The sequence below is a fragment of the Eutrigla gurnardus genome, assembly GCF_963514095.1.
Source record: "Eutrigla gurnardus genome assembly, chromosome: 8".
NCBI lineage: Eukaryota > Metazoa > Chordata > Actinopteri > Perciformes > Triglidae > Eutrigla > Eutrigla gurnardus.
Window position 1 is genome coordinate 17058960 of NC_139922.1, and position 140714 is coordinate 17199673.

At 42.4% G+C, this 140714-nt stretch overlaps 13 protein-coding genes across 15 annotated transcripts in view; 6 read left to right on the forward strand and 7 right to left on the reverse strand.

Annotated features, from left to right (window-relative positions):
* Window positions 1–6923: 6923 nt before the first annotated feature.
* Window positions 6924–21230, reverse strand: kif5aa (kinesin family member 5A, a). The gene is made up of 29 exons (XM_084015859.1): window positions 20713–21230; window positions 17714–17801; window positions 17545–17618; window positions 17118–17222; window positions 16935–16983; window positions 16754–16809; window positions 16516–16603; window positions 14612–14736; window positions 14371–14475; window positions 13826–13974; window positions 13267–13415; window positions 12929–13107; window positions 12637–12705; window positions 12292–12498; window positions 11944–12090; window positions 11588–11776; window positions 11364–11481; window positions 11144–11205; window positions 10806–10915; window positions 10497–10598; window positions 10224–10284; window positions 10030–10101; window positions 9656–9760; window positions 9159–9375; window positions 8837–9011; window positions 8463–8542; window positions 8299–8338; window positions 8041–8126; window positions 6924–7835 (listed from the first exon to the last, which is right to left on the reverse strand). Exons 1-28 carry the CDS (start codon window positions 20839–20841, stop codon window positions 8048–8050), a joined length of 3129 nt encoding a protein of 1042 aa, XP_083871985.1. The 5' UTR covers window positions 20842–21230; the 3' UTR covers window positions 6924–7835; window positions 8041–8047.
* A 915-nt stretch (window positions 21231–22145) lies between these two features.
* mbd6 (methyl-CpG binding domain protein 6) lies at window positions 22146–36242 on the reverse strand. 2 transcript variants are annotated; one of them, XM_084015470.1, is made up of 13 exons: window positions 36068–36242; window positions 34857–35083; window positions 34073–34212; window positions 33479–33581; window positions 32960–33128; window positions 29207–31636; window positions 27750–28753; window positions 27267–27375; window positions 26997–27142; window positions 25589–26314; window positions 25318–25370; window positions 25097–25163; window positions 22146–23952 (listed from the first exon to the last, which is right to left on the reverse strand). In XM_084015470.1, exons 3-13 carry the CDS (start codon window positions 34186–34188, stop codon window positions 23881–23883), a joined length of 4995 nt encoding a protein of 1664 aa, XP_083871596.1. In that variant the 5' UTR covers window positions 34189–34212; window positions 34857–35083; window positions 36068–36242; the 3' UTR covers window positions 22146–23880. The 2 variants fall into 2 exon arrangements, with proteins under 2 accessions (XP_083871596.1, XP_083871597.1); XM_084015471.1 differs by having other exon boundaries at window positions 35703–36242.
* Window positions 36243–37482: 1240 nt separating this feature from the next.
* On the forward strand, window positions 37483–42270 carry stac3 (SH3 and cysteine rich domain 3). Its single transcript, XM_084015737.1, has 13 exons — window positions 37483–37823; window positions 38960–39000; window positions 39584–39662; window positions 40167–40320; window positions 40410–40507; window positions 40649–40709; window positions 40794–40891; window positions 41078–41147; window positions 41221–41270; window positions 41463–41545; window positions 41710–41761; window positions 41882–42019; window positions 42161–42270. Exons 2-13 carry the CDS (start codon window positions 38993–38995, stop codon window positions 42266–42268), a joined length of 999 nt encoding a protein of 332 aa, XP_083871863.1. The 5' UTR covers window positions 37483–37823; window positions 38960–38992; the 3' UTR covers window positions 42269–42270.
* A 370-nt stretch (window positions 42271–42640) lies between these two features.
* LOC311017417 (zinc finger BED domain-containing protein 4-like) lies at window positions 42641–45894 on the reverse strand. Its single transcript, XM_084015736.1, has 2 exons — window positions 45658–45894; window positions 42641–45555 (listed from the first exon to the last, which is right to left on the reverse strand). The coding sequence occupies exons 1-2, from the start codon at window positions 45728–45730 to the stop codon at window positions 43625–43627; spliced, it is 2004 nt and encodes a 667-aa protein (XP_083871862.1). The 5' UTR covers window positions 45731–45894; the 3' UTR covers window positions 42641–43624.
* A 3946-nt stretch (window positions 45895–49840) lies between these two features.
* On the forward strand, window positions 49841–54232 carry LOC311017067 (neurexophilin-2-like). 2 transcript variants are annotated; one of them, XR_014597583.1, is made up of 3 exons: window positions 49841–50031; window positions 52975–53869; window positions 54189–54232. XR_014597583.1 is itself a non-coding variant. In XM_084015202.1 (2 exons), the coding sequence occupies exons 1-2, from the start codon at window positions 49951–49953 to the stop codon at window positions 53812–53814; spliced, it is 921 nt and encodes a 306-aa protein (XP_083871328.1). In that variant the 5' UTR covers window positions 49841–49950; the 3' UTR covers window positions 53815–53934. The 2 variants fall into 2 exon arrangements, 1 of the variants encoding a protein (XP_083871328.1); XM_084015202.1 differs by lacking the exon at window positions 54189–54232 and having other exon boundaries at window positions 52975–53934.
* A 1-nt stretch (window position 54233) lies between these two features.
* On the forward strand, window positions 54234–62828 carry LOC311017066 (serine hydroxymethyltransferase, mitochondrial-like). Its single transcript, XM_084015201.1, has 12 exons — window positions 54234–54386; window positions 55382–55576; window positions 57713–57792; window positions 58125–58325; window positions 59370–59451; window positions 59591–59713; window positions 59920–60059; window positions 60820–60982; window positions 61144–61243; window positions 61599–61754; window positions 62007–62114; window positions 62470–62828. The coding sequence occupies exons 1-12, from the start codon at window positions 54261–54263 to the stop codon at window positions 62595–62597; spliced, it is 1602 nt and encodes a 533-aa protein (XP_083871327.1). The 5' UTR covers window positions 54234–54260; the 3' UTR covers window positions 62598–62828.
* A 2971-nt stretch (window positions 62829–65799) lies between these two features.
* On the reverse strand, window positions 65800–69202 carry ndufa4l2a (NDUFA4 mitochondrial complex associated like 2a). The gene is made up of 4 exons (XM_084015875.1): window positions 69038–69202; window positions 66921–67006; window positions 66011–66071; window positions 65800–65891 (listed from the first exon to the last, which is right to left on the reverse strand). The coding sequence occupies exons 1-4, from the start codon at window positions 69080–69082 to the stop codon at window positions 65835–65837; spliced, it is 249 nt and encodes an 82-aa protein (XP_083872001.1). The 5' UTR covers window positions 69083–69202; the 3' UTR covers window positions 65800–65834.
* Window positions 69203–72004: 2802 nt separating this feature from the next.
* Window positions 72005–76970, reverse strand: actr5 (actin related protein 5). Its single transcript, XM_084015167.1, has 9 exons — window positions 76581–76970; window positions 75887–76125; window positions 75571–75740; window positions 75172–75389; window positions 74673–74837; window positions 74100–74204; window positions 73714–73853; window positions 73176–73308; window positions 72005–72919 (listed from the first exon to the last, which is right to left on the reverse strand). The coding sequence occupies exons 1-9, from the start codon at window positions 76962–76964 to the stop codon at window positions 72590–72592; spliced, it is 1884 nt and encodes a 627-aa protein (XP_083871293.1). The 5' UTR covers window positions 76965–76970; the 3' UTR covers window positions 72005–72589.
* Window positions 76971–84673: 7703 nt separating this feature from the next.
* On the forward strand, window positions 84674–88191 carry LOC311016740 (vesicular inhibitory amino acid transporter-like). Its single transcript, XM_084014660.1, has 2 exons — window positions 84674–85418; window positions 86184–88191. Exons 1-2 carry the CDS (start codon window positions 85044–85046, stop codon window positions 87369–87371), a joined length of 1563 nt encoding a protein of 520 aa, XP_083870786.1. The 5' UTR covers window positions 84674–85043; the 3' UTR covers window positions 87372–88191.
* An 889-nt stretch (window positions 88192–89080) lies between these two features.
* Window positions 89081–94290, forward strand: bpifcl (BPI fold containing family C, like). Its single transcript, XM_084015587.1, has 15 exons — window positions 89081–89187; window positions 89268–89367; window positions 89493–89624; window positions 90961–91116; window positions 91214–91277; window positions 91411–91471; window positions 91633–91724; window positions 91949–92125; window positions 92213–92272; window positions 92580–92747; window positions 93102–93169; window positions 93253–93295; window positions 93408–93468; window positions 93755–93831; window positions 93950–94290. Exons 1-15 carry the CDS (start codon window positions 89088–89090, stop codon window positions 94007–94009), a joined length of 1419 nt encoding a protein of 472 aa, XP_083871713.1. The 5' UTR covers window positions 89081–89087; the 3' UTR covers window positions 94010–94290.
* Window positions 94291–94775: 485 nt separating this feature from the next.
* LOC311017339 (PRELI domain containing protein 3B-like) lies at window positions 94776–99516 on the reverse strand. Its single transcript, XM_084015588.1, has 6 exons — window positions 99372–99516; window positions 98108–98276; window positions 97644–97733; window positions 97183–97253; window positions 96926–97028; window positions 94776–96819 (listed from the first exon to the last, which is right to left on the reverse strand). The coding sequence occupies exons 1-6, from the start codon at window positions 99401–99403 to the stop codon at window positions 96703–96705; spliced, it is 582 nt and encodes a 193-aa protein (XP_083871714.1). The 5' UTR covers window positions 99404–99516; the 3' UTR covers window positions 94776–96702.
* Window positions 99517–102406: 2890 nt separating this feature from the next.
* LOC311017777 (piezo-type mechanosensitive ion channel component 2) lies at window positions 102407–132055 on the reverse strand. The gene is made up of 56 exons (XM_084016357.1): window positions 131958–132055; window positions 130419–130514; window positions 127468–127569; window positions 127188–127233; window positions 126933–127092; window positions 126644–126857; window positions 126312–126525; window positions 125386–125566; window positions 125080–125157; window positions 124791–124832; window positions 124586–124712; window positions 124258–124403; window positions 123640–123903; window positions 122913–123021; window positions 122538–122659; window positions 122188–122247; window positions 121422–121570; window positions 120831–120995; window positions 120424–120465; window positions 120102–120134; window positions 119648–119760; window positions 119275–119450; window positions 118925–119101; window positions 118688–118852; window positions 117931–118131; window positions 117646–117850; window positions 116198–116299; window positions 115834–115999; window positions 114181–114424; window positions 113995–114091; window positions 113593–113752; window positions 112844–112933; window positions 112594–112670; window positions 112276–112341; window positions 111996–112108; window positions 111722–111842; window positions 111364–111438; window positions 111076–111242; window positions 110652–110848; window positions 110297–110458; window positions 109264–109971; window positions 108909–109167; window positions 108341–108529; window positions 108037–108238; window positions 107773–107905; window positions 106930–107077; window positions 106610–106824; window positions 105992–106150; window positions 105748–105895; window positions 104994–105182; window positions 104809–104901; window positions 104279–104448; window positions 103837–103953; window positions 103525–103604; window positions 103137–103347; window positions 102407–103028 (listed from the first exon to the last, which is right to left on the reverse strand). The coding sequence occupies exons 1-56, from the start codon at window positions 132019–132021 to the stop codon at window positions 102773–102775; spliced, it is 8565 nt and encodes a 2854-aa protein (XP_083872483.1). The 5' UTR covers window positions 132022–132055; the 3' UTR covers window positions 102407–102772.
* Window positions 132056–136683: 4628 nt separating this feature from the next.
* The window catches only part of gnas (GNAS complex locus), a 24452-nt gene continuing 20421 nt past the window's right edge, over window positions 136684–140714 (forward strand). Inside the window, exons 1-2 of the mRNA XM_084015870.1 lie at window positions 136684–137513; window positions 137599–137808. Coding sequence (XP_083871996.1) covers window positions 137670–137808 — 139 coding nt within the window. The 5' untranslated portion in view covers window positions 136684–137513; window positions 137599–137669. The remainder of the gene's footprint in view (window positions 137514–137598; window positions 137809–140714) is intronic.

Consider the following 140714-nt stretch of genomic DNA (forward strand, 5'->3'; position numbering starts at 1 on the left):
AGTATGGGCTCAACGGTGAGCTCCAAAGCTCCAAACAGTGGAGGTCTTTTAAACAGTCTGACCCAGAAGAGCCCGCTACGTGATTCAACACTTGCTTTACAGAGGCAGCTCTGGGTTGAGAGGGACACATCAACCCGGTGGGGAAGCGAAGGGGAGGCGTCTATTTTGGCCATGCAACTCACTGTGTGACCCCTCCGGAGCTGACCCCGCCGCTCATAAATCACCACGAGCTGTTTGGGTCACTGAAGGAACTGTGAGGCTGGCTGGATGTTTTTCTTTTTTTTTTTTAACACATTGTTCTCACATAGGAGCATGTGTGCCTGAAATATGATGCCTACAGTAACCGGATGGGCAAACAAAATAGACAGACAGGCATGGCAGGAAACTGGGATCTTCATTCAGTGAGAATGACGGTAAAGTGATTAAAGGAAAAAGAGGACAGGCAGCCTGCAAGTCAATATATTCATTTTCTTATTGATATTGCTGTAACACCCTGCAGTTATTACTAACTACTGTAAGAAAAGTAGTGAGGTCATAGCCTTGACCCAGTTGTGGCCTGGTGGCAAGGTCTTGTGGGCCCTTATGTTTGACTCATTCATGGCCTGTTCCTTGGGCTTTCTCTAATGCCATGACTCCCATATGATTCACTGCAAATCCCTGCCTTGAATGTCAAGTTACAGCAGGAAGCAGAAGTCAGTGATCGTATCACCAACAAACAGCATTGGACCAAATTTTTAGCAAATTACAATTTGGACTATTTGACCAACAGCTGTTGAGATATTTCACTCCAAATCAGCTATATGAAACATGTTGACACTAGAGGAAAAATCAGCATATATTAGGACTGCAGCGACGCGTCGACTTCAAAATATCGTCTACGTCATATTTTGTAATTTTTTTTAATCTTTTGTCATTTTGTACAGGAGAGATTTTTGTTGGACTGTAAGAGTAAACAGGCTGGCCTTTTTATTTTGTATAATGTTATTCTATATTTTTTATTTTGCTGTGCTGTTTAATAAACTATATAATTAAGAATATTTTGGTATTTATTTGAGATACATTATGGTTTTTATCAATCAAACAACAAAAAAATAATCGTTAGACTAATCGTCCAATTAGTCGTTAGATTAGTCGACTAATCGATAAAATAATGGCCCGATTAATCGTTTACCCCCAGCCCTAGCATATATATATATATACGTGTGTGTGTGTGTGTCACTGCAGGTGGTCTGTCCTTCGAAGACGGGGCCACTTTCCCATGCTCCTCTCTGTCTAGACGAGAGAACACACACACACACACACACACACACACACACACACACACACACACACACACACACACACACACTATAATGGATCTTATGGGAGCTGATCAAAAATAGCCTAAAACCCTCAAAATAAAGGTTGTTAAATGTTTTCTTTGCTGTAAGTCTAAACTTTCCAGCGATCACAGTGGAGGAAATCCTCCCAAATTCTAAAATCACTAGAGATTTATGAAGGTCAACGTAAGGATTTTTAAGCCCCGAAGTCTCAGGATAAAGCACATATTACAACCCTATGACATCACTTATGTGGATACTATATATCACCAATCAAATCAATCGTATCTATGTATCATACTTATATAAATAAATAAATCCCACATTTTAAAACATGTTGCTAAAATAGGAGGGGAAAACAAATATCTTGTCACATAAGTGGAAAACATTTCCGGACAGATTTTGAGCATGACATTTGAAAAAGTCCCATAGAGCTCAAACACAGGAGACAGGTGATGCTGACCCAACACAAATACACTCAAATCCTTGAGATAAAAGCAGGGTGGTACTCAAAATCCTGGCTGGGGGGGGGGGGGGGGAGATCCTTAAAACAGGCCCGAGAACAGCATCTAGAGGCCAGTGGGTACACCTGCACTCAGAGGAGGCAAACAAACCTCCCCAGCAGCTGGTTAAACAACACACACGCACAAAACCTGGAGCCTCTTATTTATAACCTCGCCCACACAGCAGAGAAGACGCAGCTACACAGACGGACAGTAACAGCTGGTTCCAGGGGGGAAGCCAAAGACTTCAGGTCACACATGGAACATTAGAATGGAAAAATAAACAGAGAAAACGGTTTAGATGAATCCATCAGTTACTTTTACAACGTATTGTTTAGCTTAAATCTAAAGCTATAATGACGAATGTCCACCACAAGTTTCCAAAGTGCTGTATTTAAATTGCATAAGGACATGAACCAACATATGCAATTTATAGGATTTCTTTAAAAGAAAATACTTGTGAACCTCAAACAAACAATTCTTCAGTTCACTTCAGCTGATACAGAAAAGAAAACACATTTCACTGCTAATCAGCTTAATATTCAAAAAGGGCATTACCTTATATTCTGTCAGTTATTTCATCTATTTATTGAGTAATTGTTAAACTACTAGTTAAGTCTTTCATTTCTAAGTGATAATATTTATGAACAACAATAACAAAAAATGAATAAATAAGCAGAAAATACAAACAAAGTTGAAAATGTCGCCGCTGGTATGGTTTAACAGCAATTTAAAGAATTGAGTAGTTTGTAAGATTAAAATCGTCTTATCCTTTTTAATCTCAAACCATAAAAACGGCTTTTTCACAAACATCTCATTTAGCAACCAGACTCTCCCAGCGGAGATGCAATGATGGAACATCACATACCAAACCTTTGAAGAGGAGTCAGATGTTGAATCTGGCTAATTCTGATTCAGACGAGTAACACTCGATCACACCGTCCTGCATGTGTCACCACATCATCAATCTCACGTTTATGTAACTGACCGCCTGCAGAGCAAATACTTTGGAAGATTAGCACCATCTTGTTGGCTTCTGATTAAAAGAAGATCTGCGTGAATTAATTCCTCCTCTACCGAGGTCAAACACAATCCTCCAAGTGTTGATGGCTGTTTGAAAATAAGACATACATTTGCCATTATTAAGATGCCCTCTTGCACATGGACTTGTTGGTGGTCAAGCGGTCTGATACTCAACATTTGACTGTGCGATCATGTTATTAGATTGGATCTTATTTTGATTTAAATTATTTTCTTAAATCAAATAGTGGCAGATTTAATTATAGATGGACATTCTGCTTGATATTCAGAGAAGAAGAAGAAGAAGAAGAAGAAGAAGAAGAAGAAGAAGAAGAAGGAGAACCTAGCTCATAATCAGGTTATAGATGCTGATCTCCAGCAGTAACATGCTGCTGTATACATGCATTTATAATCGAGGCTTGCAAAGCTTCAGTGTCAGCAGTTTGTCAAAATAAACACCGCATGCCTCTTTTGTTATTGAGAGCCACCAAACTGTGACTTCTGCTATGAAATCTTAATGTGTGAACCTCGCTGAAGGGGCAAACAGTGCAGGGTCAGCATGACACCACCACGCGACGAGTCAATTAGTCACCACGGTGCCATCTTTAAACAAAAAGACTCTGTCGGTGGTTTAGCATTTCGAGGTGAAATCAATTACACGCTCCGCTGATCCCGGTTTACACATCCGCGATTAGCAGCTGCGCCACTTTGCGAACTTCATGGACGTGAACGTCTTCTACCTTTAGTCCTCGTGTTCCGGACCGTGACAGAGATCCAGGAGGCTTCGAGCCGCGTCCCTCTGCGTCCCCGTCCCCGTCCCGGCGGTCCGGCGTCGTGGAGTCTCCACCTGGCAGCGCGAGCCTGCAGCGCGAGCGGAAAGCAACGTGCGGCTCCTCCAGAGGATGGGAGCCAAGTGGAGGAAAGCAAACTTCTGGGCTGGTGAGCGTCACGTGTCCGCTCGATCACTCCCAGTCAATCAATATATTAGTCAATAAATGTATCAATCAAATGCTAATTGCACCTTTGATACAGCATTGCAGTAAAGACTTCATTTAAATTAAACTCCCCCTCTTTTTTCTTTACGATAGATCAATTTGTGCTTGGCATTACTTGATTATTGATCCTGCATTGATGACCTGATGCGTTATATAAACAACATATAAACAAGGGGAGAAGATTGGTACTGATAATTAAAACATTATAGAAAAGGCAGCACTAAATAAATTTGATCTACTCACAAAGCAGAACGTTTTAATGCTCTTCATCCATTAAGTCTGTCGTTAGTCATTGAAATGTGGATTAATTTGATTGTGGGAACAGGAGAGAAGTAAAATCATGTTCTATTTCCACAAAATAAAGATATGCAGTAAGTCTGAGAGAAACCCCATCAATGTATTTTACTTACACACACACACACACACACACACACACACACACACACACACACACACACACACACACACACACACACACACATCACATACCACTGATGTTTATATCATTGCTTCCTTTCTCGTGGGAACGATGAAAAGCAGCTTAAGAGGCACAAAGGAAGTTCCTTTACACAAGATTTTTATCATTTCAACAGCCTTTTAGAAATGTGGGTGATGACAATATTCACACAGAGAATATTTACCATTAATATAAATATTTAATCATAACATAACAGTAGGTTACAGTGATTCAGTGGGTTTATTATAGCAGTCTCTGTTTTTCAGCGCTTCTAATTCTTCTTCTTACGTGATTCAATATTTATGTATATTTATGTTTCACCTGACTGACGTTTGGCGTGTTTAGCGAAGTCTTCTCTTATCAAACTGTCTAGCAACATTGCCATCATCAAGTAATCCAGTAGAGGAAGCTACTCCAGTGATTACATGACTGAAGGGGTCAAGTCCCCAGTATACCATGACATCATCACCGTGACATCATGTCTTTATTGATGCTGAATTTGTACTGTACTGACTCTTTGACGTCATGTCATATTTTTTTTGTCAAGGGTCCCTTTCATATATAGCCTGGAAATGAATTGCCTGTTTAGGTCAGAGATGGCAATAACAGAGAGGGCCCAACACACGCGCAACTCACCAACAGTGACCAAAAGCAATGAGATCGTAGTTTTGGGGGAGTTTCAATAAAAACCAGCAACTAGAATATGTATAGAGCATTCCCTTTCTTTAACTCTAAATGGAGCTGATGGACTACATAGAGGGGATACATTAATGGAGTTGATGATGTGCTGAAAAAGAGGGACATAAAGTGTCTCTTCATTCAATGAAATCTCTATCAATAGAATTTTCTCTTCCGTCCACTAGATGGAGCGATGGACAGTGTGGGGGCAGCTCCTTTCTCTTTTTCTAAAACATCATCCATACATTATATATATACATACTGAAATGATGCCCTGCAACCAAATCCTTTCTAGAAGTTTATTGAACTTTTTACTACAACACAATGGTTCACATACAATACAGCATAGTGATGAGCCTATATATATACAGGACTGTGATTCTTCACATAATCATGTTGACGCTACAGTATAGGCATACGGAAATAAATAAAAACAAACATTTCTCTGAACAAAGTTAGCCTGTACCATTCTTTTGCATTTTACTATGTCATGGTATGCTATTTTACTTACAAGATTAACAATATATAGCACATGTACTTTAGATATGTTGAAATCAGACAGTGGAACAGCGGGTGACGATATAGTACACATTCCCCCCTCCTTCAGATTGATTTAATATACTTACAACATGATGTCAAATAGAGGGTCTGCTTGGACACGTACAGTAGGGTTTGACCAGAGGGATTTTTTTTCCCCATATGGGATATCACATGATGTTACACACAAAACGAAGGTATTTCTGTAGATTAATCTGCTCAGCGTCGAAAAGCACACACTGATCTGATTACTCATCAGCACTCGCATGGTTTTTGAGTCGATGGGGAAGACAGCGATGGCGGCCCATGGTGGCTATGATTGTGAATGTGAAGCCCTGAGATGTTGTTAATGCCGGTGAAGAGCATGAGACAGAGTGGTGCTGTCTTGAATTAGGCTGTTAAGTATCAGATGACCTGCACTTTACATACTGGGGTCCTATTCGGGCCAATTTGTATGCAGAACGAGTCCAGTCGTTCGAGAAACACTAAACTTTATAGAGAGAAATATTTTTCAATATGTTTGGTGTACAAATGCTGTTTGGTTTTTTAATGCATGTTTCATTTAAGAGCGACACACTTCTGGTCTAATCTCCCCATGACTCATCTCAGCCCGAACACATCCTTACCTTTGTCTCGCTGCTTTCTTCTATCCTGATTGGCTGGTCAGGATTTGTAACAGAAGGATAACAGCTACCGACAACAAGCTTCTATCTGTCCATCCCAGACTGGTGGCTGCTCAGCTGGGGACTCGTTCTCAGACACCTATACATCTGTATGTTAATAGTTAAGCTTTATATGAGGAGACAAATGATGCAGGCATCACATTTTACGTCCAACTAGGTGCCGAATGCATCAAGCACCAGAAAGTTAAGGAAAGTGTTTGAACATCAAAGTACTTGTCTGACCTGCCCTGATGTGGTGAACCCAAACTTTCTGGTCCTCTAAAGCACAAGAACATTTTTTGCAAGCATTTTATTCCCAGCGAAGTCCTGATCCTGTTATATGATGGAGGAGGAATAGGTGTTTGAACGAACTTAAGGAGAATGTAACTACTGCTCCGATGAGAGCATTTAAATCTACTTACAGCTATCGGTGTTCTAAAGTTGCGACTTGCTCTAGAAACTCTAAGATCAGCTCTTATTCAGCATATAAAAGGGTGTAGGTATACTGTAATAAGTGTATAACGAGTAGTTCTAGAGGTAGTAATTACAAATACATGGCGCCGTTCTTGTGATTGATCATGAGACGTCAGCTCTTGTTAAGGCTCGGTATGAAGACTCACAAAGGTGTGGGTGCAAATGCAGGGAGGAAGCCACAAGAAAAATGGACGGGGGCAGCATTACCTGAAATGTACAATGGCATCATACGGCCGCAACATAGCAAAAGGTTTCCTCAACGCAACATAGCAAAAGGTTTCCTCAACGGAGACCGACAGTCACGTCTGTTTCCCTGACACGTCTTAAGACCTCTTCTATTCAATTAAAACTAGACCCAAATGTGTCTTTAAGCCACATTCACAGCCCAGTTTTATATTAAAAGCTAAAATCTAAAGCACTGTGACCAGGATTAAAGGAAACCAGCTCACCCCCGCTCTCTCTCTCTATCTCTCTCTCTCTCTCTCTCTCTGACATCTGTCCAAGTCGATCAGACTGTTCTCTCTCTCGCGGCATACCGGCTCCTGACTGGAATCAGGACACATGCAAAGATTTGAAAGCTAAACCCGCTAAGCGACACGCATGCAGAGTGTGGGTCTTCTGTTACAAGCTGCCGTTACACACTATACTCTTATTTAGGACAGAAAAAGGTCACGCCTGCCTACAGCATGTCATCCACATGATGCCCTTAAGAAGATGTGCGCAGGGGACGGCGGAGGCTGTGCATTCACACAAACAGTTGCTGGTCAAAAACCTCTACTGGGGGTATACAGCACTATTATTTACAACATGTGTGTACTACGTCATCAGGGGAGGAGCCAGCCCGTTTCAGTTCAACTACCTCGGGAGGTAATTAGCAATCCCATGACGAATCGATTGGCCCGAGAGATTGATGAGTTGATTGAGCGAAAAGTTCGGTATTGGAACAAAAAAACGACAACTAATTGTGACTGAATTTACTTCCTGCGGTGACTGAATTGAAAGGGACTGGACCCCAAACCTGAGGGTGAGAGTGGTCACCGTAGGAGCAGGAGGGGCTTCATCTAGTTTGAAGTCTACAGGGCTACAGAGCTTCATCATCTTCATCTGTGATGCAGTGGAGGGAGGGGGAGACAGGCCGCATGCAGATGGGAGGGGAGGGTCCTTGGTCGGGTACAGTGTTTGGTCTTCTTCTGGAGAGAAACGATGAAAGGAAGTTATCGTACGATTAAAAGTTTCTAATGTTTCTTATTAAAGGACCATTGACAGAAATTGGTCTAAAGTGTAAATTTCAGATGATTTATAACATGTGTAAAAGTATTTTTATTGCCTATTGTAAGTAATGCACTGAGATTTTAAAGTGTGCCTGTGTGTGACATCATGCACTTTGTTTATTACCATGGTATTAACTTGCAGCGGTCTCCTGCTGAATGATGTAATGCCTGTTTGAATCATCCACCTCGCTGCCACAGTGAACTTCACTTCTGTTAATGCAGAGACACAAACACAATACTCAGTACCCAACCAGCTCTAAGTGAAGCGTTATCCTACTGGACACTGATAACAACCTGACAAGAATTCATTTATTCCAAGAAACAATAAACCGATTAGTGTTTTACTCTAAACCTACTGTAACTGACAATCTGACATCCTCACCTGTTGTCATTGATGTCTCTCGTTTCAGTGATGTTGTTACCTGTTGGAAAAAAAAAAAAAAAAAAACATTTAATAGATTGATGAACACAATTTATATGGCCTCATCATTAATTGATGCATTGATCCCATATGTGCCAAAGTCTGAGTTATGCTCTTGGACCCACCGTTTTCGATGTTGAGTGGGAAGGACTCCAGTATGTCCCCAGTATATCTCCCTGCTCTGTAGCCCAGTGCTGTGGAAACTCTGGGAACAGAAAAGAAAAATGTGAGGGAGACTTCTCTGATCCACTCATTTGAAAAAATGAAAAATCCAGTTCAACTGAACACACCCGATAATTCTCTGTGCCTATCTTTTCTTCTTCCTTTACTGTTTTTGAGACATTTTGTCCACTCTTTTGACTCTATAGCGCCACCACTGTTAAAGTGAGGTGTGGCCAACTTTGTGTGTTTACAAAGAGCAAGCGACAAATGATCACATTACACCTTTAAACCATCGACCCTGTGGCTGGGACCGGTGGGAGGACGGGGTTAAACTCACGTGTTGCTCTGGACAGAGTTGGGGTTGCAGTTGACGCTGGCGGCGCTCGGCTGTGTCACGTTGCCCTGGAAGAGGGCGTTGCTGTAGGTGTTGGCGTGTTCAGTGGCACGGATGTAAGTGTAGAACGGGTTGGTGGGAGAGCAGACAGGCAGCTGCTTTGGTCTCACTGGCTTAGCTGTCAGAATGATAAATTAATGCAATTCAGGGTAAAGCTATAATAATCCGGGGTGACTGCAGGCCAAAGAGGTTATATAAAAGAAATTTGAATACCCGAGCAATGGCGCAAACAAAAGCATAAATGAAATGATGAAGACTGCAGTACCGATCTGTGCTGCATGGGGGCGCCTCAGGGCATTCTTTGCCCTCATGGCATCCTTGATGCGGTCGACTTCCTGCTGGTAGCGACGGCGGTCCATCATCGCGCCCTCTTTGGCGTCCCTCAGTGCAGTCTCCAGGGCCTTAACTCTCTCAGCAGTAGACCGAAGACGTTTCTCCAGCTTTGGAAGCTCACAACGCAGATCTGCATTGTCACGTACCAGCTGGGGGAGACAGAGAGGGAGGCAGGGGGAGGAAGAAATAATCAGAGGAAAAAAAGGGAAGAACAAATGGTGAAAATATGGAGCGTTTAAGAAGCTAATTCAATTCTTGCTTAGAAATAATGCAGGAAGTACAAATACACAAAAAGCCATACAATTTCAGTAATTTGATGTTTTTTATACAGTTAATATTCTGATTATTGTGAATTGTGCCTCTTGTGTCCTGTGTTTATATAGTAATATGTTTGTATAGTAAAAGGTTACAGTTTTGCCTGGTCCTCACCTGTTTGTGAACCTTTGTAAGTTGGTCCAGGTTATTCTCAAGAAAGGAAATCTTCTGCTTCTGGGTGCAAGACCCCCCGCTATCATCAGGCTCCATTTCGGAACTCTGCAGAGAGGAACACGAAGCATGAAGATGAGAAAATGACTTTATATTTTCCAGTTGCAGAAATGACCCGATGGGGGTTGACAAGAGTTAATCAATCTGATATCAAAATACACAGTGAAGCCCAACAAACAAGACACTTGTAGGCCGAAAACAAGAAATGTTATTCATCCAGATATTCAACTATATCAATATCAAAAAGTCAAGGGGAATGGCGATATTGTATTGAGATTTATGTAATTAAAAGATCTCCTCATCTTTGAGCTGCTTACTTTTTTAACCCGCGACGTGAGGTCTTGAACGAACAGCTTGCGCAGGTTGTGGAGGGTCTGGAGCTCGCGGGCCTGGAGGTCAGACAGATAGAGGGGAGGTTAGGAAGACGACTCTCAATGTAAGAGGTTAGACAAAAGAACAGACTGAGGTAAGACAAGCAAGAGACAGAGATGATGAGGTAGTTTTTACTCACGACGGTCTCCTCCAGACCTTTCAAGTCCTGTTTAGTCTGCTCATGGCGCTCATGCAGGAATCTGTCAAAAACAGCAAAACCATCATGACAAATGAGACGATCTTTCCATGTGCTTCAGGATAATATAATATCTTGTTTTGAGATTCCTCTGCTGGAATTTAAGAGAAGGCAGAGTGGACTGCATCGATATTCCAATGATTTAATATCCTTGTCTATGTCTTCCACCGTAACGCTTACTCCTCCCACACATATGTGGGACTTTACGACACTTACGAGAGCTCCTCCAGGCGCTCACTCTTGGAGTTGTCCTGACACTTCAGGCGCTCAAAGTCGGCGCGAACCTGAGCGAGCTCCAACTCCAGCTTGGAGTTACGACTGTGGGTGTGAAACAAGAGGAAAAAGGGAAAGGGAAGAGTTGAATGCACAGCAAACCGTTATCATTCCACAAAGTTTTTAGATTGTAGATTTAGATGTATGTCATATGCATATAATAGAATATAATGATTAGCAATGAGCGATCGTCACATCGACGGTATCTTAGCGTGAATAGAAAGTACAAAGTGAATAAATATGGGCACGGACTCGGTGAGTTCGTCAATGATCCTCTGCTTCTCATTGATCTCATCCCGCAGGCGGGCCAGCTGCTTGTGATGGAGGCCACGGTGAGACTCTCCCTGCTGACGAGAAACCTTCTGGAAATGAAAAGAGCATAACGTCTCTTCAGAGATGCTGGCTACGATAAAGAAAACTACAAAGTAAAATATATATGAGTCAGATCTCAACACATGTACTCTGCTTGTAATCTGAGGTGACAGGATGCATTTGTCAGAATTTATAGCAATTGTAATCAATTTTCTCAGATTTCAGGCTGGGCACACACGAAGAGTTGCATTAAAAAGTTGCATTAAAAAGCTTCTTACCTTCACATTTCCATCCTCAATCTCGCCCTTCTCTCCATCCTTCTCCTCAAGCAGGGAGTTATCTGGCAGAAGAAAAAGATTGAAAAAGCATTCAAAACAGAGCTACAACCTAATAGCATCTTCAGGTAAATTCCTGAGAAATCATTTTAAAAAAGGATAGCTAGCTATTCTGTACGTTCTTTAGCTTCAATATCCATTTTGTGTGTGGTGTGCATGTTACCCTGGTCTTGCAGCTTGGCCAGCTCTTCGCTCAGGGAGTCATGGCTCTCCTCCAGCAGCCTCTTCTTCTGCTCCACGCTCTGCATGTACTCCGTCAGAGAGCGGATCTTAGCTTCATGCTGTACGAACACAAACGCACACGCAGAAAGGGTTAAACATTTTAAAAAGTCATAAAAAGGCGATCCCAGCCACAACACAAGCAATGATTCATTTGTGCTCCCTCACCTGAGAGATGAGGAGCTGGCAGGAGGAGAGCTCCCTCCCGGTCTCCTCCATCTTGCGGTGGCACTCCAGCTGCATGTTCTCCAGCTGTCGGCAGCGCTTCACCATGCTCTTCACCTCTGACTTGATCTTGCTGATGTAGAGGCGAGCCACCGTGAACTCCTCCTCGATCGCACCGCTAATCTCCACTGGCTGAGAATTGGAGAGAAAAAAAATAATAAAAGTTTCAAAATGTTCGATTCCAGGTTTGTTCCAGGAAACTGAATTAAAAACACACACACTCGGTTGATGATGTACTTTCGCTCTCATTCTCACAACCTCGCATTTAAACCTCTTTTCATAGTTAGGAGCCGGCTCACCAGCTTGATCTCCCCGTTGCCCACGATGGTGCTGAACTCGCTGAGGTCCCTCATCAGACCATTGAGGACGTCAGCGATGCGTTTCCTCTGCTGCCCGCTCACTTCCTGCATCCGAGACAGCTCGGCCTCCAGCTCCAGCAGACTGTTCTGTAACAGAGAAAAGACCAGGTGATCCCCGATGGTTAAAACACATACAGGTTACTCCAAAAAAAGGCATTGTTGCAGCTTCAAGCTTTCGGTTTTAGTGATGAACATTATACTGATTGGTTGTTGGAGACCATATTTTTTGGAGAATATCTAAAAAACGTTTTCAGGAATATTGAAAACCTTCTTAATATGAAAACCTACCATTTTCTGGGACAGTTGGTCAGCCAGCAGCTGGTTCTGCAGGCCTTTCTCCTCCACCTCCTGGCTCTTCTGGTCGTAGTTGATGGCCAGCTCCTCCAGAGCCTGCAGCACTTCCTTCACCTCGGCCTTGGCGCAGTCACTCTCCACCTGAAGCCTGCCGAGTTCAGCCTGGACCTTGTCCCCATCGCCCTTGGATGAGACCAGGAGCTGAAGGGAGGGAGGGAAAAGAAAAGAGAAGGAGACAGATGAGGATCTTCAGTGAAATCATTTACAAACAACATTTTCTCCAGTCATGAATTATGCTGTTTGAAAGTTGAAAGTTTGTGTGAATTTATGTGTACAGACTTCATCCTGGTCCAACATCTGCTGCTTCAGTTTCTCCACCACCTGGCACTGCAGGTTGATCTCATCATCCTGCATAAACATGATATGATCATAAATACCAGCCTCACCACCATTCTGACTCTATGTGACATGAAAAAAACTGTATTCATCGTCTTTGTATATGTATTACATTTATAAATCCATATTTACATTTTAGTCTGCTTACATTGTGCTATAGAGGTGTGATTTCACTCAAGCTAAAGCAAACTAAGTGTCTGGTGTAATTGGTATGTTCATGTTTTTCTGTCTGGACCTTGTCGTCCAGCTGCTTGTACAGCTTGCGGATCTCCTCCTCATACTTCTGCCGCTCCTCCTCAGAAATGCGGACCACAATGGAGGAGGTGTCATTGTCCAGAACGGGACGCTCCTCCACTGCCTCAATACGGGTCACCGTTTCTGGCGTGGTCTGCTCCGTCTCAGGTACGTCTTCTCCTGAGGGGGAGGGAGGAAGGAGCGAAGAGGACAGAGATGTGCATCAGAAAAAGACTGATTTTTTTGTTATGATGTGAGCACAGAAGAGCTAATGTTATGCAGCTGAAATGAGGCTTCTTCTGGAATTCCGTTGGTCAGAAACCTCTTAACGTGTCTCACCATTCCTCCAACGGTTGAGCTCAATCTCCAACTTCTGGATGGTGTCCTTCAGAGTCTTGTTCTTCTCCTTCTCCTTCTCGAACTTCCTCTTCCACTGCTCGGCCGTCAGCTCCAGGTTGATGGAGGCGGTGTTCCTGATGGTTTTGGCACTGTGACAGAGGAGAGGGGGCGGGATCTGAATCAGTATTTTATGTGATTAAGGGAAGGACTGATGATCAGTGTTTCTGTTCAATTCTACTTGATAATAAACCCCAAATTCTACTTTATGTTGGTCATATAGTTTTCAGTGAATTTGTATTTTATAAAACATTATGTGAGACTCAGAAAGTGTTTAATACGTCCCTGGTGATAGAACAGTATTCCTACAAATGTAATACAAGTGCAATATAGTCAGGTAGTATCTGCATCTGCCTTATTTAAGGTCTTACAGTTTGGGTTCTTGCTGAAAACATGGCAGCATGTGAAAAAAACTGTTTGTGATCCTCACACTACAATGTCTTTACATCGCTGCACTGACTTTAACTTTTCATATATTTATGTGCATATTTTATGTATTTACCGTTGCCCAAACATCAGAGTCGACTTGGTCTCGGCGTCGTTGTAGCTGGAGGGAGAGCAGCAGATGAACATGGTGGTGCGACAGTTACCACCCAGGGAGTCCTGCAGGATGCGGGTCATTTTGCTGTCGCGGTACGGCACATGAGTTTTCTGCAGGGGAGAGAGGGGGAGAGAGAGAGGAGAGGATGGAAGAGCAGGGTGATGGAGAGAAGAAGCAGGGAGGAAGAAGGGAGAGGAAAGGAAAGGAGGAAAAAAGATCAACAGACTATTTGGAGCTTAAAGAATGAACGATAATGTTTTGTTTGCTTTCCTTTAATGTTGAGAAAATACTTTACATCAGCCTCCTAAATGTCATACATATTGGCTATGCATGCAGTATTCTCCAAAATACCAGAGCAAGACAAATCAAACAGTAAGTAATACCACTTTTCACCACTATTTAGCTGATGTATTTTGCTTTAATCTGTATCTCTCCTGGTCTATTTTAATCCTAAGTGTGAATTGTTCCTCTACCGCTGACATAGAGGGAAGTCGTGTAAAGCTCACCGTGCCCTCAGCTAAAGCAGAGATGACATTTCCCAGAGCAGAAAGCGACTTGTTGATGTTTTTAGCTTCATCCAGGACGGCTCCTGCAGCTCCGGTCTTACTGACCTGGAATAAAGAACCAGAGTCAGTGAAGTCAAACACGAGAGGCTGAACAGCTGAAGAAAAATACAGAAATCATTCATTTGAAGTCGCTGAATTGCAGTTTGGGGGTTGATGATGTATAAACAAGAGCGTCTCCTGCCTTCTCACTGCCAGCCAGATCCACCAGGTACAGTTTTCCACACAGTTTCTGCTCCGTCTCCACATGCTCCTGCTTGATGTTGATCAGGAAGATGCTGTGACTGCGGGAACTGTGCTCATTCATGTCTGCGCAAAGACAGGAGCAACACAACAGATGGATGCAAAGAAAGGGTAAAGAGGCTTCTCTGCAGTGAACATTTGCTACTAAAATTAGGGTTTAAAACACATAATTTTCACAATAGAAAATGTTGCTGAAGAATGGAAACCACATGTGAAATCATGGAGATTTCAAATATAATATAATAAACTCACCATTTGAACATGACGCACCGACATACATGTAAACCTTGTTTTACCAAACATGCTTCTCTCCTATCTACCAGCAGTACTTGTCACAGTTGAGTGGAACTATTAACAGATTATTTAAAGTCATTTACCGGTGCATTTGAGAACAAGTCATTACTGCAGTAGAATGATATCATCATTTCACGGCGTTCAGATAACAAGCTGCGCTGATCTAAATGCCTCTCTCCGTTAGGACGGTCCGGAAGTTCAGGTTTCTCTGCAGGTGATATCTGAGGGCATCAGCTCGGTGTCTGCAGAATGTCTCCCCATAAGTCTGCTATCAGCATATTGCTCTGCAGCACCGTGAGTCAGCAGGCTTCGACCAGAAGCTGAGCTGCTCTTGAACGCAGCCTCAAGCAACTCGGATCCACGGCTGCTTAAGTTCAGTTGATTTTCAAAGGTAGATTGTTCTAAAATGTCATTGCTATCACATAATAAAGCATTAACACGTTGGTATTATTCTGCTCTATGGAGACAACTTTCTTTTACTCTGAGTAAATATTACATACATAATAGGTATAAGATATATTTCTTTTCATCATCTCCCACACAACTATGTAAAATCTGTAAAAGTCCAAACCTGAACAATCCTCTAGCTCAGACTATCTATGCATGCCTGTTATACAAACATGACTGTTCATTTAATGCTGTAAAGGAAGCAGGAAATAAATCATAATAGTGATTTTTCATGCACCGAGGCACTCGAAGCAGCACAGCTCAGTGTTAAGAGTATTCGTTGGGTCAGACTCTATTTTATTGGCCTGTCTGGTTAGATCTGCTCAGTGGATGATAACGCCTCTGTTTTTTTATAGCGGGCTATTCTAGATGAGGAATCAGAGCTCTTCATCTTTAAGTTGTGACAGGATGCAGAATTCTCACAGTCAACAATACGTAACTGTAGCCGAGTATGCGGCTATATATCTGTATAGAAAGACATTTGATTGAACCCTGCTGAACACACACATCTGTCTGTTTTGTTAAAAGAGAGGACTTCACCCTCTCTTTGATTGGATATACGGCCCCAAAGTGCATACTGTCTTGTATACGTCTATTATGATGAAGAATTTGATTTCTAAATCAACATTAAGCACATCTGTGCTTCTCATTGCACACATAGACCTGTTATATCCCTGTGTTTACAAGTATTTCTGATGTAGCATTAAAATGTTGTTGGTCTTTCATATAAAAGACCTGTGGACTTATTCATTTTTTTTCCAAACATAAATCATTCCCCTGCATTGATTAAATCACCATGAGTCACTGCACTATTATTTGTACCCATATAAAGTGTTGCCCAATTCACTTTGTTTAAATGCGTGTGTCACTCTGATCCATGATTCATCTCTTATTGCCGACATGCTGAGAATATCAGAGTTTCATTGTCAGGAAGCTGCAGTGACTCATCTTAAGGTGACTAAGGACTCGTACTGAGAAGCAGGAATGTTGATGCAAGCATTGTTTTTATCTTGTGTGTTTTTTGTCCTGTCCTGAATTACAATATTCATGTCTGTATAGTGTGTGTCTTTGTTGTAACAGCAATATTCTGAGATAAAGACTCACTGGTCACAGCAACATGGCGGGCGGCTTTGCCCTCATCGATCACATCCATCACCTCATCAGGGCTGGAAACAAAACGCTCAGTGCATCCCTGAGGAGAGGAGAGAGAGGGAGAGAGGGAGAGAGAGGGAGGGAAAGAGAGAGAGGGAGAGAGGGGGAGGGAGGGAGAGAGACCGCCTTAATGTTGTAGATCTGATGCTTGACACAGGTAGACTTTCAGCTGAAAAGATTAAATACAAACCTTGACATATGGCACCCTATTCTTGTCCTCATGAACAGACAGGTTGGTCTTAGTCACTAACAAAAAAACAAAACATAACAGAGAACATTTAAGATGATGGACATTTTAAAGTATTTTTAAAACAAAGTATGACAAAGCCACAGAGGAGCTACAGAAGCACATTTCACACATTAGCACTAACCGTCCAGAAGGTCACGGATTTTGTCCATGTAGATTTCAAAGTATGAAACCTGTTGGAGAAGGGAAAAAAAATAGGGAAACCAATATTAGGTCAGGGTGAAATGTGTCATTATGAAAAACTCTCTTTAAAATAAAGGATTAATACAAGAAACATAACACAACACAGGAGGTCATAATACTCTACCTTGATGTGGAATTCCAGATTTTCATCCATGGCAAAGATGTGGTTGAAAATGTCCTCAGCGATGCGAGGAATGATACCCATCTGGTGACGGTCGTGCAGCTTGCCCTGTAACAGGAAGTCACAGATAAAGGTATTACTTTATGCAATAAATGCCTTTGAATTCTCATAAAATGTCTGTTATATCAAAGTTGAGGACAGTAAAAGGCTTGGGGGGGGGGGGGGGGGGGGGCCGTCCTAGTGGATCCATTAAAAGTGAACATTAAAATGACATTAAAATCTCAGAAATCATGTCATTTGTGAAACAAATGGAAAAAACACCCTGAAATAAATAAAGTTCAGTGGTTGAAGGCTTTACTCTGCGGTTCCATCTCTCCAGATCTAAGTGGTTGAAAGATATTAAAGCTCATTTAATTGGTCTGAACACTACCTCCATGGTGTGAGTCTTCCCGGAGGAGGTTTGTCCATATGCGAAGATAGTGCCATTGTATCCACCCAGAACATCTACAAGGAAAAACAAAGCCACAAATGAGACCACAACACATACACACGTTTTCAATTATCTGACATATTTGTACGCGGCTCATCATCATCCATACCCTTGACGATCTGCTTGGCGCAGGTGTTGTACACCTGCTCCTGGGTGGTGTTGGTTGGAAACACTCGATCAAACGCATAGGACTTCCCCTGTGGAGATAAACAACAACCATGTCACCATGTGATGTCATTCCTGTGAGGTACACGGTGACTGAGTCATCATTTGTTGAATGAAACATATCGACCCCGTAGTGAAAACTTCAAAACAATTATTCTGATGATCTCACATCACACGAAAAAAAGAAATATTTGCTTTAAGGTTGAAGCAATGTCTCTTTAAAGCATTCCTTAAAAATGTTCTCAGAAAAAAATCTCTTTCTAAGAAAGCAATATCATGATCTCTGAGAATGCCTTAGCGCTGCTACCATAGTTGTGGTTTGCACAACGCTGCTTTCATCTTTCCAACTGTGAGCCCACAGAAAAAGAAGATGGCATCAGCAGACAGTGAGAAAACCAGCTCTGCAGTGCTTCTTTCTCCCAGCTAGTCAGAGCCATATTTCATCCAGGACCTGGCAACGTCACAAAACAAACCCAAAAACCTCCCTTTTTCATTGTTAGCTTTTGAGCTAACATAGGAACAGAGTGGTATGAAAGACTAATTTACAGCTGTGTATCCAGTGAGGGGCTATTAGCCTACTAGCCTTTCTGCAGTAGCCTCAGGTGTAGCTTGTGTACCAAGAGACTCGTGCTACGTTTTGGCTGAATGCTAATAACATAAAACAATCATCTTTTTTTCATTCATTCAACATTCATCTTTGTTGAAGGAGTAGTATGGGAAATGCTGTATGCTCATTCATTTTCATTCAGAGAGTTGTTGTGAATGAACGGGAGGCTGTTAGCTTAGCTTAGCATAAAGTCTGGAAACAGGGGGACCAGCTAGCCTAGGAACAAACTGCAAAAACCAAAAGTGTTGGTTTGAAGGAGTTTAGGCCAGCTTCCCCTGCTTTCAGTCGCTCAGCTACATAGCTACTTTGTTGTTTATTTGTCTCGCGGCTGAAGCGTCATATTTAACAGACAGATATAAAAGTGGTATCACTCTTCTCATCTCCCTCTCACAAAGGCAATAGACTTATCATATGTCCTAAAATATTGATTTGTACCCATAAATGAGGAATGTTCAAATTGTAGTGTTTCCTGTGGATTTAACTCAAGTCAAATCAACAGGAATGCATTATGTTCATTTAAAAAAATGAAAATGTGCCCTAAAAATAAATCAGTTGACAAGCATCGCTACAGAAAACAAGCAATTAAACCCCTGAAAGTCAACATCCTATCTGATACAGAGGCCACGCCAGAAGTGGCGCGATAATGTGGGCTGCCAGACCGTGAGCTGTATTAAATGTCATTAGCAAATTGAGTCATCGGCAGACCACCCCCATGACGGAGTGCTTTACCAGAGGGGGAGGAGGCACAGAAAGACATTACAAAGGATGACGGATGAGCAAAGGAGAAACAATTGTGAGAGAGGCAGGCACAAAATAACAGAGAGAGAGAGAAGGAGATGGAAAATTCAAAGAGAGACGGACAGACGGATGGAGATAGAGACAAGACAAAGCAGGTCAGCCTGTGATGCATAACCTCGCTGGATGATTATCGATCCTCTCGGTGGGCAATTAGAGAGATCAGTTTCTGACTCTATCCATCGTCATGCTGAGAGGAGACAGGAAGGTCGAGACGTTTCCATTATCACCGGAGAACGTTTCCATGTGGATTCCTCCCTCTGCACATTACATTCATCAGCCTTAGGAGAACCAAAGCAAACTGCTCGTCTCCATTTAACTCACTCAATCCCAAAGACTGCGTTGGGACCCGGCAGTGGATCACAGGAGATTTTATTGGGGTTCCCAAATGAATTTGCTGAATTTCTTTCAGTCTTGTATTGAACATTTTTATTTGCAGTACACCTTTGAGGCACATGAGGGAGCCTTGATGTTCATATAAATCTGATCATTGGAGTGTGTGCATGTGGAATGTAGTGTTACATAATATGAAAGGCTAGCATACATTCTGTTTGCTTTAATGGGAGTAGGAAATTACATGAAATCCTGCTAACTCTCCCCAAATTCATTCAAGTGACGTTCAATTTTGAAGAAATTATGTTTTTGATGCACAAAAATACATGAAGGTGACAATGTTTTGCAGTGTTGGATAAACTGTAGAATATTTTCTCAGTTTGGACAAAAATCGAACTCAAGTTCCCTGAAAGTGTTCACCACACATCACACAGTTGCAGACTCTCCAGCTGTTACACATTCAGAACATAAGAGACTCACTGTTGTATTCTCTATCCTTGTGTACAAACAGAAATTAATAATCAGAGTAAACAAGACATCAGATTTTGTCCACGCAGCTCCCTTTTCTTCAACATCTACATCCTGCACCACATATCTGTCTGCACTCGCTGACTAATGAACCCACAATATAACGGAATTGAATAGAATAGAAAGCTTGCTGTGGTGAAGCCCTTCATGGCAGAATTAATGAGGCCATATGGGCTAATTAACTTGGTCATGAATGGACCAATCAATATCAGCATGGCAAATACTTTACATTAATTAATGTCTATCTGAGAGTTGTATTGGACGTGTTATGAAACGGGATTATTAATTCAGCCATGATCAGATTGACTGACCCTCAGAGAAATATATATATATATATAATTTACTGCTCATCATGTGTTGGCTGCTCCATCTCAAACGTGTCATGTGACGTGCTGTGTGTTTATGATAACAAGGTGTTGGCTGCGTTCCATTCAAGGCTACAGCGCAGACCTCAGTCAGCTGATGCACGAGGCCAGTTTGCGCACTTGTATAAAAATGACACGTATTTGTGCTTTGTCATGTTAAGAAAAAGGGGGAGAATGTGGAGGAAACCTATTCCCCCTGTGCTGTACCGATTATCGTGTTTTTCTCACTTCTGCCGATCCGCGACCCAAACAGACGAGCTGGTGATTTATTGATGAAGGGCCTGCATGCACAACAAAGCGCCTCTCTTTACTCACCCCGACGGCGACGGTGTCGTCTCCTGTGAATTTGGGGATGAACTGGTCCCCGCGTACGATCTCCGACTGGTTGAGAGGACGGAAGCGACACAGCACTTTTATGTTACACTCGTTTGGGATGTCGGCCATTGCGCAGATTGAAGGAGGAGGAGGAGGAGGAGGAGGAGGGGGGATGCTTCTGTGCGCTGAGCGGAGATGCTGCTGAGGCTGGAGGGCGACCCGTCGCTGATCGGGCCCGATCTGACCGTCAAAATAAACGACGAGAGACGCGCAGGGACTTTGTCCTTCCTCGTCGAGGCTCCTCTGGGCTGGTTGGACGGTTTCACCCCGACAGGCCACAGAGAGGATGCGACGTATTTACGCGCAGCTGGACGGCGTTTGCTTGTCGCAGAGGCGGGCAGGCAAAATTAGGTGTCAAACCGCAAAACGATCCCCTACATAATTAAAGCAACACTCAGATGTTACTCGATTCCCCTTATAGGTTTGTTTTCAAGCCGTCCGTCTCTCCTCTGTGTTCCTTTCCTCTCTTCCTTTTCGGATGCGCCGCTGAATGTGCGTCAGGCCGGCTGAAGGTGAGATGATGCTGGAAGGGCAGTGAGGTAAAGCTGCTGTTACTGCTGGTCGGCCTGCTCTGGTCGCCACAGCGCCCTCTATCGGGAAGTAACGGAAGGGCGTGGTCTGCTTCCGTCTCTTTAAAGTGGTACCCACAGCATCGTCAGCTCAGCATCCCGACAGGCAGGCGGAAACCGGATCCCCGTGCTGCAGCGTCACATCCTCACAGAGACGTGAAGGATAACTTCATCGCTCTCAGGCCAGATGATGCAGCGACTTATCTTCAAACTCACGCTCAGGTCCATCTCCGATGCCTGAACAAGGTTCCTGGAAGGCAGGAGAAACCATTTTGGGAAGGCGAGGAGATTATTGATTAAAACTGAGCTTAGGCCTCGTCTTGAAGGAGCACCACAGTGTCTGGTGAGAGACTGTGATGATGATGCAGCATAATGTCAAACCTGAAAACACATTATCATGCCCTTATAAAAAACAAAACAAGACAATAAATTAGTGATACAGATATAATTCAGAATGCAATTATTTTAAGGCTGCACAAACCTGTCGATCTCATTTAATTAATTCTGGATATTTTCAATTCAATCTATAAATTATTGTGATAAAGACAAATAAATAGTAAAAAAAGAAGGAAAATAAAGACCTGAAAACACACTTCTTTCACTGAGATAATAAACTTGGATTTGTTGTTTACTGAAGGTCAATAACGATGCAAAAATAACCTATACACTGACCAATATATGGGTATGAGACTTCTTTTTAAGCTATCAAACAAATGTCAAATACATTTCTTTTTTTAGCAACAGCCTATGATTATATGCCCATGTTTCTCACATCCTTTTCAGAAGAGAAGTCAACACAAGGTACATTTTCTGTAAATAGTTTAATATTAAATAAAAAAAAGACTCCCATATAAAAAAGAAAGCTACAGTCCACAATTTAATCGTCTTTTTAAACATAAGTATTGAAAGCAAGGGGTAGAATGAGAAAAATACTTAATTACAATTCCCAGAAAAATTCACAATTCATTGTTTTCTCTCTTGTCTCTTTCTCTAACAATATAAAATCAAAATAAAACACATTAACTGTACATATGTACAAATCTCCAAGTGTAGAAATTGCATAATCTGCTTTCTTTTTCACTTTTCTTTATTTTTTTTATTTTTTAAATACAGCAAGAGATGCCAGTACTCTTGGGGCAGGGCAGTGTGTGGAGGAAAGTTCAAACAGTGACATGAGGAGACAGAGGGAAGATATTACTCCAAATCCACAGTCACGCACGGACTCAACAGATCCACGTAAGACGTCATTGTTCCCAGTGTTTCAGTTTGCCAGCCATTCATCCAACCAATCAAAAAGGACATACTGTACTGTACTGCGTTTGAACTTGGGATACCTGCAAATATTCCATTTCAAAAATCCAATACCTTAATCAGACATTTATCTCATGTTCACAGATTCAAAATAGTCTCCATCACACCACAGCTACGTGTAACTCTTCAGTGACAAAATTTGTCAATGATTATGTCTTTCCAAATTGGTCCACATTTGTTGTGGAAACATTAAAAACCGGGATGTTGTCAGATAAAATGTTCCTGACTTGTCAGGGTATCCTGATGAGTTATGACATGACTCAAAGAGTTGAACAAAAGAACTTTAAATTAATGTTTATCTCAGTTCGTAAAATTATTAGTGATGTACAAAACAGCCAAGGAGAATCTCACGGGACACGTGGAATCATAATAAAACGGTATTTTCTGCGTAACCAGTGCTTGATGTTAACCGATTCATGAAACCTGAAGGGGTGAACATCATTTCCTTGGCTTGTCCCATATAAATATATATATAAAAAAAAGGTATTTTATATTGAGAAAGAAAAGAAAACTCAAGTCTGTTCCTTCTTATATTCTCTTCGAGCAACTTCTGAAAACCTGTTGAAACATTTCTGTAAAATACCACTGTGTCTCTGCAAAGAAGCCTTTCGCTTACAAACAGACAGGGCCTCGTTTACTAGGATGAAAACTAACGGTCGGACAGTGAGGGGCTCAGCAATAGCACTGTTGTCCAACACACACTCAAGACACATAAAAAGACACGCACATCCACACACGTACAGACACACTTTCAACAGAGAGCATCGTTCAAGTAGTTGGGTTTTTATCCTGACTCACAGTTCTACACTGATGAGAAGAAAACAGTACTCTTGTTTTTTGTGTTTTCTCATTGATATAATTCTAACACCAACCATTATTAACATATCTCTGATCACAATGTCAAGCAACCAATAGTTTGTGAACTAGACCTAAGAGAAGACTTAAGTGAGAAAGCATCAACAAAATTTCTCCAATTTTTTTTCCCCCCACAATTTTTCTTTTATAAATTAACTTCTCAGACTAGATCTCGCTCCTATTTGTTTTTTCATAGTGGTTGCCATAACAATGGTTGACATGACAACGGCATACTAATAGTGCAGTTGAATTAAAAAGAAAAAAAGGAAGGTCTAAACAGTGAAGAAGATGGTGGAGAGATGGGAGGCGGAATGACAGGCGTCTGGCCGCCTCTGATTGGTGAACAGCTCGGACTTACAGCTCCCTCCACCAATCACTGCCTCTGAGACCTGGCGCCCCGTCGCCTCCTGCCGCGGACTGACCTCTCAGGCTTCATCAGTGCTGTCTGGAGCAGGACAGAAAGAAATTACAGCCACGTCAGCCTCATCTCCTTCCAGCCCCCCAGTGGTGGAATTACTTTATGCACCATCATTCCCAGCATCGAACAAAAAGCTTTCTCTTCAGCAAAACATTCACATCTAGAATTTGTTTTCTTCCGGGGGTCATAAGAAAGCAGTGGAAGCCCCAGAATACTCCCCCTCAAACTCACAGTGTCTTGCTTTCCCCCTTTTTTAGCATTTCTGGGATTGGAAACAGCAGTTGAGAAAACGATCTCACCATGAGCCCCATTTAAGTTGTTTTGGATTTGTTTTCTCTACTGCTCTTTCAAAAGATCTAAGAATGAACTTTGACCCTCGACTTTTAAGCCAACATGGTCCTAAAAGAAATGGTAAATACTCCTAAAACAATGTTGAACTAAAAGAACCTTGTGTTTAGTTCCTTTTCTCAAATGCTCCTTTTTGCTGCAAAAATAAGAATTAAAAAAATGTATCTTGTGAAAATCTTACCCAAGACATAATTTTTGTTGTGCTGCTACACTGGAATTGCTGTGGCATTTCTACACCCTTGTGACAAGCAATATATAACACTATCAATCATATAAAGGAAGTGGTAAATCAGCCATTTAACAATGTAAAAATAACATTTCTCTTGGTACTCAGAATGTCAGCATACTAAGATTCTTAAGTTTAGCAGATACTTTTACCAGGTTCACCACTTTTTGTTTTTAGGACTAATTTCTAGGACTAATTAGGACTAATAATACATTTTGATGGGATGATGGCTGCATGAAAAGTTATAGGATCACAAACATTTTTACATTTCATTCTGAAGGAGAAAATGAGTCTGTACCAAATGGCATGATCATCCATTCAATAATATAATAGTTTAGAAACGGCATTCAAAACCACAAATGTGAACCTCACGGTGGTGCTAGAGGAAAAGTCTGGGATCAGGTTGATTGGCCAAAAGATTCCAAGCTGTTAGAATGTACCAGTAACATATTTGTGAACAACAAACAGACCTTGCCTGAAAGTCAGACAGGTGGCTTGGATATAATGATCCAAAACAGTTACATAATACAAGTGAGAGTTCATAAACAACAGTATATATAATATATCTGTGAGTCACGGAGGGGAGCCGGGTCTTACCGTAGCCTTTGTTTCCTCTAGTGCTGTAGCATCCATGTCTCTGAAGTCTTCCAACACATTCTGTAGCCTGATACGCAAAGTAAAACACACATTAATACTCGATACAGAGTTTGAAAATGGTGCCACTTTGATTTTCCCTGAAAATGGATTCTCCAGGCTGTGAAAATGGATTCCCTGTCTAGAGCATGTGTGAGAAATGAACTGTTAGCAAGACAACTTACGTTTGTTTCCTTTTCCTTCCTCTTCTGGCTCCACCCGCTGCTCCTGCTTGATCCTTGGGAGGAAATCACAATCATCAGGAAATTATCTACAGGTTATCAGTGGCATAAAAATGCAGTGATTCAAGTCAATCACAATGCTACATTCTCCTTTAATGTGGTCTTGGGTCCATACCAGAGAATACTGGTGTCTCAGCGGGATATTATGCAGTCCCACCTTGGGATATACAATCTTGTTGATGAGTTTAATGAAACAGGAGAGTCAGGAACTCACCCTTCCCTGTTCGTTGTTCAGCAATGTCCCAGCCGCATCCTCATTGGGCCTCCCACTGCAACCATCCCTGGGACTGAGGTACCCCGCATGGGAAAGATGCCCCTGCCTATCTACCCCTGTACAGTCCGTCTTAGCCTCCTCGAAGTATATGGATGGCAAAGGAGGCTCTGGGTGGGTACGTCCCTCTTCCATTAGCGGTTTCCTTTGTAAGGGTGACGTAGACCCATCCTCAGTGGGTTTGGGTGTCCCCTGGGCTGGGGAATGGGCTGCTGCTTCCAGGCTGAGTCGGGATAAGTCTGGGTTGTGGAGGGAACAGGCCCGACGTGGGCTGAGGGAGACTGGGGCACTTGCCTGAAGCAGAGTTGGGACAGGGGTTGATGGGGTATGGTGTTCCATTGGGAAAGAAACCGGCGGTAAGGCACAGAAGGGTGAAGTGGGGTCGGATGGCCCCATGTGGGCCCTGCCTTCCTGCTCTTTAGCACTGACTTGAAGAAAGGAGGTATAAATCGTGTCCATGAAAGACGTGTATGGATCGATAACAGGCCTGCCCTCTGATACCCGCTGCGGGGGTGGGCTGTGTTCGTGGGCTGGGGCTGGAGCTGGAACAGGACTGGGAACCACCTCGGGAGCCATCTGACTGGTTGGTATGTCTTCCTGTGAGGCAGGGCATTGCGTTTCCTGCAATGACATTGGCTTCTCTCCTTCTGAGGGTGGTGCAAGGTTTAGCTGGAGGAAGAAAGTAAAAAAGGTTTAGGCAAATCAATAACAGTCAAAGATCCTAAAAGAAATATATGGCAACAAACAATGTATTTACTCATCAAAAAAATCCAAAGGGAAATTCTCTATATTTTCTGTCATAATGTATATGCACATCCTGTAATGAGCCAGACAGAAAAAAGGACAAAGTAGGGATACGTTCAGCATTGGGGATCTGCTGGTACAAATTCCGATACTTATTTTCACCTTTATATAATTGAATAATGTATCTGAAGTATTCAAATGTCTAATTAAACTGTACACTGTGTTTTTTCATAAGCTACTTGAATCCAAACAATGATAGATACAGTATAAATTAAACTAAGTGGAAGAATGGGACTCCTAAAACTAATATGATGCAATCAGCTGGAGAGTCTGACTCTTAGCCCACTCACATTAGTACCCTGATGTTACAGAGTGGAGGAGTACAGACACCAGCTTACAGAGAGCACTTTAACATGACAAGTACTATAAATGTCTGTCATCAAGTTCGTCAGAGAATGAACCCTAATTAGAGATAGCTGATACGACTTTTATCATTTTAACCGGAGAAAGCAACGGTCGGCTAAATATTAGATGATCTAGATCAGCTAAAACTTAAGATGCTGTTAAGTGAATGTTTTATCCACAAAGCTACATGCCAGTTACCCACCTGTATGTTGTTGAGCAAGTTTATAGCTCCATCAGGACCCTGCAGTAGAGGCATGCCCAAAGCAGAAGTCTGGACTGGGGGTAGGAGGATGGAACCTGGACCAATCCCCAACATGTTGTGTAGGGCTGTGATGGCAGACAGATCTCCTTAAAAAATAAATAAATACAAAATAATTTATAGAAGCATTGATATAATGGCGTTCTGCAACTACAGAATGCAAGCAATAGTAGTATTTAATTTCTTTGAGAAAGAAGTGTTATAAAAACTCACCTAATACAGCAGAGTTGAGCAAGGTGGGTAGTAACTGTTGGAGGATGGGGTTGTCCTTGCCTTGGAGAGATAGGGGGATGAGGGTGTCAACACCAGCATCAGTAGCTACCTGGGGAGTTAAGAAGAGGGCCAAAGATGAGTTTAGTTAGAGTTTCAGGCTAAGAGTGACTAAAATAAAAATAAAAGGTAGAAATAAGGTCGAAGAAATACAGAGACAATTCTTGACATTATTTAAACATTTTTAAAAAAAAGGTGCTTTCACAAGGAACTATATTTTTGCCAAAAGAAACATTATTTGGCCTATATTTTAAATTAATTCAGGGAAAAACATATGTAAGGAAAATGGTTGCTGGGTCTTTCAGAAAAATAAGCAGCTGACGCCGAGGAAAACAATGGTGCAGTTAAGGAAATGAGCTCACAGGTTTTTCTAGGGAAGCTATGTGGAGGTCAGAGGAAATAGCTATAGGAGTTAGGGGAGCCTACCTGAGGTGGGGTATGTTGGGTTTGCTGTGCAGGAGCTAATTGGGTGTGGGGAGGCGGGTGGAGCTCAGCAGAGCTCAGGGCAGCAGAGAGCAAGGCAGGGCTGAGGGGCAGGAAGGCTGCATGGGGAGGAGGAAGAGCGGCAGGAAGGAGCAGAGACTGCAGGGCTTGGATATGGCCCTCAGCTCCTGGAGGAATGGGCAGAAGGCCTTGGGCCACCTCCAAGAGCCCCGCGCCTGATAGGGTTGATGGATCCAGGAGGCCAGAGGTCTTATCCAAGGTGAGGCCTTCCAATGTGGTGGGCATGTGTTGTTCCAAACTGACCTGGCTCAACTGACCCAGCCCAGATAGAGGTAACAAGGATGCCTGCTGTTGTCCAAGCAACAAGGAGGCCATAAGCAGAGCGTGAAGGCTAGGCTTTTCTGTTAGCCCTAAATCAGCTTCCTGTCCTGTGGTATGGGTTGAGGCTGGATGTGGGAGCGGGTTTAGCAGGCCCAAAATGTTCAGAGGAAGCTCCCCTTGTGCACCATTCAACAACGGCAACAAGGGGAACAGATGATTGTGGTTTATCTGTTGTTGCTTCTGTTGTTGATCCTGGTTTTGCTGCTGCGTCTCTTGTTGTTGTTGTATCAGTAACTGCTGCTGCTCTGATTGCTGCTGCTCTGCAAGAGTCTGCGGTGGTTGAGGTGTGGCAGTGGCAGGGGGGATCTGTGCATGTTGCCCTCCCAACCACAGCCCTCCTAGAGGCAACGAAGCCAGGACTGTAGGGTCCAGGAGGGATGGTAGACCTCCTGTGGATGACAGCAGCTGAAGCAGCTGCTCTTGGTTCATGAAGGGGAACGCCTCAGCCAGAGGTAAGGAAGAAGTTGAGTCACCCACAGCTGAAGGGGTGTGAGGACTGTTATTGTCCCCGAGACGGGAGAAGATAGTGGGCCCGGGGCTTGTGGCTGCTGGTGGTTTGGTCACTATGGAGACCTTCGGGTCCACACATCTCAGCTCTTCTGGCCCTGTAGGTGAAACATGAATCATTTACATACGATTCAGGCTTATCAATCAGTAAAAACATTTTATGCAAGGGATCTTGAGCTGATCAATACGGAGTGTTTTACACAGAATTTAACTCTGGTGGTTGACTCTCTTACAGCATTGAGCACTGACAGTTAGCTACAAAACCCCATTACATTTACAAGATAGCGACGCATAGACATGTGCATTCACATCGACTCAGAGCAGCACCTAAAATGGGTGCAAACATGAGTAAAGATGTTTGCCTCGTGCTTTGAACCACTTAGAGATACAACAATACATAAAGCCCAAGGGAGAGCTCATTAAACAGTTTATAATAATCAGAATAAAACTACCAAAAGTATCTTGATGTCTAAATGGGTACATTTGTAGTCTATTGCAAATCACATTAAATACTTTTAAAGGTTCACACTACAGCCTGAAAATATATTCACCTGCAGTGTGATTTCCTTGAGAAGACATCACAACATCAGTGGTACGGTCGGAGGAGCTGCCCTCCCCCTGGGGGACAGTGGAAGATGCTGCGAGGAGGGCCAGGACATGGTTGCTAAGATCAAGAGGCTTTGGGGAGCTGGATATCACCATAGAAACACTGCCTTGAGCATGACTCAGGTCCTCTGATGTAGATATGCAGTTACTACCAATCTCTGTTGCCACAGCGCCCTGTGGTGAGGCTTCCCGAAATGGTACCTGGGAGACTGAGTCTATTGTAGGAATGTGATTCTCGGTTGGATGATGCCTGTGTGAGGGAGTCGAATGCCGAGATGGGCTTCTGCGGTTGTGTAAAGCTAAATTTGAGTTGGACAGCACTGTAGAAGGAGAATGTCTCTGCAGAGGACTTGATTTGGTAGACTGAGGATGCGATGGAGAATGAACTGATCTGAACTGAAAGGAAGGAGGAGGAGAAGGCGGCTGTGGCACCGAGGATAGTGGATTAGTGTTACTGGTTTGGCATGGTGACCTGTGGGTCTGTGGGTGCCTGACGTTCGAATGAGTGGCAGGAGACGAGGGTGACCATCTGGGGCTCTGTTTATTAGTGTGCCCACCTCCTTCAATAGACACGGATCCTGGTTGAGCTGAGCCAGAGTTAGATGCCGAGGCGGTGGCCTGTGCGTTCTGCACACTGAGCAGGTGCAACAGAGCAGACAGAGGCTGGGTTGGAGGATCCAAACCAAGGGGTGTGGGCGTCAGGCCTGTAGTGAAATCCAGCGCTTCAGTTTGTCTAGGAGGCCTGGAAAGGTGTGCCATCTGTCGGTGAGCTGGGAGCCTTGGCGTCTGCCCGGGAAGGAGATGATGATGATGGTTTTCTAACATGACAGCATTCTGGTTCTGCACAGGTGAGGTAGAGGAGGAGCGGGAGGAGGAGGGGAAGGAGGAGGAAGAGGAGGATAGGTTGATAACTGTAGCAGAATTGGCATCTCCTGGAGGGGTCTTCTGGGGCCCATTGGTCAGCTGCTGGGTATCTCTTAGCATGCTGAGTACTGTGGGAGATCGCCGTTGCCTCTTCCTGTGCGACGCGTTGCGCTCTGTTGTGGGAGGTAGGTGGGGCAGGGAGGAAGTCACGGACTGGGCCAGAGAGTGGGAAGGAGAAAAAAGGATGGACGAGGCTGCTGCAAGGGAGGGATGGGAAGGCCTCGTAGAAGCATTGGAGGAGGAAGGGTGGCTGTTATGTAAAGTGCTGTTTGTTACCTTTGATGACTGTTGCTGCTGTGCCTCTTTCAGGACCTCCAGAGAAGAGGGCAAGCTCACCAGATTGCCGGCCACCTTTGAGCTCTGGCCTTGGGTTATCTGGTTAGCCAGCTGAGCCTTGGCAGCTGCAGAGAGCAGGCTACTCGCAGGGAAAGAAGTTGGGTGTGGCAGCTTGCCCTGATGGCTGTGGTTCAAAAATGGCCCCAGAGGTAAAGTAGAAGTCCCTGTGGAGTTCAACCCAAAACCTGGTGGTCCTGCGCTAGGAATCGGACTCACGGTACTCTTTGAGGGCTTCAAGGAGGGAGCATTGGGGTTGCTACTGCTTTGGTTGGTCAGTAAGGAGGGGTTAGCAGGGATTAGGAGGTGGTGGTTATTAGTGCTGCTGTTGCCTGAGTTTTTAAACTGTCCCAAGATGTCTTCCAGCTTGTACTTGGGGAAGTGGGGGCTGGGGTTTGGGGAGCCACTGGGGAGAGGGGAGCGTGGAGAGGAAGAGGTGGACTTCCTCCTCTGAGGCATGTTACTTCCCATCAGTCCTCCTCCGGCTGCTGTTGAGCCTCCTCCCTGATCGGAGAGAGGGGAAGGAGAGGCTGAAGGGTGGCGGGACCGCTGGTGAGGAGACACACAGTTCATGCTATGGATAGAGGGAGAGAGGGAGGGAGACGGAGAGAGGGGGGAGCCCCCTACAATAACACCATGAGGATGATGTGCGTGAGTCTGTGCTCCTCTTCCTCCTCCACCAATGGTCATAGGGGAAGAGGGAGGGGGTGTAGAGAGGGGCCCCATCCGAGGAGAACCCGGAGTCTCTGGGGTTTTGGGTGTTCTTTGACCTTGAGGTGTTGGGGTGCGGGGTGATCTCTGGGCAGTGCTATATGCTGGGAATGAGGAAGTGGAGGAAGAACTGGAGGAGGCAGGAAGAGGAGGAGGATGGTGAAGCCTTCTTAAAGCATCTAGGGGATGGTGAGAGTTTGTGCCTGTGTAAAGGACAGGGGAGGAGCCGTTGTAAGGGTAAATAAAGTGGTGGGAGGATTTGGGGCTGGCACAGGGGGTAATGTGGATGTTGTTGTGGGGTCGAGCTGGGCCTGGATGGAGTTTGGGATGGTAAATGCCATGGTCCTCTTCTTCCCGTTCCACGAGTACTCGTTTCGGATTGCGGCTTTCCACTCCACTGCTCATCTCTGGAAGTAGACACATGCACAAAAAAAGCATTTTCTTGATTGTTGTTGCTGCAACATGACAGCAATAAAATATGAAAATCCTTGAAAATGGTCATGATGTCTTAGATTAGATTTCTTTTAAATAATAACCAGGCTAATTGTTATTTCTAGAGCACAGCAAAGTCTCTAGATAAACTAATTATTATCTCAATGGAAACAACTCTAAAATGTCAATAAAATAAATCATTCGGGATGCACCGATACCAACATGCCGACAACAGCGCATCACTCCTTCCGTTCGACCCTTCACAATAAAATCCCTGGACACAAACAACTTAATAGAGTGATTCAGAGCCTTCACTTAAAGGCATCTCAACAAATACCTTGCACTTCTTTCCAACTGTAAAGCAGCAGCAGTGGATGAGAGACTGCACCATGTTTATGTTTGTGGAACAGGTGTATTGATAAAGTATTGGTTTTATACTTGTGAAAGACTTTAGACTGCAAGACAACACATCTAAGCAAACACATGTGTCCACCAAACACATGATATTTGCTGAATACGTTTTTCTTCTTTCCGTTCCACGTGGCTGACAGCTGCCGCACATACTAGCATTTGTTTTTTCAATCCCACACCCACTTACTCCCACAGGATTTCCTAACATCACTGACTGCTCTGTCAGACACTCATCCCGCCTACTCCTGCATCGATTCACACACACTATCAAAATTGTTTTCTACTGAAAATATGTCTGGCCCTTCCCACAGGGAAATAAGACCCATTTTGCTTGTTCTGTTCCAACTGCTTCAAGCAAAAGACATAAAAGTGTGTAGAAACATGGATATGGAGCATGTCACCATTTCTCTGATAAGTAAAGTTGATTCCCATATAAGAGAGACAAACCACATGGAAAAAAAAACCTGGCAAAAGAGTGAGAGAGAAACTAAACAGAAACATCTGAACCTGTATTTTGGAGTCATGTGCTTATGAATTTACATGCATGGTTAAGCCCAATAATAACAGCCGCTCATTAATCAGATGTCATCGCTAATTCATCCCACCATGATGAGGATACTAAAAAAGCGCAGAGTAAATTTGCGTTAGGTCCTGCAGGACCAATGAGATCATAGTCCCATTAGAGCCCTCTACATGAAGTGAGCACTGCATAAACAGCACACTCAGCCCAATCCCAACAGATTTGGTGGGAAAGTGTTAGAATTCAATACACATGAACAAGAGAAAATTGTAAATTGATGATGATGCTGCTGATCATCTGATTTTTTACACAGTAGTGTATAGTTCACAGGTATGGCAGTAGTGTTTCTCAATGCTTCAAAACGTACCTGGTTGAAGGTTGGCAAAGGGCAGCTGGGAGGCCTGCATACTGCGACACAGAGCAGCCATCGCTACAACTTTCCTGCGGTGGTTACACAGTTTGGTCATGTCCTGCTCTGCTTTGCCTAATGGCTGGCTGTGCTGCTCCACCTTCACTCCCACAGTGAAGTTGAAAACCTGCAGGATACCAGATAAAAAAATGAAACTTCATCAATATATGACCATTAAGGGCACCGATGGGTTTGACGATCCTAACATGCACATACTCACATTATTATGAAGAAAAGTTGAGCCATGATGCTACACAGTTGGACAAACTTATTTCAAGCTAGTGATAGATAATCAATGTAACATGCATGGGGATGTCACAGACCTGCATCTCTTTTATAACAAAAACATTCACGCGCTGCCAATAAATAATATGCTCCTTGAAGATCACCATGAATTTGAAAGCCTCAGAGCGCGAACAAATTACACTCATATACCCCACCCACATCCCACCCACACACAAATATATATTCCATTACCTTATGGATGATGAGTGGACACTCAAGACCACATTTGCAGGTGCCATCAGTCAGCAGATAGGCCTTGACCTCATCCAGAGAGGATAGTGCTGTGCCAGTGGGACTGTGAACAGAAGAAAGGGACAATCTGTAACAGAAAATTCAATACAAAGTGAAAAGATACATTCAAAGAAAAAGCAGTCCTACAAAGTCCTCCTTTTGAAGAAAAATGCAGTTACTTAGCTTGCTAGTTACTATAAGTGACTTAACTGAACGCAAATCTTGCTTGTAACCCATGTATCAATAAGGTGTTGTTATTGATCTGAGCTTGTCAGAACAAACAATGCAAACAAAAATGTCTATTGGAAAAGATACTGCATGTTCATGCAAAATTCAAAAACAGACCCACAGAAATCACAGCTTTCTTTGTGGTCCATATCACTCCAAATATGTTGTCAACACCAGCGTTCCCATTCCTCCAGAATAAATGACACGCACGGAAACGCTCATATATTTACACGTTCATATGCCTCCATATTAAAATCCTTTCTCCAATTATTACATAACGTAATCAATATGTATGCATATGCTTTCTCTTCAACTGAACCAACCCACCTGACATAGATCACCTGCCCGGCCTCCACTCTCCTCTGCCACCCGATGGGGACGTGTATTGCAGTGGTGTGGACCCCATCCTTGTCCCCACTGACAGTCTCAGTGCCTCCCATCATTTTGTAGCTGCTACCTGCCAGCACCTTGAAAAAGCAGCAAAGTGTTGATACACCGTTTTTACAACAATTTCATGAAATAAAGTCAAATTAGATTAAAGCCGCAGGAGTTTGCTTTATATTATTACATATTAATTTTGCCAGAAAATAATTGAAAAGTACTTTCTGAAAATGTTGACATGTTAATTTTTTAAGTTACGGACAACAGACGTCCATCTGCGTCAGGAGTATTCAAAACTATATGTGTGGTCGGTGTCACATTTCATCATTTTGGAATGAGACTGTAGTTAGTGTGGATTGTTGTGCGTCACTGTGAGTCACTAAATAAGTAAACACATGCATCCATGCATAAAACGGATGTACAAATGGCCTCTGCAGCGAAGTCTCAGCAGCGCTTTAGCCTGCATGCTAAATTTGTTGGCCACATGCATCTAATTACGTAACACCAAATGTCTACGTCAAACATCACTGTTACAACTGTACGCACACCAGCCTTGGTTGAACAGTTTACTTGTGTGTGTGTGTGTGATCCTGACAAGTCAAGTTTTGCACCTAACATTTAAAACACACAATATTGTCAAAACATATCACTGGGTGTGGCCAAAAAAAAAGGTTTGGGTTTGCTGTCAGGGTTAAGTAACAAAAAAGAAAATTAAATAACCGATGCATACCTTGTCATCTTTGAGAAGCCAGGATCTGTTTTGGCTAGGGTATCCACTGTCCAATGTACATGCTGGTGGGTTAGAAGCACACAGACTGCCAGTAAAACCTGACTTTATGCCCCAAACTGTTGGACTTTCCTCAGCTATGAGTCAGATCCCGAATTAAGAGGATGACTCCTGCAGATGTATTTGTTCAGTTCACATCAGAGTAGGGTCTTGGACAAAGATGGGAGAGCCTGCAAAAAAAGAAAAAAGAAAAGAGGTGGAGGTGGATTATGTAATCTGACAGGGACAACCATTGTAAATAACTCACGTAATAAACAATTCCCTGTAGTTGATGTGATCCAAGCGTACTTCAAAAAATGATTACATGAGATGCGATGCTCTCTCAAAAAGAACAGAACTTCAGAGCAAGCTGCGGCTACTTTGAAGTGGGAGGGTGTGTTTGGGTAGGCCCGTGGTTTCTGGATGTTTAGCTAATGTTACGATATAAGCAGCAGCATTTCCGACATGCGAGCTAACAAGCTAGCGGAATGAAAATAACTTGAAATGCAGTTTTAGCGGAAATCGTCGTTGAGTTTAACGTGGTCGACAGATCTGCAGTGTGCAGCCATGGAACAATATCTCACCAACTACACGACTGATCCACGGCAGGCTAGCGGCTAGGCTAACAGCTACGCTAGCAAGCTACTTTGTACTATGTTGTCGTGACAGCTGTCAAGCGCACAAAACACTCCGATGCAAAACTATTGCGCGTTAGCTATGGTTACAAGAAAAGAGCCAGACACAATCCCGCTTCTAAAAAAAAAAACCAAACAAAAAAACTATGAATTTGATCATACTGCGCGTACTTACTGACAGCCGTTCGCTAACGTTAATGTTAGCAGGACCTATCAACCTTTCGAGCGTCAAGCTCTCTGTGTTGGCGAAGTTTTGGTCTTCGCTTTTCTGGCTCGCGGGAGAATGGGGAGTTAGCTGACTAGCTAACGGACTAGCCGGAGAATGTTTTGAAAACGGCCGATACTTATGTAATAACCGTAAAATAAACAATACCGTGATGCAACCCGCGTACTAGCGCGATCAATCAGCGCCCAGTGTTTATGCGGCGTCTGCTACTCCGATTTAAAAACAAAGGGCAATAACGCTTCATTTTACTGCGCCTGGGATTCCGTGGCTAACGCTAGCAGCTAGGCTAGCAATGCTAACTGACTGAAATTTACTTGATTCTGGAGTGTCCCAACAAGACTGAAGGATGTCCCGCTCCCAGCGCGCAGTTATCCAGCCGCCGTTCGGCTCTCTGCTCTGCTAAAACCTCTCGCGTTCAAACGTACTCCGACAACCATAACGATCCATGTACTCCCAAATTCACAGTTTCCCACTGTTTTTTTTTTTTTTTTTTTTTTTTTTTTACAGATTCCGAGCAAAAAAAATAATGGAGTTTTCTGTCGAGCATGCGCATTGAGCGCTAAGGGAGTATTGTACCCGACATGCAACGGGACCTTTGTAGTGTTCCAGACAGATCAGTGCGGAGCTCCTTGAGGACATGATAATGACAGAATAATAACAGGCCCGTCAGACGTGTTCGCGCTTCACAATAATGGACGATGAACACCCGTCTACACTGAATTTAAGCCGAGATAACACGTCGTTTATCAAGACACAGACATTCAATGCAATTACACGAGCATTATAAGTGTACTGATGATCATTTAATGCATGGGCTACCTTAATGTTAGCATCAACAAAGCATTGATTAACAAATCCGTCAACAAACAAATCATTGCCTTGATTGTATGTGTTTGGTTATGTCTATCATTAACATATTTCAGGACATAAACAGTGATTTCAGTAAATACTGAAATATTCAACCTAGTAAGAAGGCAATAGCCGCAGACCCTCAAGGGCCCCAAGGCTCCAGGTTCACCACACGGTGTGTTGTTATAAGATTAATTACACATTACACCATTAAAGCACAGTATAAAACTGAAATGATAAGGGCCTTAAAGTGACCCCCTAATCATTACTCTTGTTGGGGTCCTTGAGATTATGTGTTGAAAACTAGCTTTAGAACAATTAATTGTATTCTGGCCTGATGCATGGTCCTAAATATGTTTGGGCCTTATTAGGTTATCAAAATGTAATTATTAATTTCCAACTGACATACACACTGCACAAAAAGTGGGGTAAGGAGGTGTTCAGGAGAGGCCAAGCAGTTTTGATTTTGGTGACCTGATGATGTTACCTCTAGCACCGTCACCAGGACAAACTTTCCAATTCCACGTGAACCATTAGTTGTAAACACACAGCATTTGTGGCGCACATTCATGCTCCTAACAATTTTTTGTTTAAGTTTTTATATTTTAGACCCCATGACCCACTCCCTAAAACCTCCAAAGTCCACAAGCACAATCACTGTCCCATGGCAATACTTGATGTAAATTATCATATCAAATGTTGAGTGAACAGGTGACATTGTGCAGTGTTATTGGTTTTCCAAGGGTTAAAAGGATAAGGATAGTGAGCAGTATGAAGACACGGGGCGAGAAAGTCAATTTCCCCTCGTCATGGGCGCTCACTCTGAGACCCCCAGCTGTTGCAAACAGTCAGCCTGACACATGAGTGTTAAGCCTACACACGCTCACACACACACACACACACACACACACGCACACACACAAAATCATAAATAAGAACACAAATACAGACATCGTACCAGAGGCCAGAATCACCTTGGAAATCACCTAAAGAGGCTATAAAGGGAATAAAGAAAGGGCCAAGACTGCCAGCGTTGACACATAATTCCGAGGGCCTGAAGTGAGGAGGCAGGTTGGTCGGCTGGTTTGTTAAGACTCGGATCCACTGGTCGTAACAGCACTCCAGTCTACGCAGCAGGTGAAGGACTCATTCAAAGAGAGATTTCCCCCACACACTGGATGTTGCCATTTCTTCTCTGAGGTCCGTGGATTTTGACAAGAGGTATGTTCCTGTTTGAAGTCTGAAGGTTGATTCATTCCATTGCAAAATGTGTTTGCATGACAGAAGCATGTCAGCTGGTTTATTCGATTTAATTTCTGTAAGGCAGTAACACGAAGCTTAAATACTAGCTGCATAACAGCCATTTATAGAATGGCTTTTGCCAATTCACAAAAAAAGCAGATTTTTATTGCTGTTGTACTTTCGAGAATTTCACTGTTGTTTTCCTGACTGGCAGAGCACCCAAATTTAGCTTTGATGAGATTGAATTTCACAACCCAAGAATAGTTTGGGACAAGCGGACGAGTGCACTCACTTACAGCATGTGTGCTTGCGAATGCAGAGCCACACTTCACTTTACTTGTTAATAGAGGCACAAGGATACTGATTGTATATATCAGTTTGTGTGTTTGTGCTAATCAGGTTTTCACATCACAAACACGACAAACTACAACAAATCATTATCCTTTTATGGGAGATGATAAATACGGAGTGAAAATGTATCTGACTGAGTGCCATGAGAAGGCCAACATTCATCCATGACAAATAGAAACACTAAATATAATATCATTTTATTCTGCTGTGTCTCTATGACCATTTAGAAATATAGCCGACACGTACAGATTTTGGTTCTGGTTGATTTTCTACGTTTACGTATCTACGTTTGTAAATACCTACAATCTTAGGTCCAATAATTAGCTATGCTTTAAGGTTCCACCTGTGCGGACTGAGACTGGAAGATGGGATTTATTTTATTATGGCTTTTGGTCTTGGACTGATCTGCAGGCTAGACCCAATCTAGAGTCCCTCATTTCTAACCAGTTTTAACATTAACAGAAGTTTTAACCACAAACTATTCTTGCATGAATGTGTAACTATTTTTCATGTCATGTGTGTTTTTATTTGTATGTATTATATCTGTTATATCTGTCTATTCACTAGTGTTGATGCTTAGACTTTTTACTCTGTAATGCATGAAATCAACCTGCAACTTTCCTTTTCTTGGACAGATTGTGTTCATAAAAGAGATTTTATTTCAATTGGTTTTATCTGGTTAAATAAAGGTGAATCAATTGAATCTGCTTTACTTGGTGAATCTTCTTCATAATTTGCTTCAGACCTAATATGTATTTTTGTAGGTGGGGCAGTATTGACATTGTCTACCAACCATCATGGACCAGTGAGTATATTTCCTGTCATCGGTTCAATTACTTCTACAATGCATATTTAATGCTTGCCGTACTTTGCCTGCCTACACATCTTCACCGCCTCCACAAGTCTCCATTTAAATTTTAGTGAGCTAAATGTTACAACAATCCAGACTGAAAAGCACAAAAGCCTCCGAACCAAGAACACAGTTCACCCTTCTCTTTCTCCAGTACATTTAAAAACAATAATCATTAAGCCACTCCAAGTTCATTTGAGAAAATGTGTCTCAGAAGTCTCCCAGAGTAAATAACCAAGACTCAACTATTTTGAGGTGGAATGGCAATTTGATATGGTCACAAAGCATGCCGGTCATATCAGGTCACTCCATGAGGTCGTCCTGTGTGAACGTTTTATCCCCAACGTTGGAACTTTTTATGTTCACGTTTAAGTCCTGCTTAAATACGAGCTTTAAATGTTTAAAAGCAACGTTAACAGAGAGACGCACCTTTCACAGGAAACTAATGATGTGTAGCTGCATGCTTTGATCTTACTCATGGCTTTGTGTTGTTTTTTCTTTGTGTGTGTGTGTTTGTGTGTTTGTGTGTGTGTGTCAGGGAGGATGACAAAAACTCTGTGGATATCCATGACAACCCTCCAGCTCCTGACAACGTAGTGAGAGAGGACGGAGACACTGTGAGTGACAGGACCGTGTCAACCTCCAACTGTTAGCGGTGCCATTCCCGGGCTGTTTAAAATAGCCACCAGTGGGGACAGGAACACTGTGCAGTGTCATTTGGAAAAAATATGAATTAAATCAGATAGAAGGGCATTTTTAAAAATATGTCTTTTAAAAGGTTCATAATTTAATTGTAGTCCTCACTCAGGATGACTTTGGCTGTGTAGTTTATCTGCCAAATTAAAATGTGCACAAAAATAATACTGACTCTGGGCTGGTTATTTGTTTTGGTATGTACATCATTTTTAATCAACAATTTTATTTAGAACAACATTCTCCATAATGCAAAGTATTCTTCAAGATGTTAGTCTTTACAAAGTAGGTGACACTAGAGCAAAATACCTTGTCCAAAGATATGTCATACAAATATGATAATTAATCAGTGTCCCTCTACAGTCCAAATCTTTCCCCCTGCAGGCAGTGTGTGAAAAAACACTGAGATTTGCCCTTTATGCCTCCAGGTCTATTTCATATATGATGAGGAAGTGGAGGTGGAGGAGAAGGAACCGGAACCTCCTCCCCCCGTCGTCCGAATCAACGACAAACCCCACAAGTTCAAGGACCACTACTGCAAAAAACCCAAGTTCTGTGACGTCTGCGCTCGCATGATTGTCTGTAAGTGTTGGGAATTATGTCAAGGGCACATTCACACAAACATCAACAGCGTCACATTATACTTGGCCTGGTTGCTGTTTATTTTTCAGTGAACAACAAGTTTGCTCTGAGGTGTAAAGACTGCAAGACCAACATCCACCATTCATGTCAGTCCTATGTCGAGTTCCAGAAGTGCTTTGGCAAAATTGTGAGTCCTTTTCCTACTCTTCAAATAAACAATTAAATGTTCACAGATTTCCACACATTTAACCCTGGTGGGACTGATATTCATGGCTAAAATGGTTGGAAATGGAGGAGAAACATGATGTGCTCTATTTGTTTGGTGCAGCCGCCTGGCTTCAGAAGGGCTTACAGCTCTCCGCTGTACAGCAGCGACATACCAGATCCAAGTGAGTCCACTGACAGACATATTGTCCCACGTATATCTAGTTTAACCTTAGATTAGCAGTACTATCATTTAATTATCTGCCCAGACAACCCGAACCGGAACGACCCCGTCTTCGACACCCTGCGGGTCGGTGTCATCATGGCAAATAAGGAGCGCAAAAAGAATGAAAATGACAAGAAAAATGTGAGTGTGCAATAAACATTTAATCAAATTGCAAAAATCCTCAGATAGACTTTCACCCTTTCATTAAATATTAAATGTGCCCAACACCAGTGAATGATATTGATCAAATATTAATCCAGACATGTCAGTATTAAAGCAAATACAATGTTATGAAAGGAAGACTGAAGAACAATGTTTTTCCTTAAGATGATGATGATGATGGAGGAAGAAGAAGAGGAGAACCAACAGCCCAAAGAGAATGAGGAGGGAGGAGAAGGTACAAATATGATTATTTAAGTTACTGGGTTTCAACAAAAGCTAAAGACTAAAGATGTTTGATGTTCATACAGGGAAGCCTGATGATAAGAAGGAGAAAGGAGGAGAAAAAGCAGATGACAAGGTAAGGAAAGGGGTTAAAGAAAGCAGCTTTGGTGCAATGTAACAACATTTACTCAAGTATGTGTCTATATAAACACAAACATTTGGTATTTATTTGGATTCTAATAATAATTAGTGAAGTGATATTTTTTTAAATGCAGGACTTTTCCTTATAAACGAGTATTGTTACATCGTAGTACTATTTTGTCCACAGCATAAGGGCACGTTCTCCCAGACCCACTTTTTCCTGGCTCTCTACCGCTTCAAGGCCATAGAGAAAGACGACCTCGACTTCCAGTACGTTTGAAAGACGCAAAGAATTACCAACATGCTGTCATTACATACATAAAGCATTATTTATTTATGAAATCTACGTTCATTTTCACCACATTATTTTGATATTAAAGTTTGTGTGTGTGTGTGTGTGTGTGTGTGTGTGTGTGTGTGTGTGTGTGTGACAGCCCTGGTGATCGGATCACAGTACTCGATGACTCCAATGAAGAGTGGTGGCGGGTGAGTTGAACCTCATCATCTAGTGCTGTTTCTCCGTAAAGCAGTTTTAGTTGTGTCCTCTCTTCTGTTCTTGTTTTCTGTGGACCATCAACCCCAAGTCTGTTCACTCTCTGATTTCAGGGGAAGATGGGAGAGAAGTCAGGCTACTTCCCCACCAACTACCTCATAAAAGTGCGCGCATCAGAAAGAGTTTTCAAGGTGACACGCTCCTTTGTGGGGAACAGAGAGATGGGACAGATCACACTGAAGAAAGATCAGGTAACTGCACTGATATATGTATGTTTCTATTTCATTATTGCACAAGGTATCAAACAACCTGTAGAGCCCCTGAGTGAGAATCTTTCAAGTGGACACAGATGCTGAGATGTTTAGTTATGCTGCTATCACTGTGTGTTTCAGATTGTGGTGAAGAAAGGAGATGAGAAAGGAGGTTACTTGAAGGTCAGCACTGGACGCAAGCTGGGCTACTTCCCTGCTGATCTGCTGGAGGAGATCACTGTGACATAACAAGAACAGAAAAAAAGCCAACATGCTACCAAAGAGCCTGCAACCACTTTAAACTTAGAGACATAATTATTCTATATTTGTGACTGAAACAAATATCAAAATGTCCACACAAGACCACATTAATAAGTTGGTTTATCGGCCTAATTGTGAATATTGTAGTAATACGAATGGTCAGATGCTTTGAGTGACCAGCTGATCACAGCCAGCATCAATGAGACCTGAGACCTGGAGGACCCTGCAAAAGGCTGATATGAAGGTCGACAATTTACATATAAGATTTAACAAATGCATCAATTTATTTCTTAAATAGTTTGACAATAGCTTTTTAAAGTAAGTGGACAATGACAGTCCCTGTTAAATTCACAGCATATTAGTTCATTTTGGTCATCTGAGTGTCAAATATATGATCAAAAACACAAATGTAGCTATTTATGCACATTTAACATTACTGCTAATTAGCCGATTCCACTGTTTATTTAGGTAAGATCCATTCATCAAATAGTGTGCATAATATTAAATGTGTCTGTTTAAAAGTTACATGTAGTTGAATTATAAGTTTCATTACCTCATAAAACATCTAAAGACTTGTTTGTTACAGTTGCAAAGCTCATTTAGGTCATTTAGAAATCCATCTGACAACCTGACAAACAAATTGCGTATGAAGACAGCAACACGGCTCAGAGTGTTCTTCTTCTCATGTTTGCACTAATTGCTGCTGCTGAAAATTTGAATTATAATCGTAGTTTAGTAAAAAATGTTTGAAATAAACCTGAAGTGCACTTAAAACTTTCTGAGAAAACTTTCTTTCTGATGTTATCAAAAAGGCAACACAACATTTAAAACAAAAGGAGACACAGCGAGGCTTCTCTCAGTGAGTTTAATGCATGAACTTTGTACTGTTGTTGCTTAATGTATCCATAACGTATGGAGATTTCACATCATATCCTGCGTTTATCTTAACACTGGAAGCTGAACTCCATTTTCAAATAGAGGTTGAAATTGCTGTTATCAACTCTGGACACAAATAAAATCCTGTAAATGAGCAGCAAATATCCTTATGAATAAAAGGCATCAACATACATTTTCCCCTCCATGTTTCTCAATTTCAATGACAGGATTCAAAGAAAATACCAGGACAATGCTAAATAAACTACTTTATTTATTGCAACATGTAATTAAAATAATAAAAGATGCTTCCTAGTGTGGTAGGTGTTAAATACTACTGTGATAAACAAATACAACCATCTTTTTCCAAACTTAATTCAAGGTTTGAACAATGACGTGTCAAACAGAACAGCATATTTAAGACAGAGAGGACCGTGTGATTATGATACGAGAGCACGCAACAGAAGACGGTTAATGGAATTTCATCAAATTGTACTTGGTGAAAACCAGCTGGGGCACATAAACGGAGCGAAGTCTGTAATCTGGAACCAGAGTATCTTCTCCTGTGCTCAAAAGCCTCTCAGACGAGACGCTTGTCGGTGGGCAGGCTAAATATTTGATTGCCACTCGAGCCAGCGCCGGATGTTGCGCCATCTTTGCTGACCAGTAGGAAGTCACTGGGTCGGAGGCCAGCGACTGTGTGCTGCTCTCCGCTAGGTAGGTCTCTAAACCCAACGAGGTCACCGTCTTTGACAAAGACGCTGCATTGTTCGCCACAAGACTCTGCATTGCACCCCAGAAAAGGCTGGCCGGCTTGCTGCCGGTGTCCTCCGCTTTCAGCTGCGCATGTGATGAAGAGCCAGCTTCATCTGCAGACAGCATTCGGTCCTGCTCCAACAGCTCCTCGACCTCCACCACCACGGCGGCTTTTAACTTTTCGAAATCCAGCTTGCTGAGCAGTGCCATGGGCATGATCTTAAATCTGGGATCCAGGAGCGTGGCTTTAAAATAAATGTTGGTGGGCGTTTCAAAGACGTGTTGAAAGGTTTCCTCGAGGTGGCTCTGCAGCAAACCAACGAGTCTGCAGCAACCGCGAGTCTCTACTGGACCGCTCACATCCTTATTGGCTAGGAGTTCGTTCAGAGCGGCTCTGAGGGCCTGGATGCAGGGAATCACAGAGGAAATGGACGCGTCATCTTGGCACGAGGTGCGCGTCGCTTCCTCGAACGGCTCCAGCACTTTGACGATGTTCTCCATTAAAGTCCACTGACGCTCTGCCACGGACGCACCGAGGTCCATCTCGGCTGACATGTCGATCAGGGCCTTTTTCTGCTCCAGCAGGCGCTGCAGCATGAACAACACCGTGTTCCACCTGGTCGGCACGTCGTGAGTCAAAGCGGCCTCGGCAAGGCCGAGCCGCTCCTGTATCTCGTGCAACTTGGCTATGGCTTTGTTGGACATGTGCACCGTGTTGGTAATTTGCCTCGCCGTGTTGATGACGCTAACCACGTCGTGGCACCCTTCGATAGCTCCTGTGACGATCAGGTGCAGGCAGTGAGCCATGCATCTGATGTGCTCGAAGCCACCGTCTGCCATGGCCTTCACCGTGTTGCTAGTGTTGTTGGTGACGAAGAAACCGACAGTAAATCTGCGTGGAACCATCGCTTGCCACTCTTGGATAATGTCCTGCAGGTATTGCAAGACCTGCGCTGAAGTGTACTCCGTATCGATGACCTTCATTTTGAGCAACGCACCGACACGTTGATGTGCCACTGCCCCCCCCTGCGACGTATTCTTCACAAACCAATGTCCTGTGAGAGACAGGTAGGAGCTGGTGGAAAACTTCCTGCTCCAGACGTCAGCTGTGCAGTGCACGATATTGCCCTCGATGTTCTCAAAGCTCCCGATCACTTTGGATTTGACTCTCTGGTGAAGCTGCGGTACCACTTTGTTACTGAAGTGGATGCCCGCTGGAAGCGTGTAATGAGGGGCCACCACCTTCATGAGCTTACAGAACCCTCTGTTCTCCACAAACGAATACGGCAAAAGATCCATGCTGATCATTTCGCCGACACTCTCCGTGATGGTCTGGGCCACTGGCTGATTTGAGCGATCGAGGTCTTCAGATTGGATGCTCGGCGCAAAGGCGGGATGGGTCGACTGCGGCCTCCTTCTAGTGCCACGGTTGCCCGCCATGTTACGATGCTTGTGAAACATATGGTTGTGCATGTTGCTGGTGGTGAGATGCGCGAGGTTCTTGCCTCTGCTCACAACCCCCTTGCAGATGTTGCACAGCACCTTGGTGACGTCGTCGTCCGAAATCGTGAAATATTTCCAGATGGTGCTCTTCTTTCTCGTTGGCTTCTTTGGTGTTGCAGCAGCAGCAGCAGCACTGTCAGAGTCTGACATGTATTCAATCTTTACAATGTCAGCAGCATCCATGACAAACTTCTGAATATTAGTATACAGGAGGATAATTATATTATCTCAGCTGGTCCACTTACATTTGCTGCTCTGGTCCACTTGTCTCATTCCCTTAAGCAAAAACGTCCATGATGCGTTTTTTGTTTTGTTCATTCAGCACAATCCCTCCTCCTCTGTCAGCAGCGGGTTCACTGGACGAACAGCTGCGACGCCGCTTTGCATGTCAGTCAGTAATGCAAACAACTCATCCACGGAGAACCAAACTCTCTGGAAAGTGTGAAATAACGCACAGCCTTGTGTTTACTATCTGCCTCTTCTTCAGCTCCGAATTCTTCTTCTTTACTTCCCCTGCAGATTTCTTTCGGCGCTGGTTTGTTGCTGCCCCTACAGGCGATTTGGCGAGTTGCAGCTGCGCCCCTCCGCTCACGTATGACACAGTTCGTTTTGGTGTTTTACTATTTGAATTATTCAAAAAAAAAAAGCATCTTCACTGGGATACACGTGTACGTTTCTGCTGTCACATAAATATCTTTTGGTCGCTTTGTCATGATATACAACTTTATTATTTGTTTGTAGAACTGTTAACACATTGTACGGAAGTACGGAAGCGTATTGCATTCACTTGAGTAATTTTTTTTTGGTTTGTTTTTTGGAGTAATTATTTCTGTTTTTCTGAGTAATTTATTTCTTTGGTCTGTTTTTCGGAGTAATTTTTTTTTGGTCTGTTTTTCTGAGTAATTTTTTTTTGTTTGGTTGTTTTTCTGACTAATTATTTTTCCTGATTTTCTGAGTAATTCTTTTTCTGTTTTTCGTGGTAATTTTTTTTCTGTTTTTCGGAGTAATTTTTTTTCTGAATTATCGCGATACTTCGAACTCCCGCGAGAACCTCCAACCTGCAAGTGACTCCCATGGACCTGTAGTGACTCCTGCATACACATGCGACGCAAAGTCCTCAGGTGCCTGCGTAAAGTGGATACACTTATGGTAATACCATCTATATGACTCAAAGACAGGACTATCTCCCAGTGTCTTAATCCCAGATCAAAGTAGAACTTGATCAAACTAAACAAGTCGGTCATGTTGGCCTCCATTATCGAGCTTTCACAAAGGAATGAATGCGTCTATTGTTTCAAATGCTGTCTAAACTCAGAAAAAAAATTATTCAGACAATCAGAAATAAATTACTCTGAAAAACAGAAAAACAGACAAAAAAAATTTACTCCGAAAAACAGACCAAAAAAATTACTCCGAAAAACAGACCAAAAAATTAATTACTCAGAAAAACAGACCAAAGAAATAAATTACTCCGAAAAACAGACCAAAGAAATAAATTACTCAGAAAAACAGAAATAATTACTCCAAAAAACAAACCAAAAAAAAATTACTCAAGTGAATGCAATACGCTTCCGTAACATTGGTCTGTTTGCACGATATTTCGAGATGATAAAACAAGAATCTATTTTTATTCAATTATTTTGGGTTGGCTTTCTTTTGACGTAATAATAATACAAAACAATATGGCTTTCACCATATGGCGCTGTTGCAGTGGCGCCCTCTCGTGGCCAAAGGCAAGTAAAGCAACTGTTGGGGGGGGGGTCTAGAAAATGGTGCAAGTAGATTCAGTGAAACATAAATAAAATGTTTGGTGATTTTCGGTGAGGTGCAAAAAAAACCTCACCCCAAAAAATCCAAAACGGAACAGAATAGAGGTTCTGTTTTCAAAATTAAAGACAGTACATGACGTCTTTGAGGGACTGCGTATTATTGCAGGTTTCTCGTACAATCATACTATGCCCCAAATTAACAGACCAATATTATCCGCTGTTGGTATTAAGAATAGGTTAATTTCACTTGTGAAGAAGCCCTGTTGGAATCGCTCTATATTATCTTTCTCACCAGAAAAACACAACTGAAAGGCAAAATATTTGCATGTCTTCGCCGTGTGAACCTCACTTATGGTTCACGGTAGGATTATTGAAATGATTTGGACCAGTTCATCTATAAGTATTACGAAATATAAACAGTTCGTAACTAAACCTCTAAGAAAATACAAAAAAAAATCAGTGGGTGAAATACAAACAGTTTCGCCTGTAACTGCCTGTAAAATAACTGCCAGACGTGCGCTGTGCATTGTGGGTATAAGGCGGCTCTGACCACGCCCCCTTTGAAAAGAAACTGGAGTCGGGCTGCTCTCCTGCTGACAGACTGTGGACCTGTGCTGAGGGGGTTCTGGCTGCTCGGTGGAAAACGTGGTTTAACTGGTAACTTCAACGTGAAATGAATCCTCCTCCGGACTTTGAGGAGAGACGGATATGTAACACAAAGACAGGAAGGTATGAGGGTAACTACCACCATGAAATAGTGCCATGACCGTTAATAAAGCCAACTCAAAAACATGGATCCCTACACAAGATATGGTAGCGAAAATTATGACTGAGTTCGTGAATTACAATTTAACTACAGCAGTTAAATAGTCCCTGGAGAACAGTGAGGGAAGTCATCTTTTAAATTATTTTTTCACAAGTTTAGGAAGCCCCGCGTTAGCAGGGCATCAAAAAATTAGGTAAAACTCTTAGTGTTCCTCTCCACGGAAATCTTTAGTAAAAGGCGAAAGATTTATACGATCTGAAGAGAAACAAGAGTGATCTGCCTTAGTGCTGGTCGAGTGACCCACCTCATTCCCCTCCCTACGATCCTCGCTCATGGTTTGATGTTCAACGGGCCGATGTTAAAAATGTTGTTACATCGGATTCCACAAATATAACGTGTTAACGACGATAACATCTAATTGTCACTCAGCATAATACGTCGGTGAACGAACGATAAATATAAACGGTTTAATCTTTGAATGAAACACGCGCGCAATGCATTGTGGGAATATGACGACATTGGCCACGCCTCTTTTTTTAAAGAAAATCGCTTCTAGAATAAAACTCCTCTCATTCCTTTCGCTAAAAGACGATTTGACTTTGTAACAAGCACAGATGTTTTCCCTCCACACACTGAGGGTGTCTGTTCTCCTGCTCATCATCATGTATTTGTTCTATTAGTGTTCTATGGCACTAGGTTCAACTTTATGCAAACATCTTTTCACAATATTTTCACAACTATTTCTATACATACTTCAGCATTAATAAATGAAGCAATTTTGAAATGACTATTTATTAGAGTAGCTATTATTTAGATCAGTGATGGGGCCAGGGACCCTCAGGAGTCTCTGACACGCTGCCAGAGGGTCTGTGATTTTTAAATCTTATTTTAAATAGGGCCAGGGGCGTACCATGGTAGTGTAAAGAGCAGAGGGGGTATTGGCCACCTTGCTCGGCCCACGGCTAACTTCAAACTTGATCTCCACGTTGACCTCAAACACACACGGCTGAGGTTTCATGACTGCATCTTGCACGGTTGCAACGTTATAACAGTCACACATTTAATTACATCACGAATGTAGCAGGATGTAAACTTTCAGAATCACACTTGCAGTCAAAGGGCATGTTTTACATGTTTGAATCATGTGTGTGTCACAGACAAGTGACAAATCAATAGATTACAAACAACCAAAACATCAGCAGGAGTTTGGAACAACAGAAAATATTATGACATTAACATGTTTTAATGAGAATCCCCAAAGAATCTTCTCTTCCACTGGCATAAGATCCCTAAACATGAGCAATGGTGAAGACACTCACAATGAAAATGTATTACATGGAGCAGGCTAATAAGCTACTAAAACTATGAGGCACTTGAACACAAGGAGCATGACTTTTAACGGGTGTCTGTATTTACACAGGTCTCATTTCTTTTCTTTTACTAAAAACAACTTGTCTGTTGGTAAGTAGCCCACTTGCAGTGATTTGTTGGCTTATAATTCTACTAGGCTGTGGCAGAATCTCAGCAGACTTGTCAGTGATTTTTATATTTCCCGGAGAGAGTCCTTGTCAGTTTGTCAGCCTCCCCGCGGCTGCAGTATGCGGGGACAGCGGGGAGGGCTGTCAAACTGTGCCCGCCTGAGAGCGCCTTTCCCCGGGTTGATGAGTCATAATAAGGGCCGGCCAGGTGGTGAAAACGAGCAATGTGTGTGTGCGTGTGTGTGTGTGTGTGTGTGTGTGTGTGTGTGTGTGTGTGTGTGTGTGTGTGTGTGGGCGTGTGTTGAAGGGTAGAGAGAGGAAGAAAGAATGGAGAGAGAGATGGCTGGGGGGAGGAGGAGGAGGAGGAGGAGGGAGAAGGCGCACTGAGCTGAGTATTCCAGATCTTGGGGGATTTTTGAGTCTCTCGCCGCGGAATGTCTTCTCTACTTTGGAAGTGAGCTTGAACTCAGTAAATCAGCACTTATTCCGCCGGACAGATTGGCTCCAAGACAACTAACTCTCTGAATGGAGACACGTCGCGGCAGCAGAATGAGCGCGCTGTGTTTGAACTTTGCCATCAGCTGTCTGTGTCTTCTCCCCTCCGCGGTGAGTACGATCAGCTGCTTCAGGCTGGACGTGTTGTCGATGCATATATATATATATATGTTTCATTTTCCAAATTGAAAATTCAAATTCCCTCATGGTCTACTGTTCATCATATTGCATCATTGTAGACCAGTCAATCATTAATCAAGTCTTTTTTTGTTGTTGTTGTTGTTGTTTTAATCATGAATCCGTCAATCATCAATCAGAATGAATCATTCCTGAGAGATATGAAACTGTTCTGTTGAGGAAATTAAAGAAAAATCTGTTTTATGGTAGTTTTAATGAAAATATGTATCACTGGGTGCAGAGCAAAGAGTTGAAAACTGGATAATTGACATGTGCTGTGACTCCAGTGAGAATATTTTGACACCAGACAGGACTTTGTGATTTTAGATCTAGCTTGGACTTTAAAATAATGTTTTTCACTGAAAAGTTTTTGGCGTGCTGTTTAATGCGAGGGATGACATTTGTTATGATGTTTCCAGAGTCTGAATTGGAGACTTGTGTATCACACCGTCTTGGGCTTAATCAAAGCTGACTGTTTTATCAGATGCTGAAGTTCAGTCAAAATGCATACGTTCCATCCTCCAAATATTCAATTTGTTCCAGTCTTGTGGTCTGTGATTGTCTTTCAGGCATTAATTGTAATTTAATCGTCTCTCCTTTCTTTAATTTAACTTACGACTGCAGCATCTATAACTTCAAGAATGAGGTCATCAGGCGAAGACGTCAGAGCGACCTCTTTTTCTGCTTTATTAGCTGAACTCAATGATTTTGCAGCCATTGTGCCAAAGTTTTTATACCCTATCGCTTTGTTGTTGGGTTTTTTTGTAGTCGTAAAAAAACTGCCAATGGCAAAAAAAAAAAAAATGTTCTCTCAATCACTGCAGTCAGGTTTCTCAGTTTTTGTGCCTCTGCAGGTGCTTTTTTTGCACAGGTGCCGTGCGATGCATCCACTCCGCCGCTGTTGCTCAGTTGCAGTCACTACGCTGGCATCTTGACACGGAGCCATGACACGCCTGTCACACAGTGGGCTCCAATTAGGGGAGGTGAGAACAGCTCATAGCTGGAGATTTAGGCTCATGACAATAGGCACAGCTGGAGCTGCACTTGGTTACAGGAAAAGACAGAGATTGCCACACAGGGCTGGGCTGGTTAGAGGTGACGTGAATCCCACTTGTTGGGGAGAAATAATGACACACTGGGAGCTGTTTATTCCCATATCTGAGGGAGAATAACACATTATGACTAAGATGGAAATCATGTCCAGAGCGGCGAGTGTACAGAAGTCTTTGCCCAACTTTTGCCTCAACTCTCCAGAGGCATAAACAACTTTGACTCATCTCCCACACTGCATGTCAACACTTCCACTTAAAAATGGAAGTGTTTAATGAGGAAATAAAGTCTTGACACTTGGGTTCACCTGAATATTCATTCCTTTTTGTGCTCGCTGGGCGAATTAAGTTAATGATTGTGCCTGCATGCCTAACTCTGCAGCTTATCTTAAAAACATAGCTCACATAAACAGCCTCATTAATGACTGAACTCATTGGGAGTTGAGCTTTTTTTTTTTTTTATAGACACAACAACAATTGGCTGCCTCGCTTATAATAAGCTGCTTCATCACTCTGGATGTGCACTTCATTTTCACGCTTCTTTTCTATATATTTTTTGCAGTGCTATTGTTTAACTGAGAGGTTCAGTCCATCATCAAGGTCGCATTGAGAAGAGGATTGAGAGTTTTAACAAGGGAGAGAGAGAGAGAGGCAGCACGAGGGAGGACAGCCAAATTAAAATGTGTAAATGGAAACATGAGTGTGTGAGTGTGAACGTGAGCATGCCCCTTGTAGTATAGTAGTCCTTGCCTGAAGGAGCCGACCTATTGATCACAATCAAATTCAAGTCGTTCTCATTCAGAGGACATGAAGTTGTAATTATTTGAATCGATTAGATGCTACCTTTTCACGGAGCTACAGTGAAACTGTCCTTCATTCATCGTCCTGGTGACCCAGGACACTTTTCTTCTCGCTCATCTTTCTTGTCTCCTCATACAGTGCATCTTACATAAAGCAAATCCCGTGATACGACATTTACTGTCTTTAAGGTTGGCAGTTGTTGACTGAGGAGTTGTTTGTTCTCCCGCAGAGCTTATAATTATTATGAATGAACACCTCAACACTATTTACAAGAATAAAAGTATCTCTGGTGAATGTGGAATGATGTAAACACAGCTGTTGCCTTCAGGCTGTATTTCTTGTTTGGGTTCCAGTGTAGCAAGCAGATATATTTAGTGAAAGGCAAGATCATAAAAGATACGTTGTACAGATAGATAAAGGAGATGATCACTTTTTACTAAAACACTTTCCTTTTAATTTGTGCTTTAAAATAACAACAATTAATTTGTTTTGAAACAGAGACATATTTGTACTGATATGTAGTTGTGCCTGGCTAAAGATTTTGTGTTTTATAAGGCCAGATTTCCAGATATCCATCCCTGAGATATCAGCATCTGTCCAAAAACAAGAGATTTGAGTGGGATTTTGTTTGTGGTGTTAACAGCATAGAAAATCAACAGCAATGCGTCTCCCCAGAAAGTGTCACCATTACTCTGAATGATCCACAGAATACACTGTGAGTGTATTTTTGATAGGGAGAGATTCTGGTACAAACAAAATCCCTTTCACCTCCATTGTATTGAGGCAGTGACAGAAACAGAAATATACACATTTAAAGGTTCTCTTTACGATATAAATGGCCTCATTCAGATATACAGAGCATTCAGATATACAGAGCATTAGCAGCAAAAAAAACAGATATAGTGTTAAGCACCTTAAAAAATACTTTCCATCACTATGGAATGAAGGTAAAATTACCCTTTATTTTAGGAAAAAAAAGAGCACTTAATATTGAAGCCTTCCTTAATGTACATTTTGTTCTCCACAGGTCCAAGAAACAGCCAAGCCCTCCGACGTTGACAGCCACCAATGGAGAGATGGGGAGGGGGGGGCAGGAGACGCTGTGGGAGCGGCTTTGAAAGTTAAACATATCTTCAAAGACTTACAGATCATCTCCACCAAGCAAAAAACGCCTGCTTACGGCTCCCTCGGCCCGTACGGGTGGCCTCAGAACATCTCCCAAGCCCAGGATCAGTATCTGTACCGCCCTCCTAAATCCAAATCTCTTGCAAAAACGCCCCCAAAGGCCAAGAAGATCCTGGGCTGGGGAGATTTTTACTTCAACGTGAAAACAGTGAAGTTCAGCCTGCTGGTGACGGGGAAAATCGTGGACCACATCAACGGCACGTTCAGCGTCTACTTCCGTCACAACTCGTCTCGTCTGGGGAACATATCGGTCAGCATCGTCCCACCTTCCAAAGCTGTAGGATGGGAGGCTCTGGATCCAGCGGCTCAGGGCGTTCACACCAAAAACTCAGTCCTGGTTCCAGATCTGACATCCCCGTTCCAGGGCCCACCTCACTCCACCATCTCCACTCCTCCGGAGCAGCAGAGGCAGCAGCCGGACATGATGACGGTCACTGAGCTCAACTGCCGGATCGAATACCAGAGAACCAACCGGTCCAAGAAGACCAAGCCCTGCATGTATGACCCGGGGCAGACCTGCTACTCAGAGAACACCCAGTCCCAGGCGGCCTGGATCTGCGCCAAACCCTTCAAGGTTATATGCATCTTCATCGCCTTCACCGGCACCGATTACAGGCTGGTGCAGAAAGTCTGTCCGGATCACAACTTTCAGACAGAGCAGAACCAGCAGCACTTCGGATGACCGATTCTGGGAAATCAAACGCTGACTTTTCATCCTGTTCAGTTTTTAAAAATAGGTTCGTTTTTATATGCAGTTAAAACACATTTGAGTGCACAGTGAGTCTTGTGTTAATGGGTGAATGGGATTTATGTTTCGAATGAGAGCCTTGTGTCTGAAACTGCACTCACCTAAAGCTCCATAGGGTCTTGAAAAAAAAAGCAGTGACTTGATCCATGATATCACTCTGTGTAGTGTTTGATTTCTTTTTCTGAATATGCATTGATAGAGATCTTTAGAGACAGTATCGTGTAGTTTTTTTGAAACTTTTTTTACTTTAAGACAAATTCCTTGCCTGTTTATCGTACGGTGACTGATTAGTTATTTCTCCCTCAAAGTACTGATGCAGTGAGACGAAAAACCTGATGATTTACTGTTGCAGTCACTTTTATCTGTGACACAAAGTACACATGTCCTTGGCTTTCCTCCAGCGCTCATTTTCCTTTCAGCCTTTGCACCCTGAAAAAGCTTTCTGTCTTTCCCGGCCCTCAGCTGTCACGGACATGCTTTCTCTGTCATTACGGCAAACGTTACGGGTGAGTACATCATGTTTGTGTTTTAGAGCTTTTTAAAAAAAATGTAAATGCATGTACACGTGCACTCTGAGAAGATCTCTCGCCCCGCGTCCGAAGAATCACTTACTACCACAAACTAGGTCAGCGTGTCACCCAAGGTCACCCGAAACCATAATAGAAACGTTTCCCAGGTGTAGGTTCTGTTCGACTCTGTGTTGTTTTCAAATTGCCATTCCAGCTGCATAAAAGTGTTTTGTCTGATAACAGTGATTGTCGCAGGTCATGAACATCAGAAGAGACTGCTGCTGTTTGTCTCAGAATAGTTGTATTTGAAGGAAAGTTGACTGTTGCCTACACTCGACGCCTCACGCAAGACTTCATTTAATCAAGGTTTAGAAAACACAACAAACACAAAAGATGAAAGGAGACTTTCTCCGACGTATATTTATGCTTGAAAGTACCCTCTCTATTAGGACTTACGTAACTATGCAGCTACAAGCTACCTTCAACAAACAAGACCCTGATAAATAAGTCACTGCGTGTGTGGCCGGCCGCGTTGCACTTTTTCATGTCCAAGGTTTTCCATAACCGCTCTGCTGAATAGCGCGTTTGTTTTTTTTCCCACTGACTTTCATTGAATGGATTGTTTAGAACATCAAAAGACGCATTATTGTAATACCCTTGTTTCCAAACCCCCAGTGAAATGTGCTATAATTTTGAGTGATGAAAGTGATTTTTGCACAGGCTCACTCTGAACCTGAGGTTTTTCAAAAGACACCAAAGGAGCAATCCTGGAAAACAACAACAACAAAAAAAGAAGGCCTCAGAAACTTTTACTGTGCACAGACTTTTTAAAAGCACTATGATGAGTTGCATTGTTAAATAGAACAGTACATTGTGAGAAATACAGCACCGTCTCTGCAGGGTGTTACCAGACAGACAAGAAGTTCAAGAAGTGGACATTTAGTTGTTGACTGAGATGGTAATGTTGTGGGTCCACCCGCCGCCCCATGTAGCCCCTCCTCCTCAGGGTTTCAGGATGTTCGGGCCGAGGGGGGCAGGTCACGGGGGAGTCGTGCCGGCGAGGCCTCGGCAGCGCTGGTGCGTGGACGGGGCAGGAGAGCCTGGCCCAGGACGACCCGCAGATGTGGAACCTTCTGCAGCAGGAGAAAGACAGACAGTGTCGAGGACTGGAGCTCATCGCCTCAGAGGTAAAGAGGAGACACAGAAGCAGTTCAGTGGAGATGTTTAGTGTTTCATGAACTGTTGGGTTTCAAATTAAAATCCTAATTTTCCTTCCATTAACAAGCACCACGCCAATAACAATATGGGTTTAGAACAGGGGGCGACATCCAGGTCTGAAAAGTGAAGCCAAATCTGAAGTGCCATAAACTTGCTTGCTCACTCTTGGCCATCAGGGGGCGACATCTCCAGTCCATTAGCAAATGAGCCAACTTCTCACTTGATTCATTACATCAGTAAACATTGTAAACTTTAGGGTCTCAATCGCTAGATTAAAGTCTTCTTCATTACAGCATGATGTTCATTTAGTCAATCATGGTCCCATTTAGAGTAAAATAGGCAGTAAAGCCAGGTGTGGCTATTGACAGGTCCAGTCCACGGTCCCGTCCTACCGTCACTACCACAATAGCAATGCAATAAGCTACTAAGATTCACCAACTCTTCATCAGGTGAACATGTTAAGAAAAAAATAGCTAAAAAAGTGACACGGAATGTAAATTGAGATGACTTGGGTTCAGCAGTCTGGAGGAGGATCAAAGGTGATTTCTGCAATGTTTGTTCAGTATCTTGCATCACACATAGAGTTTGTGTGTGACATTTTTAACAGAAAAACAGATGTGTTTTGGCACATGAGGCCTATAAGGATCGCTGCACAGCACTGAAGGTTGTTTGGTTTAAAGCCGTGCTTTGTCTCTTCTGTAGGACAGCAGCTGTTCAAACTGTGAATAAAGCTGATGAGAAGATATTGCTAATAACCAGCAGCAACAGTGACTAATGTTTTGAGCCTTTACAGGTGTGTAGTTGTGATCAAAATAAAGGGTGAGCTCAAAGTTGGGTGTGGTCCGAGGAAGGATGCATTGCCCCGCCCACTTTACTGGGTGGGGGTGCAGTTTAAGTTTAAAGTAACAACTTAAATTGCTGAGGAACCTTCTCAACATAACTGCAAGTCACCAGAGATGAAGTTTCTCGAATCAAACTGTTTTCTTCAGCGAGTTCAGATATTTTCCGTTTGCATTTCCCCCCTTGCAAGTCAGCGATTCCATCTGAGTGGAAGCTGTAGGGAAGGAAGGGAGCTTTCATGCCACTACTCTCCAGCAGTTATGAATCCACAGCACTATCAGTCACAATGACATCTAAAAGATTCTCGTCTCCATGTGCGCGCGTGCTGTCAGTCCGTCGCTGCTGCAGGCTGACTCCCGACGGAGAGCCAACGATTCCGTCTCTTCAGGAACACAGCCGGGTGATCCCATTAGGCTCCCTCACTGCTTTCTGCCACTGATATCCACATTTAAAGTTAAGACAGAGAGGGAGGGGCAGTCATGTATGCGTGTGTTCTGAGATAGCGTTTTGAATTGTTGTAGAATTTTGTGTCACATGAGGGGGGGGGGGATGGTTTTAAATCCCACCGGAATGATTGAGGGATCCCCAAACAGTGACAGGTTTAGTACAATAACGAGGCAGAGGAGGCGGCTAAGGAGGCCAGAGAGGGAGACAGACACAGAGAGAGAGACAGAGAGAGAGAGAGAGAGAGAGGATGATGAGAGTGGGAGAAAAAAGAGAGACTGAGACAGGGAGAGAAATTCATTTACATTAATTTCCTTTCCTGCAGCTCCATCTCTCCTCTGACTCTCAAGAGTCTTCGGGAGATTTGACAGCGATGAACCCCACAGGGATTCAGTATTTGTTAGATTCCTACTATATTTCTCCTCATTTGACTATAGTCCCTCTAATAGTTTAAGCTAATTTAATTCAGTTTGCTTCCAGACAAAAACAACAACTGAATGAACTAATGAACATTTTGTAAGATTTATCTAACAAACTAAAACCTCTACCCTCCTCTGACTCTGGGTCTTACTGTTGTTCTAACTGGCATTTGCTAGAGAAATGCTAATCGTTGAAGTGAACGTCATACTGGAGAGTTTGGACTGTGGTTGTGTAGCTGGGCCTTGCTGAAAAAGAGCAAGGGTGTTCAATCACCCTTCTCCCAGTAAAAAAAAAAAGGATTATACTGTGATCGGATGGTGACAGTGTTCTGAATATATAAGCAAGATATAAATAAAAATGTACTGCATGTCCCGCTCTTGACACCTTGTTTGTCCTGTCAGAACTTCTGCAGCCGTGCAGCGCTGGAAGCCCAGGGCTCCTGTCTGAATAATAAATACTCCGAGGGTTACCCAGGACAAAGGTAACTACACGGACAATGCACTTGCCAAAATATATTGTTCCAATTATTACAAAAATTATTTTTAAAAGACTGTCAGAAGCCCAAGATACCAGACTAGAACTTACAGTAGCCTATATGATGCAACATAACTTAATGAGACAGTCCATCCATACACAATACAATACTTGACAATGTGTAATGATAAAATGCATCACCTGCAAAGCTTAGCATAAGGATACAATGCTTAACAATATAAAGCGTAACATAAAGGTACAATTCTAATGATACAACATTATGCTAACGATACACAGTTACACAGTACGATAAGAGATAATACTCTTTCTCTTTCTCAGGTACTATGGAGGTGCAGAGATCGTTGACCAGATTGAGCTGCTTTGTCAGAAGCGTGCGCTCAACTCCTTCGGTCTGGACCCGAATCTGTGGGGCGTCAACGTTCAGCCGTACTCCGGGTCGCCTGCTAACTTTGCGGCCTACACGTCTGTACTGAAGCCTCATGACCGCATCATGGGCCTGGATCTTCCTGATGGAGGACAGTGAGTGAACATTTAGAGCAGAGGTCAACGATTCCAGGCAAAAGGACCCCCAAGGCCTTGACCCGGTGGATTGACCCCCTATTACATATCATATAAAACTGTGTTGCTTATCAAACCGGGTCAATAATAATGTGTAGTGCAGCCTATAGTGCCACTTATAACAGTACTTTGTAATGATGTATGGAAACAATGCTAAGCCATTAAAATAATATTTGTTGACAGAAATATATATTTACAGAACTTCTATTTTGGTATTTCTACATCCCAATTTTACCTCATAAAATGGAAAAATAGGAAGATTTATATTTGCTTATTATAGGATGTATTCATGTTAATGTGTATTTTTGGAGATATTTAAATTTTTGGAAGAAATAAAGCTTGGGATCCATAATTTCGGGGACCCCCTGCAGTAACTCTGCGGACCCCCTCGGTGTCACGGACCTCCTGTTGAAGACTCTGATTTAGATACAGGTTCTTATGTATAGCAATAGAAACAACACTCTTAATTAAAGGTACGGTGTGTAGCATTCAGGTGGATTTATTGTCAGAAATTAAATATAATATTAATAACTAAACATTGTTACCTCATGGCTTGATGCCGCCAAATCGTACACACTAAGGCAGTCTTCAACAGGGGGACCCTAGAGGGTCCGCAGTGTTACTGCAGGGGGTCCTGGGAAACGCTGAAGACCTCTGAGCTACAGGAGAACACCAACCAATGTTTTAACTTGCATTCTTATGATTCTTAAAGATGTAACATACAATAGTAAGAATTGTTTTATAATTGAGCTGTTAAATAATGTTATTCTATGTATTTAGTTGTACATATTTCTAACATTACCTGACAGTTATTGTGTTATGAAAATGGGATGTTTTAAGATTTCGCCTGAGTGGTTTTGATATTTTTCTGGATGGAATTGGGTGTTTTTTTTACTTACTGTCAAGAGGAATTCACGTAAATGACGAAATCTTAGTAACAAAGTCTGTAGCTGTCACATTTTACATTCTCCTAAGTTTCTTTTTTTTTTGTACTCCACATCTCAGCCTTACCCACGGCTACATGACCGACACCAAGAGAATTTCAGCCACCTCCATCTACTTTGAATCGATGCCTTACAAGCTGGATGTGAGTATTTGGTGGACGTTTTCCCTATAAGAACTATTTAGATCAACATTGACAAAGAGGGATCTGTGAAGAAAACGCCTGCAAAACCAAAGTTGCAATCAACTCACGTTTTGTGTGACTCTTCCCTCTATCATCTCAGCCCAAAACAGGTCTGATAGATTATGACGAGCTGGAGAAGACGGCCCGACTCTTCAGACCCAAACTCATCATAGCAGGAACCAGCGCCTACGCTCGCCTCATCGACTACTCTCGCATGAAGAAGGTATACCTTTTATGTCAGGAATTACATCCTCTGTGTTATATTTCAATAAGGTAGTGGTAAAACGTCACAATAGCTCTATCAAAAAGCAGTTTATGTTCCGAAAGCAAGAATAGCCAAATAATAATATATAATAATAATGAGGGCAAAGTTAAAGGAATGATGAATGAGTATCATGGTGTTATGTGTCTGCTCTGTGTGTGTTTCAGCTGTGCGTGGAGCTTAATGCCTATTTGCTGGCAGACATGGCTCACATCAGCGGCCTAGTGGCAGCAGGAGCTGTTCCCTCCCCTTTCCAGCACGCCGACCTGGTCACCTCCACTACCCATAAGTCTCTGCGTGGAGCAAGGTATTGAAACTGTCACTGTTTGTGATATAGAAATCAGGAACTGGACCTGAATGCAGATATTAGTGGATGCAGCAGAAGGATTTCAATGATTCCATGAGAAACGTGGCTTAGAGGCGGAGAGTCCAAATGCAAAGCACGAGAGAGAAAAACACTAAACACCGTGGCATAAAAAAAGAAGAAAGGCCTTTCTCACAGCAGACATTTTGACTTGTCACAGTAGAAAAGGCACAGCCGTTGCATTAAAGATGGCTCTGTTCTGTTCAAGTGTCCCAGTGAGAGGGACAGTGAGCCAGCACGCACGAAAACAGGACCCTGGAATCAAAGCAGCTAAATGGAATTGTGACAAGTCGAAGTGTCTTCCGGGAAAAAGGCCTTTGACAAACTGGCAATGAGCAAAGGAACTTGGCCAGTATATGTAGAGATGACTAATTGGGGGAGTGAGCGCAGGTGAGCAGGAGGTGAGGACAGTTGAGGACTAATGAGGGACGGGATTGATCAGACTTGGTGGTAAAGCACACACAGGCAGGAAGGGAGGGGATCTGAAATAGGAGCAGATCATGACAAAAAAAAAAAACACAACCGCAAAAACTCAGTTTATTGTCTTCTGGAATGTGACATGCTGTGACATGAAACCACATGTTTTTATATTGTACAATACAACATGCACATAATAAGCACAAGCACACTCTTTTATCAGGTGCAACATTTTAAAGGGAAATTTCAGGTTGAGTGCGTTCTGTTTTCTCTCTCCGCGCTGCAGGGCCGGTCTGATCTTCTATCGGAAAGGTGTGCGGTCCGTGGATAAGAAAGGTCGGGAGGTGACCTACGACCTCCAGGACAGGGTGAACTTTGCCGTGTTCCCATCACTTCAGGGAGGACCACACAACCACGCCATCGCAGGGGTGGCCGTCGCCCTCAAACAGGTCCACAATAGCAGGCAAAAATCGAAATATGGGAGAGAATCCTCTGAGGAACATTTTCAACACCGGCTTAATTTCAGCAGCTTATGTATAAAACATGCAAGTCATCTGGAGTGTCCTGATATGGTCTTTCTTGTTACACGGCGGCGTTTCTGTGTCTGCAGGCTTCCACCCCCATGTTCAAACAGTACATCACTCAAGTGATGCTGAACGCCAAGTCCATGGCTAATGCTCTGCTGAAGAAAGGCTTCACCCTGGTGTCAGGTACTTGATGTGTTCAAAACACGTATACATAAGAGGTTTGTTGCGGGGGTTTTCCACACAAGACATTAGATTTTACCTTTACAGTAATATTGCATTTCTACCACTCAAAGTAACTGAAGCAATCGCTTCTTTTTTTTGCTCCGACTTCATTTGCATTCTGTTTTCATGACTTTGGGAAAGTTCACACAACCTTCACTTGACAGTCGAATGGCTGAATGTCTGTATGAAGGTTTGAGTGGAGAGAAAACAGTAATGCTGACTTACTTTCCCGAGCTGAAAATACATTTAAATTCACCATAAGCCAAAAAGGAAAAACCTTAAATGTCTCTTCTCGTCCTCCGCTCCCTGCTCTCAGGAGGAACAGACAACCACCTTGTGTTGGTCGACCTTCGACCTCGCGGGATGGACGGGGCTCGAGCTGAGAGAGTCCTGGAGCTGGTGTCCGTCACCGCCAACAAGAACACCTGCCCCGGAGACAAGAGCGCTCTGACTCCAGGAGGACTCCGGCTCGGTACGGCATGTTTTGGCTACCTGGTTGTTGTTGGTGAAGAGCAGCGGGAGTGGAGGAAGTTTGGGTTGAATCTGTCAACCAGTCTTCCTTCTCATATTGGACCCTTTCGTCTCCCTCTGTGTGAAGTGTCTCTGCTTGCTTTTGTCTGTCTGTATGATCTGTCTGTACGTCCATCAGCCTGTCAGTCAGCCTGTCAGCATGCGTCGCTCTTTACTAGCCCTAATATCTAATAATGAGATTGTTTTCTCACAGGGACCCCGGCGCTCACCTCCAGACAGTTCAAGGAGGCAGACTTTGAAAAGGTTGTGGAGTTTATTGACGAAGGCATTCAGATCGCACTGGATGTGAAAAAGAAGACTGGTGAGAGAGACAGAAGAGTGACGGCGACACGCCGTGATCACACGTTGAAAAGGCTTTCTGATGCTTTGTGTCGAAGGAGAACCAGTGATAATTTGCTCAAAAAATAACATGACAATGGCTGTATGATCATTTAGAAGGATGTTGTTTGTGGTGCTGATATTTAGCCTCATTGATATAAATAGAAAACATAATATTCAGCCCAACCACAATCATTTTTTGCACAGTCCCTAACAAGCACATGCCAGGGAAGGATTCTCAACATGAACATTTCTTTTTTAGTGCACTAGAGGGTATTTTTAGGTAGGTGAAATTAAAACCTTAAGCTCGTTGTTTTAATTCCTCTCTCTGCCAACAGGAAATCTGGCCAGCTTCAAGTCCTTCCTGCTGGAGGACCAGGAGACGGTGTCACGCATCGCAGAGCTCCGCCAGCGGGTGGAGCTGTTCGCCAGGCCCTTCCCCATGCCAGGATTCACTGACCACTAATAACACCAGTAACACCACGGACATTTCCTTGATTACTCCTCGAATGTAATAGGCTTTTGATGATGTTGCCATGGAAACCAGCATCATTTCAAAACAGTCAGGGTAGTCAGTGTAGTCAGCGTGCGGCACCAGTGGTCAATTATGTACATTTCACTATAAACAAATAATTAAAATATGATGTATCAAAGCTTGAGGAATAAAAGGTCACATAATGCAGATGTTTGGCCAATTTGGGTAATGATGAACCTACTAGGGAGAAAGTGATGAGGTTGATAATGATGATGCTTGTTATCTTGTAGTTAATATATCAGCCAGCTGCTGCACTACATTCCCCACTTCTCAGGCTTATCAGACTCCGTTGTTGCACTAAGCCCGAGAAGGACCATAAGTGTTTTAGGTATTTGGCTTTTTTGGTACTAAGCTCTTTTAAGAGTCCTTATAAACTTCAGGCTTTGGGAAAACTTGAAGCAGCCGTTTCAGCAACACATGCTCAGATTAGGGAAACAGTTCAACAGCGTCTAAAAACTTTTTTTTTTTGCTAATATCCCCTATATTTGTCATTATTGTACAATGTAGTAGATCTTCATAATTTCAATAAAACTGATCATCAGTGTTTACAAGTTTGTTGAATTTTTACCATTTCATAAGCTCATTGGTGCATTGGCCTGCTTTTACGTGACATACATGTATCTCTTATAGAGGCAGATGATTTCTGTTTAAGGGCGATGGAGGGAGGAGACTCGCTGCTGGCATTTCCTCCGGTCATTTCCTCTCACTGGAACAGTCCAGAAAAACACTGTTTTTCAGACAGTGACAGAGATCTGACAGAGGCAAAGCTTGATGCTCTGAAAACACTTTGGACATAACTATTTGATATGTTTTGAGGAGCTTCTGACTGCTGGCAGTGTTTTTTCTGTGAATAGATGGTTTCATGACTTTAAATAAAATTTAATTTGCATGGAGACTGAAACTGTTATAACAAACACAAACATCCTCACATTGCAGAAGTTTCACACCATTTGTATTTTGGGTCTCTTATATGTGAACCTGCTAACCCACATTACATAATGCTAACAAACACAGACGGGTCATTACTGAGAAGATGAGAGCATTATGTAAGACCAGACCACTTCACTGTCTTCAGAACTCATGTTTCCTCTTTCTCTCACTCTGGGATGAGACTTGTTGTTTGGTGTATTTATTTCTTATTCTGAAAGGTTTCCTCTGAACCACGGAGTTGTTTATGAAGCAGCAGTAAACAAACTTTGTAACATGAATTCCGGCTGCTGCCTATTGGAGCGCTTAATATTCATTTCCCTGACGAGCTGAATGGACTTTTGTTCGGTGTCGGACTTCTGAGTCCTACTGGGCTTTCTAGTCCGTCTCCCAATTTTTCTTTTTGAAGGTTATTGCTTGAGTTTGTGCCAGAGGAATGTGTCCCCTCTCCAGAGACCGGCCAGCTGAATCACAGGTCAGAGGTCAGGGAAGCTGTGTCGTCAGAAAACACACACAAGCGAACGCAAGGATTCACACGCAGCATCGTCTGTTTCTCATGACCTGGCTCCTTAAACGCTGTGTGTGTGTGTGTGTGTGTGTTTAAAGGTTTTTAAGGGTCCTTTAGGGATACCACATACACTCTCATGCTCCGATGTCTGTCTCTATAGTCATCTCTTTATTACCTCACCAATCTCTGTGACCGTTAACAGTCAACCGATTTAAAATAATAAAATAAATAAATTGTATGTCAATATTTAATATTCCAAGCGTTAAAGTCTCAGAATATTCAATATATGACATCCAGTCACAAGTTAGGGATTAACAAATCCTGTGGTCTCCTGAGAGTCCCCACACATGTATACCTTTTTTACATATTCATAGTATTTTTGGTTACTTTAAAATCTTAATACGTGTATATGTGATTTCAATCTGCAGATGTGAAAAAGTAAATTGTCACATCTGTTCTCGTTAAAGACAGATGTGGATTTATATGTTAATACTCAATGAGAGAAAAAGGCTTTCACCTGATTAACTTAGTGCAATCGGTGTATATGCTTGTGTCTGCAGTATGGAGAGACTGTGGCACCTGGAGGTGCACTAGTGTGTGTGTGTGTGTGTGTGTGTGTGTGTGTGTGTGTGTGTGTAGACTTAGACTGTACACACCATGCTCTGCTGTCATACATCAACACCATGCTGGGAGACTGCTCAGCATCCTGCCACTGCTGTCGCTGATCAAAGGCACAGGGCTGCTGTCACACACACACACACACACACACACACACACACACACACACACACACACACACACACACACACACACACACACACACACACACACACACACACACACACACACACACACACACACACGATCATAGAAGCACCAATCAGGCTGCAAAGTGACAGCTGCACTGCCAACAGATGGATCTGTTCCATCAGAATTACTGCTTGTGTATTATTTATCTTCGGATGTGGAAACAGATCTGTATCTGACTCGGTTCCAGGTGGTTGTAGTCACAGTGCAGGTTGGGAACAAACACTCTCATCCACATATGAAACAGATAGATGTTTATTGAAAAGAATCCAGCCCAGTTTATGCATCTCTGCTCTTTTGTGAACCTCAACTTACACAGCCATGGCTGATTTTAGTGGCTAAACAATCAACAAGATTCATCTGGCCTTTGATGCTTCACAGCCGGCCGATTCCAGCCAAAGAAGAAGATGACATGTTGTTTGGACCTCGGCCGTAGAAAAGAAACCTGTTTGTAGGTTTTAGCTCCTTTACTACACATCATGTACATTGGTGCTGATCATTTTTTTCTCTGATGTATATTTTACCCTCTGTCCCAAGAAGCTATTTGTTTTCATTTATTCTGGGCAGTCTCCAAACAAACTCATGACTCTGGACTTAAAAATGCAATATCACATGTCTGGTATGTATATATGTGTGACATATCTCTCCTGCATGAGCATATACTACATACTCCACTTTTTCAATATTCACATGTGCCTTCAAGATCAAACAACGCTGGTCACATTTAACAGATCACCAGATGTTTTGCAAGCATCACACGGGCACAGAAACACTTAAGAGTTACAGATCCTGATTTAGGATCCGTTTCACCTTCCACATACAGTGAAGACATCAAGAGGGGGGAGGGGGGAGTGAATCTGACCCTAGATCAGGACTTTCTATTATTTTCCCCCCCTCTGGTTTGCGAGAAGAAGCCAGCGAGGGATTCAGAACTCGGGCCCGTCTTTCTTCAGGTTTTTGTAGTCGGTGGTGATGGCCACAAACTGCAGAAGAGGAAGGAGAATTCTGTGTCTAATCTCACATTCAAACAGAGACGTGTGACTCAAATTACAGATGTCGTCCCAGTATCCTAACAATGAAGATGTGCAGTGTGCTGTATCACCTTGTACTGGTACGTGGGGTCAAGATTATTCCACGGCTCCGGGTTGTTGGTCTTATTCCAGCTAAACACACAAACAGATGCAGACAGAAGTGGGATAGGTGCATGAATAAAGCTCTCATTTCAAACCTAGCATGCCGATATTGAGTCACAAGTGATCTGATATCCCTGAGAGCTTTTATACACACAATAAAAGAAAACATACCATATAAAAACAACGGCAAACAAAAGTTGAGGGTGGGATCCAAACCCGGCACGCAGTGTGAGCTTTAAGCCCGCTGTGCCACTCGCCGGGACACTCGCTTTCTAACAATTTCATCAAGCGTGTGAAGAATCACTGCTGCAAACAAACTGCGAAAGACCCGCAAAGAGACAAGACAGCTCGGCATCCTGTGAGCGGCTGTTAAAAGCACTTAGCCGTCTCTGCTGGAGCATCATTAGGGGTGAATCAATAGTTTGGATAGCGGCAGGAGGCGAGGAAGCACAAGCAAGAGGTAGTTGGAAGGGGATATGAAAGCCAGAGGGGATCCCTGTTCTTAGTCACAAATCATGAAACAAATTCCTCCGCTTCAAGTATTCATCTGCATCCACATGCCTTGTTAAAATTTGAGCAAATCTGCATATCAAGATGACATTCTAAGAGGAAGGAGGTCTAATCTTATCTAAACTGAGATGTCTTGCATATCGAGATGAAATTCTAAGAGGAAGGAAGTCTAATCTTATCTTAAATGTTTACACATTTTAATTAATATCTGGTGGTTGACTCCATCCTGTAGGGGGTCATTGATTCTTCTCTGGAGAGTCTTCTAATGATGACATTCCTTATGCAAGGTGACACGTTTGCAAGGTTTTTAAAGCCAGAAAACTCTTAAGTATTACATATCATCTCCGTTGCTTATTGAGAGATCCTTACGTCACATGGGGTCCTTTGGCCAACCGGATCAGATAGGTGAATGCCCCGCCCATTCCCAAACAGATGAAGAAGAACTGGGGGATGAGCTGCAGACACAGATAGTCAAATGATTAAGTTTCCATTTATTGTTATTCTCTCCACATGCAATACTCTATATGCGTTGGCAAAATGACATTGTTCCTTTGGTGATTTACAATCATAACATACTTTGCAGACAAATAAGTAGCCTATGCAGCACAGTACCTTCATTCATAATGACGGCAGAAAAAGTTGCACCAAAAAAGTGGAAAATTCCAATCGGCTGGTCATTAAAACCAAAGGAATGTCTGCCGGAGAAGAAGCCCGTACAGCAACTCCTTCTCTGCATTGCATAAGCCTCAGTCTGCATCATCCTCACGCCTATGTTTATACTATGCCACTTTTTTCACCCTACTTATTCAACTGTGAGAAGCTCTCATCTGAATGACATCCCAACCATCAGCAGTAACAACATGCAAATATGAACTCACTCTAAATGCCTTTATTATTTGATTATAAATGATATGCCACAAGGTTTCCAGGGTTTCCAGTAGCCTGCTGTTGGACCAGAAGTCAACTTTATTGGTCACTTCCTGTCTGCAGATTAGAGTTACTGTAACAGCTCTGAGGATTAACTAATGGCCTGGTTCTCTTCATCATTCTGCGTCAGCTCGATGAACCCGTTGACGCAAGTAGTGTGTGTTTGTGTGTGTAAGGCAGCACTGGAAACTAACTAGGGAATGTATTCACAGTGCTGAAGAAAACCTTTGAGCAACATTTGCTTGGTTTTACTCTTTCCATTGTATGCTACGTTATACTTCTGGGACCCTTTGAAGGGCCCCCGGGCCCCAGATTGGAAACTAATGGACTAACATCCGAACCAGTAAAATGCTGGTTAAGCATTGAGGCATACCTTACAATGTAATATAGTGACATTCTGGTTTTCTGATATGCTCCTATACTTTTATTATTATTATTATGCAAGACTTTTACTTGTAAAAGTATCTTTAATTGTTTTAAAGGCCACTGAAATATCTGATCATTTCATGTGAAATACTTTTTACTTTCAGCTTAAGGTCTACAGCAGCGTGACTGAGATCTACATGTCTGTCCATCCCTTCAGTCTTCTTCTCTCTACACCCGTTTACTGTGTGACTGTCTGCTTACACAATACCAAAATCATTCTAGTCACTACTCTCAAGCTCTACAGTGGTGGAGAGTAACTAAGTACTGGAATATGCTGCATTGCCCGGTGTCTGTCTCTCAGCCTGTCTGTCTGTCAGGATGAAAGACCATCAAAGAGCCTAGAAAGAGTCTCATAGGGATTTCCTCCCTGCAGCTCCTCTCTCTCTCTCCTGGGAGGCCGATGACAAGAAGTTAAAACTCTGTCACTTCGCTCTCTGACAGCAGAGCTGGTTTTTAAAAAAATGCAGAAATAATCCCATCCCCTGTAGGGACAACTCATATTTTTTTTATGTATTTTATAACTCATTTCCTAAATGCTTAGATTTTGTCACTTTAGATTTAGGAGTTTCGTAAGGGTCACAGATTTGTTTTAAAGTCTTAAGCCTTTTTTCAGATGAGCTACTGGAGAAACTTAACCTCCCGACTGAGGAGGTAAAATAAGATTCTGAGACCAAATTAAACCTCTGATCTCCTCAATTAATTTACAGACACTCGACAAAGCCTGCATGCAATCATCAAGTGTGTCTGTTACTATTTCATTTACTGAAGCTGGAACTTAAAGAATAGTTATTTTAATATAAAGTATATCAGGCTAAATGCATTGTGCATTCATTTTCTTAGAGGTGTTCTATCAATTATATTCAAACCAATCCATTACCTCCATTTTGGAGGATGTGACACGATTCATATCATAGATGTCAGACAAACATTTGGGTTAGCAGCCTATAAAAAAAATCATATTAAAGCCTAACCAATGATGGAGGCTGCACATTTGTTTCAGCTAGACCTAAAGTACAGCCAATACATGACACGTTTATCTGTACTGCTCTGGTCACAGTACATAAACAAGTAAATAAATAATAACGCTTGAAAATGAAAATACGAAAAAGAGAGAATTTTTAAAAATGACTTACCCCAGGGTGCTTCTTAGCATGCTCTACTGCTGTCCGAAATATCATTGCTGCAATTTATATTAAGTTAGGAACAACGCATGAAATAAAATGATTGAGAGTCAGTGTTTCAGGCCCTTGTTGACCACAAGCTGCCGTGCACAGACAGGATTTAGACCTGTTGCTCTCTGCATGTGGAGGGAGGAGGGGAGGAGGAGGAGGAGGAGGAGGAGGTCATTAACATCTGATTACAGCTACTTGTGCTCCCTTGTTGGTGTGATTACACTGTGCTGCAAACTGTGTTAAACAGTTCATATTCAGCCCATAAGGTTTCATCCTGTTAATATTCATTAAATACAGGCCGGAGACTTGATGCTCTTATCACCGTGTTCAATCAGAAGCTCCCGCAGAGATCCAAGGCCTGTTCTCCCTCATTTCCGTCACTGCAGTTTGAAGCCTTTGAATCCTTTGGGAGCCGATGGAGGAAATGGAAAAGCATACAAACACTGTGTCCTTTTAAACGTCTCTGGGGAATATCTGTATTCTATGGGCCTCTTCAGTAAAGATGTTGCTGCACCAAAGAGAAAGATCCAAACAGGGACACGACACTCCCTGAGGGTTAAATGGGTTAAAAGTCGGTTCTGTGTGAGCATATTCTGCTTCTAAATAATGAAATCAAATGAGTGTTTCGTAAACTACAAGTAAAATAATGCAAAAGATAATGAATGATACCAAATGTGCACAGTTTCCTCTTGAAAACACTCTACTATCCCTCTTCCTTCTAGTTAATGACAGATTCTCCTGAAACATTTGCAGTCGTTTTCAAGTCACTCACAAAGGATTCCGATACTGACAAGTTTTCACAGTTAAAAAAGTATGAAGACATCCGCAGAAACCTCTCAAACTGCTCCTGCCACATATTTCACTTTTCCTCATGAAGCAAATTCTGATCATGTTTGAAATCATATAAGTTCCTTTCACGTTGTTCCCTTCCTCGAACCTCGTCAGTATATGGGGGGAAATGTTGATTATTTAAAAATGTTACTAAAAAATAAGACATTTGAAACAACAGCAAAGAATAAAAGTCCTTAGGGATACAGAGACAGTAGTCCGTCAGTAAATGTGCTGCCAAAAAACGCTGAATTCCTGTCTTTAAGAGAATAATAATGAAATTAGTTGGGCAGCAGATGTCAGACGTAAAGGCTTCAAACATGAACATTAAAGGCGTTTGTTGCTGGATGGACACTAAGCAACAAGTACCGCTTACAGGCTGCCCAGCATTGAACGCATACAGTCTCATAATAAGTCTGCAACATGTTGTCCCCCCCCCAAGTGAAGAGAGACACGAGGGACGTATAGATGTTAGTCTGATTACCACACGTCTTCACCGCATGTAACCGTGCCAATGGGGCACGCTGCCAATCGGCTATTTTAAACTCTGTAACCATCAAGACAAGGACAAAATAAGTGGGTCATTGTGTTGCTTCCAGAATGATTTAGAATGTGTGACATGCTCGAGTCTCACGCAGGAGAAATAGCATAAGATTGGCCAACCATTAAAAAGAAGACCTCATTGTGTATCCGTCACAACTCTGGGTCCTCATGTCCTCCTCCCCTCCGACACAGGACTGTGTGACATGAGCTCAACCAGCCCAGCCTGCCGCTCCTGCTGACCTGCAGCTCACAGCTAACACAGAAATCCTCCTAATTGGACACTCGCCAACACTGTGGCACAAACAGAGCCAGGTCCAATACAGTGCAGGCGAGCCTACAGTGTCCCCTTGAGCTGTGCGGTAGAGGATGTATTTAGAAACCTAATGATGACGTTTATTGGTCCATGCAGTACATTTTAATTTATACAACGCTGACATTTGTCAAGAAGTGGTAGCAGTGAGCCGCAGCCGAAAGCAGGAAGGAGTCTGGATAAAAGCAGGGACTATGACCACCCGTCACATGTCTGCGTCGTTAAATATGAGCTACGACGTGTACTGAAGGTCTCCGAAGAACAATCGTATTGTAAATATCAAATGTCAGTGAAAGTGATTATTCACTGCCTGCTTGTTTATGCTGTGTAACAAATCAAAAGCCACACAATGGCATCCTCGTTAGCCAAACGCAACGTATGTTGAAAAGGTAGGAAACACATTATCCATTGTTGTCTTGGAGCTGCACCTGCAGTTGAAGGATCCCCCCCCCCCCCCCCCCCCACCTAAATATTGTAAAGAACCCCCCCCCCCCCCCCTTTAATCCTTCTTGTTAAAATTGAGCCAATCATCCTGCAGTCACAGGCCTGTTTTGGCTCTGATTAGCCTTGGTGTGTGTGTGTGTGTGTGTGTGTGTGTGTGTGTGTGTGTGTGTGTGTGTGTGTGTGTGTGTGTGTGTGTGTGTCTGTGTGTGTGTGTCTGTGTGTGTGTGTGTGTGTGTGTGTGTGTGTGTGTGGTTACTGCTGCTTGAGGGAAAACATGCTGGTAAACAATTTGCTGGGTTGATAATGTGGACCAACGAGGAACAAAATCATGCAGCAAACACACCTGCAGGTCACATGACAAGTCTTCAGTGAGAGTCGAACCCTTCAGAGAGAGAGAACTGGACCTATATAGTAGAACAGCACTGTAACACCAGGCTGAGTAAACTTTGGTCTTCTAGATTAGCAGGCTGGACACAAAGTACTTTATATTATAGAGGTCAGCATAATTATGTTGTATAATAGATCTGCTGAATTTACTCAGTGGCAAGTCGATTTTGTGTTATTTTGTGCCATCTAGTGGTGTAAAACTAAATTGCAACATCTAATCAGCGTCACACCCGCAATTGATTAAAACAATTCTCAAAAACCTAGAGAATTAAACCAATCTGTCTGCATGGATGGAACTAGACGCAAATCAGAGAATGACTGAACTGGGACTCTAGAAGGGCGACTGATTAACATGTAAGGTTTTTCATCTGTAACCTGAGGCATCAGACATCAGTCAATCAATAAAAAGCAAGCAGCTGTGAAAATATACATATATTTTTCAAACACAGAAACAACAAATTCTATTTACATATCAATAAGAAATATTCCCACCGGAACTTTTAAGATTATTCATTTGATGAACATTCAATATGAATGGTCTCTTGTGGTTTCGCCAAGCATTACGGAAATAAAACTAAACTTCCGACACAGTTCCAGTGAGAACTTACAAAAGTCACAGAAGAAAAACAGAGAGATGAAGACTGAGAACAGAGTGTATTCATAAAGGAAAACTTCCATGTCTGAACACTTAAAAACAGCTACTGCTAATGTACCTTATATTTCTATGTTTAAAATGTTGTTTGATGGTGTGTTTCTTTCCCTTCCACACAGAAATGTGGCAGACCTCATTAAGATATATTATTTGCAGGTACAATCATGTTTGTTGAACCACCAATCTGAATCCTCAATAATAATAATAATAATAATAAAAAAAAAACACTGTAGAAACTGAAAGTTATAACTGAACAAAAGAAGGTTCAACAAAAAAGAAAAATGTTCACTTCATTCATTTCCAGAATTCATTGAACATCAAAGTCACAATAATGGAGATCACTGTTTTATCAGGTAACCATCGAAACATCAGCCGCGGCAGTCGGAGAGGAGGGAGTCTGGGCAGACGTTACCGTGGTGACGGCAACAGTAGCTCCGGTGGCTGTCAGCGTGGTAACAGAGGGCTCGGTAGGGCGAGCGGGGACTGGTTTGGTGATTTTCATTGGAACAAAGACGTTAGAAGCACAGTGCTCGCTCAGGTACTCGCCTCCTTTCTCCTCGTACTCCTGTCTGCTGATCCAGCCCTCTACTGCTCCTCCCTTCTCACCAGGTGGATGCTCCAAGGCCCAGTCTCTCGCCCCATACCAGGCGTCCAGGGCCGGCCGCGACGCCATCCTCACCTGGGACGGTCAGTCACAGTTCAAATGTGTATTGAGAAATTTAGATTGATTACTGTGTGTAATCATAAACTGTACATAAACTGAGTGTACATATTTTTACATTAAAAAAAACAACTTACAACCATAAAGACAAGACCTGTCCTTTTTGGTCAACATCTGATACGTGTGAAGTGTGATGTGATTTAGAACAGCATGGTTGGGCACTTTAGTTAGGAGTGTGTAATAACGAACAGGGTTTTAAAAAGGGACCTTGTACCTTGAAGTGTGACTGGAAAGGCCTCATAGCCAGCAGTTCGGTCTCCACTCTCTCCTTCATCCCAGGGTACTGCATGTTCCCTCCCGTCACAAACACATTGCTCACCAGTGCATCCTGCTGCTCTGGTGTGTACCTGTATGTGGACATAATGAAGACATTCAGACCACCTGTATTCCACATGTAATGTATTCCAATGATTTGTTAATATCTAACTATAAAGCAATCTGTCTGTCTACCTGCCTGCTTGTCTGTCTCTCTGTCTGCCTGCCTGCAGATATCGGGAGAACTGCTCATCAGATCTACTCTACAATTGGCGGGTGTATCGATGGGGACTGTTTTCATTACATATTTTTAGAGTGACATCATTCAACAGTTTTCATATCTAAACATAAATCTATCGCTGTTTTGGGCACTTTTAGTTGGAGGTCCAAATAAAGTCTATAAAGTCTATATGTCAGGCACTCGTGTACTTTTGGATGTTTTCATTAGCGTGTGGCGATGACTTCTTGTTAGTGCACCTGTTGTACCGTCTCGTTACCTGGCCAAGACGTACTGCAACGTCTCCATCAGTCCCATCTGGTCCTCTCCGGTCGGCGAGGGCTGGAACAGGATCTCTGGACACCGCAGACGCTCTGTCCCTACAAACAGCTGGTGGTACTCCGCCATGTTGAAAACGGGCTGCAGACCAGATAGACGTTCATTTTCATTAATATAATAATCAATAATAGTTAATAATGTATCATCTTATGATACCGTATGCAAGGTTTGCTGGTTTCCAACTGTTCTGGCATGCAAATACATTACAGCGCAAAAAGTTTTTCTGACACAATCCACCACACACTAAACTGGCAGATAATTGCCTGCACAGCATTAACGAGGATCTAAATGTCTGTCTGGGAAGCTCCGGTGGCTCCGTGCCACTACCTGAACCACATTAGCGGGTTTTTCTGGCAGCGTGTCCTCGGGGAAGTCAGGATCCATCAGCGCCACTCCATCTCCCTCGTCCATCGGCTGCTCCAGCTCAGACACCTGGCAGAGAGCAACAGAACAGCCTCAGGCCTCAGCCCCGCAGCACATTCACGCCGTTGACATGCAGCCCTTTAATTACTGGTAAACCTGAATGTGACCTCAGCTCAGCGGCTCCTAAGTTGATCAGCTACTTTTTTCCCAGAGAATACAGAGTAGTTTGTCGACTTTGCGTCCTTGTTACAGTCGACAATTGGAGCATTTACATATCTAGCATACTGCTTATATTAAACACTATGCACTCAGGTCAAAGCTAGCAAATGTATACACACAGTCTAGCTAATTTTAGATTTTATGTTGTATTTTAACAATTACAAATCTTTTCTTTGGTAACCTGTATTAAACTACTTAAAAACACACTCTTGATCTGTTTTTTAGATTAACTAATAGCCAAAATAACCAAAACTTAACATTTCCAGACGTTTTGTCAGACAATATGTGGACAACATGATTTCCTGGCGTAACACCCACCTCCGTCTTTCCCTCGGCTCCGTCGCTGTGCAGCAGCTTCTGCCTGCCCTGCTCCACAGCCAGCTGCAGTTTGTTGATATACGACTGCAGCTCCTCGGCCGAGTCCATGTTGAGCTCCACCAGGCTTTTATGAAACTGATCCAACAGGCCGTCCTCCAGCAGCTCCTGCACACACACACACACACACACACACACGATAATCCATTATTAGTCCTTCAGTGAGGAAATGTACTGTATGATCACTGCACAGCACGTAGCAGTAGTTAGAGCTACTTTTTATTTGGGATGTTTTATAGTTATTGGTTGGTGTAGTGAACACGCAAAATCCCTTAGAAGAACAATTAGCATTTTTATAGTTTGTATATTAGTAATCATCAGATGTAAACCAGACAAAAGATCTTTCTTATTATATTATCTGAAGCCTTACGTATATAAATGGAACGTGGAAAACCCTAAAAGGCTGCAGAATAAACTGTAAATGATGCAAGAGGCCCCTTGCCTGTACTTCCAGGAGTCTGTCCAGCCTCTCTTGGTCCTGCAGCAGCTTCTCCTCTCGGCGGCGAGCGTTGATCTCCTGAAGCCGTCGAAGCTGCTGAGCTCGTCTCTCCTGCCTCTCCTCCACGCTCACACAGCCGCCGGGCATCTTGCCCGTGAAGGGAAGCTGCATGCGGTGAACCTCCCGATCATAAAACTCTGGGCTGCGCCACTTTTCCAGCTCTGTGGAGAATGCAACAATGAGGGGATGGAAAGTAAGTTAGCAGGGTTTTTGCATGTTTTAGCTCCTTCAGTCCACAAGGAGAAACATTCTGCATGGAGTTTACATATAAATCCTTTAATGATTCAAAAACAGAGTTGTGAAATTGCCCATAGAAGCTGTCGGTGTATAAATATGTTATACCTTCGTGGTAATCCACAGCAGTGTAACTGTGCTCATGCAGCAGTTCCTCCACGCGACTGAGTGTGACGGCGGCGAGGTGACCTGGGTATTTTAGCTGGAGGAGGCGCTGCAGGTAGGACGCCGCCTGACTCCCAGCCACGTTCACGCGCTTACAGTTCACCGCGTCAAACCTCGAGTCAAAAACCATATCAAACTGTCACTCTACAGAACAGACTGTGCAAAACGTGCACCTGATTTCACTCAAACAATGAGGAAAGGAGAAGGAGAAGAGAAAAACAATGCAAAGTAAGATGAACTTAGAAAAGAGCATCCTCACCTGCCGTTGATGACGGGCAGGATGTGAGAACAGTGGTATCCTGAGGAGAGAACGATGCCGGTGTGCGGCGGTGGGAGGTTCCTCTGAGTGTTGTTGTGGTAGAAGCTGTACAGACTGTCCACGCCGTAGGAGACGTACGGGACGCGGTAGCACTCAAACAGCAGCTCGGACATCATCTGCCGACAGTGCAGCGGGTTGCAGGGTGCCTCCGTCAGCACAACGGGGTTTTCCACACCACCCTACAAAAGCATGGAGAAGATGAACACGTCATGCAGAATCTGGTCGTCATAGTTTGTTTGACATTACATATAAAAACTGAAATCTGCATTATTTTAAACAAACCACACTTCATTTTACTATAACAAAAAATAACCTTTAGTTCTTTATCCAAGAGGAGGAGTCTGTTGTCTTTCAGCCATGAACACACTTTACTTGTTTGTCACCATTTTCATTCAGTCACATCACATCACATGTGAGGCTGAAAATCTTTTTTATTATTATTATTATTTGAGCTAATAAATCTTTCCTACAGATATTATAATCACAACCTTGAATAATTAATTTACAACCAATATATACAGTAAAACCACACTGGAAGTAATACAAATAATTATCTACAACAAAAGACAGATCTTAGAGAAGACATAGGTGCGATAAACGGGGACACACCGGTCGCCATGATGCCCCCACTAACCTCCGACGCGATGCCCAGGTGAGTAAACACGTAGTCGAACATGAGCTCCTGGATCTCGAAGTTGACCACCACGTTACGGTCGAACTGGCTCTTCAGCAGCCACCGCAGCGGCTCCAGGTTCGGGATGTCGTTGCCGATCTGGGTCTCGCTGCGGGCGGCCCCTCTGCTGCGCGCCGCCACGGACCTGAAGAGCAGCCGAGGGGAGTCCAACCCCGCCGCTGTAGACGCCCAGCCGGCCCGGGTCTGGAAGGAGCCGTTATCTATCACTATGGGTGTCGGCGTAGGGCCTAGGCACTGGGCGGGGAGTTCAAAAATCGGGTCCGGAGAGGTTTTACAGTCCTGAAATGAGAAAATTTGATAGACCGGTTCCTGTGTGGAAGCCATTTTGGAAGTGCGTCACCACAAAATACAGCCGGGTGGAGTCTCGGTGTCGCCGACTTATGGTTCCCAGTTGTTTTTAAATCACCACGTTTCCACGTGCAGGCATTCAATCGGAAAATAGTAATATATCAAATATACGAGTAGCATTTGAATAAAATTAATTACAAATATTTAAAACAAACAAATAAAATACACGTTTTGGCTTTACTGTTTCAAATCTGCAAATGTGTCAAACATATTTTAATGGTTAAGAACAATGACTAATAACTCCCTGTGTATCTGCACTGTAACTAAGGTTCATAGATCTAATTTATCATGTATCTGTATGTATTCGCACTGTGAAGTTTGAATACTGTATATATTTACATACCTTTTACCACCAGGGGTCGTACTACACGAGATAAACATTAGAGCCTCTGAGATGAGACACGTTGATTCATCCTGGTGGGTTATTAGATAGAGAAAGGGCCTGCTTAAAATGATTATTATTATTATTATTATTATTATTATTATTATTATTATTATTATTATTATTATTATTATTATTATTATTATTATTATTAAGTGTTGTTTATATTTCAATATAAGAACATTTTAAATTGCAAATTTTACTTTACCTCTTAAATCCCACTGACTCGTATGACCAGTTGGTGAGAAATCACAATTTTTGAAATTGAATGGACAAACCAATAAAAGACATAAAAAATAGCAAAACATTTATTTACAGAAGCATTTAGAATCTGCAGATAAACGATAAAAGATGTTATTTTCTTATCATCACTCACCTCAAATTTGGGGTCAACTGAGTAAATATGCTAGAAATGGATGAGTGCATTTTAAAGCATTTTCCCCTCAGGCTCTGAGATCCCTGATTTCTTTCTGTCTGCCATCCGGAGACTCTCAGCTAACCGAGCAAAGCCTCAGCTGGTGATGTGGGACACCTGCACATGTACACGACTGGACATCCCAGTCTGCTACAGTTTAGACCATTTAGTCAGTGCACTCTGATTTGGATCTGAATTGCCTGATCTCGTGCATTTTCCAGTGGTTAAATGGATCTAGAATATCTGTTGATGTGTATTATAGTAGGCTATAATCAGCTAATGAAGAAAATTACCAGGAAAACTGCTGGTTACAGCCCATGTGACTTTTACATTTCATTCATGCCGTCATTCAGCAATCCATTAATTACCTCAAAATGAACAAAGATTATTCTGACTTCTATATTAAAAAGGTAACTTTTATTATTGCGTTCATGTGGAAGCCCCAGTTTGTGCAGATTATCTTACAAAATATTTCAGATCACATCACAGCAGTTTTAATCCTCCATGTGCATCTATTGTGGTGAATCAGTGGCCTTATTTGCTTTACAAGAATATTATGTAATTATGTATGTATATGCCAGCAGCTCTTGAAAGCAAACTGAGATACAATATTTAATGGAGGATTTCATACTAATGTGCACATAGGCTGACAGCCCCCTTCGTTGCTGTGAGATTCATCTGTAAATCCATTTTTAGAGAGGCTGTACCACCTTTTAAATTCTAATAAAAATGCAGATGATGCAAAACATGTCAAGAATTGAGTGTATAAAGTAATGCTTGTGCATTACACTCAGTATTTCCATTTGATGCGATGTACAATGGCTGCTCAGGTTTGAATATTTCACTCTGCTGTAATGAAATGTAGCAAGGAAATGTGGCAAATCATCTCACACATTTGGATACATTTGATTGATCTTAATATTTATCTCCTTTTGTTAAGTGTCTATAATATTTCTGTTGTTTTACCGTGACGTCTCCCGGCCAAACGAATATGCAATCAAAGAGTGGAGAAAGTGTCTTCTGTGTGGGAGTTTAGTTCCTGGATAGTGCAGATATTTGGGAGCAGATGATGAAAAGGATGAAGGATGAAGTGTGTGTGTGTGTGTGTGTGTGTGTGTGTGTGTGTGTGTGTGTGTGTGTGTGTGTGTGTGTGTGTGTGTGGGAGGGCTGTAACTGTATGAACCTTGATGGTGTGTCACTGAAGCACGAGCACAGTTCACTGCTCAGGCACAAAGCTTTAAGTGACTCCCCCCCCCACCTCTCCGCCTCCTGATGCTAATAAGCAGATCTGGGTCAGCTCACCCTCTCAAACACACACACATGCACACATGGTTACATACCACTGGCAAGACGCACATCTACACCCACACAAATATGCACAAACTCATACAAATACACCCCCATCTATTTGCTCCCCTCTCCAACACGCACACTCACACACACACACACACACACACACACACACACACACACACACACACACACACACACACACACACACACACACACACACACACACACACACACACACACACTCCTCCCAGGAGGCAGGACGTGACATTGTGTCGCTGTCTGTGCACGATGCTGCTTGTTGTGCTTGTCATCCAGGCAGCGGTGATGAGGCGCACGGGAACTAATAGGCTACAAGCACTCTGGGACTGCCACGCGTGATGCCAAGCAGCCTCCATTTTGTAGAGGAATGAACAGACTGTTACTTCCCACCGACGGGGAGGGGAGGGGAGGGGAGGGGAAGGAGGGGGGAATCCTCATGTTTGCACTAATATCATGTTTAGTGTTTATGAATAATACAATGATTCGATAAGTCCCCACTATTTTTATATACTGAACTATTTCATTTCCCATTGAACGTGATGTGATTTTATCAAGAAGTGAGTGGGAATAAAATGTGAAATAGAATAATTTTAATTTGATCAAGGGTGTCGTAGCAGTAATGGAACAGTCGTACGTTTTCCTCACGCATCGAATCCAGGGATCAGAACAGCAACTCCTCAACCACAAGCTCACTGCCGGAACATATTGAGGGTTTTCACCTCCCCCTCAAATGCTGTTTTCTGGATCCGTTTCCATTCGTTGTCGTGGCGACACAGACTTTTTCCTTCTGTCAACGACCAGTGTGTGCATTCTGGAATCACTGTTGTGTGTCATTATTATGTCACAATAGGATTATTCAAATGCATTCATTTATTGGTTTGACAATAATTAAGTAGCCTATGTGTTGCCTGTGAATCCAGTGAAAAGATCCACCAAAGACTCCTGTGAAAAAAAAACGGAATGGATGTAGGAGTGAAAAAAGGTCAGAGAGAAGAAAAGAAAGGAGAAGGAAGCCGAGAGGGTGTGTGCCTGAGAGAGAGAGAGAGAGAGAGAGAGAGAGAGAGAGAGAGAGAGAGAAGGAAGGAATGACGGATGGGGGAAGAGAGGCCAGTTTATGTAACGATCCTGACTCAGAGCACTTCTGATATATCAGAGCCACACTGCAGACAAAACCCCCTGCAACCTCCATGACTTTCCTCCACACCCTGTCACGCCTACACACACACACACACACACACACACACGCTGTACACAAATCCTCTCTCTCTCTCCCCCTCTCCCCCTCACACACACATACACTCTTGTATACAGAGACACAAACACACACACACACACACACCCACACACACACACACCCACACACATACACACACACACACACACACACACACACACACACACACACACACACACACACACACACACACACACAGAGAGTCTGTCACTACCACTCTCTTCAGTCTCTGGCCCTGTAAGCCCAGCAGATCTTTGTGGGCCAAGAGTGATTAATGTGTTTGTGCACCTGTCACTATTCATGCATTCATGTACGTGTGTGAGTGTGTGTGTGTGTGTGTGTGTGTGTGTGTGAGTGTGTGTGTGTGTGTGTGTTAGCGGTCTCTTGTGTAGTGTATAAAATGAATATGTCTGTACAGTATCGTTCATCCACAAGCAAACATTTAAAAATGTCCATCGTGTGTTTTAACGGTGTTTGTTATGATCTTGGCTGGTTAGACCTCCAGTCAGGTTCAAGTTGGTGGGAGCTGCAGCTAATTAACCCAAACTCTGCCCTCGAACAGCAAGAGTCATGGCAGGCATGGCAGGCATGGCAGGCCTGTCCAGTTCTTAATTCATACTAAAGTGGGAATTAAAGAGTTTAAAGGGTGTCTTTTTCATGCCTTTGCAACAACACAAGAATTAATTAAACTGCGTCCATCTTCTCGAATGTAACAGATGTTAGCATGCATGGCTAGTAACAGTGTTAGTCAAAGAGACGTTACATTAGTTAATTGCATTTTTTTTTGTTAGAAAAAAGCACCATTCAGGACTGGAAAATACACCGTGTGGGAGCAAACATGCTATTTTTCAGTTCATAGTAATACAAATTGGTTTTCTTCTGTGTGAATTTTATGTCACTCCCTGCTCTTTAAAAAGAATCTGTTGCTGTTATTATTGAAAACGGCGTGTGCTATGAGAGGCTGGAGACTGGCACTGCAAATTAAAAAAGGAGGGCGGGACCAAAAGAAATGTGAGGGAGACAGTCTGTCTGTTAGTTGGCATGATGAATATAAATACACGTAAAACAGATTTTATCTTGATTTGGACTGGTTTATTTTTTGTTGTGGATATTCATTTTTGCTCATTTTTTCACCCCTGCTCCTATAATTATCTAATCATATCTGACTACACATATGAGACAGATTTGGATGAGAAGTTTATAACATTTCACATTTCATGGCCTAAACTTACAGGAAATGGAATTCAGCTATCCATAAATTTATAATTTAGGCTTCATCTGTGCTTTTCTTTGGTGAAAAATCAAAACGTCTGCAGTGAAAAGGGACTCATGAAGGCTGACATCTACCCTACCTTGGAACTGTTCTGTAGTTCGTGCTTTGCTTTAGTCACTCAAGGTTTAGGATTGGATTAATTGTTTTAATTCTCCTTCAGCAGGCAGTCGAGGCTTTCAGACAATAATAACAAATAGACTGTGCTGGGGAAGGGGGAAAAATCCGTTTTCTCTAAAATCTCAACACACACACGCATACACCCCTGTCCAATTACTGTGGCCATGGCAACTATCAGAGATTATTGCTTCCAGTCAGCACTGCACGGCTGTTAGACGAGGCTTTAAGCCCCTCCGTATCTCAGGCCTCCACACACACACACACACACACACACACACACACACACACACACACACACACACACACACACACACACACACACGCACACACACGCACACACACACAAACGCGCGCACACACACACTGAAGCAGGCGTGCTTGCAACTCCCATTTCGGAGTGTCTCTTGCTGTCTCACACACACACATTGAGCTTGAATTAATCCTTCTCTTTGAGCCTTAGAAGCTAAATTGGTCGCCCCAGCAACCATTTTAAGTGTTTCAAAGAAAAAAGGCATGACTTAAATTCATTTTTTTTTGTGAGGAAATAGAAACACTTCTATGGTGCTGGAGAGAGTGTGGCCTGGTATATTTTTTTCCAAAATTTAATTTTGTTATTTAAAATATATGTAAACTACATTTCTGCAAAAAATAAAATGTACAAATCTGTCCTTCACATTTCTCTTTCGATGTTGCAGTTTGATTTTTTTTTTTTCAGATTTAGGGTGAGACAGCATGTAGGCTATTTCGCGTGCTTGCGTTTGTGCGCGCGCGTGTGTGACATTTGCAGCCGATACTCTGTCCCGTTAGCCCGGGGAGTGTGCGCGTGTGATTGGGGGAGGGAGATGCGCCTCAAGGACTCTTCCTATTTCCTCACTGTACACACACACACACACACACACACACACACGCGCGCACACACACACACACACACACACACACACACACACACACACACACACACACACACACACACACACACGCACGCAAGCGCACCGACGCGCGCGCATATCCCCAGACATGATGACACACACTCCCTAACAAACACTGTGTTGGCCTGAGCGCAAATGGCAGCTGGCGAAGCCGCCCAAGCCGAGCATGAAAACATGCGCAACTTTCTCTGTCCTCTGGCTGCTTTCTAAATTTAGACCTCTCGTCCATGTTGCGATTTTTTTTTTTTTTTGTCTTGCAACGCCGCTCGTCAAATATTACCTCGCATTTCTTATTATGTGTCTCCTTGTGTGCGACAATTTCAATAAGCCATAAAAACGTAACTTAATTTGCTTTACATGCCCTTAATTAACAGAAACGCGCAATGTTTCGATAAAACGTGGCTGTGGGAGAAAAATGTCTTGGTTTTAAAGCCTTATTCTGCCACAGCGCGGATACATTTCTGCTAGCAGGCTACAAAAATGTGATGACACTTTTGCTCAGCGGTGTCACAGCAGATTACGGAGGCGAAGACGAGGTGCCTCGTATTCCCGAGGATTAGAGCTGAAGTGGAGAAGAAAGAACTCCCCTGAGATACTTTTATTTTCCTCCAATATGCAGATATTTAGTAAATATATCATTGCAAGACAACAGTGGTTATTTGATATTAAGAGTATGGTGTGTTTAGTGTGGGGGGTATTTTCTGTCTTTAATTCTGTGTGAAAGCAAAAAGGCCGAGGAGGAGGAGGAGGAGGAGTGTTGAAGGAGCTGTCCGTGGTGCTGTCGGCTCTGCAGCGGGCCAGCTGCAGGATGCTCATCATATCAGCGACGAGTTGCATCCCTTCACAGCCTGCTCATCTGGAATCAAGCTGTTAAATGAGCTGGAAACTTGAAACCTGTGCATGCACTCACGAGAACGTAAACAGTGGCATCAATTTCAAAAATTTGAATGTGAAGGTGGGCCTGTTTTGTATGGAAATGGACAACGTGTGTGTGTGTTGAGGTCTGTTTATGGAACGGAAATGTGTAAAAACACATTTTGAAGAAAACATGTTTTTGGGAAATGTATAAAAATATTTTTATGTTAGCAGAAATCATATGTATCATTTACAGTTTTATCGTTCCTTAAAAATATCACCCGTGGAATATTAGGCCTTTTGATTTTACATTACAGAAAACACGCGTGAGATGTGCGCACGACCCCTGGCTGTGATACTCCGACCGCACGCGCTCTCAGGATAGGTTGTGTTGCAGTCTGCGTGCTTCATTTCACACGTTAAAGATGGATCTCGCGTGTTAAAATACAGCGGAGCACTTCGTCCGAAACAGTTAAAATTGTGTCTAACGAAAAATAAACCGACATCATCGTTTTAGGAATATTCTATCGGCCTATATTGTAAATGAATATATGCTGTTTACATTGTAGATATCGCAAAAAAGCATCGAAAAATAGGCCTATGTATTTGAATCCTATGGGCCTGCGTGTATTCGTGTTATGAGCGTTAGATATTTATCTGGCAGAGCGACGCGCTGCCTGTCGACCTGTTGACAGAAAGCAGCGTGAAAGCAGGTAAACTGTTTGATCTCTTCATTCATGCATTATGTCACGAGTAATTCTGCTGCCTTCACGAGACCGGGCCGTTTTATCCTCGTGATCACTCTGTCGGTGAATCAAAGTCTCTCTCTCTCTCTCTCTCTCTCTCTCTCTCTCTCTCTCTCTCTCTCTCTCTCTCTCTCTCTCTCTCTCTCTCTCTCTCTCTCTCTCTCCTCCATCCGTGACAGTTCAGCTATGCGCGCGCCACACTGTTGCCACTCTATGCGGACATGTGCACGCGCCTCTCTCTCTCCATCTCTTTCTCTCCCTCTCCTCCATCCGTGACAGTTCAGCTATGCGCGAGCCACACTGTTGCCACTCTAAGCGGGCACGTGCACGCCCCTCTCTCTCTCTCTCTGCCTCTCTCTCTCTCTCTGGTGCAGTCAGAGATCCCAGCGCTCGCGCTGTCTCCAGCAGGACCCCCAACTGAGACACACAAAAAAAATGCCAAGTTGTCTTTTTTAACGACAAATGAGGACATATTGTGTTTTTTTGTTTTCGTTTCCTCGTTGACGCAGATGCCCAGGAGTGTGTTTTTTGGGGGGAGTACTATGGATGAGCGAGCCAAGGGAAGCGGCTGAGGATTTGAACGGTTTGGGGGGGTAACGGTTAGGCAGCCGGTCTGGTCGGCTTACTTCGCGACGACATCGAAGAGGCAACAGGCATGACTTTACAGTAGCGGGTTAAAAACAAGGCGAATACATCACCCTGCATGCATCTGCACCTCACACTCGGCAATACCATTTCCAGTTGAAGAACGCAGCGATTTCACCGGATAAAGATGGCTCACTTAATACGACACAAGCTCTCCAACAAGCTGACCAACGCGGCCCACACGGTCTCCAACAAGTCCCAGGCCAAGGTCAGCGGGGTGTTCGCCCGGCTGGGCTTCCAGGCCGCGACGGATGAAGAGGGTTTGGGTTTCGCCGAATGCGACGACTTGGACTATGACTACAGGCAAGGGATGCAGATGGATGTCCTTCAGGGAGAAGGGGAAGGGGGGGACGTGGAGGGGGAGCTGGACGGAGACAGTCACTACCAGAGAGACGGGACCGACCGGAGGCCCTCGTCCATTAAGCCAGGAGGCTCGCTGGATGAGGATAAGCCGCAAATCACCACATGGGAGGCTGGCTGGAACGTCACCAACGCCATTCAGGTATGATGTCGTCCGTCGTGCATGCGTGCGTGCAAACACAACGTGTCGCACGAAGCAGGCCTGCAGCTGGACCAAGAGTCACCTTGAACTGAAGATTTTCACATTTTGCTATTTATATTCAAATATATTAGCCTACTCTGGCGCACCATTTCCCACAATTCAAGATAAGAAGAACACAATTTGTTCAATATTGTCGAATAAATTATATTGAGCGTTAAATGTATTTTAAATGCAATCTTCTATGTAACGTTTAATTCGCTGTCGGGGGGTGAATTGCATCCAGTGGGTCTTAGAATTTATATATTCAAATCTTTTTATCAGTGGAGCTGCAGGCAGGGCCTGTATGGCTTTGATAGCCCTGGGGCTGAATGGCACCCACGTGCTTATCAGCGTCTCCATCAAATTGAAATTGTAATCAATTTCACTTAAAAAATTCGTTTTTAAAATCGTCCTTTTAATGATTGTATTCGATTCAACCGATTTCCCGAGCAAATGAAAGGCCCGATTTTCAAGGGCGAGCCGAATGAGAAAAAATCCTCGTGTGCTGCATTAAAGATATATGATATTAGAAATGAATCAGCTCAGATAAACCAAATATTTCTGCCTTGCAATGTCATCAAAATGCGCAGAAATACAATGTTCTTTTGTTCCTGCTGTTACATAAGATGTGAGACGTCGGTCGTTGCATGCCCGGGCTGCCTCGGCCTGTCACTGCGATGTGGGCCTCGTCCATTACCACTCAACTGCGCTTCTCTCTCCCCGCAGGGCATGTTCGTCCTCGGCCTGCCGTACGCCATCCTCCACGGCGGCTACCTCGGCCTCTTCCTCATTATATTCGCGGCCGTGGTCTGCTGCTACACCGGGAAGATCCTCATCGCGTGTCTGTACGAGGAGAACGAGGACGGCATCAAAGTGCGCGTGAGGGACTCCTACGTGGACATCGCCAACGCCTGCTGCGCGCCGCGCTTCCCGGCGCTGGGCGGCCACGTCGTGAACGTGGCGCAGATCATCGAGCTGGTCATGACGTGCATCCTGTACGTGGTGGTCAGCGGCAACCTCATGTACAACAGTTTCCCGGGCTTCCCGGTCTCCCAGAAGGCCTGGTCCGTGGTGGCCACGGTGGCGCTGCTGCCCTGCGCGTTCCTGAAGAACCTCAAGGCCGTGTCCAAGTTCAGCTTGCTCTGCACCCTCGCGCACTTCGTCATCAACGTCCTCGTCATCGCCTACTGCCTGTCCAGGGCGCGCGACTGGGCCTGGGACAAGGTGAAGTTCTACATCGACGTGAAGAAGTTCCCCATCTCGATTGGCATCATCGTGTTCAGCTACACCTCGCAGATCTTCCTCCCCTCGCTGGAGGGGAACATGCAGAAGCCCAGCGAGTTCCACTGCATGATGGAGTGGACTCACATCGCGGCCTGCGTCCTCAAGGGCCTCTTCGCCCTGGTGGCCTACTTGACTTGGGCAGACGCCACCAAAGAGGTCATCACGGACAACCTGCCTTCGACCATCCGGGCCGTGGTGAACCTCTTCCTCGTCGCCAAGGCGCTGCTATCTTACCCGCTGCCGTTCTTCGCCGCCGTCGAGGTTCTGGAGAAATCCTTTTTCCAGGACGGTGGGAGAGCCACCTTCCCTGACTGCTACGGCCCCACCGGGCAGTTGAAATCATGGGGACTAGGACTAAGAATCGTCCTCGTCGTCTTCACCTTGCTCATGGCCGTCTTTGTCCCCCACTTCGCCCTCCTCATGGGTTTAACCGGGAGCCTGACCGGCGCCGGCCTGTGCTTCCTCCTGCCGAGCCTCTTCCACCTGAAGCTCCAGTGGAGGAATCTCCTGTGGCACCACGTCTTCTTCGACATCGCCATTTTTGTGATTGGCGGCATATGCGCCATATCTGGCTTCATCCACTCAGTCGAAGGGCTCATTGAGGCGTACAGGTACAATATCCACGACTGAGCTCCGGAGGTGACCTTTTATTGAATGACGCTCTCCAGGCTGACTCGACGCAGACCTTATCGCAACATCGTGTCAGCCACTCGAGGAAGCTAATGGGGAGGATTATTTGTGTGAAATGTGCATCTTTTGATTTTATTTTTTTGCCTTCGTGATGATAATGTGCAATAATAAACTCTACAATCATAGTGTAAAAGTAGTCTACTCATCCCAAGAAAACACGTTTTATCGACTGGACGGAGGAAGAAAAACCTCCAAGTCGTCACAGTCTTCATGCAAGTTGTCAGAGGTCCAGTGAACGTGTCTGCCGCGGGTCTTACAGTGTGTACGTGTTGATATCTGGGGAATGAAATATGTGGATAAACAATGGAGTGAATATGTTATTATTGGTTTTTGAGCTGCTATTGTATATCAATATTCCCACATCAGAGAAAATATCAAAAGGCAACCATCAGATCAGATGGTGCCCTGTGGATTATAATAAACCATGATATATGTGTAGTTGTTTAAAAAAAAAAAAAGATATATTTTCCAGTTTTGTGTTTGCGTTTCCATCTTATGCCTGTAGTAAACTTCATTGGTTCATTTGTTTGTTTTTTTCTCTGTGTTTCAAAGTGTCATTCTGGATGAAGTGAATTCAAAGTGCAAGCAAGTGGCTCCTAATTGTGTTATATGAAGAAAAAAAAAAACAATGTCTGTCTGATAATATTCTCTTCCTATTGAACTTGTTAATTGTGATTTAATGGAACTAATTATGGTGTGTGAGACAAAGAGTATTTGTTGAATTAAGAGATAAATAAATCAAATATTTTATGGCTGGTGATTCTAATGTTTCATTGAAATGTAGCCAGGGATGACTGAGGGAGCTTGCTGATTTGACCTTTTAGCATCGTGTTTAACTTCCTCTTTAAAGGGTTGATTAAGCCCCCCTTTCTTAAAACAAAAATGTGAACATTTAAACAGGTTGTGTCAAATGATATGCAGCTAAGAAACCTACTTGATGGGGTCCAGACAGCTCCAAAACCACATTCAGCAGACTGCACAACAACCTGGTATCAATGATACGATAGTCACAGCTCGGCACCTCCAAGTAGCACCTGAATTCAGAATGTCAACGTCAGCATAACAGGAGACACTTTTCACTTCCTTTTATTGTGTATGAGAACAGGCCTTTATTCTAGGAATGAGGATGTTGTTTAAATAACTAGTTTCTGATCAAATTATCTCCCTTCAAAAACTGATTGAATATGAAGATTTCTTTCAACACTTTTTTATTTTTTGCTCTTATAACATTGACTCTGTTTTCTTATTATTAAACACCACCTATTTTTTGGATAACACATTCCTGCTCAAGAGCCAAATCAAACACTTCCTGTACTTCACACACACACACACACACACACACACACACACACACACACACACACACACACAAACCAGTGCAGCAGGCTGTCTGCAGCTATTGTTAGATATCAGTTAAGTTTCACTTCTCATGAACTCAACGCTGCACTAGATGCATCAGCGCAGAGAAAGGGTGAAGACGTATGTTCAGGAGCTCACGTTGAACACTTCCTCCTGCAGTAAACCAGGTACCTGCTATCTCTTCAACACTAAAATGCCCATGTCTCAGTGGTTCTTTGACCGCGCAGAGCTTCCTGGTGACGTTCCTGCTTGAGATTGTATTTGGTGCGTTGCTTGTGCCGCAGGGGGACCGTGGAAATGCTTCCTGCCGTGACAGTAGTGCTCATGCTCGTCTCTCTGACCTGTGGAGAGAATCCTGCCGTGCAAGTTGTCTTGACTGACAAAGGACTTCAGTACGGTAAGGCCCATGTGAGATTATTCCCCCAGTTTATTATTTATTGATTATTCCAATTGAAAGCGTTTTGGCGTTTGTCCCAGGGAAGCATGTCGGAGCAGGATGGGTTCAGGACAAGTTGCCTCGTGTCAGTCTCCCTGAGATCAGTGGCAAAGTCGTGGGCATACACTACGCCCTAACAGGGTAAGATTTAGATTTTTGACACGCCCTTTCTATTATTCTTGCTTTTATTTATTTGGACATTCTTTGAACGTTACTCAGATCTGTGTCCTCACTTCACCCTCCTTTGCTTTCCCCGTGTACACTAGCTTCGCCATAACAAAGTGTGACTTTCCAGAGCCGTCTGTCGAGTTCTATCAGAACAGCACAGGATTCAAGACCTCCATGTCAGGGCTCAGTGTCGCACTTACCGGCGAGTGGAGGACATATTTGGGCGCAATGTGAGTTTCCCCTCGACCCCTGCATGCACTATGTCAACTCCTTGATCATGAAGCCAGTAACCCCACAGCTGTTCAATGGAGGTTTGTCTTCAGGTTGTCCATTTGGGCAGGATTATCCTCTTTGCCACAATATAAAAGTGATTATTAGATATATTTTTTAATTTCAATTAAAATTATTATTATTATTGGAAATTTTGAAAGAGAAATTTACACAAAGGCTTAACGAGGAAGCGAATCCAGATACCCTCTGTGTTTTAAGTTCATCTGAGGACAAGTAAAAGGAAGTGTCTCTTTAAACTGTAACATGTCTCCAGTGTATTGTTTCACACTGTACTCTTCTTCATCGGCTATTCTATTACAGAGGAAAAATCACCCGTTCACTTGTGTTACACCGTCCTCGCTTTTTAAATGTAACTGATCTTTATGCTCTTTAGGTCACAAGAAACAGTAACAATAGTTTTACTAATATGTATTAACTGAAACCAGAACAGAACACATTGTCAGTTAGATTAGCTCAGTGATATTAACAATGTATGCAGTGATCAGTGGTTTATTACGTCCAACAATAAGGTTAATGGGATCAATATACATACATATATCTTGGCAACTGCCACAAAATATTCTTCACATTCACACTCCAGAAGGAAGAAACTCGTGATTTCTGTGACTTCCTGCTCTTTCACCCATGACCCCATGATCTTATGATGAATGTGAAAGTAACAACTGACTGGGGAATTTTATAGGCCTGTTTCAACATGCATTTTATATCAAAACAGATATAATCTAAACAAAATAAAAACGGTGCCAATGATCCAGTCTGGATTAAAGAGGCCATTCTTTAAAAAAATATCTGACTTTTAACTTTTTTCTAACTCCAGATTTATTATTATTATGATTATTATGATTCTACTTATTATTACTATTTATAATAACAATAATAATAGCTTTAATTTATATAGCGCCTTTCACGAAACCCAAGGATGCTTTATTATTTTATTATTTGGTCATTAAGATGTATTTAAGATGTATTATTTGGTCACTAATTATGAATTGTTGATGCAATGAAAAATGACCAATTAAATGTACTGTAAACAAGAAGGCTAGGCAGTGAAACAAAGTAGAAAACTTGAAAATATTATCAATATAAAGACAATTTGCAATCAGATATTTATAATGCAAACACAATACATTATAACTTGGACATGTCACCAAGGTTTTAAGTATATGTACACTATACACACACACACACACACACACTGCAGAAGATGCAACCTCATGAATGAATGTTCACCAACACCACGTACTACATTGACTTTGCTTGTACCTACGTTTTTAGACATGACGGCGGATCGTTCAACATGGCCGTTTATAATATGGATGTGACCTCTGTGGTGACGCTGGGGAAAGATGCTAGCGGGCATCCATCTGTCACCAGCGTCCGCTGTGCTGCCACGGTTGGAGATGCAGACATAAGATTTCACGGTGGAGCCAGGTGCAGTAGAACACAGGAGGAGAGAAAACCTGTGATACTGATGTTGAGATACAAGAGAGACATTGTCATTGATTCTATTTGATTGTTTTTCCAATAGCTGGATATTCCAGCCTTTTGTGAAGTATTTCAGGGGGCGTCTCAAGAATAGAATAGAGGGCGTGGTGAGTGTTTCTCTCCATCTTTGTCACGTTTATCAATGATGATCTGTCTATGCTGTATGATCGTCTCAGGTGAATCTATGGTACATATAGTGGTCAACATTGTAGGACATTTGCCATGTTGTCTCCTCCATAGATCTGCCCTTATGTGGAGGGATCCATTGTGAACTTGGAGTACCATCTACAGGCCATGAAAGGTACTGCAGCAGACTACAGCCTCATAAAGACCCTTATAGAAAGGTCTACATGTTAATGCCAGCAACATTGTACAAAGTTCACCTTACTTTAAGAAGTACTTTAAAACAATCTAATCTTTGAATACATGATTCAATCCACAAATTATTTCTACTCTTATCAGTGTCCATTGATGTGGCTCCAGACTTTATTTTTGACCTCCCTCTCACCGGAGTACCCGTCGTTGATGCTTCAAGTGTCAATCTAGGTCTTAAGGTAAGGATACGCACGATCTGAAATCTATTTTCTGTCCCCTGAATTTTGGCCACATCATTTCAGATCATTTGAAAAACATAATAGTACAAACATAGACCCGTGTTGCTTTGGTAACCATAATTTATAATGAGGGCTTTTGTCAAAACGTGAAAAGAAATGATAAAAACAACTCCAAAAAAGTGATCAATAGCTGTAATTGATCATTTGCAATTCTTTATTTAAAGGGAGAGTTCTACAATCTCAAAACCCATGAGGAACCTCCCTTTAAAGCCCAGCCTTTCACCCTGCCTGAGCAGCCGGGCTACATGCTGTCAGTGGGCCTGTCTGAATTCACTCTGAACTCCGCCTCATATGGACTCTACAAAGCTGGACTGCTACAGGTCTTCATCACTGACAACGTGGTTAGTACACCTGAAACGTAATAAGCACCGATATCTTTCTGCGCTAAACCATTTCTGTGGTTAAGAAATGTTGTTTCATCATCTCAGATATATCAGTACTTCCATGTGCACATGAACACCAGCTCAATGGGACCTTACTTCCCTCAGGTGAGTGCATCTACATCATTATGTCTGCATGCAAAGAGTTTTCTTTCTTACAATGTGGCTTCCATTTAGGTTAAGTTAAAAACGCAGGGCACATTAGATCTGAGAATTAATAGCTATTTATAGGCATGGTATCACATTTGATTGGGTGTCTGCATTACATTATACAGTATGATACCCACATTCATTCAAATGACGTGGAAATGTGAACTCTAATATGAAAAGGAATGAAAAACATGTTTTAAAAGTTGTACAGATATCATAGAATTAAATGTTTGCTATACATACCACTTTTTCTCTCTCACTGCAGCTTCCCAAGATGTTTCCGGGTCTTCTGATGTATCTGCAGATTTATGCCAGAGACGTGCCGATGTTTTCCTTCCAGCCCGGTTTGGTTAAACTGGACATTAAGCTTTCTCTTAAGGCTTTCGCTATCCAGCTGAATGGTACCTCGACCCCACTGTGCAAACTCAACGTTGTGAGTACTTTTCTGGCCTATCCATATGCATGTATGTTTTTTCTCCGTTTTCACTCATTATGTTAACAAAGCATCAGATCCTGAGCTCTTCCTGCAACATCTCGATCACAAAACCTTTTTTTCTACGCTATATTTTGTAGAGAAATTATTATGACAATGACTATTATGATTTAATCAACTAGCTAATTGATATAAAATGAATGGACTAGGTTAATAATCATTTATTAATAGTAATTTATCAGGGGGAAAAAATCACCAGTTTTCAAATATGGGATTTCTGGCATTTCATACACTAAACAATGACTTAACTAACTAGGAAAACCAGTTGCAGTTATTTAAGCCTCTTTCTTTCAGGACTCCAAACTGAGCGGTAAAGTGTGGATCGCTGATGGAAAACTGAAAGGCTCCATGGCGCTGGATTAGTGAGCATTAGCATGTTTTAAAACACACACCTAAGCCCAAATTCACAACCTGAAACCTGAAGTAATGATATTCTTTCAAACAGCTTCAAAGTGATGCTGGATTCAAGCGAAGTGGGACCCGTTAAGGTACATGATACACAACGACCTTGCATTGCATGCAAGTCACAGGCAGCAGAAGGTGTACAAGCCGAGGGGGGTTAAAGTGTGTCTTTAATGAGTTACATGCTTCTCTTTGCAGACTGATAGTCTGGAACACGTGATGAAGGTGGGAATGGCGTTCGCCCTTGCGAATCTGAACGGTGAGTCTTAGTTAGGGGTTTTTGTGTTCAGTAGACCCTTTTAAGTAATTGATAACATTAATTATGGCTCTGTTCCATTTAGGTAGGCTAGGGCCCTGGTATTGTGCGTGCTAGCTCACTGGAATGCCAGTGACACACAAAATAGAACAAGACGTATTTATTTGATCAATAACATGTTCACACTGCAGTGACATGTCAAAGTGGCTGCTCTCATAGAGTGAAATGTAAGATGTATCTTCATCACGGTGAACTAGAGCCATTGTCTAGACATGTACTTCTGTTTCAGCTGAGCTGGTCAAAGGTGTCACTATACCCAGAATGAAACAAGCACAACTGGTCAACCCGGTGCTGGGGGTGAAACAGGTCAGTGGTAGTAAGTTATTTTTCAGGAATATTGGGTCAATGTTTGGCTTTTGGAGGACATTTTATATTAAAAGAAGTTGTTGTCGTTGGGCTGACGTTTGTCTTTTATTTCTAACAGGGATTTATAGCCATCTCTTCAGATGCTGAAGTGTTTCTTCCAGACACAAATAAACTTTAAACCAGTGATCTGGATCTGTTTGTATCGGACACATCATGATACAAGTGTGTTCACGATGTAAAGCTACATCTGCCTCGGTCTGGATTCTGGACTGGAAATGATTTTCAAGCCTTGCGAAGCAGTTCAGGATCAAACTGTCAAACTGCACGTCTACAGCCTTCATGTCAAATCAACAGTGATAACGCCTGCAGTTCATCTATATTTACTTATACATTGGTATTCAGCCACAAATCTGATCTTTTTTCCCACAATGTATTAAAGTAACTATTTTTTAAAGTACATTCTGACTGTTTCTTTAATATTGATTTCCTGTGTGATATTGTTTATACTGACACTCAATGGCAATACATTTTAAATGTCTATATACTCACATAAAAGAGCATAATGCTGGAGGGGTTAGGATTCTACTGGACAGTACTACCACATGTGAACCAGATTATACTTGACAAACATTTGACCTTTAATGCAATTCTTGATCCCCAGGAATATATGAATATCTTGATTAATCACAATCTTACACATAATAACTATTAAATGGTATTGTGAAGTAACTAAAAAATAAATTTGTTTTGCGTCTGATACATTTCTCACATATCCCCCCAGGAAGTCTCATCAGTAACTACCAAGAGACAATTACCTGCATAGTTAAACCTAAAGTCAAAAAGACTAAATGAAACATCGGACAATAAATAATTAAGAAATGCTTCAGACCATTATTACAAATTAAACGTCAGAGTTTTGACATTCCACATAAACGTCACCACTATTATGATGAAACAATGACATCTCTTTATTTTTGAAACATTTCAGTGTGCACTCGTTAGATTCTGTTACATGTTCACATTCTCAGAATGTAACACCACCAAAATATAAATATAAGCCTATTTACAGCCATTGTACCTAAAATGCTTCCCGTAGAAAAACATCACACTTCAGTCATGAAATGACACCGTGAGGATACCAACTAGCTGATGAGTCAGTTGAGCGGCTGACCAGCCTATTAAGTGAGCGATCCTGAGCTTGAAATGGTAAGGAGTTAGTTAATTGAGAACAAGCTTTTTAAAAAGTAGCTCAGCTGAACTCGAAAGAGCTATGAAAAAGAGTGACCTATTGTATATGCACACACAAACTCAGACGATGGCAGTCGAGCAGGATGCCAACTGAGGAGCATGGTGGAAGACTTGTGATGCTGCGCTCCGTTAACAGAGATCATAAAACGGTGTCGTTGCACCACAAACCTGTCTTAAGTAAACTGAGGTTTGCAGAATTGTCCTTAAAATGTGGAGAGGGAAGAGAAGGGAAGGAAGCAAGCAGGGAAACTCAACTGAAATATGAAGCACCTGAGAGTCCAATGTGCAATTTAACAGTCAAGGTTCACCTATACAAATATACTATAAATAACACTATCTATAGACAGGAGGAAAGAAAGGACAGAGCGTACAGAGAGGGTTTGTTTGCGATCATAAATACAGTGTTTCGGGATATTAAATGGGTAGTGATTTCAATCTTCACATTTTATGTTGACACACTCAGCTCCTCCTACAACGCTGCCGACTGTTCACAACAAATTAAAACACAAGTCACCCTACATGTTGCCCAGTGCTCCTCATTTTGCAGCTCTGCTCTTTCAAGGACTTCCTGCCTTCTTAAGTGCATTTAAGTACACATGATGAAAATAAGTTAGACATTCAAGTATGCACAGTATTATACTGTAACACCTAATTTTAAACCAAGTAATTAGTGAAAGAATATACTAACAAAGTCAAGAGAGACTTTAAGAAATAAAGTAATTTGTACCCAGAACAAGACCGGAATGACCACTAGAACATCTGCAGACGAGTCCACCGTGTTGGTAGACTTCCACCTGATGGCACAAGACCTCCACATTTTAAGTCTGTTGTATCAGACCTGGACAAGTATCATTTGTGTTTCAGCACCATGCAAGTACACAAATTGGCTTTCTTGTCTGATCTCAGATACTTCTGCAGCTCGCCACAAATCCATCTGGGGAAAAAGTCCAGGTGGTGCAAAAAACCACGGACACGTCTGGATTATGAGCTTGCTCAGTTGACTTTGCAGGTCAGTGGAGAATAAAAGCCTGGAGCTTTGATATTACAAAAAACTGACACAGTGTGTAACTTTAATACTTTGTTAAAGCCTGTTTGCTTTGGTGGCTTTTTTTGTTTTAAGATATTCTGGTCAGTTCTGCAGTACAAATCTAGGTCAGCCAATCAGGAAAAAATAATTTCAGCTGTTACCAGTACGCAACTTGATTATGAGGATCTGGAAAAAATAAAGAGAAATGTAGAGAAATTAAAGGTTCAAGATGAAGGGGGACAAGACAAGAAGAAAGTGATGGGACGATGTGGAGGCACAGTGTGATTTTTTTTTAAAAAAGAGCTTTAACATCACAAGACTAAGTCCAATGAGCTTCAAGTGCAGTCCAATTCAACCCTGTTTGTTTTGTTTACCGTCATCAGCTCAATCTTCCCCGTCTTTGCCCACAGTGGCGAGTATCAAACTCGTCAGCACAGACTGCTGAGGAGGGATGCACACATACAAATAAACGTACGTAGGGCCAAAAGATGGGGTTGAACTGTAGTTATTGGGGTGTGCAGGCAGATTGGGTGAACGGAAACGTCTGAGAGGTTCAACGTCTCATGATGGTGGAGAAAGAAGTGGGAAAGCAGGGATCATTTGTCTGCAACAGCGGCTGCCATTGGAGAACGTATAGAACCACGTGCAGTCGCGGCCAACTCCTCGATTTCTGCGTTTAATCGTCTGATGACCCACTCCATTGCTTCCCGACCCTGAGACAGACAGATAGAGAGTATTGCAAAATAATGTCTAGTGACGGGTGTATTGTTAAGAAAGGAGATATCATGATGGGTTATCAGGAGATTTTAAAGGCTTCACCTTGCCAGCGTTGGCAGAGATGGTGTTGGCCATGAGACCCTCGAGATAGCTGCTCAGACTGACACCTTTCACACTGATCAGAGCTTCCTGTGTCAGCACGGTCCTGAACACACCATCGTACCAATAAAAGGTCATAAAACAGTCAACACATGTAGGACGGAACTAGAATCAAATATTTGAAAAATATATAATATTAATCATGCAAAGAAATATCAAGAGTGACATTCAGCATTTCTAAAAATAATAAAAGCATTTACTTTTCAGGATCCTGTGGATGTGGCTTGTAGGTCAACTTCTCATCCACAGATACGAGGTTAGTGAAGGAAATCTGGATGGACAAAATAAAGAATTTGTCACTCATAATATTTACATTGTCTACAGGGATTTCACAGACCAGATCAATATAGTAAATAAGAAACTGTTCTTAAGTTTTATCTGGAAAAATAAAGGTTAAAAAAAAAATATATATAAAAAAATTTCAGTCAAATTATCAGCAGTGAGAACGTAGCCATAAAGCCCCAAAAGCTGATCCTCCCACTCTAAAAGATTTTTCTCACCGTGAACTTGTTAAAGCAGGAAAAACACTTGATAACATTAACAATGGCTTCAGCTGGTATGTAGCACGTAACTGTTAAATTAAGTATCACTTAGTAAGAACTGCAGAACAGTGATACAAAGCGTGTACGTAGTAACGATGATCAATGTCAGCACAACTTACATTTGTAGATTTCAGCTCAAAGCTCTTCTCTTTGGGGTCCACCACTGAATGTTCCTGAACATAAGTGCATGATCTTGCCCCCCCGATGATCTGCAGGCAAAGGACACAACTCAAAAAAAACATAGGAACAAAACTTTTAAACAAATGGGATTAAAATAACAATGTTGAGCCCCGAAAGGGCTAATATCTCACAGATAAATAAAATATATATTGTCTTGGATTTCATTCCTTTCTCATGCATTTAAACTAGTGAGGAGTGTTTTGAAATCCTTTATCCCAAGAGAGACAGGTCCAGCAATCAAATCAATTCATATACAGGGGCAAACTGAGGATGTCAAACCATGATTGCCGTCATGATCATCATAGATCATGTCAGGCTACGTTCACCACGAACAAGCATATTATCAATCAAAAAAATAAAAGCATCACTGCAGCTCAAGCGTTTCTCTCATCATCTAACTTACAGACTTGGCTATGGCAGGGAGCCCCCACTCTGTGCTGAGTAGTCGGTTGCTGTGTAACCGCCCTGCTGTGTCCACGCTCCTGTCCAGAACATCCACCCCAAAAACACCGGGGTTCATGGGGTTGGGGTACTTCTGCATGGCCGCCTTGGTCACCGTCTCCCATGGATGGCTGTTAAAACCAACATCATCATAAGAAACAGCAAATTCCTCGAGATTGTCTCACATTCACACACATCAATGAAACAAAATGCATTGCTGCAATATGTGACGAAATCAGATTGTCTCAATATATTTGGCAATAAGCAACAAACAAAGTTCACTCATATACAGAAATATAAACAACATGAACAAAGTGCAGTGATTGACTAGGGGAAATGGTTTAAAGAATATGACTTGCCCTGCATTACAATGTAACAAAATTGTTCTCTAAAGAATTCAAATTTGATCAATATGGAATATCGGTGCAGAATCAAAATGGAGGAATCACCGAAATGCCCCTCGAGTGACAGCAGAGGAACGCCCCCCTCCGCACCGCATCACAGTGGATTTAACTAGCATTGGAAATGTCTGGAAACAGACAAATGCTCCGGACATTGTTAAGCACCAATAACTGTCTGACGACCGAAGATAAGCAGACAAAACACGGATCGTTGTGTTTTCATCACGGGGTCTCGCGTCTGACAGACAGACGGACGGACTATTATGTAACACACACCATCGCTGTAACGTTACGTATCAAATTCAGCGGCAGATTGAGTCCCCGTGATTAAGGCAAAACGCATGTAAACCACACGAATACTTCCTCTTACATCAACCTGTGGCTGAAACCTTTCAATAAGCATTAACATTTAAAATGACACACCCGACTGACAGCCAAAGTTAACCACAGCTTTTAAGGCTAACCTTTAGCTAGCTAGCTAGCTAGCCTTAACTTAATTCCGTTAATGCTAGCCAAAGCAGTTTACTGTTAGTGCACACAGACCAACAAGTGTAGATATCTGCTAAATAAAACATAGTGGCGATGGCGAATAGAGGTCACATTTGCTAAACGAAGTCATTAACATAAACGACAAAGAGAAACTCAACCGCAGAATCTTTGTGTGAAGTTACCAAACGTTGACCGTTAACGTGTAACCTTAGCAGCTAAGGAGGCTAGTGGCTGCGACCCGGTAAATATGGGTAACACACACAAGTATAATACGAAAGGAAACTAGCTACTGGACAAACTTGTAGAAGACATGGTCACGGACATAAAACCACTCACTTGAAAATGTGCTCTGACGACCAGATCTTCATTTTGTTTGGGTTTTTCTGTCAGAGCTCGGGAGACAGCGCCAAATGACAGCGTGACCGCGGTGAGGAGGAAGGAAGGAGCTAGAGGAGAAAACCTTTAATGGAAGATACTCCCCCTGGTGACAGACAGGCGATGCTGCGGCCTTGGGGGCGGGACAAAACCTTAAAAGCTGTCCGTCACGATTAAGCGTTGTTTCTTATTGGCCGAGGAAAATACCAGCGTATCTCAAATTACGTCATTACGCACATATCCGACCTGTCCTTGAAGCCATAACACAGGCAAGATGGTCGCATACTGGAGACAGGCAGGCCTCAGGTAAATAATAAATAATAATACATATAACATTTGTATCTACCGACTTAGCTTTGTGTTGAGTGTTGACTACGCTACTTTAACTTGTAGTTTGTTATTCGAATACTTTCGCAAAGTCATTACGTCCATTAAATCCCTCAGCGTTCGACATAGCATAGCATTAGTTAGCTTGATCCCCCATGCGTTTAACTGCCTAATCGTTGGCTCATAAGCGTCCAGGACGTGACTCTCTCTCTTATAATACATTGGAGACACTGTGTGCTATTGAAGAAGCATTGTGTATTCTATAGCTTGTGGCTAACAAGTGTGTCCTCTCTGCAGCTACATCCGCTTCTCCGCTATCTGCGCTAGCGCGGTGCGGGCTGCGATGAAGCCGCAGTTCCAAGCCAACGCAATGAAGGTCGCAGAAGCCACCGTCAAAGTCGTCAAACCCAAAACAGCATGTAAGTTCACAAGTTACCGGCACTTGAGAGAAACTCTGATGATATTATAAACATATATTCATCACGGCCCCCTGAATGTTCCAAGGAGAGGGGCGGCTGTGACATTGAGTGGTGATAAGCGTTTTAGGTTAAGGTTTTCAGTGGAGGAAGAAGATTCCAGGGCATTTAGAAAGCAATACTTCAGTGTTAAATGGCCAAACTTTTATAGAAGAAAAGGTGCCAGTTATGACAGTTATCATGTAATTTTCTATAGAATAGAGGATCAACAGTGACCTTACTTATTATGTCGTATTGCCCTTTTCACATTGCTGTATTGTTACGTCATATTTTTATTTCTGATGTCGTAAACATATACCTAATGAATATGCTAATGAGTAGTTGCGTTTATAAGCATGCATCTTTTCTAGATGAGTTTCTGGAACATGCATAACACGTTTTTTGCATGCAGAATCTTAATCGCCCAAGTAATTATTAAATACATGCAGGGAGGTTTCAGGTTGAATGAAATCTTGCAAACAGCATCATCCATTCAGTGCACTTGGGTAAATGTATTCTATATTAGGGTCCCTATACCCTTTAAACTGAAATAGGATACTCAACTGACCCTGTTTATGTAGGTTACGTTTTATGGTGTTGCATCACTAAAGTGCACATTACTGCTTGTTACTTATTTTGGGACCCTGTCTGTGCAGAGTTGGACCTGCAGTCTTTAAGTTTTTGTCCTCTAAATTTAATTTGAGTAGAGTAAGTAGAAATAAGTGGATTAACCCTAAACCTGCAGTCACTGTTATGAATGATTCTCTTGTCAAGTTTGTGATGACACACCCAACCAAAATATTTTCACTAGTTTATTTGCAGTAATGTTATTTATCCTTTCTCCGTTTCCCCTCCAGGATTTGAGACTGCGATGTAGATGATTTTTGTTGGAGTTGTGAGGTCCTCTCACTGTCCTGTCCTGTAGCCATGGAGAAAACAAAAAAGATGGATAACATCAACATGGCCTGAATGAAATTTCTGAACTTTCCCTTTCATTTGTAATTAAAATCGTATTAAAGATGGATATTGGAAAATACTTTTTTGTACATTCTTGTCTGTTGGAGAATATAGTATCTACCACACTGCAGAGCTAGACAGTTTTGTCTAACAACTTTTTTTATTTTGGTATAAATAAATTAGTACAGTAGTTTTATTTAGTCATATACAGAAACATGGTATGTACAGAGGTATGCATGTGTTTTTCTGTAAGAAGTTTGTGAACAGTGTATCATCCACCAGTAAAACCCTGAATCCAAAATAATAAGATATGCATGCATTGCCGAGTGGGCTGGAAATCAAATACAAACGGCAAATAAAAAATGGCAGGCACTTTTATTTAACTGCAGTTCAGATAACTTGAAGTTCGGTTTTAGTGCCTCATTGTTGGTATTCTGCATGATACAGCCAACGGAACAGGAATTGAAGTGTCAGGAAAACGAACTAAAGTGAATTCCACATCCATTACCTCATTGAAGCTAGAATCAAACCAGTGTTTTTTATCCATTTGATCTGTTTTGATACAGGCTCTGATCTGAGGCCTGTACTACGAAGCAGGATTTGGGGTTAGCGAGTAAGTTTCTACGACAATGGTTCACTTCTTACTGGGGTACATCCTCATGGTAACTTATGCTGCTAACCTGCTCCGGAGCAGGTAATGTTCCAGATAAGAGAGCAGCGTGTATAAAAGCACCGCCTACTGACCAATCAGCTCTCTTGGAAGATCCCGTGGAGCTCCAAGTTTTCTGCATTAGCTCCTCAAGGCGACACGTTGGAATAGAGCGGATTTGAACCCGGGACCGCCAACTCTACCACTGAGCTATCACCCACAGTTATAGTTATAGTCAGATCTACTCTTGCCCCTTATGATGGGGCAGTGATATTATAAGACTATTAACTCCACACAGTCGGTGAGTTTTTGCCAGCTGTCCTTCCTGCATTTGGCAGCTGCAACTGTGTTGCTTTTTGCCTATATTATATGCTTTACTTCTTCATATTTCTGTAAGATTATGGTTTGTTCCTTGTAACCTACATATGCCGCTCTGCTGCCCGTAGACTGATCAGTTTGTGATTGGTCAAATGCTGCAAACGCCGCCTCTTCCATGTGCACGTGTTCATAGCTGGACAGGTAAACCCTGGGTTGAGTTACCGAGTTGATAACTAGCGTCGTGTGACCGCTTATCGCTGATTGCATTTGTTAGGGTTACTTAAGCTGGATCTCTGAAAGATACCCTGGGTATGTTGAACTCGCTTCGTAGTACAGGCCCCTGTTCTCTGCTTGTCCTTTGCATGAAGGTCAGAGGTCAAGATTAGCAGCAGGGTCAGAAAGGGACTCATAATCTTGCTCACACATTTTAGCAGGGTTCTTGATGACAACTGGATCATTCAATTGCAAGTTCCCCCTGCTGATCCACTTGAAACAAATCAATTTCTAAATGCGTTCACGTTAAAATAGAAATCAAAATCAAATGGCTCTTTTGCACCAAATGTTATTTGCTGTAATACATCCATTTTGAGTGATGGGAGTTCGGCGTGGACACGTCCACAGGTGGTGTTTCGCAACAGATGGTATGCCCCCAAACCCTAGCTGTCTTTCTTCTCTCTGGTCATCTTGATCATGGTCTCTGGCGATCTGTAGAGGAAGATGAGTTTCCCAAAGAGCGTCTCCTCCAGCTCCATCTCTCCAGTCTCCCGGACCACGAAGATGTCCGTACAGAGCTTCAGGACCCGGTCCACGCACGGCAGCTCCTCGAACATGATCGACCTGGAGATCCCGTTGAAGAACTCCCTGACAAACTTTCCGATGACCAGCACCACTGACATGTACAGGCCTACAATGCTGCGGTGAAGAGAAGAGGAACAGACAGAGTGGACATGTTTGAATAAGTCTGTGTGAGAGGGACGCCGCTTTGCTTTGATTGCACAACAGCTGGAGAGCGTTACCTACCCGTGTCCTGCCAGAAAGCCCAGACTAGAGGGGCTGACTTTATCACTGAACACCATTATCTCTATGCTTTGACACTGGTCGGAGTAGGCGAGGACCGGGGAGCACTCCTCCACCACCCACCACTGATCTGCCCCTTCATTGAGCTGTTGGAGTTTGACTGACATGGGCCTGAAGAAAGCCAGCGCCTGGAGCTCTGGGCGGTCCGAGTGCTCTGAGGGAAGACATGCTGCTGTTAATTTAAAAAGCATGTTTTAAACATGACATCAGCTAGATCACTCTGATCAGCTCATCCTCATCCACGATGGATGCCGTTGGATATTACAAGTACAAAGCAGTAATAATTTATAATAGAAAAACCTGTTGTTTAGTCCAATAAACTGTAACGAACCTACTTCCATCTTGGTTGCCATTTTGGACTCTGGTCCTTTGTTACCCCTGATAATCTTTGGCAGCAGAGAATCAATGACCCTGCAGGACAGAATAAGATAGTTGAGCACAAGTGGAGAAAATATTCAGCAATGTTCCACGTGGAATGAGAAATAGTGTATGACATACAGTATTTCAGCTCATATCATTTGTTAGTTTGTTCATTCACATATGGAGTAAGTAAGGAAACTGCACTTCAACGCCTGAAGAACACAAGCAGTAATAATACAATCAAGTAAAAACGGGCTGGTTGTGCGTGTTAACTGCGACTCACACAGGGATGCTTCTGTTGCCATTGATCATGTTGACTATCCCGTCCCTCAAAGCTTTGTCCTCAAACTTCACAGTGTGTTCTCCCACAGTCTCTACCGTCATTGATATGGACGCATTCCTGGGAAGGGAAGGAGAGAAGCACGCGCCGACAGTTTTTCAACGCTGTGTGCATCTTTGTAAAAATTCAACCAAATTATTTGAAAAATGTAGATACTGAACTTAAGAATTGAACAAAGTAAAAAAGAATCGTCTTAAACTTGAAACTAAATCCCTACCAAATTAAAACAATATCATATAAATGTTATTACGTTATTTGTGTTCTTTCTTTGTGACGCACACATTGGATCTGCATTGCAGTACAAGCACACACACACACACACACACACACACACACACACACACACACACACACACACACACAGACTACAAGCAGACACACTGACCTGAGCAGTGTCCAGCGTAAGGTCATGTATATATGAGAGGAGTTGCTGAGCTCCTGTATCATGGCCGCTCGACTGGCCGGGCTGATGCTCCACAACAGACTGGCATCACTTTTGACCTTAGCGACGACAATGTCTTCTGCTTCGTAGTTCATTATGAACTGCATAGCGGCCTGGGAGAGAGAGAGGGCTTTGATTTGTGCAGTTATTTTAGTCAATGTCACCATGATGTTTGAAATTAATTGAAATATATTGCTGTAATTTTTTAGATTACACTGTGTTTTTAATTGCCTTGTTGTTGAAAGGTGCTTGACAGATAAACTTGCCATGTCTATGCATCTTAACCATTTGTCCACCAGGAGGCCCCAAAACAATTATTTCTGCCTGTATCAACATACTGTGACTCCTTGTCATACATCCGCATTAAAACACTGAATGCTAACACTGAGAAACACATCCCAACACATTAAACATGATGTACTTAAAGTTAACAATTGATGTACTTAAAGTAGTTAAGTTTGATGTCAACTTACTGGATGGGTCGCATAGACTTTGGTGAGTTGGTTGAATCCAGCTTCTGTGTACGGAACCAGATTCTGCTCCTGGGCGCTCATGGTGAACAGAGGCTGTGGAAACACAATCAACACACACAAGAGTAAAAACACACTAGAGATGGGCAAGTGATCGCACAGTTTAATGTACTCGTTTTTATCCCGACCTCATATCCGGCGATGCTGAGCTCGATGGAGACCTCCACCGGCTGATTGGTCACCCCGGCAGCTGACTGGACCAGTGACATGAAGAGGAGTGGGAACCAGATGATGCTGATGAGAGCGAAGATGATGAAGCCGCCCATGCCGTATTTCACCACCTTCTTCTTCTTCTGCCCTGGAGGGTGGGGGTATTTCTGCAAGAATCACAATTAAATTACCGTGGTTCTAAGCCTTTAAAATAAAAGTTTAAAAAGACAAATGTTCGTCACCACCTTCAAATTTCATATTTTAATGTAAATATAATGTAAAATGTATTCAATTGATCCCTCCTCTTATTTTTACATGATAAATGACTAAAATGATTAAATGGTCAACAGAATAGTTACATTTATAGTTAATACATATAATATATTATTCATTATTATCAATAAATATATAAATTATCTGGCCATAAAAGAGCTACGACAACAGAACAGAAACAGCCCTGCAGATACTGATATTGTATTATACTATGTTTACTATCTATTTTAATGTCCTTAATGTCCAGCACTTTGGTCGACCGTTGGTTGTTTCAAATGTGCTTTATAAATAAAGATTGAGTTGAGTTGCGTTGAGATACAAATCTAATTGTTATTTTGAAAGCCCAGAGAAGAGAATGATGTCCTTTTTAATGTAATGCACCTTTCATTTAATGTAAATCTAACTGTGAGTGCTGCACTAATAGTCCAGCAAGCAGAATGTGTATACTCTCTCAATTACTTTCTCTGACTCCTTCCAGCACTTGAGAATAAATATGTTTGCATAGATGTCTTCAACACAAATCCAATTGGAGAGAGACAGAGTGGTGTCAGTCCAGACCCAATCCATCACGGCCCTCAACTCTGTCAAGAAGGGTACCAAACGAAACCTGGAGGAGACGACAACGGGATTCTTTATAATGGGATGTATATAGTTTAATTGGTAAAGGCACCATACAAAAACAATTCTATCACTGTTTTCTTACCCTTGGAAGAGAAAGAGATTCAAGTAGTTGAAGTTCTTGGTGAGGAAGTTCCCCAGGATGCGGTTTGGGTAGCCACATTTGATCTGGTAGGCAGACAGGCCGAAGTAGATACACTTTACAAAGTACCAGAGCTGAGCAATAGGGTTTCTGTTAAACCTCCTGTGGAGCAAAAAAAAAAAGAGACAGGATCAGATCTTTCCTTATTTAGTGTGCAAATTGTTTTTTCCCTCCATGATTTTTTATTCAAATTCTATGAATAGAGTCTTGAACAACTGGAATTAGGGACATGGGTTTAATGAGATGCATAGAAAATAAGATTAATAGCTTGAATTACTATCCTGAAAATGAATAGAAGATAATACATTTATGAGGATGACAAGCACACTCTTGAAAAAAAAAAAAAACATGTTACTTTTCAAAATGATTGTAAGTGTTGTCTTTCTATTCTATTTCTATTCAAGTTGTCTTGTACTGTAGCCAAAGGCAAATGTATTTCCACAGTTTACATTTTATGTAGCAACTCATCAGAGAACAGTTACCTTTAATGTCGGTACCATAAACACGATTAAACTATAAAATATGAATGAAATGAGGAGAAGGAAAAACTCAGTTGATGACCTCTCTGTGACACCGGGGAGGATGAAGAACATCCAGAAGTGTATGCCGAACACCAGCACCACTTGGAAAACACACTTTCCCAGCAGGGACTTCTTCAGGTAGAGGGCCCGGTCCACTATCATTGTGCCAAACTGCATGAGCAGCATGACCAGGAAGGCCTCTGGGACCTGGTCCTCCGAGAGAGACTCTGTGATGTCTGCTACTGCAGAGTATTTCTACAGAGACAGAGATCCGCACCAGTTTTAGTGGTACTGTACGCAAACATGCATTTCAAATGTGTTTATATTGTTAGTTTGATGACAGGCAGAGCAGAGCCTTACCCCAAAAGCCGAGTATCCATAAATAGTGACGATGAAGTTGACTACATCGATGAGAAACATGAGGGCATAGACGTCGCACACAGGACTATACTCTGGGTGGATGATGTCATAGAAAAACTGTCTTATGGGTAAGTAAATGTGAAGGCAGCTGCAAAAACAACAGAATACAGTGTCAAAATGCACATTTCTCCAAGCTGTTAAGATTCACAAACTAAATTTTAGAAAATAATCAGTAATATACGACATATAATATACGAGTATTAGGGCCAGACTAAGAGAAACATTTTTTTTTTCTAAATTACGAGAATAAAGTCGTAACATTACGAGAAAAAAGTCATAATATTACGAGGAAAAAGTCATAATATTAGGTCTACGAGAATAAAGTCGTAAACATTACGAGAAAAAAGTCATAATATACAGTATATATAATATATATATAATATTATATATATATATATATATATATATATATATATATATATATAATATATATAATATATAGCATATAATATATATATTCTGGTAATATTACGACTTTTTTCTCGTAATATTACAACTTTATTCTCGTAATATTATGACTTTTTTCTCGTAATGTTACGACTTTATTCTCATAATACTATGACTTTTTTCTCGTAATGTTACGACTTTATTCTTGTAATATTATGACTTTTTTCTCGTAATGTTACGACTTTATTCTCGTAGACCCAATATTATGACATTTTTCTCGTAAATATTAATATAATAAAAAATAAAAAAATATGTCTGTTAGTTTGGCCCTAATACTCCGTCGTAGTAATATAATACAACATTAAAATGTCATGAGGTTTGTCTGCAGCAACGCACACTTCTAGGAACGCAGCTTTGGCCTGTAGCATCCTCTCTTTGGCCTGCTGCCTCATCCTCTCCTTCCTGGTCAGTGGAGCCTTGTTTTGTTGACGCCTCTTCTTCTTGCTGTTCCGCTTCGTGGGCTTCCCCTCTCCAGGAAAGAATTAAACGTGAAATGGATCACGTGAGTCACATGTGGGGATTAATGTCGTAAGGCAGTGACAAAGAGAACAAAGGACAAACGAAAAGAAACTGTTGGGTCAAAACTTTCTGAATATTCACCATTGGATTCTGCTGCACCACTTCTCTTTCGCCTAAAGAATAAGGAGGTGGTGGAGGCCTGGAGAGGGAGGAACTTCAGCCGAGTTCTTTCTCTGCTTCCCATCCTATCTCCTCCTGCCATCTTCGTCTTGTCAACTTTCTTCTTCATCTTCTTGAAAAAATCCGGCATCTCAACCTCTTTGTTGTCCCACAGGCCGTGGCACTGCACAGTCATGGACACCAACAGAAGTCTCAATTGCAAAACTGTAGCAACATAGCAGGTGGCATGCAGCGGCATATTAGAATGATGGCTTAGCATGTTTACCTTGAGGATGGAGCGGTGGAAGAACAGAGCGAGTAGCTGGATGAGGTCGAAGAGGACGTAGCCGTCTTTCTTCTCCACCCCGATGATGTTGGGCAGGGCGAAGGGCCGCTCAGCGTTGATGCCTCGGTAGGCAGAGGTGGTCCATGGGAAGAAACCAAACTGGGAAAAGTACTTCACCACAACAGTCAGCTGAGAGAAACAGAGAAGAGAGTTCTGGGTCACGTACCAGCTGAAACAAATGAGTTAGCAAGATGATAAACATCAGATACTGTTTTCTGTAATAGACTTTGCAGTAGTACTCCCGAAGGCCTTTAAACATACTTTGACATGTAAAATCAGTGGGGTAGAATTTTTATTTTAAATAAATGTATACGTTTATGCAGAATGGCAAACATGGTGACATTTTTTAATCTGAGCATTTTAAATATGGAATGAATTTGTTCATTAAACATAAAAACTGTTATCAGCCCTGTTGTTTATTTAGTCTGAAGAATAAAAATGAATACTGCAGTGAAACCCCTCACATGTGAAGATGATGTCAAACACATGCAATGTTGTAGTTATTGACCTCTGTGTAGATTATGGCGGTCATCCAGAAGCGTTTGGACGGCCGGGGCACAGACAGCATGGCCCAGAGGAAGATGAGAATGGGCAGGATAAGGGAGAGGAACGAAGCCGTCACGATGTGGTTGAGGATGATGACAAAGTAGCACAACATCTCCGACTTGGACACCATGGTGTTATAGAGGGCAATCAGCAGCTTCAGCGGCCTCGGCAACGTTGTGAAAAACGTATCGGATTCTGAGATCTCATCATTTTCAAACATGCTACAGAAAGGATGGAAGGGAGGGAAGAAAAGACAGAAATGATATTGTAATATCACCCAGAAGCTAATCAACTAATATGTGTCTGTTTGTACTGACTTGTTGAGCAGCAGCTCGCTGGCAGTGAGGTTCCTCGTTTCTTGACTCAGAGGTCTGGAACATTCTGAAAGGTCGAGGCTTTTCTCTCCGTCACTCTCCCTGTACCCCAATGAGGTGCATTCTGGGTAATGAGCGCATTCATCTTCTTCTCTTTGCAGATCTTCCTCACTCAGCTCTTGTCTCTCCATCTCAAGATCCTGCTGCCGTTGTTCCTCCATCTCTTCTTGTTCTTGCTCAAGCTTCCTCTCATCCTCCATGTCCTCCTCCTCATCCTCCTCGTCTTGTTCTTGCTCAAGCTTCCTCTCATCCTCCATGTCCTCCTCCTCTTCCTCCTCGTCTTGTTCTTGCTCAAGCTTCCTCTCATCCTCCATGTCCTCCTCCTCATCCTCCTTGTCTTGTTCTTGCTCAAGCTTCCTCTCATCCTCCATGTCCTCCTCCTCTTCCTCCTCGTCTTGTTCTTGCTCAAGCTTCCTCTCATCCTCCATGTCCTCCTCCTCATCCTCCTCGTCTCGTTCTTGCTCAAGCTTCCTCACACCCTCCGTGTCCTCCTCCTCCTCTTCTTGTTCTTGCTCAAGCTTCCTCACACCCTCCGTGTCCTCCTCCTCCTCTTCTTGTTCTTGCTCATGCTTCCTCACACCCTCCGTGTCCTCCTCCTCCTCCTCCTCCTCTCGTCTGTGCTCTTCTGTTTGAGGGGCTCCATCTTCACAGCTTTTGAGACAACAATAGAGGCGTGCACATTTCAACTTCAACAATCAGATGGGGAGACGTTCATGTAAAAGTGTTTAGGGAAGTCTAGATTTACCACAGACAAATAATTTACATATGTGCATATACTTACTAACATGTATAATTAAATTAGAGAGAGGTGGACAATCAGGTAAGTTAAGCACACTTGCCGCCCAGTACAAAATGTAAACAGGTTTAGTGAGGTGTGGCGAGCCATCCAGTCCAGGATTCTCTCCACAACCCTGTAGTAGATCTGTGTGTGAAACGTATTTGCTTACTGTCTGCAAACGAAGATGTTCTCCCTCACCTTGATGAAAGGTCAACGGTATCAAAGGAGGTGAGGTCTATGTTGGCTGTTTTCAGGAGCCTCCGTCTGAGCTTATCAGCGGCAGGCGACACGGCGGGAGGATCGTCCAACTCTTCCTGGGTCGGCTGCCGGGAGCCGAGCAGCGTCTCATCTGTCATACAGCTGGAGGTGAGGAGGAGAGAGCGGATGACTTAACAAAAGAGTTGGATGGAGGGGTGGACTGTGTACATGTACAGTAATAATTATTATGTGTGTCTTAAATATGTCGGCAGGTCAAACTTCACAGTGAAGTACATGTTTGCACACATGGGAGGAAATGTGGAAGTAGGAAATGAGAGGGACTTCAGTAACCCACCTGGAGACGCTGCTGCCCCAGGACACTTTGGAGGCTTGGCTCTTCAGCTTGACGTAGGCATGGTGTGAGGAGAGGGCATCAGGTGGAGAGGGAGGAGGCAGGTATTCATCTAGGTCATCTTGAGATGAAAGTGTGTTCTGACGGGATAGCCAGTTTTCATAAAATTGCTTCACACTCTCCTGGCTCACCTCTTTGCCCTGCAGAGCGAGGGAGCGACACGAAACATAGTGTATGTGAGAAGTGTATGTCGTTATTGAGAGCATGTAAATACCAGGCTCACTTAAAGGAGATGCAGCCATCATTCATGTTATTAGTGATTACGTTTATTTTGGATTAAATGTCTTTGTTTGGGCCTCACCTTGAGGCTAAAACCCAGACATATCTACGGACTGCAATCATCAGCTTTTAGATGCTTTCCTCTCACCTTCTTTTGCTGTTGTCTGAGTAATGCACGCTCAAACAGCAGCACCTTGGAAATGTCCAGGGTTTCTTTACAGAATGAGTTCAGACCCCCCGTCACGTCATCGAACAAGGACTTAAAGAACACCACGCTGAACTTCAAGGTGCTGATGACGCGCTGCAGAATGTTTTCTGCAAGGAGAGGAGAAGTTCATGACACAGCAATGCAAAGTAGAAAAATATTCTTGTCACTCAGACGTTTACTTGCAAAGGTGATGGTTTGTTTGTGAGTGTAATGCAGTGACTCATGTACCTTTTTCCTCCGCTCCCTCCTCCTCCACAACGCTTTCTTCCAGTTCATCCTCACTGGAATCTGTTCTTTCAAGGCCTGAGAGAAAGATTAAATCACTTCAGCATTTGGTCCATTTGTATGTCAAATCCATGGTTCCTCTCCTAAGGATCCTGGTGACCTCCTGACCTCTCCTCTTACTCCAAGATCAGCACAGAATATTCTTTGAAATGTGTGGTGAACATCACCAAGCCAAACAAAGCCAAAATCTGGGAGACCTGGACCTCGGTTTTTTAATAATGTCATTTTCATGACCCTCAATGAAACTTGGGATCTTTCACTCTCAGATTCGTCTCAAAAAAACGCCATGTCGTTGTCTCACCCTGCAGTCTCTGCAGCTCTCTCTTGGCTCTCTTCTTCTCGTCTTTCTTCATTTGTTTCTTCTCCTTCTTCAGGTCCTTCAGAGCCGACTTAGAGCTGTTCATCCAGGCGTCGTGGGCCAACTGTCATGTCAAAGACACAGATACACAGACATACCAACAAATCTGTCAGTGTTCACTTTTAAAGCATGATTCTTGTGTATATGGGAAAACTTAAATGTATCCTTTTCTTTTGTAGGTCAGTTTTTGTGTTTTAGGTGTTTTTGTGGATCTTACTTGGAAAGCAGATTTCTTCTTCGGCGGCAGTTCCTCTTCTTTCTTCTCAACAACCTCCTCCTCTTCCTCCCCGCTGTCACTATCAAACAGGTGGTAGCCGCAGTTGTTTTCCACTGCACAAAACAGAGTGGTGTCAAAGTCACTATGTGTACTGTCGAGCTTTTGGGAAAGCTATCTGCTCTAAAGCTACTCCAGGACAGCAGCTCAGTGTCTGTATTTACTGTTTTATTACATAACCTGAGGAGATGAAATGAGAGGAAATAGCAGTGTTGTAGCTCACCGCCAGGCCGAGACACCCAAGGCTTCCACCATTTCCCTCCATCTATATTTTCCTTGTCATCATCACCTGGAAAACGCAAATCGATAATAAAAATCATAAAAACAAACTAACAAATGATATGTCTGAATTTTGTCATTTGAGATATATTTCTAATAATATGTCATAAGAAGAGCGAATAAATGTTTAACTATTTGTTAATTAGATTTTTATTTGCAGACTTTGTACCTTAAAACATTTTTTCATGGATGGCTGTACAATTGTGAATGCCTGCTCATGCTTTGCTGGTGAATTAATAATAGAAAAAGAAAAAGGATTCACTTGTCTTATGAGCAGGAAGGGCTGTTTTGTCTGCCCCTGCAGGGCCACTCTTCTGTTTAGATTTGATCTTCTCCATCCTACAGGAAGAGGTGGAAAGTTAGCGCCTCAATGTCTACTTTTCATAAAAAGGGAGATTGAAAGGTGAATTTCTATTGGTAATCATTGAATCTGGGTCCATTTATTATTCAAAAGTGAATGTTGTACTGTAAATGCACTTTGTACTGACTCTACACTGTTTAATTGGTCTTACTGTTTCTTCAGTGTCTCCACAGATTTTTTCTCCATCTCCAGTCTGGCTGCAACTTTCTTCTTCACTCTGGCCTCAAACAGCTCAGCGCCCCTTAGAGGCAGAGATAGGTAGTGGAACAGAATGTGGCATAAAACAATAGAAAGAGCAGCCACAGGTTTTGCCCCAGGAGGCTGAAATTTGGCATGGAGGTCAGGTGTGTGGGCGTCAAGTTGTGTATCTGTGTTCGTGCCAATTTGCAGAAAGAGGATGTTGCAACCTTTTTGTGACAAAATTGTGTGTATATTCTAAATTGATTCACTTACAGTACTATTTGAGATGCTTCCGGGAAAGGTATTAATTATAGGCACGCAGAGACAGTGTTCAATTGATACTTTTCCAATGACAAAGAGGTCAGCTGAACATGCCACAACACATGTATAAAGAAAAATGTTTCCAAAAATAAATGACTAAGGAATGTATATATTTACTACCTAATTTACAATTACACCCAGATTCTTCTTACCAATAAACTCCTCAGAAATTAGTCAAAACTATCAATAATTACCCATAAAAACTCCCCCTAAACAGCGGTGTGTGAGTGCTGCTTCATGCAATGCAATTGGACTCTTGCCTATTACGCCCCTTTGGTTTCCCTTTATAAACTGAATACAGACAAGCTTAGTTGGGTTTAATTTATCCCTCACCTTAACTGTAAAGTTCACTCTAAGTATGTCAGGGACCGAATCAGGAGACTTGTGTGGCGTACAGACCTGGAGGCCAGTATTTTAGAAGACTTGAGATCAGACACCACATAGAGGAAGTAGTAGCTGAGGAAGACCCTCCTCTGTACCAGGAGGACAGTAAAACAGATCGCATCCCAGACGATGCCGGCTTCACCCTCCGGCAGCTCGCACTCAGCATTGGGAGTAGCTGATAGGATGAAAACAAATACGTTATATTGTGTTTGAATCATTTCTCAAACCTATTAAAGGACATAAATGGGTGCTCATAAAGTCTCAGTCCCCTGATTTCTGCATCCTCTATAACTCTATAACTGATTTTAGTCTTACATGAATTACTGATTCATTTTTAATATTATCAAATGTGTACGGTTCTGTACAAACACCAGAATGTATGGTTTGAGTTGTCCTTTATCATTATCAGACACTTACGGAGGTCGTAGCCTTTGATGGTGCAGAACATGCTGAAGGCTTGAATCAACCAGCAGCCGTTCTTCAACAGGCTGTCCAGGTAGGCACAAGAACCAAGCTGATCACACAACACACAGGAATGGCAGAAAGAGGTTAAAAAATATGAAGCGATGGGAGCTTGCACTTGTTTATGGCGTGGCAACTCACAGACAGCAGGTTCTTCATGGCGATCACAAAGCAGGTGTATCCGATGAGCCAGTCCCACAGTCGCAAGATATATCTGACGGGCTTCATCAACACGCTGCCTCCAAACAGCATGAAGTAGAAACAGGCGAACAGGTAGCCCAGGCAGAAGATGTTGATCCGCGTGGTGCCGGTGATGAAGATGAGGCACAGCACCAGCCAGAAGAAATAGCTGAAAACAAACACCTTTGCGATGTCGAGGTAGCACCTGAGGACCAGAGGGAGACTGAGAAAGGGCTGCATAACAGAGAAAACATCAGATCAAAACAAAACCAGGTGTTTTTATTTCTTCTTGATGATGGTCACCACTCTCATGTCTCTGCACGCTAAATATGAATCTGTCGCCTCTCTTTTGGCTCTGTTGGAAAATACACCTGCTTTCATCTCTACAGCACATGATACATGTGGAATCCAGCCTGAACAAAAATGTAAGATCAAAAAGGTGTGGTTTTACAGGTTATTATTTCTTGGAAATCAACATTTCCCTCTGTTTCCGGTCTTTATGCTAAGCTAGGATAAGCTAAGCTAATTGTCTCCTGGCTGTAGCTTTATATTAGGGGTACAGATATAAGAGTGCAGCGATCTTCTCTCAGCAAGAAAATGAATACAGGTTTTTTCCAAAAATGTCAAACTTTTCCTTAAACAATTGTGTTTGTGAATGGTTGTTATTTTTGTGTTGTTGTCTGATTGTTGCAGGCTATAAATAAAGTTCATGCTTATTTCTGTCAATCAATTAATCTATAGATTTTTCTGGGTTAATTGATATTTATATAATATAAGAATTGTAAAAAGGACAAAAAATGAAAAAAAAAAAAAAAAAAAACACCCAGAGGTATTCCTGCTGACATTTGAATAATATATGACAAAAACTGTTTTTAATACATACATACATTAATTTCCAGTCACTAACTAATAGTTTGAGCATTAGCTTTGATTGTAATTCATTTATTATTACAGTAAGTGATATTGCTAAACACTATATTCTATTGATATCAATGAGATCAAGAGTATGGCATCTATTATCATATAAATACGATCAACTGTCAAATACTAGATTCATCAGCCAATACACTGTCTGTGAATCAGATGAAGGCTCGTGGAAGAAAGTGAAAAGAAGCTCATAAATGAACTGGGAGATGTCCATAAGTGCTTAGCCAGCAGTTTCAGTTTACCAGAACAGCTTTCATGAGTTTGAAAACATAATATAAATTAATGATCTAAATCTATCCCTTAATGCTCCTTAAATGACCACACACCAGTGTGATGGACTCAAAATATTCTCTATCTGCAGTTTAAACCAAAGAGCAGGAAGCTGTTTGAAGAGATTAACTAAGTACTGGATTACAGAGTTCAGGCTATTTCCTGTCTATACATTTCTTAACTCTAAGGGTGAGTCACCATCAGAAAGAGAAGAAAATAAATAGACATTTTTTTTGTATATAAATAATCAATACAATTTTGGTATGACAAATGAAAGATCCAAATCGATATTCAGACCAAGACAAGACATATAATGGAAATGGAACCAAGACTAGTCCCGGTTAAAAAAATAATAGATATATAAAAAAATGTAGAAGATGAAAAAGCAATATAGCAAAAATGAATGTTGTTTCTGACCTACAGTGAAGGAAGTTATTGACAGGTATGAACTGGTTGAAGGAACACGGATCCAGACTACGGCTGATCTCAACGTTGTCTCCAGCCAGCAGTCGCACCGCCGCTCGGTTCTCCTCCTCGAACACTTGCCACTGCAGAGACGAGCAGAGCAACAGGAGGTGGTCGTCTGCAGAGAGCAGGACAGAGAGGAGGACAGAGAGGAGGACAGAGAGGAGGACAGGGAGGAGGACAGGGAGGAGGACAGAGAGCAGGACAGAGAGGAGGACAGAGAGGAGGACAGGGAGGAGGACAGAGAGGAGGACGTTGAAGTCTGACATGAGGATTACGAAGGAGGAGGAGATTTAAAGTCAGGCGATAAACTTACAGAATATGAATAAAGGATTGGGTCTCATGGCGAAGTCAGGCAGGTAAAACCACTTAATGACGTTCGAGGTCAAAGGTTGAAAGGCCGTTCTCCACGGGTAGTCTGGCAAATAAACACAACAGAATACAATGGGAATAACGTGGTGCTTTTTGACTTTGATGTTTATTAATCTGTAGGTCTAGTGGCAGAAAATTAATCTGCAAGTATTTTGATAGTTGATTAACTGTTTCGGTCATTTTTACAAGCAAAAACGCCAAACGTTTTCTGGTTCTGTTTTCTTTCCTCATATATGATAGTAAACTGAATATTCCTGGGTTTCTGATGATTGGATAAATCAGACTGTCCTCCTCGAGAAAACGACCACATAGGTCGTGTGTCAAGCACCGAATTACGACCATATGTTACGTTTCAAAATAGCGCGCCCTCTAGCGGTCAAGTAAATATCGACACTCCGGTGTCTCAGACGATCGCCCCCCCCACACGTCGACCTAAACCTACCCCGATTCCACGACATCTTCCCCCCACCCCCCCCTACCCCCCCCACGCCCACCCCCCCCCCCCTACCCCCCCCCCCCCGCGCGCCCCCGCGCGCCCCCCGCGCTAACCCCCCCCCCGCGCGCCCCCCGTCAATCACCCCCCCCCCCCCGCGCGCCCCCGCGCGCCCCCCGCGCTACCCCCCCCCCCCCCCCCTAAACCCCCCCCCCCCCCGCGCGTGCATCATCGGCAGAGACCGCCTCCACACGTCGACCTAACCCTAACCTTAACCACTACTATCGTTGCGGAAGAATCTCCGCAATACGCTACCAGAGGTCGTATTCGAGTGCATGGACCAACGACAACTGTGGTCGTATGAGTTGGAGGACTTGTTGGGATAAATAGGACGATTTTAACTTGGACCCCCATTGTAATGGACATTTTTCAATATTTTCTGACAATTCATTGAACAAACAATTAATGGATCAATGAAGAAAATAATAATTTATCTATAACGAAAAAAAATTGCAGTCCTACTATTGGTCACAAAAATCAATTTACAATCCAATAAATTGTCTCTGGTTGCAGCTTCTAAAATGTGATTATTTTCTGCTTTTCTCTGTTTGTTAGTATTGTTGGTGTTGTATTTCTTGGAATTTGATATTATTTTACTGATTAAACTATTAATCGGTCAATTCATCAAAACAATGGTTGACAAATAATCAACGACATGTTTCATACTGTGTTTTTTTTTTTCATTAAATCTCTTGTTGATCAATCATTGAGATGGTACTATAGCCTTTGTTTGGTTTGAGTTTAAACATTTTGTAAATGTCACCATTTTCTCCATCACTGCTGATCTTGCCCAGTTTCTCAACTGCTGGTGCTTCTTATAAAAAAATATAATTATAAATAAGTATATCTATAGTTAAGTCCTTTAAAAAAACTCCCAGAATGATTAAAGAAGTCCATACCAACACAGGCAGCAGGAGGGATTCCAATGCAGAGCACGTACTGCAGCACCATGAGCCCTGCAGTGAAGCAGCAGTATTTAGGCCACACCTCCCCGATGGCCTTCCTGCGTCGCCGTGACAGAACAGCCAATAAGGCGCAGGAATGGAGCAGTGCATAGAAATCCATCCTCTGACCAATCACGTTGACCGCCACGATTAAACTGATCTACGAAGAAGTGTGTGCATGTTAAGACGCCGCTGCCAGATACGATCAGATACACAGACGCGCGCCTCCACCTCCAGTACCTCCAGTCCAAACTTGTAGAAGCAGAAGTTGATGAAGTACTTGATGCAGGGCAGGACGCCGTCATCCAGGTGCTGCCTCGTGATGCCCTGAAAGATGATGCTGAAGGGCGGGGGTTTGAGGTCGTTATGGAGACGGAAGTAGAGCTGGTGCCGATGGACAGTCGCCTCGAATACCAGCAGCCCGAGCACCATCAGGTGGTTCTACAACACAGAGAAAACATTCTAGAGAAACGCTGCTCGGGGACACAATCCAAAAGTGGGGCTGTGGGATGTCTGTCAGTGACTTAGAAAACCAACTAGTGTGTCTCTGGAGTTCATACGTATGTCTTTCTCTGAGCTCCTAATAGAGCCTTTTCACAGCAGCCATTCTGACACTCCATTGCAGGGGAAAAACATGAATTATGCCGCGGAGGGCAGGGGCTCACTAGGCACCAGGGACTGTGGAACACTAAATGGAATGGGTCCATAATTAATCTTATCAATTACACCCCCTGTTTATCTTGAAAATGGTCAATTGTTTGGTCCTGGTGTTCTCTCTGTATCTTATTAAGCTTTAGAGAGTTTACTTTCCCTGCTTAATAGCTATTAAAAGGATTCTCAGTCCTACCTACAGTAAATAACGGAGTGGATTAGAAGCCAGACCTGGTTGAGTGTTGATGTTACATAATGGAATGCAAAAGCAGCTTTGTGTGGTCAATGTGATTCCTAAGAAATGTCAATGATTCAGAGTTATTAGTCTTTGGCAGGTGCACCGTACCCTGAGACAGGGAAGGATCCTGCCCTCACATTTACGCAGCGCTCCACACCAGTAGACGGGGTCTACGGGCTCGATGTAGAGAATAGACCTCCTGAGAAGCTCCACCATGTTCTCCCTCATCACCGCTCCATCATCCAGGCCCGAGCTGTTTGACGGCACCAGGCCCTGCGATACAAAACAACGTTAACGCCGACTGACAGGCGATCCAGAATCCTTTCGACGGCTATGGATACTCACAGCTGTGCAGTTGGAGGAGTAATCAAGTGGTTTGATGACTTTGAGCTGGTAAAACATCTTGCACACCACCATGACGCAGGCCCACACAGCAGAGACGCTGGATGCCACAGGTCGTATCCGTGGAAACGGAAGCGCAAACGCCCACAGAACCAGGAAGAGCAAGTTCATCAGAGAAACCTGTGAAAAAGTTATTAAAGGCTACTAATCCAGCGTTATAATAGTTGATCAACCTCCAACTTCTGAGGAGAAAGAATCATTTTTTTTAGTACTAAGTAAATCAATTTCATGGGATTTTTTACACACACATACCTACACATCTTCACACACATACACCTGCACAAACATCCCACCTCTTGCAGCGACACCCAGATAATGCCGGAGGCCACGATTTTGAGGCTGTGGAGCTCCAGCAGTCTCCAGCTCTGCTCCTGGAGCCTTTGGAGTCCTGAGAGAGCCTGAATGAGCAACAGGCTCGACCGGTTCACAATCACAACCCATTTGTCCTCACGATCACTGGCGACGGTTTCTGGAGGAAGAGAGGTGTTACGGCTAGAGAACACATCAGACATAATTTAAACATCATCTCTCATACAGCCCCCGGTAGAAAGTAAAGGCAAGACAAATGTCTAAGACTAATTCCTATATCTGTGTCTCAGAAGAGGAAAACATGTGTATGAAATACATATTGTTGGAGGAGACCCCACTGTTGATCTTGATAGTTACCCTCTTCTACTGTCTCTTCATGCTCTTCGGATCCTCTCTCCGAGGAGGTTTGTAGTCCAACGCTGTCCAGCGTCTCCTGACTTTGCCCATTTTCCATTTGCTCTTTCACAAGCCTGGAAGACAACAGGACATATCTTAAATATTGACAAAATTATTTGGAAAACCATACGCAGAGAAACTTAACAAAGACTGAGAAGGTGGGAGTTCTGTTTCAGGTTCAGGAGCAGTTTTATTGGTTGACATGTATCCCAACACTGGTTGTCACCAGGAAGTGTCTTTTTTATAACTCATCCCAAAACACATGTATACATACATATATTTTATTCATACATAAGTATGTATGAATGTAAAATATATATCAAATAAGCATAATACAGTATATACTGTTGACACAAACGCTGATCTGTTGACTAACCAACAACAACAACAACCAAGAGTCGAACAACAGCCTTACCTTTTCTGTAACTTTTCAATGTTTTCTTTAAGACTGGAATTGAAATGAAAGAGAGTCGTGTGAACAATACAGTCAGTGTCACTGATATTTCTGTAACTCTGAACACTGAATAATTCAACAATCATTTCACCTTCCTCTCCCAAATGAACTCAATGTTTAGCAGAAGTTATATTTTATGAGATTCACAGGCAACGCATTCACACCACATGTGGCCAGCTCACCCAATAAACACTGATTATATCTAGATACCGTTAAGCGTTAAGCGCCATTTGAAATGTGAGTACAATAAAAACATTTATGGGGGAATAAATCCAGCTCTTACATCTCCGATATCACATTGACTGAACTCTTGAGCTCTTCTTCTCTGGGAGGAGAGAAAGATAAAGAGATAAACAACATGTTTAAAGTACAGAATCAACAGTAATTGTTTAACATCCAAGAAACAATGGCACTGGTTTATAATAACATACATAATTCATTTATTGTACTGTTTTGAATATAAACTATAATATCAGTAAAACTGCTATCATATACATTTTACCACATTGACTGTTGAACAGATGTAACTAACTCAAGTCATTTGAAGGGATTTTATCTTTTTTCTACGGTCAATTTTAATGTGTGATCTTATTCCTACTTGCCATATTTATTACATTTATCAGCATTGTTATTTAAATACAGCATTGTAAATATTCTTTCCCTGCCTCTGCATATTTTTTGCGGTCTCACCTGGAAGTCTGTCTAACAGGTACGTTGTCGAGGTCAGTGAGAGTCAGAAAGTCTGTGTTGAAGTAGTGCAGCTGGAGGATACAAGCCAACAGGAAGACAGCAGGAAGCAGGATACGTGCAAACAGTTCCACCGTGTCGTACCGCTCCAAACCCAGGTCACGAAGACTGAAAACAGATGCGATGCTATGACAACTAGCGAACTGGGTCAAGTCTGCTGACAAAATTCACAACGCAAATCATTTTCATGCTTCATTTCCCAAAAGAAATCACAAATTGATTCATGTGTTATGGCACTGTCCTGCACAAGTGCTCCATTTGATTTCAGTAAAAATGAATATCAATCTTTCTCCTTGTCCCGATGTTTGTGTTTTAGTGTATAGGTCTGTATAGCTAAGATCGAAAATAGACCTAATCCGGTTTCACCAACGACTACCTCATGTTATGTTGTGTTGTGTGCCATGTTGGTCTGTATTTATTTGTTGTATTTGTGGCTGTTGTTTGTTGGATTGATTTCATTTATGTTTATCTAATATGCATAAATGTAAAAGTTTCAATAAAATAGAACAGCGTGTTTGCAGACACACAACTGACCCTTCTTCCGACATGCCCATAAACTGTCTGAACAGAGCAGACACACTTCTGAACTGGTACATGTAGATGGCTATCAACACCACCATGGAGTACCCGACCACCACCGCCCAGAACGTCTTCAGGACCCGACGCCACACATCATACCGGATCTGAGAGAAAGAAGACAGAGTGATACGATACGGGTTTCTCTGAAGCCAGAGATCTAAACCTAACTCATGAGTTTGATCTCCACTAATGAGACAAAACACTATAAACACCAGCAAACAGTCCAAACTGTGATGCCGAATAGACAAATGGTGTTTGTCTTGTCTTACGTCACCTCCACAGCCATTAGGCCTTTCTGCATAAGTGCCCACGGTGTTTCTAAAAGGTCATCAGAAACATAAGATGGGAGAGGGAAAAAAGGAAAACAGCAGCAAAAAATGACCGTGTATGTGTTTTTGAGTCATAATCAATACTTTTAACTGCAAAATTGTATCGACGAGCAGCACACAGTGTGTGTGTGCGTCCCCAAAGTTTATACAAAAGCTGACACACACAACAGCTAAATGATTCACTGTCAACACATTACAGCGTAAGATGAACCTGAAAGTAGTGGCCTTGTGTGTTATTCTCCACTTATTGAGCTCTGCAATCTCAATATCAAATTTCCACCAGTCATCTCCGAAAAGAGAATAACATAAGCTGGTTAACTTAAGTTGTTTCAAAAGACAGACAGACTAAAAGTTGGCTGATTCTTACCGGCCAGATCCCTGAGATCACTAACCTGGTAGAGGACAACACAGAAGAGGAAGAGGACAATGTAGAGAATCTTGTACACGACCACCTAAGCAGGGAAAACATTAAGACAATTAAATTAAATAATATATACCATGCCATGCAGGAAAGATAACGTGGACTACTAGACACATTTTTTCTTGGTGGCTCCCACATACTGTGCATAAAGAGTCCTTACAGTATGTGGCCCGAAGCCCTCCAGCATGCAGTTTATAAAGCCAACCCTACAACGGTGACATTCACTGTAGTTTCCTGACTTCATCAAGCCCTCAAGGCCCAGAAGTGGAAGTGTTTGGCAAAGTTTTATTAGACACATTGTTAGTTTGTCGATAGGTATACCTTTCCAGAGAAGCTGATCACAAAGAACATGGAGCAGCAGAAGAGGATCCAGTATTTGACCAGGGTCCCTTTCACTCCTGAGATCAGCATCACTGCAAGAGCTGATGGCGGACTTTCCTCCGCTGACATGGTGGAAGCCAAGCGGAGAAGTATGAGGACGGGAATGGCGTGGAGGGACGGGAGAGAATTGTGAAGGAGAATAGGTTGCAAAATGAGAACGCAGACATTTTTGACTTTTCATCACACTGAATTCAATCACACATAGCATGGCTACATGTCTGGTTTTCATTAGTACACAGGTGTCATATCCCTCCAAACAAAGTGTAGTAGCTTATCTTATCTTATCTTTGTAAGAGCAATTTGAAAATGAATTACGTTGCATGACTCTGACTTCCTCTAGAGATTCCTCCTTTAATCTCTGCTCCTCCTGTCTCTCCTTTAGCTGCTGACGAAACATCAACCAAAAGCTGAAGCTGTAGAAGACCTGCAGCAAACGGATGCACACATGCACAGTTTTACAATACGCTTTAGTAAACATTGTAAAGTTCAATTCATATTTGTGTAACAAATATAATGCAATCTGGAGTGCAAAAACAACCAAACAAATATGTTTAAAAAATCTTGTTAGATTAGGAGTGAATGAATGAATCTGAAATCTGTCATTTAAAGACCCTGAAAAAACGTTATTTATTTATTTAACCAGCTTCTTACGAAATAAACAATGGGATCTTACACACTTTTTTTGTATTTCTGTTTTTTTCTCTGTGTTGCTGATCCAACATGTGTGGCATTTCCATGGACCAATCTGAATTCAACAACATAAACATTGTTGAATGATGATAGTAAATGATGTGTGTGTGTGTGTGTGTGTGTGTGTGTGTGTGTGTGTGTGTGTGTGTGTGTGTGTGTGTGTAGACTGTAACTATGAAACACGTTCAATAGGTGCTGTGTAACATGGGAGTAAAGTAAATAAGTAAAGTACCGAGTGGCCTACCTCAATAGCGTATTGCGCAGTAACATTACACTCTTACAAATCTGACCTCTTTGTGTTTTCAACAACAAAAGGTATTTTCGTGTGATTTTACCGCCACGTCCCCCTCACCTTGGCTCCGAGGTGGACGACGGGCGCAGGGTAATAGCTGTTCAGGTCGAAGTCCACTATCACGGTCGCGGGGAGACCGGGGTAGAGCACGGAGGCGGGCCGCAGGCCGCTCAGGAAGCCCAGCACCAGCAGGACGGTGCCGTAGACGGCCAGGAACGGGGCGGATAGCATGGCGTAGCGGCGGCGGTCCCGCATCATCCAAATTATACAGGACCACACCAGCAGGGCAAATGTCAACCAGTTGTTGTAGGTGATACTCCACACCTTCGAATATATATTTATTTGACATTGTGACGCCAAACAGCCATTCATGTCACGCTTTTACACATACATTTTGTTTAGGAGTTTACTAAGCTAACGTTAGCTAACGTTAGCATTCTTGCTAAACGTTAGCGCCGAAGCCTGCGCAGTTTTCCACCTAATGTATTGGATATTTGTTCAGATAACACCAACTGTTTAGCTAAACTGACGAAGAACGTGTAAAAAAACCCCCAATACATGATTGTTTTAATTCCTTCCTTTCAGCTGACCTACGCTAACCCCAAACTTTCTCTTTTATATGTTTCTCTCCTGTCAACCTCTACCCCCACAAAATCAAATCACGTTAGTATAGCTTACCATCATGGTGATAAGGGCGCTGACATAGCTGTGTTTTTGCACCAGCAGTCCAAAGATGACCAGGCCACTGGGGCCTGAGGGGGAAGCCGAGGTCTCTGTTAGAGACTTAAGGTCATCTTCACACTGTTCCCCGATTTCTTCCTCGCCTACCATCTCTAGCACAACGGAGGAAAACAGAATGACATGAAGACATTTAGTAAATGAGTCAATGACTAATGTATGTAGCCTATTGCTGAGATTTTAGGACAGCCTCAACACATACAGTGGAGCTATACAAATTGATGAAAGTGGTTGTTGCTGAGGTCATGTATTTTTAAGTGATGATTACCCTGTAATGAGGAGTCTTTGCCTTCATAATCTGGTGGGTGGTAACAGTTTGTATACCCTGCCCCTCCTAACAGAGAGCCCAGATCATTTCCATCTTCCCAGGAACTCCCCGCCATTAAAATCATTGGCTGAGGAAAGACAGCGCATCATACTGTAAATATAGACCAGTATTCTCAAAAACAATATTCATCAATAAAATGACTTACCTCGTCAGGCAGATAGGTTTCCTCATCTGTGCTGCTCAAAAGCTGAAAAATAGAGAAAATCTGGTTGGTTATGAAATATTGTAGAATGCCAATTTCAAAATGCTGACTTGTGTAGGCTAGAGGTGAAAATAGCAGTAAAACCATGATGTCAGAACAGATGTGCTGGTATTCTTATCCAGAGCAACTAACAATGAGCACAGCAGTAGAATAGTGATAACTGATGTAATACATTGATAATGTTACTGTGACCAAACAGTAAGAGACAAACATATCAATGTTTACAGGTTACCTCCTCTTTATCTCCCGATATGTAGATGACCCTGGAGAAGCTTGGAGGAGCTTCTGGACTTTCTACTGGGGTCTCATACTCCTCCTCATCATGAGGATCCTGAGAAACACAGCAGCTATTAAAGCCTGCCATGTAAGGTAAGATAGTCTGAATACAGTGTGAAGTTCATGGGCCTGCATGGATGATGGCAACCCAGCAGTGGAAGTTGGAGCGGAGGCACCATGAAACCCTATATAACATATCCTGCATAGCATCAACATCACGTGAATAGGCCTGACTATATCTTATTCATTCATTAATAATTACTACATTCACACAAACCTCCTCCGTGGTCTGGGTCCATTTGTGCAGCAAAGCCACCAGTGTGTAGTAGAGCAGCAGTAGAACCAGAGGGTTGATGAAGTCAGGCCAGCTGACATGTGGGTGCAGACCAAGAGTGTGAGGGTCTGAACTATTGATTCTGATCACTCCTGTCATACCAAACAATCTAGGACAGGTAGTGAAGGAGTGCAGGGTGGCGTTTGAGGTAGGAATAAAAGCAGAGATGGTGAGATACAGAGTTAGAGTGGATACAGGAATACAAAAATGTATTTTTGTAATTTGATTTTTAATGTGCTTTTTATTTGTGTTGAGGTCATAGACTGTATAGAAGAACTGGAGGTAGTCATCGTGATTGGTACACAAGACTAAGGTTTTGTAGGAGGGAGAGGTGGATCTGCCAAACACGTGTCAGAGCATCTTACTGCATCTGTCTCCATCTGGCTTCTGGTGTGAAGCTGTTAATAAAGTTAGCTTTCATAATTTGAGTTAAACTTTACAGCTAAGTGTTAAAATCATCTTAGTAGCTAATTGTAATGTGGAAGCGAGGCCGCAGTCGTGACCTGTCAATCACAAGGTAGCCCCAAAGCATATCCGCTATTTTACTGTAAATGGGACCATCATTTACAAAATGGACATCATACTGTATTGAAGAAGACACTCCAATTAACCAAAATCTAATGTTTACTGAGATAATAAATCAAGTGAGAAGTAGGTTACTTTTCTTATACACTACCATGGAATCAGAGTCGCCCCCTGATGGCCAGCAGAGAGAAGGCAAGTTTAAGGCACTTCTCTGTTGGCTTCACTTTTCAAAACCTGAGATTGCTGAAAATGCTGATACCTGATATTTAAAAAAAAAAAAACCTGATCAGTCCAGTATATCAGTCTAATCTTTTAAATGACTTCTGTACCCAGCGAAGGTATCTTCTGGTGGCACAATCTCCTGAGACAGCGGCAGCTGGTAGAGGTACAGAGCCAGCAGGTGTCCTCCGCTGAAGATTGCCATCATCACACACAGGGAGCTGAAGATTAGCAGGCTGATGGGGCGACTGAACACCCACCACCACACCAGCCCCAGAAAAACCCCGAAATACACACCTGAGGTAAGGGATGGCAAGGTGATACCTGCGTATACACACACAAACACACATCCAAGAGTGAAAGTGAAGTGAAATAGACAACATTCCTCAACATTTTAAAACTACAATACACCTGCATGCTTACACCAGCTGCTTTACTGTACCTGCCAGCCCCAGCAGTAAAGTCACCACTACTTTCCCTGCTGTGTTCATGATTGTTGACAGCAGCAGTCTCAGTCCAACTGCAAAGACTATCAGTTTCTGGACAAACTGGGGTGGAGCCGTCTGAACCGGCACTGTAGTCTCATCAGAGCTGTCAAAGGAAGAACCTTCTGAGTCGCTTCCTTCCTCAGACTCTGTTTCAGAGTTTTCCACTTCCTGCAAAACCCATGAAATAATCAGATTGATATTGTGTAGGGGGAGTTATAACACTAGATTTGTGCCTGCAGTTACCTCGGCGTCGGAGGGTGGTATTCCGTTCTCATGCAGACTGATTTGGGGCACAGGACGCAGTAGTTTTTTACACAGCCTCAGTACGAAGAGCGAAGAGCAAAAGAGACCCACATCCGGGGCCAGGAGACGAACAATGTTCCCGGGGTCAACCGAACTGAATCTGGAAAGAGAAGCATTATCATAGGCTTGATCTCCAGAGACCTTCTTCACATAGTAAACATGTAGTTTCCATTTGACGAGTGCTCCTTATGATACCTTATGATGCCAAAATGGTAGAGAACATCTTCCCAGTGGCCACTAACTGTAGATAAATAAGGAAAAAAGGTTTTATTGTTAGTTCCTGAAAATGTTCTTACACAGTCACAGTCTATCCATCCATCCATTGTCTACCGCTTATCCTGTATTCAGGGTCGCGGGGGGCTGGAGCACAGTCACAGTCATTTCAAACAATATTTCCTTGAAGTGTACTCACATGAGTGGTGCCATTTTTAATTTTTTTACAAAAACAGTGTTAGTCTGAAATGTTTGTTTTTACCATCCAGAGGGATGTAGGTGAAGGTGATCTGCATGAAGCACTGCAGGGCCAGGAAAGTCATACTAGTGTAGATGATCAGCCGCAAGAACTGCCCCGTTTTGCCTGAAAATAGCAGCAGATGAGAGACAACAGGCGGAAACAAAAGTGATGAAACAACTTTCAATGTCAGAACGTTGATACATTCAGTATACAGTATATATATAATAATAATACATTATATTTTCATAGCGCTTTTCCACACTCAAAGGCGGAACAGAACAACAAACAAACAAACCAAAACATTTTGACAATGTGCTAAACTAGAGTTAGTTTGTGAATATGTCAGCTGTTAATCTTGAAATTTCATCTTAGTTAGTGATGAAGCAGGTAGTGGAATTTGGATTGAATAACAAATAGTAAGTAGTAATAGTAATAGTAGTAGTAGTATAAAAGTATTGAAAATTTAAAAAAAGTTGCTATAACTTTTAGTCTTCCATTCTAGACAAGATATAATAGATATATAGATATAATTATTATTCTGCCTAAAGGGAGATTAAACCAAAGAGGGATAAAGCTCTGATGGTGGTGCAGTACAGTACACCCATACACACACACACACATACACATTGATGGATGATGCATTTGTCTTAAAGGCATTTTTCAGTAATTATGGTCTCTTAGACGGTTGGCAATATTTGAAATTTAACTGGTTCTTTTTCTGTGAGTATTTTTACAGACAAATAAGCCGGCTAAAGGGAGATATTTTTACAGTCAAGTGGGATGTCATTACAGGTCCTTAAATGAACCACTCCCACGTGCAGGCACTGAATGTGAGCTGAATGTTGAAACCAGTGCAGAAATGTCCTATAATGCAGTTCTTCTAGTGGCCACAAGAGCCAGATGACACTCTTTGACTGCAAAAAAACAAGATATACCGGTTATAATATTAGCTGTCGCAGCTTCACAGTTAGTTTAACAAGATTGCAGCCATGCTAGCAGCTTTGTGAGGCTGTACTTAGGCACACTGGTGGTTTGAGCTAAATGCTAACATCAGCAAGCTAACATGCTCACAATAATAATGCTAAGATGCTAATGTTAGGCAGGTTCAAAGTCACAAGATCAGTTCAGCTTGAATAACATAGTAAGGACTTACATAGTTGATGACTACTGATTGGCACTAGTCACTATTTTCCAAGCAACTCATTTACATTACCAAGTCTTTATCAGCTAAGATATTCTTTAACTTTCAATTGTTCAAACCAATTCAGATAATCTCAAACAAGCTGGCAGTTACTACGAATGTAGGAAGGACTTTATACCTATACTACCTATAATGTTTAAGATTACATTTTTGATAATATACCTAAATCATTTTCCTCTTAGATAGACTGCACTTACTCAGAGAAAATAATAAATCAGTGTTCAAGGAAGAAATGTACAAAAGTCATATACATTAATACATTTATTGATGACACTAAAATAATTAAATGCTAGAAACGGGAAGCTTTTAAATTAATTGTTTGTTTTTAACCAAACGCAACAGTTCATAATCTCAGTCTAGAGTCTGACCCTTGTAATCAAAAGGTCGGAGGTACAAAAGCATTAATAGCTGTTGCGGTTCAATATTAGCTGAGCCTGCAAATGTACTGTTGCTCAGGATTTTTTCTAAAAGCATTGTTTCACTTAAACCTCTCTGCTTCCTAATAAGGGAGACACACATACACTCTCCAAAGTGTCAGTGGATTTACAAAAAACCCACGAAACAGATGCACACAGGATGTACACACTTGACCACTTAGCCCAAGGAGAGTGAACTCATATTAGGGATATTAAAATAACTGTGGGATCAGTGAATATTGCTGAAAGGCAAACAGTCTTAGGTGGAGGGATGGAAAGAAAGAAAAAATGCTGTCAAAATGCTGACATTACATCTTTTAATTCCTCACTGTAATTACCAGGTTATGTATAATTGATTTGACCGTTCCAACCGCATCCCCTTTACAAAGTACTTTGAGGGAGGGGTACAGATCCTTTAATTCATCAGTGATCAATACAGAGAAAACACATGCACATGTGCACGCACACACACACACACTAAATATAATCTGTTTTGCTTTATCTCCCTTTTTTTCCATCTTCCAATCACAATCAAACTTTAACAGAACAATTAAGTTGTAAATAAATATACACAACCCATAAACAATACAAAATATCACAGGAACTGTTTACTTTACATAATGTTATGTTCTTAAAAGATTAAAGCTTTTGCTCTATAGGGATAGTTAACATTTAAAAAAAAAAGGGGGGGGGGGGGTTGGCATCTTATCCATAGTCTGCATGCCCCCAGTTTGGAGTGCCAGCACAGATGTGAAGCAATTTACTGTTATGGATAGGGGAAGTAGCAAATCTCATATTAGCCACTGAAAAAAAATCAATATCAGTTTAAATGGACGGTATATTTTTTTTATATTTTTTATTGCTTTACCTTCTCGTCTGACAGCCATCTGTATTGTGATACATTTGAACTAACCCTTTAAAACACCAATGCACAGTAACACAAGCTAACTAACTAATCGAGGCAGCAGGAGACCATCAGGACTGTCTTTTACAAGGAAAAGTTACTGCTTTTTGTCAAAGGTGTCTTGTAATAAAGTAATTAATAAAGCTGTAAAAATACTCCCAAGGGTTGGGGTTGTACACTGACTGTTGATAAGCACCTCCTACAAGCCCACTTCCAAAAATCCAAACAATGCATGTCATAGTGTAGTAGAGGTAATTGCCATTGGCCTCTGTTTCAATGAGAATTATTGGAGGGATGGTGTATTTTTAATGTAATCGTCTTAAATTGCAAACACAGAATGATCATAAATGAATTGCATCAACACTTTAACACTTTGTAACTGGGTCAGAGCAAAACCTGTGAAATCATAAATACTTTATATGAAATGATTTGCCTCTGAATTCCCTCTCACCTTTCATGGTAGCAGGGCTGGGGTTTGGCAGCAGCGGCAAGGTGAGCAAAAACAGGAAATACACCACTGACAGACCATTGTAGCGGAACGAAGAAGCTGAGGTGCAGAAGAAAGAACACACATACTTCATCTGTTTGATAGAAATGGTCTACAATATTAATTTGTCTACAGGAAACATTTAAGTTTTTTTATTTTTTTTTATATATATTATTTTCTTTAGATCACAAACATGGCTTTGGCCAGGTAAACTCAAAAAGAACACAAATAAGCAAATGGCCTGGTGTAACCAGCCTCTTTACTTATATACAATGTTTGGAAACTAATCAAAATAACTTCTAAAAGGAGAAAATACCACAGTTCATCTAAACCACCAAGTGCTGTGGCTTAGCATTGGAAAAGCATGAAATAGAAAAGCCTGTACCCAGTAAGATTTTTAGAGCGCACTCACACTAGGCCATCCGTACTGTACCCAGGCACGATGGGGCCTTAAGTCCGTATTGTTTGGCTAGTGAGAGTGCTCTTTACGTTTTAAAGAACGGCGTGCTTCCTCGGCCCCAGCCCGATTAGAAGAGGTGCGCGACCTGCCAGTAAAGTTGCAGTCATGTTCTCTATACTGTTCTCTATTGTGATGAGTTTGAGCCGGCGCTTCTTGGAAACTACATAATGCCATGCATGTGTTGTATTACGACCTGATGATATTATTGTTATGCAAAATTATTGTTATGTAAAAACCTAGAGGTGTGCATTTCTCACACCAACTAGTCTTATACATTAACTATTTCCTGTAAGAAGCCTATATTAGGTAACACTTAAGAACTTTGGCATCTTAACTGGATTTTAAAATGATCGAACAATTCTTGGCTGCTCAGCTTGTGTTTTGCAATGAAGAAACCATTAAGAGGTCTGTGGGGATAAAGATAAAACAGTCAGGGACCCTCATACTGGAAAGAGATATGTATTCTTTCATCACAACATCACAGCAGCAACATTATAACTTACAACTAACACTTGTCCCATTAGCAAATCAAAGGCCCCACACAGCGTAGACAACAGGCAAAGTTACACAGTACATTTCACTATTCACAGTAGATACAAAAATGGTCCTCAGGTAAATCTTCGGTCAGCGTGGTCCATCTCAGACCTGAACTTTGCGACGCACAGCCTCTTGCTGGCTTGATAACAACACTTAAGCTTCAGCTCATATTTTGCAAGATATGAGACATGAATGAACCTAATAGAAATCCATATTAATCCCGGAAACTATATGAGTGTCATGTATTTCCTCAATATACTATTCAGCCAAAAGCCAGTTGTCTGCAACAGTAAGCACACATTTACTAGCTAATCAGCATCTCCACTTGACACCCAAATATTACTCTTATTCTGATCTCAAGACCCGAAACTGCTGTAGAAACACCATTTAAACCTAATATGACCTCTTTGCTCTCTAACTGAACTCTGGTTAGGGACACACTGGAGATGTAATTTCTATCAGAATAATTGCATATGAATAAAATGATCAAACAGACATCGACTCACCAGTCAGCAGGAGTAGTGGTAGCAATAAGTTATAGAGCATCCCAATAACGAGGTCCCCTGCCATGTCTCCTTCTTAGTGCCAGAGACACTCACACCGCTCCTTCAGACACAATCTCCCTCTAGATGTCCACACAAATAAGCAAAGCAATGTGGAGGGAAACTCCAGCCTGCCCACATCAGAAGAACATCTGTGAAGCCTGGGTCAAAGCATCTTCCAATACAGCAGTGAAAATACAGGAAATATAGTTGGAGTCCGACACACTCAAAGTACAACAAAACAGAGACGATAGCAGTCCAGTGACAACGAACACTGAATGTGCGGAGATTCTTGATTTTAAAATTGTGTGAAGATGATCTTTGCCTGTGTCTCTGTCACACCCTCCTTTCCCTCGCTCACCTCTCTCTATCTCTCTCTCTCTCTCTCTCTGCCTCTCTCCCAGACATAATGGGTTGTGACCCAGCATCTCTGATACTATACTCATATCGAGGCTAATCTCACTCAGAAGAATAGCCGGCATAACTACATGACCGTAGAACATGCTTCCACTAATACATAAAACCAGGCCGACAAACACCGACAGCAGAAACAAACAATGTCTGTTGACATAAAGTCACAATTATGACCGTTTTGACTGGGATTGTGCTTTAAATTCTTTGTCGTGTCTACATGCGCAAGCAGGTATATTTGCATTCATTCAAGAATTATGTTGATTGTATGATTTCTTTATTTCTGAACACCAGAGGGATACTCATACAGCACTGTGTTTGTTTCCATACCGCCACGTCAGGCTGGCTCATCATATTTGCGCTGTTGGGTGAAGGGAAGTGTATCTAATATTCATGGCTGTGAGGCCATTAAGAGCTGGTGTGACTACAGAGATTGATCAATGCGAGGACTGAGACGAGCAAAAACATTAACTTTACTCCAAAATATAAGAGATTTAAAGAGCCTGTTAATTTAATGAATCGTCATTCAAAGCAGCAATTTTGTGTAATGGATGCTGTAAGGTTTCTTAATTTTTAAGATAGGGAACTGATGATTATTCTGTGAAGTGTTCATTTCATAATATGAACCACATCAATACGGGTCAGTGTGGAAAAGCACAAAAAACCACTTGCTGCTTAAGAAACCAAAAATAGCTTAAAAGAAAAAGTATTGTGACTTGAATAGTACAATTATTTAGTAGTGCCAGTTAATCTGGTGCATTGCATAAAAAGCACTTGGAAAAGTTGGGTTTTAGTTTTTTATTCTCACTGGAGTTTGAATTCAGACTGGAATTCAAAGACCTCTTAGTTGAGAGCATAATCAGCCGAGTTGTGGGTATTAATATGTACTGTGTAAGGTCACTGGATAAAGTACAGCAATGTTTCTGTGCAGAAATAACACTAGATTTGGAGTTTAAATTATTGAACATAACAAGGGAAACCAGCTAAGTGGAGTTTTAATTTTACAAAATGCTCAGAATACCTTAACATCTAATTTATAAAGCTCCATTTGGTCATTTTAACACCAGCCAGATCCCTGTTAACTAGGCCTAAACCAAACTACTACATTCATTGTGTGTATTTGCCTGCAGACTGTTACAGAGGACTGTCCTCTGTGGACAGGTAAACCCTCGGAAAAATGAGAGGAAAAAAACACACTCAATTACTCCTCGGCAGTAGATCGAAATTGATTATGATGAGAATGAGTGCTGAGTAGGCAGCTAACATTTCATGACAGTGCAGTTAAAAAGAGCTGGAGCAGACATGCTGAAAAGGGTCTTGGGTGGTGGTGTAGGCAGTTAAGTTCCCACTTGTCTCTGGATTATGGTCAAAGTGTAGTTATACGATTAGAATGAGGTGGGGTTCCCAGCAAATCAAGCTATAATGTGTGCTCAGCAATACACACCGGCACATGATTGGGAAATTATTACAAATTTGTAGTGCCCTGGTTTTGAAGTGTGCTGAGCCAATATTGCTCTGTTTCACATCAGTTCCTCTAACATTTACTTACTGTCCAACCTCCATCACTGATGCACTTCTCCCCACCACCTTCTACATCATAAAACTGTGTTCAAACAGAACACACTCACAGTATGCAAATTTAGGTATTTGCATGTTTTGTCTTAATGCATCCATGATAAAGGGGTACGTTTAGCACAACAAAGACCTAGCAACAAAGTTGTACAAACTTCAACTTCAACTTTACTTTATTTATAGAGCACTTTTCCTACATAAACATGTAACACAAAGTGCTTTACACACATAAAAAGGAAAATAGAAAAAACAATTACAAATAAAGTCCCTCCCTCCCACCCTCCATACTACACACGCGCACGCACACAAACATACACACACACCTGCACACTCTCACTACTGACAATAGGGAGACATGGCATGACACTGATGATTGAGGAAACGCTATCTTTGGGGCCATCCACACTGGGAGGAGTCGCAGGCTGTGCCACAGGGGGCACCAGTGCCCAGGCCCCCCGACCCCGACAGACAACAGTCAGCCGAGCCGAAGGGACCCAGGGACAGCACCCCCAGCAGCAGCCCAGACACAGCTCCCAGTGTGGAAGACCCCCCTGAGGAAACACTGGAGTTAAAGCTAAAAACTAAAAGCATAAGATAGGATTAAAAAAACATGAAAAAATAAGTAAATAGAGTGACCAGCTTAAAAGGATATAAGATAATATAATATATATATATATAAGATAATAAAATAAAACAATACCAATGATAAGTAAAACAACTAAAATTATTATAATATAATATATTTGAGATCAATATCATCTTAAAAACAAGATAGAAGCAAAAATATAAAATAAGATAGAATCACATAAGAACATAAGAAGAATTTAAAATACTAGTTAAAAGCCTGATTAAAAGGGACGCTTTAATTAGCATTTACATGGTATTCCTGGACTGTATGTCAACACAGCAACATGACTACTGTTTAGAAAACAAGCTTAGAAGCAGAGGGAAGGAATGGTGATTTTATTTAACGTGTTTACACACAAATGCATGACAATTATGCAACTGTTTGGGTTAAGTTGGCAGCAAAGAAAACAACCCCAAACCTTCAGTGCAAACTTGTGCTGCCATCTAGCGTTTAACAGAGCTAACAGCAACATATCTGTGGCCTGCCCCTGTGATAGTTTTATTTTATTTAACAGGATAATTGATTTGAAGAACTATGATTTCTTTAAAAACTTACAGAACATCCACATTTGGCACAGAAAGTAGGTCAGAGAGTAAATGTCAGTATTTTATCTGTTATGTACTGCTAACATTTTTGACACACATTAAAATGATAAAACCTCTCATCGGACCTTTGCATGAACATGTATTTATTATGATATACCTGCTACCCTGCTCGAACTGACTGTAGATGTTAATAATATAGGTGTTATTATTTGTATTAATCTTATTATTATTATTTGCATGCACATATTCCCTTTGAGTGCCCACACACTGTGAAGGTCCTGGGTTTAGGCACCTGCCATATTCTGGTCGCCTGTCCTCTATCACAGGTTTCCTCCAGCTGCTGGTGTTTCATACCACCGTACAGAAACATGAAGCTTAGATGAATTGAACATCCTGAGCACATACCTATGTGGAAATGTGTTCATCTCATCATGTTGCCCTGGGATCTCATCCTGCAGGCTGGATTTGTGAAGGTGCATTTATACCAGTAATTGTTGTTAATGCAGACATGCTTGGACTTGTCATGTATCTTATTACATGATACTTATTACATGCTGGGGGTCCAGTCCATCGCAGGGCCAACATGTAGAGACAGACAACCATTCACACTCACATTCACACCTACAGAGTCAACAATTAACCTATCCCCTTATGCAAACATATACAGGCTATGTATGCGAGTTCAATGTGTTTGTTTATTTGGATTAGTGTTTGAGTGAGTGACCAACCAAGGAGCTGCGGCTCCAGGAGCCTGCAAACCTTGTGCGGTTTGAAGAGGGCGCCGTTTTCTCTGCAGAGCCGCGCCGCTGACGCCGCTCTTCGCCCGGGCCACGTGACGAAGCCAAGCGGCCTCTCCTCCTCTCTCGGTCCTTCCTTCCCAGGGTTCAATGAGCGCTGCGTGGCCCCACCCCGTCTCTCTTCAGCGCTGTCTGTCACCTCAATGTAGGCTACTATTCTCGGAGAGAGAGAGAGAGAGAGAGAGAGAGAGAGAGAGAGAGAGAGAGAGAGAGAGAGAGAGAGAGAGAGAGAGAGAGAAAATAATAACCTCCAAAAAATTGGTTATTCCTGTCTTTCACCTTCCACGACCAAGCGGCCAGGAGGGGAGCGGCCTTCGCGGTGGGAATGTGCCGCTACAACAACCCCGCGTCCTATTTTTTTTGTGAATGTAAATGCACATGCAGTCTCATTCCTTTTTCCCCACCTCTGATTCAAGAGGGATATACATACATATAGAGTGTGTATGTGTGTGCACATAGGTATATAAGGCCTTGTGTAGGCTATAAAACCTGAGCCTGACAGCGGGGGTTGATTTTTCACCTGCAAGAACCGTGGAAACATTTCGAGGGATTTTCACATCTTGGTCACGTTTCCTCCCCCCCCCCCCCCCCCTCCCCTTTTTTCTCAAAAAATATTTTGTTTTTCTTGAAGGGATTCATCGGAGCCGAGCCGGGAATTAAAAAAAAAAAGTATCGGTGCGCAGTTTTGGAGGCTCGGTGGTGATGTGAGGGGCTGATAACACATTTCAGCGACAAAAGCGAGGGGCAGGGAGAGAGAGAGGGAGAGAGCGAGAGAGAGAGAGAGAGAGAAAGAAGGCCCTTTGGAGGAGAAACACAGCGAGGAACAGCCATCACAAATAAGGAGGACAAAACGGGGATATTTGATCGTTTTGGAGTTGGAGGTGGTGGTGGTGGTGGGTCACGCCGAAAAGACGACCGCAGTGAGTTTGGAGCCGTTTTCGGGGGTTGATTCGATGCGGCGAGTGAAAAGGAGCCGGATGACGACGGAAGCAGCGAGAATATCACACATGTAGCTCGTTTGGGTGTAAATATCGTTTTCCTTCCTCGCGTCCTGCTGACCCCCCCGACGAAGACAGCCGTCGGGGAGACCGAGAAACCGACAGAGAGTACGAGTGCACACCTACGGACATGTTTGTCATGAAAGGAGACGTGGAAACGAGCCGCGCCACAGCACGGGCGAGGTTTTCGGACACGCCGAGTCCGGCTCCTTGTCACGGGCAGCAGTGAGACGCAAGACCCGGGCTTTTTGGAGATGCAAATTAGGCTGTTTATTCTGCCTCCGTTTGAGGTGAAACACCCGTTTTTTGGCGTCTTAACAGCCCTTGTGGATTGCGGTTGTTAGCGTTACACAGTTGACAGGGGCAAATAGTGGGGGGAACAAAATAAAGAAGAAACTATAGTGCATGTGAAGGAGGAAAAGCAAACCGAGAAGGCGGCCTCGGTGTCGTCAGCAACAGTATCCTGCCCTTTCTCTGACAGCAAAATACGCGTTATGGACACATAATTTCTACAGTGCTGCACCGCGGACTGTGTTTGGAACAGGCCAGGGACGTTCAACGGTGTAAATGTGGGTGACATTGCTACTAAATCCGCATGTCGAACGAGGGATCTAGACTAGTTTAGTTTATTTATTTATTTTTCTCTCTACATAGCCCCCTCCACCTCCACTTCTTCTTCCACCTCCTCCCCTGGACCCCCTTTTTTTCTTTTTTCTTGCGGGAAGATGGGTTGTTTGGGCAACAGTAAGACCGAAGACCAGAGAAATGAGGAGAAGGCACAAAGAGAAGCAAACAAAAAGATAGAGAAGCAGCTCCAAAAAGACAAACAGATATACAGAGCAACACACAGACTACTACTTTTAGGTGAGTTTGATTTTTTGTGTGTTTTTTTTTAATTGTCGTTTTGTGTGCTTGCTGCTCTACTGTCTGCACAAGTCCTCAGTCTGCACCGTCGAGGCCTCCCTGCATAACCTTCTGGGATGTTGTTTTGGGAAACATTGTTAACAGTGTGACTTTGCCATTGCATAAGGCTAAAATGCAGCACTGTGCTGGGTTTTCAGCATGTTGCTGTCAAATTAGCAGTCTGTCACTACCAACACCAAAACATGCTGTAGCACAGTCAATAGGGTGGTTTCAGAGTCTATGTAGAGGTAAATATATTGGTGGGTAAACAGTCTTCATAGGAGAAACAGCCACCGCCACCAGCAAAAAATAGGTTTATTGTTGTTTATGCATGTTTTTAATGGAACATATCCCTTCCCAGCTGTATTAGTTTGGGGCTAGATAGCATCCTGTGCAGTTTGTATTAGTAGGCTATTGTTTATGCTGGGGCTGGGGCTGTAAAAGTTAAACTAACACTGGTTTTACCTGCCAGTTAGTGGATGTGACGCCCAAACAGTGTGTCTTAAGATAATATGAACGTAAGAAAAACAAATTGAGACCTACCTAATGTCAAAGTGAACATGTGAAAGACTCAACATGTGGTTTTGTGTGTGTGTGTGTTTGTGTGTCAGAGAGTGAACTGGAGGTGGGCTAGGTCTGTACATTACATAATAGACAAATAAGGGTGTCTAACTTCCCCCACTGTGCTCTCTTCTGTACCCTCCTCGTGTGCATTTGCAGCCGGCTTGCCACTTCTAGGAAGCAGTGGTGTTCTTTGTCAAAATCATAATATTTGATTACAGAGATGCCAGCGAGGGTGCATGTTGTATGACATGCCTGTATTTATGTTGGGGAGGAAGTTGTGGTGACTTTAGGAAAGCAGAAGGACAGGACCTACATGAAAACCAAAACAAAGATGTCTGCTGTAAAGTTAGTCACCTTTCATTTATATAATCTACCAGTTTCACTTTATCACAGACCTGTGTACCCACAGGACATTATTAGTGATTCTGCATATTTTAGATGATGTTTTTTTTTATTTATTGGCAACGAATCCAAATGGAAAAACAAAAGTCACTCAATTCAAACTGGTACAGCCTGAAAAAACTCTACAATCACTATTCTTACTGTAAAAAAAAATCTACCAGTGAAAGTGGCAATCAGGAACAAAAACACAGTCAACTTTTAAACATCTGTGGTGTCAATCTGTATGTTAGTTGTAGGTGATACACAAATGTTGTTCATCTATTTGCAGGGCAAACGTTTAGCCCGTCTCTCCACAAGGCTGATGTTGTTGATCACTGGATTATGTTTTTCAGTAATTATAACCTACAACTACACTCGTCACTGGATTAAATAGATCACCAAATTAAAGTGTTAATGGCTCATGTTTGCAAAGTGTGCTTCACTTTTCAACACCTACAAAAAGAGTGATTACACAAAATATTAGTTTTTTATTGAGTGCTAGTAGTTATTTTAAGTCCCATGATGAAAATGTAGCACCTTTACAACTAGACTCACTATGCTGAAGGTGTTATGACCTTCAGGTAACATTCTTTTGACCACAATCTTTTCAACAGGCATTTTATTTATCTATCTATAAACTTAATTAGCTTTACTATTGTGTGACAACAATCCACAATTGAGGTGAACTAAAATATTTGAATTGACAGAGCAACTATGCAACTACTAATGCATTCTCACCCGAATGTTTGCAAATCAACGGGAAGATCCTGTGTGCTCAAAGTTTGTTATATGGTAATGTACACACAGTTACCTTTTTATTTGTAGTAAAGGTTAAATGGACTAACATCCTACCCCAGATGTAATTCACATTTTAGTTTACCAGAGTTCATGACCGTTATCTGACATTTTACATCTGTGTCTGCTCTAGAGTAGTAAACCGATGTGCCATGTATTTTTAAGTCTTGGGTTAAGAATTGATTATTTTCACACATATGTTTTCAGGAAATTTTTCATTAAGGTTATGGATGTTTAAGAGAGGACCAAATCTACCAGCAGCCATGTTTGCTGTCATAATAACACATTTCTGATTGGTTTGATAACTATATATAAATAAATAATAAAACTATATTGAGAATTCTTATAGACTGTATTATCATCCCTGATTTACTCTACTTATGAGCTCTATACCTGATATTTATCATGTCAGATGATACACACAGTTTTGACTTCCTTTTTTATGGATGTTATTTTGGAGGTATATTTCTTGTTGGATGCACCACTGATGGCCTGAATCCTCTTGCAGCATTTGAACGTTTTACTTTTGCAGATGGTTTGCTGTGCAGACTATAATCCAGCCAGACTTCTTAAATGCATCTGTGTTTAATGTTGTCTTAACAAACGGCTCTACAAGAAATTTTCATAAATAATAAATATTAAAAAAAGCTTAAATGTATGATCGGCCAATAGCTTTTAAAATAATCAATAAGTAAAACTAAGAGTCTATTCAGGTGCCCTAATGTCACACCTAATTTGAGTTTGTGTGGTAACATGCCACAAGAAAGGCAAGCTACTCAGGTATAATCACCTGTTTTCACACAGTTATTGCACAACACTGTCAGTATATGCATTTATCACTACTCCAAAAGTCACCAAAAGCTCCAGCCCATTTGCGTGGAACATAAATTGCAGCATGTCCATCCAAACCTGTCTCTTTGTTGCATGTTGAAGCCAAAATATTTTTATACATTAAGCTACACATGACCAACTTGTCTTGAAATCTGACACAAAGTGATACAGTTTTGTACGTTCATTTAGACCTACTTGATTTGTAAATAAGATACATTTCCTCTTTATTTATTGGTTTATTACACTGTATAAACTGCTGTAAATGCACCAGAGGCCATTTCCATCTGTAGTCCCAG

Coding starts and splice junctions, on each gene's coding strand:
- kif5aa (XM_084015859.1), bottom strand. CDS start 20,841: ATGGCCGACATCCCAAACGAGTGTAACATAAAAGTGCTGTGTCGCTTC. Junction 11,206..11,363: donor GGCCAAGCTGCAAGACCAGG/GTAACATGCACA, acceptor TTCTTCTGCCAG/ATAACTCCCTGCTTGAGGAG. Junction 9,761..10,029: donor TCACGTCGCGGGTTAAAAAA/GTAAGCAGCTCA, acceptor TCCTCTCTGCAG/AGTTCCGAAATGGAGCCTGA.
- mbd6 (XM_084015470.1), bottom strand. CDS start 34,188: ATGATGGGAGGCACTGAGACTGTCAGTGGGGACAAGGATGGGGTCCAC. Junction 27,376..27,749: donor CCCAACATACCCCACCTCAG/GTAGGCTCCCCT, acceptor TTAACTCCCCAG/GTAGCTACTGATGCTGGTGT. Junction 25,164..25,317: donor GGAAGGAAAAGGAAACAAAC/GTAAGTTGTCTT, acceptor TTTGCGTATCAG/GCTACAGAATGTGTTGGAAG.
- stac3 (XM_084015737.1), top strand. Junction 41,546..41,709: donor AAAGACGACCTCGACTTCCA/GTACGTTTGAAA, acceptor TGTGTGTGACAG/CCCTGGTGATCGGATCACAG. Junction 41,762..41,881: donor CCAATGAAGAGTGGTGGCGG/GTGAGTTGAACC, acceptor CTCTGATTTCAG/GGGAAGATGGGAGAGAAGTC.
- LOC311017417 (XM_084015736.1), bottom strand. CDS start 45,730: ATGAACAAAACAAAAAACGCATCATGGACGTTTTTGCTTAAGGGAATG. Junction 45,556..45,657: donor AGTGGACCAGAGCAGCAAAT/GTAAGTGGACCA, acceptor AATACATGTCAG/ACTCTGACAGTGCTGCTGCT.
- LOC311017067 (XM_084015202.1), top strand. CDS start 49,951: ATGGAGACACGTCGCGGCAGCAGAATGAGCGCGCTGTGTTTGAACTTT. Junction 50,032..52,974: donor TGTGTCTTCTCCCCTCCGCG/GTGAGTACGATC, acceptor TGTTCTCCACAG/GTCCAAGAAACAGCCAAGCC.
- LOC311017066 (XM_084015201.1), top strand. CDS start 54,261: ATGTCCTTGGCTTTCCTCCAGCGCTCATTTTCCTTTCAGCCTTTGCAC. Junction 58,326..59,369: donor GATCTTCCTGATGGAGGACA/GTGAGTGAACAT, acceptor TCCACATCTCAG/CCTTACCCACGGCTACATGA. Junction 60,060..60,819: donor AAGTCTCTGCGTGGAGCAAG/GTATTGAAACTG, acceptor TCCGCGCTGCAG/GGCCGGTCTGATCTTCTATC.
- ndufa4l2a (XM_084015875.1), bottom strand. CDS start 69,082: ATGATATTTCGGACAGCAGTAGAGCATGCTAAGAAGCACCCTGGG. Junction 66,072..66,920: donor GCCAAAGGACCCCATGTGAC/GTAAGGATCTCT, acceptor TTGTGTGTTTAG/CTGGAATAAGACCAACAACC. Junction 65,892..66,010: donor ACCCCACGTACCAGTACAAG/GTGATACAGCAC, acceptor CCTCTTCTGCAG/TTTGTGGCCATCACCACCGA.
- actr5 (XM_084015167.1), bottom strand. CDS start 76,964: ATGGCTTCCACACAGGAACCGGTCTATCAAATTTTCTCATTTCAGGAC. Junction 73,854..74,099: donor AACCCGCTAATGTGGTTCAG/GTAGTGGCACGG, acceptor TCTGGTCTGCAG/CCCGTTTTCAACATGGCGGA. Junction 72,920..73,175: donor CTTTCCAGTCACACTTCAAG/GTACAAGGTCCC, acceptor TGACCGTCCCAG/GTGAGGATGGCGTCGCGGCC.
- LOC311016740 (XM_084014660.1), top strand. CDS start 85,044: ATGGCTCACTTAATACGACACAAGCTCTCCAACAAGCTGACCAACGCG. Junction 85,419..86,183: donor ACGTCACCAACGCCATTCAG/GTATGATGTCGT, acceptor CTCTCCCCGCAG/GGCATGTTCGTCCTCGGCCT.
- bpifcl (XM_084015587.1), top strand. CDS start 89,088: ATGCTTCCTGCCGTGACAGTAGTGCTCATGCTCGTCTCTCTGACCTGT. Junction 91,725..91,948: donor GTGTCAATCTAGGTCTTAAG/GTAAGGATACGC, acceptor CTTTATTTAAAG/GGAGAGTTCTACAATCTCAA. Junction 92,273..92,579: donor TGGGACCTTACTTCCCTCAG/GTGAGTGCATCT, acceptor CTCTCACTGCAG/CTTCCCAAGATGTTTCCGGG.
- LOC311017339 (XM_084015588.1), bottom strand. CDS start 99,403: ATGAAGATCTGGTCGTCAGAGCACATTTTCAA. Junction 98,277..99,371: donor TCGTCAGAGCACATTTTCAA/GTGAGTGGTTTT, acceptor TGGTTTTAACAG/CCATCCATGGGAGACGGTGA. Junction 97,254..97,643: donor TTGAGCTGAAATCTACAAAT/GTAAGTTGTGCT, acceptor TTGTCCATCCAG/ATTTCCTTCACTAACCTCGT.
- LOC311017777 (XM_084016357.1), bottom strand. CDS start 132,021: ATGGCAGGGGACCTCGTTATTGGGATGCTCTATAACTTATTGCTACCA. Junction 126,526..126,643: donor TTTACTGCTGGGGCTGGCAG/GTACAGTAAAGC, acceptor GTGTATACGCAG/GTATCACCTTGCCATCCCTT. Junction 105,896..105,991: donor AATCTCTTTCTCTTCCAAGG/GTAAGAAAACAG, acceptor CGTCTCCTCCAG/GTTTCGTTTGGTACCCTTCT.